General features: G+C 37.8%; 9 protein-coding genes across 12 annotated transcripts; 3 read left to right on the forward strand and 6 right to left on the reverse strand.

The window, feature by feature from the left end:
* Nucleotides 1-12,164: 12,164 nt before the first annotated feature.
* lmo4a (LIM domain only 4a) lies at nt 12,165-28,019 on the reverse strand (the record flags this gene model as incomplete). 2 transcript variants are annotated; one of them, XM_079814352.1, is made up of 5 exons in its annotated part: nt 27,628-28,019; nt 20,580-20,825; nt 14,903-14,999; nt 13,384-13,542; nt 12,165-13,155 (listed from the first exon to the last, which is right to left on the reverse strand). In XM_079814352.1, exons 2-5 carry the CDS (start codon nt 20,816-20,818, stop codon nt 13,147-13,149), a joined length of 504 nt encoding a protein of 167 aa, XP_079670478.1. In that variant the 5' UTR covers nt 20,819-20,825; nt 27,628-28,019. The 2 variants fall into 2 exon arrangements, with proteins under 2 accessions (XP_079670478.1, XP_079670479.1); XM_079814353.1 differs by lacking the exon at nt 12,165-13,155 and having other exon boundaries at nt 13,378-13,542; nt 27,628-27,768.
* Nucleotides 28,020-31,967: 3,948 nt separating this feature from the next.
* On the reverse strand, nt 31,968-35,575 carry ccn1l1 (cellular communication network factor 1, like 1; the record flags this gene model as incomplete). The annotated part of the gene is made up of 5 exons (XM_079814663.1): nt 31,968-32,279; nt 32,602-32,804; nt 33,012-33,359; nt 34,682-34,895; nt 35,501-35,575. 5 exons carry the CDS (start codon nt 35,573-35,575, stop codon nt 31,968-31,970), a joined length of 1,152 nt encoding a protein of 383 aa, XP_079670789.1.
* Nucleotides 35,576-47,367: 11,792 nt separating this feature from the next.
* pole3 (polymerase (DNA directed), epsilon 3 (p17 subunit)) lies at nt 47,368-49,792 on the forward strand. The gene is made up of 5 exons (XM_079813674.1): nt 47,368-47,797; nt 47,935-48,020; nt 48,112-48,230; nt 48,333-49,144; nt 49,600-49,792. Exons 1-4 carry the CDS (start codon nt 47,732-47,734, stop codon nt 48,494-48,496), a joined length of 435 nt encoding a protein of 144 aa, XP_079669800.1. The 5' UTR covers nt 47,368-47,731; the 3' UTR covers nt 48,497-49,144; nt 49,600-49,792.
* A 417-nt stretch (nt 49,793-50,209) lies between these two features.
* rpl12 (ribosomal protein L12) lies at nt 50,210-53,326 on the reverse strand. 2 transcript variants are annotated; one of them, XM_079813672.1, is made up of 7 exons: nt 53,172-53,326; nt 51,913-51,986; nt 51,560-51,658; nt 51,393-51,474; nt 50,732-50,818; nt 50,350-50,462; nt 50,210-50,257 (listed from the first exon to the last, which is right to left on the reverse strand). In XM_079813672.1, the coding sequence occupies exons 1-7, from the start codon at nt 53,206-53,208 to the stop codon at nt 50,252-50,254; spliced, it is 498 nt and encodes a 165-aa protein (XP_079669798.1). In that variant the 5' UTR covers nt 53,209-53,326; the 3' UTR covers nt 50,210-50,251. The 2 variants fall into 2 exon arrangements, with proteins under 2 accessions (XP_079669798.1, XP_079669799.1); XM_079813673.1 differs by having other exon boundaries at nt 53,067-53,326.
* Nucleotides 53,327-53,421: 95 nt separating this feature from the next.
* On the forward strand, nt 53,422-67,952 carry lrsam1 (leucine rich repeat and sterile alpha motif containing 1). Of its 2 annotated transcripts, XM_079813675.1 has the most exons (25): nt 53,422-53,609; nt 53,799-53,947; nt 54,089-54,145; nt 54,265-54,309; nt 54,400-54,477; nt 54,570-54,638; nt 55,178-55,262; nt 55,524-55,645; nt 55,788-55,878; nt 56,035-56,144; nt 56,258-56,287; nt 56,380-56,502; nt 56,910-57,049; nt 58,213-58,257; nt 60,264-60,334; nt 61,096-61,195; nt 61,464-61,551; nt 61,745-61,819; nt 63,386-63,466; nt 63,885-63,980; nt 64,677-64,775; nt 64,861-64,992; nt 65,105-65,174; nt 65,299-65,462; nt 66,058-67,952. In XM_079813675.1, the coding sequence occupies exons 2-25, from the start codon at nt 53,876-53,878 to the stop codon at nt 66,178-66,180; spliced, it is 2,166 nt and encodes a 721-aa protein (XP_079669801.1). In that variant the 5' UTR covers nt 53,422-53,609; nt 53,799-53,875; the 3' UTR covers nt 66,181-67,952. The 2 variants fall into 2 exon arrangements, with proteins under 2 accessions (XP_079669801.1, XP_079669802.1); XM_079813676.1 differs by lacking the exon at nt 63,386-63,466 and having other exon boundaries at nt 53,435-53,609.
* Nucleotides 67,953-69,009: 1,057 nt separating this feature from the next.
* On the reverse strand, nt 69,010-84,720 carry fkbp15a (FKBP prolyl isomerase family member 15a). The gene is made up of 23 exons (XM_079815789.1): nt 84,543-84,720; nt 83,706-83,812; nt 83,529-83,604; nt 83,369-83,438; nt 82,994-83,068; nt 82,782-82,880; nt 82,477-82,626; nt 81,556-81,624; nt 79,882-80,019; nt 78,505-78,635; nt 76,994-77,042; nt 76,781-76,900; nt 76,620-76,695; nt 76,440-76,519; nt 75,846-75,930; nt 75,627-75,733; nt 75,460-75,558; nt 75,264-75,358; nt 75,089-75,143; nt 74,750-74,921; nt 71,839-71,975; nt 71,175-71,282; nt 69,010-71,060 (listed from the first exon to the last, which is right to left on the reverse strand). The coding sequence occupies exons 1-23, from the start codon at nt 84,587-84,589 to the stop codon at nt 70,929-70,931; spliced, it is 2,277 nt and encodes a 758-aa protein (XP_079671915.1). The 5' UTR covers nt 84,590-84,720; the 3' UTR covers nt 69,010-70,928.
* A 1,400-nt stretch (nt 84,721-86,120) lies between these two features.
* crata (carnitine O-acetyltransferase a) lies at nt 86,121-96,675 on the reverse strand. The gene is made up of 14 exons (XM_079815790.1): nt 96,512-96,675; nt 95,570-95,848; nt 95,334-95,452; nt 94,027-94,080; nt 93,733-93,898; nt 93,302-93,476; nt 92,794-92,972; nt 90,718-90,818; nt 90,495-90,614; nt 90,246-90,368; nt 89,984-90,119; nt 88,064-88,126; nt 87,798-87,935; nt 86,121-86,881 (listed from the first exon to the last, which is right to left on the reverse strand). Exons 1-14 carry the CDS (start codon nt 96,536-96,538, stop codon nt 86,666-86,668), a joined length of 1,896 nt encoding a protein of 631 aa, XP_079671916.1. The 5' UTR covers nt 96,539-96,675; the 3' UTR covers nt 86,121-86,665.
* A 489-nt stretch (nt 96,676-97,164) lies between these two features.
* ptpa (protein phosphatase 2 phosphatase activator) lies at nt 97,165-113,785 on the forward strand. Its single transcript, XM_079815768.1, has 10 exons — nt 97,165-97,228; nt 98,484-98,593; nt 100,040-100,126; nt 100,237-100,362; nt 102,628-102,745; nt 104,690-104,789; nt 105,026-105,150; nt 105,683-105,783; nt 108,119-108,226; nt 111,604-113,785. Exons 1-10 carry the CDS (start codon nt 97,204-97,206, stop codon nt 111,676-111,678), a joined length of 975 nt encoding a protein of 324 aa, XP_079671894.1. The 5' UTR covers nt 97,165-97,203; the 3' UTR covers nt 111,679-113,785.
* Nucleotides 113,786-115,770: 1,985 nt separating this feature from the next.
* On the reverse strand, nt 115,771-118,065 carry ier5l (immediate early response 5-like). Its single transcript, XM_079814658.1, has one exon. It carries the CDS (start codon nt 117,910-117,912, stop codon nt 117,004-117,006), a length of 909 nt encoding a protein of 302 aa, XP_079670784.1. The 5' UTR covers nt 117,913-118,065; the 3' UTR covers nt 115,771-117,003.
* Between the last annotated feature and the right edge of the window lie 26,114 nt (nt 118,066-144,179).

Below are 144,179 nucleotides of genomic sequence, written 5' to 3' on the forward strand. Positions count from 1 at the left end.
CAAAATCTAAATTTAAAGTTCTACTAACTTACTTGCCCATCCAGTAGTAACTACAGATTGCGCAAGCTCCAGTTTGGATCCAGCCTTTGCAATGTTTTCAGGCGACGCCAACAATTGCAAAGATTTCAGATGATGACAATTTTGAATCAACAGGCAAAACTTTCAAATGTTATCCTAATATTGTAATATTGTCCTTACATTGTAATCATTACCAGCACAGTTTGTAATTGCTGCCTAACACGTTTGTTGTGTTATCTTAACTGAATAAATGGCATTAGCTAACAATGTATTATATTATAGCTGTAACTGCCATATGGACATTAATTTAATCTCTCATCTCTGGCTGATAACAGAATACTTCCTATGTAACGTCGCAACAAGCAGTTTATGTAAAGCTGCTTTGAAACATTTTGTATTGTGAAAAGTGCCATACAAATAAACTAAATTGAACAATCTTCGAGTTTGTTAACTTAAAAAAATTATGTAACATTAGGGTTTACAGGGAAGCTTACAAGAAGAAAAAAAAAAGGAACAAATTCAGGAAATGGTCTGGATGGGGTCAGAACTCCCTGACTGGAAACACCATTTGACCAGAGAATGGAATGCAACCAATGTGTAAAGCTATTGGTGTGGTCCACTCACAGTCCGCAGTGAAGGTATTCAGCTCGCACAAAAGGAACAGCTTGTACCCCTCCCCTCCCAATTACTGACCCTGACAGGGGTAAACAGAGCTCCCCTCCAATCTCTGCTACATCTCCCACCACCCAGGCCAAGCTGCGGCCCTTTGATCAGACTGGAGCTCATTAATGCTCTTATCTTCTTTAATTAGCTCCCAGGGTCACGGCGGCCCCTCTAAAGCTGACCCTAGACCAGCTGTTCAAGAATTCAGATCAGCACGCCACGGAGGGCAGATCTGGGTGGGAGTTCTGTCCAAAAACAGATACAAGTTCAATCGTGAAGCATTATGCGTGTGGAGGTGGCCCTAGATCAGTAGATTTTGCATTTCACTATCATCGCTTTGGATATGACAGGGTCAAATGTAATCCCATATACCTTTTTATATATGTCTGCATTTGTGACAAAATCCTCATTAAGGAGTTATTTGGAAGCTTAGGCCCAGATTAGGTCATCCCACCCAACGTTAGCCATCGGCCAAGAGCTGCACGCTATCAAGTTTCATGAGACATCTCATAATGAGCTCCACTGGCTATAAAAGCTTAAAGTTACCAAAGCGTTCAGCTGTGCTACTGGAACTGAGGACAAACATTGGTGTCATTTTAAACGTGTTGTGTTCATGCATACATGTATACAAGCAGGTGTCGGTCCATTGTTGTATAAAGTAGCACACAGCATCTCTCCACTGTACTCACAAGAGAGGGGAATAGTGCATCAAAACCAAAGCAATTAATCCACAGCATGCTCTCCTGCTGCTCTGTAGGACAAACCGCCTTTGAGGCAATTGAAGGTAACCCAGACAATTAACTAGAGGGATCAGGTCTGGACTGGGACCTCAAATTCAGAAACACAGGGAAGTGAGACGACACGTGGAGTGTTCTAGACGTTTTAAATGGGTCATCCTTGTTATGCAGAACATTTTGAATGCAAAAACTTTTTTTTTAACATCCCTGTAGTTGTTAAAAAAACTAAAATGTAGCAAGGCTGCATTTATTTGATAAAAAATATATAGTAAACACAGTAAAATAGTGAAATATTACAATTTACCATAATTGAATTACAATTTATTGTAATTTTAATATGTAATTTATTCCTGTGATGGCTGAATTCTCAGCACCATTACTCCAGTCTTCAGTGTCACATGATCCTTCAGAAATGATTCTAATATGCTGATTTGCTGAATGCATCCTTACTGAATAGTATTAATTTCTTTAAAAAAAAAAACATTCCATGTCATCCAACCTTTTTTGCGATAGATTTTTAAATTAATATCATAGCAATCATTTTATTAAAGAAGATGAAATGTTTTAGGGTGCAACTCATAATGTAAAAACTGCACATAATGTGGCGAATACTAATATTTTTAACGTTTTAAAAGCTATTACAATAATGAAAATATGACATGTTTTTTGGTGAGTTTATAATAATTTTCTCATAATGTAAAAATTGCTTTTACATTATGACCTCAAGGTTTTATTACATTCAGAAAAGTATTACATTATGAACATTTTATTACATTATTAATGTAATACTTATTGCATTATGTGTAGGTTTTACATTATGAGTTGCTACAGTGCAGCAAAATAACTGAATAAACCACAGAATCCATTTGATCCATTGTTGGAATTTATGTTTCTGGAAGTAACAGAACAACACACAAACATGTAATTTCCTGGAAGATGATGACATAAAGAAACCAGCTTTTATTATTTAAAGCAATTTATTTTACAAAATACTAGGGTGAGGGTACAGGAGAGCCAATAAAATGATTACCAAAGAAAAACATTTTGATTACGCAAAGGGAACAAAAATGAACATTATTTTGATTAATAAATTGTCTTTTCTATTTTAGAAGTGCAAAGACATACAAGCTAATTGTTTAAATCCTCTCTAATCCAAGTAGTGACATTATTTAAAATTCAAATATGTTCACTTAATTCTGATTTATAGAAAAAAAATACCTTCTATATTTTATCCAATATATTATGAGCAATTAGGACAAATATAGCATATAAAAAATGGCAATAAAGAATTGCCTTAATTATGGATTTACACCATGTACCCGCTGTTTGTTAGTCTGTCTGTTTACAGTAATTTGCATTAGTTTTTCAAAGCTCTGTACCTCTACTGTAGCGTAAAATATATAATATAAGAGCAAAATAGAGCGAGCAGCAGCCACGCAAGTGTACAATATGCACACACATGCATGATACCGCTGAGGTGAGTCTACACATTGGTATCTGCAAGCACCTGTAACTTTATGACAGAGTATCAATAATGATCCATTTCATTAACAGCAGACGTGTCAGGTACTCAGATGTGTGCATGCAGCATGTGCACAAAGTTATTTGTAGAAGTGAAGGTGGGTTGTTAAAAAAAAACCAAGCGAAGACCCTCGATGTTGCTAATTCATTTACAGATTTAATTAGATGGATGGAGCCCCTCGCAGTTATTAAAACAGAGGGGAGAAAATGTTGCCAGCACCACAGCACTTTTTAATTATGACTCCAGATCCCTGCTTGCTGACGTCTGGGGAACTGCTTAATTAAAATCCTCATTATTTTACTTTTAATTAGTTCCCCCCTCTTTTGTTTCCTCTCACCATATGGCCGTGTTCCATGGTCAAATCAACTTAATTGAGCTAATTAAGCTGATCAGTTTAATTATTCAAAGTCTTCTGATTGGATGGAATTGCTGTCCAGCATCCCTGCACCCCCCTTCATCACCCCTCTAATAAAGCGTTTTTGTCATTCCCTTCTCCTCTCATACAACTTCTTCTCGGTTATGCTCAGATCATGCTCATTTATTTATGTGGCGTATCTCTAGTCTCATGTATCCAGACCTTTGAATGATGGTCTAGGCTCTTGGGTGGCTGAAATTGTCCAAGGACCGCCCACTTAATCAGGAAGTAGCCATGTGACTGACCTTCCCAGTTTTGTTTTGTTCATGTTTAAGGGCATGTAAATGATGCTACAATAACAAACAGCATGCTATATGGCAGAGTATAAGTATCACATAAGTAGCATATTAATCTGCATATGGTATTCCCTTCACGGTGAGCTTTACCTGATCTTCCATTATAAATACAACACACAACTAATAAAATGAAATCCCTCAGGAATCTAAGAGCTCCCGGAAAACGTGTAGTCAGCGAATCAGATTTAGACTTTTGCCTTCACAAAAATGTATCCACTTTAGTGTGCCATTTGCATCAGATGTAACGGAGTGTTGAGGCTGAGAGACTAACCCTGCGTCCGAATATGCTTACTTCCTATATTATAGTAGGTGAAAAAAAGTATGTGAGCCAAGTATGTTCCGAATTCTTATTCATAAAACATTAAGCGAAAGATACCATGACAAGCTATTCGATTCTGAAGTGTACATCCAATGGACACTTTACTATCCCATGAAGCCATGGATTTGAGAATAGGCACAGTTTCAAAATCAAACATTTTACAAGAGAACAATACATCACAGATGTTTAAACCAATAAGCATTAAGCTGTTTTGAATAAGTAATTACTTCACGACCACTAAAAAAAAGTATGTTCTATAGGACCACATTTGCTATGTTGTCATTATCATGTGACCTAACAGCATCAGTTACGTCGCTTCACTGCCATTCACAAATCCTCTCCCGTAGTAACATGTCCATCTTATGCACACTTCAGAATCTCGGCAGAAATAAGTCAACCGGGAATTTTTTGCCTACTCTTTTATGAGTACTATAATTTCAGACATATTGCTCTTGTCACATACTGTTTTTCGCTACTGAAGTATGCGAAGCATTCTCTTTTATGATGCTATTTTTAATAATCTGAATGAATGACATGTAAAGGCTAGTCGTGCAAGGAATTCCGTATTACTAGTGGTCAAGTGCCGCATAAATGAGGCATGAGGGATTGATCCGTATGCGTTGGCCAAATCTAACCAAACCACTGTCAGGTCGCCTTTATTTGCTTTAGCCTCCCAGATCTTCTGACTGAGAACACGGTGAGTTCCAGACACCCTGAGAAGCCTGGAATCCCATCTTTCTGGATAGAGGTGTAGAGGTATATCCATTCTCTGTACAGTTCTGTGATTATGCCTCTTCTGATAGATGAGGAGCACCATTGCAGACCTGATGTCTGAGGATTTCCATAATCATCCACACACACGCACCTATCAAATCAGTTGTTTGGCAAATGGTTCCTAAATAAATGGATGTTGTACCAATATCTCCAAGTATTTATTTTTCATTGTAGAAATTTCAAATGTGATAATGATTTGCATATACCGGCCCAGCCGGTGCACAAGAGAGAACCAGTACTTTTTTCCCCCACTTCAAGCACTGAGCTTAAAGGGATAGTTCACCCAAAAATGAAAATTAGCCCATAATTTACTCACCCTCAAGTCATCCTAGGTGTGTATGACATTCTTCTTTCAGACGAATAAAATCTATATTTTATATTACAAAAGTCCAGGCTAATCCAAGCATTAGAATTTGATTTATAGTTGCTCTGTTTTTGAAGTCCATAAAAAGTGCATCTGTCCATCAAATAACGTGCTCCACGCGGCTCCGGGGTGTTAATAAAGGCCTTCTGAAGCAAATCGATGCGTTTGTGTAGAAAATATTCATATTTAAAACTTTATAAAATAGAGTTCCAGCCGATCGCCTTCCGTGGAAAAGTGTTGAATGTTGAAAGTGAAACTCAAGATGCGTACGTGATGTCATGACGTGCCTACCTGGTCAGAGTTAGTCTTTCGATCGGCAGGGGAACTTTCAACAATTTTTCCATAAATTGAACAGGGAAGGTGGTCGGTCGAAAGTTTACTTGATAAAGTTTTAAATATGGATATTTTTCTTACACAAACGCATCGATTCGCTTCAGAAGGCCTTTATTAACACCCTGGAGCCGCGTGGAGCACGTTATTTGATGGGCAGATGCACTTTTTATGGACTTCAAAAATAGAGCAACTATGAATCAAATTCTAATGCTTGGATTAGCCTGGACTTTTGTAATATAACTCAGATTGTATTCGTCTGAAAGAAGAATGTCATATACACCTAGGATGACTTGAGGGTGAGTAAATTATGGGCTAATTTTCATTTTTGGGTGAACTATCCCTTTAAGTGACCTCACACCCCCTGCTGCTGGGACAACAGTGTCTACTGAGCCTATTCTTGTGTCCCTTAGGTGTGATACCGCCACATAAATCCCTTGGTACTATATGAGCTGACAACCAAAATTGTACTCTGTCTGTAAATTATATCCTTACAATACTTATCTGTGAATAAAAACAGACAATTGCTCTCTGGTGTTGTTTGCTGACTCTGGCTGGCCTGTCTAAGTAAAGCAGTTATGGTCATTAGGAACAAGAACTGCTTTGCTAAGTATGCTAATTAATTGGCAATTAATGAGGGCTGACCTGTCTTTCAATTTTGCCAGTAACACCTCAACCTCAACCTTTACCATTTTTCTTTTTCCTGGGTTATTTCTTTGTTTAAAGAAAGAAAGGATACACAGTAAAAATGTAAACATGTTTACAGAGCAACCTGTTTTTACAGTATAAAACTGTAATTTACAAACAAGAAAATGTACATTTAAACCAGTAAATTCAACAATGCTCTCTGCTACTAAAATCTGTTGTGTAGGCTACTTTTAAAATATACTGACAACCACCATAATAATGCAGGTGGTGAAAGAGGAAACCACATAAAGAATCATAAATAAGTTCATCAGCTTTTCCACAAGCAGGAGTATAGTATAGAAGGTGCACAAAGTCATTCACGCAAACACAAAACATCATCGTGATAGCACACAACACTCAAATAATGCAATAAACATTCTTTAAAACAACAGAAGATGTAACATAAAACCAAAATGATAACACAAAAAAAGAAAGAAACTTGATTATTTAAACAAAATACCTTAAAATGTGAAGTGTCACGTTGGGGATTCTGGGAATGTCAGTTTACAGTTTGTGACTGTAAATTATACATTGATGTTTGTTTGTTTTTTTCATTCTAAAAACTGTACAATTAACAGCATTTTACAGTATAATTATATAAAAAGATTTTTTAAAAGTCCCTGTATAGTATGGGAACAGTTTTTTTTCCATAGCGTTTTTACAATATTTTAAAATGACACTTGTTTTTTTACAGTGTAGCGTTGTGTCTTAACCAGCCGCAACCACGATAAGCAACGTGGCATTATATTTTATTCATCAGTTTGTATTTCCAATAGTATATTCCTGCAATATAGGTCCCTCGTTTTTTTTTTCACAAAGGAGACCTGAATTAGCCTAAACCTAACAGAAACAAACGCAAAGACTAGACCCACAGAAATGATAACATTTGTATTTTCTTTCCACCTTATTTTTAATGTAAGAGATGGCGCGGCCATTTTAAATTTGAATGTTCAAAGCTTTTGGTGTCAAGCATTATTTTAGCTGTGCAAAAACAAAACATCACAGAAGTCATGAACATACAGCATTTATACTCAGGCAGAGAATTTGGGCCAGATTTACTAAACAGGGCAAATTAGCGCAAGAGCGCAATTCCAACAAAGCGCAGATAGGAGTGGAAAGTTCTGCGCATGATCTTCTGACAACGTGCAAATTAAAGAACACAGACGCAGCCGGATCATTTCCATTATGACCAACGCAAACTACTAGGTAGCGTCTGGTTTAAGACGTGCTTTTTTGGGGCGGTAAATAATGGCGCAAACACCAGTAAATTGATGAGCACAAACCTTAGTAAATCACATTGTGTGATTCATTTAAATACTCTCCTCCCATAAATGTCTGAAACTCCAACTAATGCATAATGCAATATGTTCAGCCGTAAAAATAACCCTGTCCGCGCCTTTTCAGCACTAATTTTTCATTGAGTCCTGACAGTAGTTTTTTAATGCCAAAAGAGGGTTTTGCACTGACGCAAGCTGTTAGTAAATCTGTCCCATTGTGTCTGAAACACACACATTCTTATTAATGTACTAAGAAAGTGATATTAAAAACACCAAATTAATTAAACACCTTATTAATAAAATAATATGTACAGGCAACAGATAAACCCAGAATGTTAAGGCAACACACAGTTTCACGTTAAGCATTATAAAGAAATGAACTGTGTTGCATTCATATTTTGGGCTCATCTGCTTGCCTTTATAAAGTAGGCTATGCATCATCATCAATGTATACACTGAATTTGATGTTTTACTAGCACAGTCTTAATACATTTCACAGTATATAGTTCATCTTGAGGTTTTGCTGTAAGATTTTCATCGAAGGAGACACTGTACAATCAGAATTCTAAACTGATTGTGAAGTTTCCTTACCCGTCTTCAGCCTCTCTCTTGTCTCTTTCTCTCCGGTATGCTGTTTGGCACTCTCCTCCACTGCTTCTCCACCACTGAAGCCAAACAGCTGTGGAGTTTATAATGCTGGCAGCTTAAAAACAGATCAGAGACAAGTAAGGAGGTCTGGCCATAGCCATATATATGCATCAGAGGCAGGCAACAGGACCTGACTCTATAGGCTGCTGAAACAAAAGATAGCGGTGCATAAAAGTTGCAGGTCACTGAAATGCACTGAAGTAGCACAGGCAGAGTATTAAACCAAAAGCCTTCTCCTATGACTTATTATATTAAATGACTGAGCATTGGATTAGATTTTCAGATTTGTGTGCCTTTGTGGGACATCTCTGAGTTATTAGAGTTACTGTGGCTGTGGTTAGCACACACTTAAAGGGATAGTTCACCACAAAATGAAAATTACCCCATGATTTACTCACCCTCAAGCCATCCTAGGTGTATATGACGATCTTCTTTCAGACGGGTACAAACGGAGTTATATCTTTTTAAAAAATATCCTGGTTCTTCCAAGCTTTATAATGGAAGTGAATGGCAGCCCAAAATTTGAAGCCCAAAAAAGTGCATCCGTCCATTATAAAAGTAATCCACACAGCTCCGGGGGTTAATAAAGGCCCTCTGAAGCGAATCGATGGGTTTGTGTAAGAAAAATATCCATATTTAACACGTTATAAAGTAAAATATCTAGCTTCCGGTGGACCGCCTTCCATATTCAACTTAGGAACAAAGTGTAATGCCTCTCACAGTTCAAAATGCTTACGCTACGTCCGACGTCATGTTCGCGAGCCAGTTGTGCTTTTTTCATACGCTGAATACAGAAGGTGGTCCGCCGGAAGCTAGATAAGCAAGATATTTTAGTTAAATATGTTAAATATGGATATTTTTCTTACAAAAACCCATCTATTCGCTTCAAAAGACCTTTATTAACCCCCCGGAGCCATGTGGATTACTTTTATAATGGATGGATGCACTTTTTTGGTCTTCAAATTTTGGGCTGCCATTCACAGCCATTATAAAGCTTTATATTTTTTAATATAACTCGGATTATACTCGTTTGAAAGAAGAATGTCATATTCACCAAGGATGGCTTGAGGGTGAGTAAATCATGGGCTAATTTTCATTTTTGGGTGAACTATCCCTTGAATGACACAGGGATATTATATTGGGCGTCTTACAACGTGACAGTGCTCTCTTCCACTTGTGGGAGATGTTACTGAATGGTTAAACAATGCACAAAGTATTATATAAACTGGTTCCCAAACTTGCACTGGGCAGATGCTTTTATTCAAAGCGACTTATATTATACATAAACTGCACACAGAAATACATAATTCCTTTTTATAGTCTTAATGTTGTTGGTCATCACAAGGTGGTTGACCCATTGACCTGTGGTAGCAGTACTAGCCTATTGCCATGATTTGATAGTTGGTGTTGTTAATGGGCCTACGGTCTGTGCCTCCATCACCGTGTGATAAAAAAATATCCCTTCTTCATCTGCTCTGCTTTTTCCCCCCATCTTCACACAACATGAGGCGAGGAAACAATGTAATTACACCAATTTGCATGTGTTAATTGGATTAATTAGAGAATTGAAGAAAGAAGGGGGGAGACTATGTGCATGTCCTCACAGACAAGGGCTTCTTTAAATCAGTGCACTTAAAAATAAAGTTTCTCCTTCCTTTACAAGTTGGCAAAACCTTGTGGTAGAGCTCTGATTTGAGAAACCGTTAATTGGCTTTTGAATATGTCAGACTAATTAGAAATGCAGAGTTGAAGCATGATCGGTTTGAATGCAAAGAGCTACTGGAATGGCCAAGGGAGTTCTTATTTTATTTTTTGAGAATCACTAACCCCTCCTCCCACTTAACAAGATTTGGAGATAATTGCAATTAGGATCATTTGCATAAGTTAATGAATTTCTCTGCTACTTTCCTTAACGATCTCGGGCCACAGAATATTCACGGAGCACTGAATCTTAAGTATAGTACATGGATTCATAATGTAAACTTTCACCATAATGCTTTTTTTTCTGATGTATGTTTGCTGACAATGATATCTGCTGTGATCAAAGTTTTTTTTTTTCTTAACTTTTTGATGCCAGTGACCAGTGATGGGAATAACTGCGTTACTGACTGAATATTTTTTTTCAGTAACGATCGAATTACTGTTTCTCCCATTACAACACCGTTAGCGTTACTGAGAATAAAATGCGGCGTTACTATAATTGAGCTCACTGAAGCGGTTTTTATCCGAACAGGCTCTATGTCAGTCGGACCTGCAACATTTTTCTTTCTCTGTTTGGTGTGTGTGTGTGTGCACGCATGCGTGCGTGCATGCCATGCGTGTTTGGTACACATAACTGATGATGATTGGTGGGTGGGAGACAAGGTTGAGGTTGATAGGTTGAGTTCACACACGCACACGCATATATGCACAGTCACACACACCAACGACCAGGAGGAGTCAGAGCGATGGCAAGTCCAACGACTTCAAAAGTAGCTTTCGCAAACTGTAAGTATAAGCACTACTTTTCCCTCATTGAAAGGTAAGAATGTTTATGTAACGTGCAACTTATGCACAGGAAGAAAGAGTCTCTCCACGTCGGTGGAAAGTAATTCTAATCTAATGAAGCCTCACATCACATGCCGCCACAAAATTAGTGGCTAAAAACCCAGGTGATAACGTGAGCTCCACTACCAAAGGAGTAGTATAGTACTGATAATATTTTCACAATATTTACACTATAGTAGGTCTACTGATAATATTTACAGTAATGTATTGAATTGATAGGTGTACAATAGTGTACATTAATGTACAATGTTTTATAATAATAATTTATTGTATGTAGTGTCCAATTCATTTATTTAACATTTAATATTGGGGGCATCCAAGTTATTTGACATATATATATATATATATATATATATATATATATATATATATATATATATATATATATATATATATAAAAAAAAAAGAAGTAATTACTTTCCCCGGTAATTAGTTACTTTTATAATGATGTAACTCAGTTACTATTTGTAAGAAGTAACTAGTAACTATAATTACTTTTTAAAGTAACGTGCCCAACACGGTCACTGACCCAGAAATATGATTGAGGGACTTACATTATAAAATATATGCAGCTGTATATTTTAATGTACAAAAGACCACTTATACCATAAAAAACACCACCATGCATCTGTCTGCATAGCACCTGAGTAGTGTATATACTCATTGTAAAAAAAAAAAAAAAAAAAAAAAAAAGTATATTCAACATTAAAAACCGTAATGAGATTAAAATCACAATTATTTTGCACTGTGACGACGTTCAAAAATAACTTGCTGTGCCTAATACATATCTATTTTAAAGTAATTAACAGTTCAGAATATAAAAGGAAAATACACTGAACATGGTTTTTTTCAGTGTGAGCTAACCTCCAGACTTTTAAGATCGCACAAAATGTATTCCACAGTGAAGTGTCACAGCTGGCTTTTACACCCCTACCCAACACATACACACCCACAAACAGCCATAACGAGGCATGCTTGGCTTCCATTTTTCTCATAAGAAACACAAGGGAAAGGAACATTTTTTTTATTAATCATAAAAGTAAATTGGAAAGGAACACCTTGTGAGTGCAGGCCTAAGGTAGTTGAAAAACGAGAGATGGGTTTAATTAGCTAATTAAATAAACAAGATATGGGGGAGTTTAATGCCAAAAAGCAATTACCAGAAATGCCATAATGAGAAAACTTCTCATACCTTGGCAAATCAGATCCGAAAAAGGCAGATTTAGAAGTAAATGAAATCTTGAGAGGAGGGCCAGATGAAAGAAAATGGCGGGAACGTAACGTTCATTTCTGTAGTGGCGTTCACAAAGATGCACGCCCTTTTAGCAAGACCCACGGATTGAAATCACGGCAGGAGAAAGAGAAAGTGCCAACTCAAATGCCTTTCATTACTCTCTTTAACGATGCAAACGCAAGAGTTTTTGTTGAAATCTGGAAGGTAATGAACCATGTTTTTGGCCAAGGACTAATGGAGAGCCGTCTCGACTTCCAATGAGTGTCCAACATACCAATCCAAAACCACCAAATGTTGATGCACACTGAGCAGAGATGTCAAGACTGCATTTTTGATGGTTATAGTTATTTAATTAAGTACTTTTTTCCATTTTACAGATATCTTATTTTGAATGGTTCCTCCATTTAAACAGAGGACACAAGGAAACAGGTCAACCATTGAACACAATACAACAGCACATGAAATATGTACAATTTTACTCTCAATCTCCCTCACTCTCACATAAGTCTTGGCAGACACTGAATACCAGTCTCTCTTAGAGAATATGCATACAGACATAATTTATTCAACCAAACCATTGGGGAAAAAACATGCCGTTTCCTCTGGAGACTATGACCCTTTCAAAAAGAGCGCTTCATACGTCATAAACTTGAGCAGACGAAACAATACATGTTCACGTATCTGTACTGTGCATGTGTATGATTACTTGCTAATAGGAAGTAAATGACAAAGGAGGGAAAACTGGACATAATGTTTTGGCCACCAAAGACGACAGAACATTTTCAAAAAAGAAAGAATAAACTTACACTTGAAGTGAAAAAGGCCCTGTAAACAAAAGGCAACCACCACTGCAACAAAATGGTCATTTTTAACAGTCTTTTTATATATGGACGTTGTTTTGTGGGCAAGAAGTGACATCCATCATCATCCATAGACCCCTACAGTCCAAAATGTCGGGTAACGTCCACAACATTTCTTGAGAACCAAATCATGTTGAGCATCACCCCAGCATTATAGAGCTGCTCTTTTATTGAGTCTAAGTCTTTCAGGGTCAAGCTATCCCAGCCATATCCAGAAAGACCACTTATGCTTCCGTCTTTCTCCGACTTGATTACGTTTCCTTCGTTAGGGGTGATTGTCTCGCAAGTGACTCACAGTACTTGCGTGGTTCTGAATTCTTCTAAGGTGGCTGAATGCACAAAAGTGGCGTGGTAGATCTTGAGTGCGAGTGGACATTCACAATGATAGCTTGGAGGGAAGAGGTGAGGAAAAATATGAAGAAAAGGCACACCGCAAATTCTACATCCACGTTTCCTCAGCAAACCTGTGTAAAAAGAACCAAGTAGCCGATCAGTTTTTGTTTTTCTAGGAAAAATGCAATATCAGTCAGCCATTGCTCTTATTCTTTTTTTTTATCATACTGCATGTTTTTCTATCATCAACTACAATCAATTTACAAATTTAACATTTACAAAATGTATGCAAATTGAAGGACCGCATTGACAATAATAGGTTTCCACAAGGATTTCAATTCGCAGTGTTTTCATCATACCTTTTGGTCTGGTAGGAGGGTGTTGCTCTGCAGGGGGGTCAGGTGACTACTGAGCAAAGCTCCACCTGGTCGGTCATGCTCACAAAAGATGGTGCCGTTGACGTAGTGAAATCGGTCACCAGGCACCAAACGATTTCGACATGTGGCACAAGTGAAACACTGTTGAGGAGAAAACAAGGCAAAAAAAATTATTTCACTGACACTCGAAAGTGCGGACAGCTTCCTTTTACAAGTGAAATTACCTCTCATCAACTACTGAAATCTTCTCATTTCAGTAATGTGTATGAATGAATGAATGAATGAAAGGTTGATCAATGCTGTTTCCCTAGTGTTTGTAAGAGGCTTTTTTTTAGTTATGAGTGTGAATCATTTTCACTTGGGTTCATCAATGTTTTTTGTTTCACCAGTGTTTGTAAGAGGCTTTTCAATAATTATGACCTACAGTGGCCCCTGACAGAAAAGTCCTATATACAGTATAAACAGTAGTTTTCCACTACTGAAAAAAAATATGGAAACGAGCGAGACCAGAGTACCAACACATATGGTACATTTGCATTGTTTGGAAAAATCTATTACCCTCCAAGCTCACATTTCTTCAGATACTCACAAATTAGAAATTGTCAGGATGTAGTTACCCAATTTTGAAAACTTATGCAAACATGGACCACTGGGAAACCAAACCGATCCACTCAGCTTAATCAGGGAATGGTTTCCTTTTCCAATCAAATATTATTAAGACAGGTTGACACCTACACCACTATAATTAAGGAGGAATGTGTGGCACACTTGGGAAAGCGGTTAGTTGATGAGTTTTGGTAGGCGTCTCATGAGACTATCCTGCTATCCGTGTTCAGTAAAAGCAAGACTTCAGCTGACAATTCAAAGAGAAACATATTTCCCCAAAAAGAGACCGCTTTAAGTCTTTACAGATGTTTCCATTCCAACCAAATAATGAGAAGGATAAACACACACGTTAATACAATAATGCCTCTAATTCTCACTCTGGAGATATGGGATGTTGGTCCAAGTCATTGTTTTGCAAGAATTATGCATTTCAGTCTTTTAAATTCTAGTCTGGAGGGAGTTGCAATACAATACTCAAAAAGAAATACAATTTCATAAATCGAACTATTAAACATTGTCTCAAGCTTACGTTGAGCAATTCCTGCTGACTTGCATGCCAATGTCACAGGGAATTAGGTAATTGCAATGTACAAAACAAATTCCCTTATGTTTGGGACTGGTTCAGAAATTGTAACCGTACAAGGAAGTTGCATTAGTAATTCTGCAAATGGTGACTTTTTTTTTTTCTTCCCCAAACTAAAATGTTTCTAGGAATCAGCTCAGTCAGATCACAAACGACCCAGTTTAGTCAAATATTTAGTAAGTCTATAAAAAGAGTTGAGTCTGATGACTACTGTAAATGATTTAAATTAGAGTCTGTGAGTTATATTTAGTTTAAAAATGAGGAAAAAAAATACAGACAAAGATGAGCATTTGCTGACCGACTATGGCTCACCTTTAGGTGGTAGACGTTACCCTGGGCCCTCATCACCATCTCACTGGCAGGGATAGACTGTCCACATGCACTGCAGGCTCCACTGTGACCAAACAACCTGCACAGAGTGACAACACATCAGCTGAAAAGTAAGTCAACACTGATACAGTTTAACATCCAAAAAACATGTTTCTTTAAGTGACATTTTCACTTGAGGGATAAAAACGGTATACCATATTGCAAAATGACACACAAACCCCCCTGAAAATAACACTTCCCATAATTCACTTCTATTCAGTCCATGCATGGGGAAATACATTTTTACGTCCATAGCTTGAAGTGTGAGTGCTTTGCAATGCGTGTTTGTGCATGCGTGGCTTGTATGGCAGGGCATCAAAGCCCATATAGTCCTTAGACTGCAGCCTATCAGCTAATCTGGAGTGGCAGTGTAATTGGTGGCAATGGGTGGGGGGTGGCTATAGGAGCCTCTGATCCACCCTTGGCTCCTAATTAGGGTGCACTTGATTACTCTGCTGCCTGAGCTTGAGGTTGTTATGGGCAATTTTAGGAGAACACTTAAATGAGTTCAAGTCGTGCTCTTGATGAGCTGAAAGAAAGAAAAAGGGGAAAAAAGCATCTAAACACACACACTGCCGTATAGAGATGAAACCCAGATGCACACAAACAACACGCAACATACAAGCATTCCACTCGCACACATGAGCGCAAACAACTTGTTTTCATTCAATACACCTGGAGCCACCGTGTCAGTCATGTTTCGGTAGGAAACATTTCTTCCGCTCCCTCTCAGGGGTCTTTATTGTGACGGTAACCAGACCAGTTTGGCAGCGAATTCTCACCGACTCACTTTCTCCTCTTCCCCCTTCCCTCTCGCTCAACCCCTCCTCCGCTATCACTGTCCCAGCTCTGACTGCTCGCAGTAATGAATTTTTGATCTTAATCCAAACAGTAATTTAATAAGAGACGGCAGAAAGGAGCCCTGTTCTCCCTAATTAATGCACCCTACTTTTATCAGACCTCAGGCTCCACGCTGTGTCATTTGGTAATGAAGCTCTGCCCTTTTGATTAGCTGTATTATACATATTTAATACACTGCAGATTGAGTACATGCACTCTTAAAGGAAATATCCGTAAGACCACCCTTGACACATGTTTGCTGAATTATAGCACCGCAAGAGATGTCCTTTTGCGAAAAAAGTATTTTCTTTCTTACTTGAGTTGTTATATAACCCAAAGTTGTCATGAAATAAGTGCTGATCATAGGTTGTACCTCTATTAAGAAGGCCTGATCTGGCAAAAAATAGGCGTAACATACAATATATTTAATTATATAATAATAACAACAATATATAAAAGATACAATTGAAATAAGTAGCGTTGTGTTTTTCAGGTAAATCTAAGTATTCAGATGCAGAAATTAAATAAACAAAAAATAACAGTCTTCACTGTATACATGAAATATAACTTATATAATTAATTAATAAAAAATATTTATTTGTTAAAGCTACAAGTCATTTTCTCTTTTAATCGCTATAGATTGCTGTCGCGCCTCAGTTAAAGCTGCTCGTGAACTGATCATCTCTTCTAGTTAATTAATATCATCCAATAAACACAACAAGAAATGTTGTTTCAACCAAAGGAAGACAGTATACAACGTTTTTCAAGTTCAAGTCCACTGATGTTAATCTTCTAACTCTCCTGACTGTTTAGTCGGAAAAAAAACGTCAGATTCGGCCTTGTGATTGGTCAGATCGCCTGTCAATCAAACTGCGAAGGGTGAATTGAATCAACGTTCATGTCCTGTGTGCGCAGCTCTGTGTGTGCGCACAGAAAACAGCACACAAGTTACAATTCTCTTGCACCTTATGCCTGACTCGACTCAAAAACACATGCAAATGATAAACTTACACTCTATGATGGTTAAACTTTGCAATTAATCTGGGAATCATATGTGTTCTGAATGTGTACGTGTTCATGGATCACCTACGATCCCTATACTTGACATCACACTCCTGCGATGTGACTATCGCGAATGCACACACTGCGATATTGATGATAAAATATATCCTACAGCCCTAACAAATGTATTTTACTTTTTTTTTAATGTGAAAGCAATTGAAAATAATGATTTGAATTTGTTTCAAATATGGCAGGACTGCAGTTTCTTTTGGATTTTGGGGTCAGAGAGATTGTTTGATTTTTGAACAGGCATCTCTGGCACTTCTACAGCAATCACAGGCACAAAAAAAAAAAAAACATCTGTTCGGCAATGCCAAATAGTCAGACATCCCTGGTTGAGGTCCAAACAGACCAGTGTGGGTCTAACAGGCAACAATGCCGTGCCGTCATGGACCAATGCATCATTGCACACATCCAAACACACAGAGGTCAATTTCAAAGCCTCAGCAATTATAAACAAATCTAATCTCCTCACCTCTGGAGCCTTCAGCTCAAAATATACAAGGGAATTGAGGCCAAATTCAATCAAAGAGTTATGCAATCATCATCATCATACGGCACATATGCAATCATAGACCTCAGCGAAAACTGCCATAAAAATAAACGATCAGTTGTTGGGTTTGCAAAATCAAGGTTACATTTTGTTTTGTAGACTGGTAAAAATTGAGTTGAGTTCTAATGTGATCACTGACTGTGCTTTAGGTTCAAGGCTGTACTGTTTAACCACAGTGTACAGCACATGAAAAACATGTGGGGAGTCTTTGATGAATATGGCTGCTCCAGATGCCATGTTACATGCACCCACACACTTCCTGTCATAATTGGTGAACTTTCTTGTTACAGTTCACGCAGTAACATATATTCCAATGTGTTGCCACAGAAAAGATATCTTGAGTATGACAGACGCTGCACTACAAATGGATGAATTAACATTTGGTTTAAATTTGTATAAAACTTAAACTAGTATAAAAAAAATTGACATTTTTATCTTGGACAAAAATATTAAATAATTAGAAATACCTTGTACAACCAGAAAATAACTAACGTCATAAACAGAAAAAATGGCTGTTTGTTAATGCAAGATATGATAGTGTGGAGGGTTTTGACGGTTTTCTACTGTTTAAAGGTCCCATGACATGAAAATTTCACTTTATGAGGTTTTTTAACATTAATATGAGTTCCCCTAGCCTATATATGGTCCAGTGGCTAGAAATGACGATCGGTGTAAACCAAGCCCTGTGTGTCCGGCTCTGCCTTTGAGAAAATGAAAGCTCAGATGGGCCGATCTGGAATCTTCCCTATATGTCGTCATCAGTTCACACAGATTTTCTTTCTAAATTGTTTAATACTGTTTATGCATCAGTGACTAAACGATATACTTCACATTGTTTCTCATAGTAGCATGAAAAAAAATCTGTTATTTAAATGTATTAAACTACAGAGCGCGATCAAAGAACACTCTCTTTATAATATTCGGAGATGTCAATCACACATCGCCAGTGTATCTGCACACTTGCCCAAACTGCCGTTATAATGACGCTGTTATGCTGCACAACGAAGCTCGTACTGTATTCAAATCGATATTGTGTTTGCTATTAGGTGTGGTCAAAGCATTTTGTGAGAGAGATGGTTGCAATGACGAGATCACTGCATTCACACGATCAACAGACAGTCTTTCGACTCAATGCTCATCACTGCAGCCTTTCATGTGATGGGAAAAGATCTAAAAAATTATGCTATAATCAACACTTTGTTTCACGATTCGTTAATCTCGACAGCTGTAATAGTAAAAAAAAAAAACGTAGTAAAAGTATTCGAGAGGGGTTCCACATGTAATACACATTTCAAATGTAAAAATGTCAGCCAATCACAACAGTGGGCCAACAGTGGGCGTTTACACTGAAGTCTCACAGCAGACACGCCCCTTCAAACATTCAAACCAGAGGGTTAAAATCAGGATAGAAAAATGCCTTTAATTTCTAAATTATGACATTTAATGATGAAAAAAAGATACTAACAATATAAGTACACCTCAGGAAACATTATAAAATAATTTTAAAAATCCACATCATGGGACCTTTAAATATGAAACAAGTTTACTGTAGAAGCCCATGTAAATATCCTGAGCACTTCAGACCATTCACCTGAACTTAAAGCACTACTGAATCTGGAAAGGAGATATAGATATGTTAAATTATATAGGGTTCATAGACATTTCTAACAATACATTTCCATGACTTTTAAGAAAATATTCAGGACCTAACCTTCCATGAAAGTCTGTGTATACAAGTAATATAAGAAAAATCTATGTTCAAATGTCAAATCACAGCCTATCTTAACTAATTAGCGTAAATCTATATGGTTTAATACAAAATAAACGCTGACACACCAGTAAAACGGTCAGATAAAATACTGTCTGACCCTAGCAATGGATTAACACGCATCAGTGGGAGGCAACAATGATAAATAAGTAAATAAAAGTGTCCAGTAACACTGACAGTAACTTTACAAGGTGGCAGTGCCAGAGACAAACTTTTGGAATACAAAATTGGGTAATTAAGGAGATTTTAAAACAGCTTTGCCTCCTAGTATTTACCATTCATCTCATTGGAAAACCATCACCATCAATCATTAACATGATTTCAAAGAGCATTGTATTTATTTATTTATTTATAAGTGCAATTTTTACTGATTACCTTTGTTGTTTTGTCAAATACTTAAATTTAACCAATTACTTAAATCAATCAGAATACTGGACTGTTACCAATAAAACTATCATTAACAAAAGCCATCTTTACACTGCAAAGGTGGAACAGAAGCTGTATCTGAAATATGTAATAGCTTAAATGTTTATTTACATGCTGTTTAATGTTACTCAAATTATAAAATGAACAGGAACTCTTTACAGAGTCATTGTCAGTTATTGATATGCTCTTGATATTGTAGGCTAATAATGATTCGTCGATTAAAAGATAGATTAAAAAAAATTGTGTTTGGGGAAACTGCACGTCATATTCTGACTACACAGATAAAACTACAAACATTTACAAATTATTTTAATGCTTTTTATGCATTCGAAAATGAAGACTTTGTGTGATCTTACCAGCATGATGAATAAATGACATTAACCGGAATAAACTATACAGAAAGGGAGCAGAGAATGTGACCGATCGTGAAGCTGTCCATAACTTGGACTTTTTTGTTTATGATGACAGGAGAACTCACGAGTTTCAGTAAGAATTCAGTCAGAGAGTGCAGTGCGCGCAGTGAACAAAACTCTGTTTCAGCGATGACTAATCTGAACGCCTCTGATTGGCCATCACGCTCGACAGAAACGCGTGTGATTGGTTATAATGCTCAATACTGCAAAAGGAAATCTGACGGAATGCAGCAGTCGGGTGGATAGAAGGAATGAAGTATGTTTACGAAGTTTCAAAGTTTGTTTAACCAATATTATCAATTAAACAGATATTCTATTACATAAATTTTTTTAAACAAATTTCCATGACTTTTCCAAAACTTTCTGGTTTATTTATTTTTCCAAAACTTTTCCAGGCCTGGAAATTGCCATTTTATTGTTATTTTCCAGTCAAATACAGAGATGTCCAGTCCTCATCGAACACATTATGACTGATACTGGAACCAGGAACATCAATGAATTGCTCTTATTCAACATTTCTGTCTCACCAAATCCCTGACTGTCCGTTTCGTTTAGTACCTGATGTAATCGTTCCTGCAGAGGATCATTCCTCCTTTGCTGAAACAGGTGCTGCCGATCTCTCCCAGTTGAGCCTGGCAGCAGGAGCACTTAAGGCAGCGCGTGTGCCAGTACCGATCCATGGAGAAGAGCAGGAAGCGGTCTGAGATCCGACCTCCGCAGCCTGCACAGGAGCGCACTACCCCGCCACTACCTCCTGTCACCGCTACGGCGGTGGTTTCCACACGGCTGTTCACCATCGCCTGCCTGCGGGATAAAACGGAGAAGCTCGTAAATCAGCATATCTGGCCTGTGTTATCCAGAGGCCAGATAGTTATACCACTATCAGAAGATCAGCCATTAGAGATGCTCCCCCAAACAAATCACCATAATACATTCTTATGGTCCTAAAACATCATGGGACAGATAGATTTCTTGCCCTATTGCTGACTTCATTTTCAATGTCCCCATCCAGAGACAAGAGGAAAAAGGATAAAACTGGCTGAACAATTGGGATTATAATAAAAAGGAAAAGTATTTTCCTGCAATTTATTACAGTAAATAACAATAAACAAAGCGAGGAAAGTTACTGATGTAGCAGTACAGTATGCTCTAGTATATTTACAGATTAAGTGTAATGGGATATGTTTACAGTACTATGCTGGTGCTTAGGCTCCCAAAATGTATTGTTGAATACATGATGTTCTTGCATAATGTGTTTTTTTACACTATTTGTCATTTTATTTCTCTGTGGCTGTGCTCACCTTTAGGTTCTTGCTTTGTAAAATTTAGTTTATTACATCTAAAATCATCTTTGTTGTTTATCACGGTTCTTTTGTATTCTGAGTGAGGAATTTTCATACTCTATTTGTAAGTTTGCCAAAGTAGCAACCAGTTAGCTCACAACAACAGTATTGCAAGCCCCCAACAGCAGAGATCTTTTAAAGCATTGAGATATTATTTATTTTCCATTTTCTTCAAGTTATGATTACATAAAAGGGGCCTGCTATAACTCTATATAAAAGAGCAAACAGTTGTATTATGTAACATTAATACTGACTAATAGAATTTTAATTTACTTAAGCAAAAACTTTTCAAATTCTAATCAAAGGAAACAATCATAAATGTGATTTCACTACTTACAATATTTTTATCCCACTATGCAGTGCAATGAGAGATAATGTGGTTGGCAATAGAAGAACTGTAAACAGTTAAAGGGGTGATGAACTGAGAAATCAACTTTCCCTTGAGCTTTTGATATATAAAAGGTCATGGTAATATAAGAATATCCTGTAAGTTTTAGAGCTGAGAACTTTATTTTTAATGAATATCCAGCTCATGTGGGGAAGACATTGCAAGCATTTTTCATTTAACCACGGAGTCGTTAGTAAATAAGAGACTGGATTTGCAGACAGGATGAGATTACATGAATGGATGAAGCAACACACTAATGTGAGTAAAAAAAAAAAAATATGTGATAGTATTGCATTGTTACAGATCGTTTGATATTTATGGATTATGTGTACATTACAGAACATACCTTAGCACGCTGTCACAGGCTGGAGAATACTTTATTTGTGGTGTTCTTGGTTCATTACTATCTTGATGTGCGTTGTTCACTCTCGCACGCCCGCACGTGTGTACGGTTATAGTCATCGATCGGGCGGACCAAATAACGTTGATTAAAAAAAATAACATTCCAATCAATCGCGGGGGGGATGAGAGATGAATAATTGTGTTTGTTTGATAAAGACATTTTGCGAGCTGGGCGATTCATTCCGGTTGCTGTTTGCCACAGGCTTTCACGGACAGGGGGAGCAGGAGCTCATTAAATATGCAAACCTTATCCAATCCTAGCCGTGGGCGTTTACTTCCAAGTCTTCAGTGCGGCACGCCCATCAAAATCGTGTCTTGAGAGAGGCTCAAAACCAGGTCAGAAAATAGCCTATTACTTATTCATTATGATGTTTTTGAATGTAAAACCCACACGAACGCAATAAGTTGACCTCAGACAACAGTATAAAAATTTTTTTAAAAGCCAGTTCATGACCCCTTTAATGAAACTTCCTTAAGTACTTAAAGGATTAGTTCACCCAAAAATGAAAACTCTGTCATTAATTACTCACCCTCATGTCGTTCCAAACCCGTAAGACCTTCGTTTATCTTCGGAACACAAATTAAGATATTTTTGATGAAATCTGTGAGCTCTCAGGTCCCTCCATAGATAGCCATTTAATTAACACTTTCAAGGTCCAGAGAGTTAGTAAAGACATTAAAATAGTCCATTTGACTCCAGTGGTTCAACCTTAATTTAATGAAGCGACGAGAATATTTTTTTGTTTTTGCACACAAAAGGTAATGACTTAATTCAACAATTTCGTTCTAGCCTGTGCCAGTCTCCTACGCAGTTTCCATTGTAAATAGTGCAGCGCCCTCGAGATCTACGGCAGCCGAGGGCACCGCCCAGAAGGAAATTGTTGAATAAAGTCATTATTTTGTTTGTTTTTGCACACAAAAGGTATTCTCGTCGCTTCATTAAATTAAGGTTGAACCACTGGAGTCAAATGGACTATTTTAATGAGGTTTTTACTACCTCTCTGGACCTTGAAAGTGTTAATTAAATAGCTGTCTATGGAGGGACCTGAGAGCTCTCGGATTTCATCCAAAAAAAAAACTTAATTTGTGTTCCGAAGATGAACGAAGGTCTTACGGGTTTGGAACGACATGAGGGTCAGTATTTAATGACAGAATTATAAACTAACATAAGGGAACTAACCCTTTAATATATGTCTTGGAAGAGTTTCACCAATGAAGAGGTACACAAGACCAGGTGCTTCTAAAATGACTGCATAATGGACACAGCCATATCTCTAAGGCACTGCTAAACAACCTATGGCCACCATAACATAAATATTATAAGTATTTATCAACACATCAAAATGTGTTTGTACAAGCATAATGATGTTATATGAAGTACTTCAAGAAAAGTTACAGTTTAAAAAAAAGAAGAAATTTATAGTGCAATGTTATTGCCACGGAACTATAATAAAACTCATGCTGCAGGCAATTCTATGGAAATGATGTAGTCCACAGATTTTTATATCTGCCTTAACATTATCAGTTTATATCTACAGCTCATTTCCAGAACTTTCATTGCAAACATGAGTGGAGATCAAACCCAGCTGGAGGCAGTGCAGCTTTCAAATGGCAGTAACTGAAACCGTAAGGACAAAAACTAAAGTCTGTTCCCTTTCAGAGTTCGTTATCTCAGAGTGTGAATGTTGATCCGAGAACAAGGGTCATATCAATATAGCATCTCCAAATAAGAGCACTAATCTAGAAATCTAGCTATCCGTATCTGTACGAGGCTTTACAAACACCACCTTGCTTTACCACAGTTCACAGTTCTCACAGGACCATGTAAACAAAAATAATTCAGAGGTGGAACTCCAACTACTTTTCCAAGAGTGATTTTAAATATGTCCTAGTTTGCAGTCGGAATGCCTTGCGGTAAACAGCCTTCAACCAACACGAGAACTCAATCACAACACCAACCACTGTTAATGATGTTTTCCAAATGAAAGTGCAGCTGATTTGTCATTCCCCTTCTGAAGATTTTAGCTCGAGTATGTTTTCACTTATGTCGAGTGTATTCCCTTGATGAGTTACTGTTCACCAGCCGTTTCCCTGCGAGCAAGCAAACTACTCCAGTTCTCAATAAACAGCCTTATGCAGTTCCAGAAGGTTGAATGCAGTCTAACCACCAACCATCCTTACCACACACTAGTACAGTTTTAGTATGTCTAGCTTCAGGCCAACATATTACCTTTTTCCGACATTATCTAAAATAAGCATGAAGATTGTGGTTTGAGAAGGTCTGACTGTCCAACTAAGCAAAAGACATTCAGACTCGAGGCACAATACATATGCTCAGGCACATTAGGAAATGCTTGCACATTTTACTTCTAAAAATAACTTTGTATCTCTGCAATGTTTTCTGAGCTAACACAAAGCGAGCTTCTATGCTGCATTCGGAAAACCTCAGCAAAACTTTGTGAGGACCAGTCGGAGCAGTTCTCTCCTTTTGGAGAGGCTACAGCAATGTGAGGAAGAGGCTTTGGACATCTGGCTGAAGCTATATCACTTGTTATTTCCTCCCTCTGTTGTTCTAAAGGACAGGTCAGTCGACAGCAGACTGGAGACATAGGCCAGGTTAGAGGTCACAACTGAGCCCTGTTGATTGGTAGGGTCGACCAGGGGTCAAAAGAGGAGAGGAAAGCAACAGGAAGGCTCTTTGTGCTTTGCTCCAAAAGGAGTGGGAATGCTTTCCTCAGGTCCTATCTGTCTTCCCAGCCTTGTGCCGGACATAAGATATCGACCGCCACACACTTTCCCACAAACAAGAGCATGAACAGTGCCAACAGGTACCATAGGCTCCTAAATGGACAGTTCCCCCAGAAATGAAAAAAGTCATACAGGTTTGGAATGACATGAAGGTGAGTAAATTGTGACAGCATTTTTATTTCGGGGGGGAACTATCCCTTTGAACTTTGGATGTTTTTGGTGAAGCATCTTATCCACAGTTTATGCTGTGGTGGAATCATGAAACAGAGCTTTCGACGTGAAAATGGAGAAATCCTAAAGCTAAGAAAAAGCAATCTGCAGAAAAATAGCCTTGAAAGATCTTGTGCACATGTGTGGTTTACATTCGCTCACCTTACCTGATAAAACTGGCCCAACAGGTCTACTACAACACTCAGAGAGCTGCATAAGCAAACAGAGTGACATCCCGAAACTTACATGATCATACATGCCTGAATTCTTATTGGAGAATTTGCCAGGCACCGGTTTAAACCAATTTCCGACACCCTTGGCTCTAATCTTTTCATTGTCATGTCAGAGTTGGGCATATTTGTAAGTCTAACACAAACTATGAGCCTGATATCTTATTAAATGCATCGGGACCAGCTGTATAAGATTATAAACCTGAACCAAAAGTAAATTTATTCAGCGCTCCTACACAAACAGATTTCGCCTCAGGACCTTTTCTCCATAACTGACACCAGTAACAAGCACCATACATTGTCATTCCCGCACACCTGCAGAAGTGCCGTTCCAAAGCAGGTTGCCAAATAACTTTGCAACAGTTAATTTCATGAAAATGCAAATCCCCCATTTTTTAATCATCCTATTCCTGCAGACCTGAGAGCTAGAGAGAGACAATGCTGCTGAATGGGACCCTGAGGGAATATCACACGCTTTGAGGCTTGGCTGTTTCAATACAGAACAATTACATTATCCCTCTAATAACTTAGGTAAGTTAATCCTTCACTGGAAACGCTTGGCGACAACCTTTTTAAGCTATGAGGCTTAATGTAGTGTCTTATCACAGGGTAGCAGGAGTTGTGACGCTATAGGCCTATATCTTTGGCAGTCTGCATTGTGTTGTGACAAATTCGACAAGCAAAATATGGCATACATACTGCTTGGGAGGAGTGCAAAGTGTGTTTAAAGGTCACTGCTAACTTAAAACAGGCAAATCTGTGCTGAAGGTGATTTATAGGCAAATGGTTGTAGATCAATGTGCAGATAATGACATAAATGAGTGGAGAATGTCGTAAAAGCTCTACAGACCCACTATTTCTACTTATTAAAGAGGGGCTTCTTGGTCAAATATAATCACATATGGTTAATGGAGCAACATTAGATTAATAAAATAAACATACAAACAAAAAGCTTGTACCTTAGACCTTCGAGCCGAGAATGTATCCTGCTTTCCCAAACGAATAAACTGAACTATTCAACCAAGTGACTGTTAGTTTCGAAGTGAGGAGCTACTCTGGAAACAGACCAAACTCTTCTCTTTCTCTCTTGTTATTTAAACGCTGTCATCAGAAAGGTCAGCGAGGCGGAGGCTCGTTCAGTTCCACTCGACTAACGGGCTGATTGATGAAATAAGAGGCAAAAACAGAAGCTAATGAAGAGAAACACAATACCGTCGCTGTCCGAGCGCAGACTGATGGATTGGTGTCGGCTTGACAGGGCATATGATGGGTCTACACTATTAGACAAATCACATATCATCAATTACTAGCCTAATGGTGTAAGAGACTTAAGAACACTATTATGTTTTATGGTTGTGCCTCAACTTTTCCTTTTCTCAACTTCTGTTGAGAACTAACTTAACCGCACGGTCTCCATAGAAACTCGCTGACGCGAGAACGCGAATACCTTGACTTTTAATATTATTTGACTTATTCTGTAAATGTCAATTTTTTGTGTCATAACACGTCGGTTAGGAGAACAAATAACTGCGCACAAACTCAGTGTGAGTCGGTGATAATTAAAATAAATGAGCGTAACACCATGGTTCGCAGCCTCTAAAAATAGTAGCGAGTCCAGTGAGCAAATGACCAAACCCTGGTTGGCACCACCGCAGATTAGCAGTATATCCTTCTCTTTTAATAATGCGCTCTGGGGCCATATAACTACACGCTTCGCCGTTTCATTAAAACGGGTCTCTTTTTAATTAACACTCCGCGCACAACTCCCCATTGTGCACAATTCTCCGGTCCAGTGACAGCACAAAGGCTGCGTCTCAAAAGATAACATGCTGCCTACCTAGACAGCGTTTTACCTAGAACACCACCTCAGCCCAGCTGCCTGGGTTGGCAGCTCACTGTGATTTGAGCTACAGCCATTGAGTGAGCGTGTACGGGGAAGTTCCAATGTAAAGTTTGGTTAATGCATTTTTTAATGCTGTGCAATAAATCATAAAAATAACACATATAGCCTAACCTCTAAATAATAAAATAACTCTGACACTCGCAACGCTATTGACATCAAAATGCCTTGGCGTCTGCTAAATTACGCATAATAACTACAAACGTGTGATAAGATACAACAAAATGACATCTTATAAAAGCAGACGTTGTGATGTGCGTTTGAACACGCACAGAACTGACCAAACTGTTACAGACAAACAGACAGACAACGAAACTATCTAACCTTACTGAAAACAAGTTCACAATCTGTTTAATGATCAAATGTTTACTAGCTTTCTACTCACCGTTATTTGTAACGTTACGTAGTCTGGAAAGAAGTCAAAGGTGGTGGAATCACTCTCAAAGTTATTGCGCGGTAATAAGCAGTGAGAGACTGGCTGTCCTTGTGTTTGTATTTTGCTTTCGCCCACCCAAAAAACGTTGAAGAAAATGAGCTTTTGATAATCCGAGCGTCGCGTGTTCCAACAAACTTCAAAACCGTCCCTCTTGTTAGAAGCGCTCCGCCACAACCGTCAGATTCATGTTAATGTTGAGCAATTGCACATGATCTTGCACGTCGCGGGTTCTTAAAACTAGCAACTTATTATAACAACTCGCTTTCTTATGACTCAGTCCCCAAAACCTCCTATGAGCTGCAAAGTCACAGTTATTTCTGGCGTCAGTTTACGCTGAAATTACTCACGAACGAACAGGGAGAAAATTTTAAAGTCACTCCTCTGGTGACGTGCCATAGGTGCAACCTCCGCAGCCAATAAACGACGAGGGGGCGTGGTATTTGACAGAATGATGGATGGCTGTTTGGGCAACTTCAAATAATTTGAAACTAATTTAAATTGCCCATAATCAGCACGGCTGAGTTACGCCGAGAGGATTTAAAGGCCGTTTTTATCCACAGCATTTAAACCTACCGCAATTTAAATTTGTTGTGTTAATTATTCACCTATGCGCTTACGCAAATGGACATTCTTCTAAGCATCATTCTATAAATAAACCGAAAAAAGATACAAAAACACAGTCCAAATAACAGATGTGCTCACGCGAGAGGAAAACAGGCATCTGTTAAATTGAACGCTACCACGTGCTCTCACCTTATATTTGCTGCGTCTCTCTGCACGATCGAAGCTGCGAACATCTGGCCAAGATGGAAAGCCAATTACCTCTGGCGCCGTAAATCTTTATTTAACCAATGCAATACTGTCCAATTTGCCTTGATTTACCATTACAGGCTTACATGAACTGGCCTTGGCCTCTCTCTTACAGCCAGTGCTAACGGTAAGAAATGTTGTGGCTTATGATGTCAACTAAACACGGGCAGTAGCAATGTCTAAACTGTTAATGGCAATAATTTGACAGTAGCCTAATAAACCTTATAAACAACTTTGTTGTTGTTCCAACTAGGTACTCTGTTCATTATTTAAGAGATGCCCAGAGCAGTCCTTATACAATGACGCAAGGATGCCCATTTGTAGCTACATTTAATGTAGTAAGGGCAATGCAACATTTACCTAACCGAATTTAACTTCACTTGTGCTCTGGTTGAATTTAATAGTGTAGGCCTACTTTTTTCACAAAAATAATTTGAGGTCAAACAATCGATTGACCCCCTGTCTGGCACTAAAATAAATCTTATAATTTAGAGTAAGCTACATTTATTCAGAAAGAAAGGGTTAAAAGTATGTATAAGGCCCAATCAAAAGCTACGCAAAGGTCACAAACAACACATTCATTTTCACACATGCAGCAGAGCCAAAATCAATTTTTCAAGAAAATGTTCACATTGGAGTTGTACACATCCTTGTGTCTTCCTTACTAGTCAAAGCAGTGGGGCCTATTATTTAATAGAAGAGTTAGCAATGGTGTTATTATTCCTGCTCCGGAAATAAGGGTCTGGCGGCATCTAGTGGAGGATTGTATGAACAATTTTTTTTGCACGTGAGGCTAGAACTAGAAGCAGAAGCGAAAAGAAAATAACATTAGTAAGTTTGGATAATGATTCTTTTCCCTCTCTAAAATGAGAATACACTATTAAATTATTCTCTGTAGGCTACTTTTTAATTCGCTTGTGTGAATTTCTCCACATATTTCTCAGCAAAATGTGAAACTCTGATGTCATGGTCCTGTTAGTATCATAAGAACATTGAGTGAATTGTAGGGGTCAAAGATGGGTCATAGAAGGATCTACAACTTCTATTCTGATGTAAGGCAATGTCATTTGTTTAAAAAAGGGCAGTAGTGTGATTCTATTCAAATCCAGGCTCTGCATACAAAGACTTCAAAGCAAGCAGCTCTTAGACACACACACTCTGCCTTGGGGATCACCTGAGCAGACTGGTCTTTGATGAGACACTGTGGAGTCCCTTGCTACTCTTACAAAGGTAAATGTATCCACCCCTCCTTCCCCCAACCCCCTGGTACCCGTCTCCCTGGTGTCCCCATTGTTTCATAGAAACTCAACACTTTGCATGAGATAGAGTAAGGAAATAGACCAACAGAAGCCCAAGAAAGATGAACAGAGCACAGCAGTGTGGGTGAGAAAATATCTAAGCCAGGGAGGGAAAGAGATAAAGAGGATGAAAAGGGGGGAAAATACTTGAAAAAAATCAGAGGACACTGGGGCACCAGTTGTCATTGTGGAAATTGTTTTGATGCTCCGAATAAATTTGAATGGATATGTAATTTTTTTAAAAGAAAACTAAATATACCCACATGAATATGCTGCAATTAAAAATGGTTAATTTTTCAGCTCAGAAGTGTTTTCGACATATATGTAAAGGGATTTTGGTGTCTTTTATACTATGTTGGCAATAAAAAGGCTAATTATGAAATTAGACAAGAAGGTTAAATGATGGTCAGTACCTTGACATTTTCTTATTTAATCAAAGAAACATGATGCAAATCATCTACATCTGTTATTGTTATCTTAAGTTAATTTGAAAAAAAAAAATGCATGTCCATATCATTTGCCCATACACAAGTACCATCAGATCAAATATCCATATTCCATTGGAATGGTGAAGAATAATTTGTTATACACAACAGTATAACATTGTCCCATTCAAACTCGAGAATTTTGAGAATTGAGAATTTTAATTCTCACAATGAAATAGAACTTAACTTGTCCAGGGTTTAAATGCAAGGATATAAGAGATTCCACTGTAATAAAAAAGTATTTTGTTGTTTCTAATTCAGAGGTGCCATTTAACCAATAGAGGGCGCTAATGTTCACATTTAACCTGGAACTATTGAATTGATATACAATTATACAACATCTGTTTTTATCCATCTCCCCCTCCAACATTTAAAAAAAAAGAGCACTTAAGGCTGGATTTAACCACAAAACAGACCTATGGAAGACACTCTATCACATTTAATAGATTCTGTCATAAGATGTGGTTGTGTCACACAACACGCAGACAAAACATATGCTGACTAATCAAAGAGTCTCAAAAGCTCACCGTGTGACTGTGGCTCAAACGTGAGCTTGTACAGTCATCACATATTTCATCCTGCACATTCTCAACACATTTAGACATTTCCTGTTCACTCGTCATGGCAGTGCTGAAAGTCTCAGCTGTCTGTGACAGAGTAAAGCAACAGACAGAATCTGAGTGAGAGCAACCCCAACGTAGAAATATTGATCTGGCAAAATGTTGTGCATTCTAATCAACCAAAACAGATCTTTCCTATGATGAGTAAATAACACTAATGCAGCATTATTATTATTGCATTATGATTGCCCAGTGTGTGCTCTATTCTATTCTATTCACTGTTTTTCATACACAAAGCCAATACGTAAATTGTAATACATTTTATTTTACAACACGAAACTGCTAAAATATGCATAAAATGTCTTTGCTCCATATTTGTTATTTGCCATTCACCTCAAAAAATTGAAGTTTGAATATGACACTTCAGAACTGAAGTCTGTTAAATATTATAAAATAAAAACAAACATATCAGATATGTACAGTGGGACCGAAACTTATTTACACTATATACAGTAAAAAAAATTGTGAATATAGAATTATAGTAGACAAAAAAATTTATGATAATAATAATGTCCAGGTACATCCCCACAAAGATGGCAATATCAAAAATAATTTGTTGGTCCCATGAGGAAAACAGATTATAAATCACACTAAGCAATGTTTTTTGAAACTGTAAAAAAGTTTTCTGTGATGGGTAGGGTTAGGGTTAGATGATAGAATATACAGTTTGTAGAGTATAAAAATCATTATGTCTATGGAAAGTCCCCTTAAAACTTGGAAAGCCAACCACCGAGTGTGTGTGTGTGTGTGTGTGTGTGTGTGTGTGTGTGTGTGTGTGTGTGTGTGTGTGTGTGTGTGTGTGTGTGTGTGTGTGTGTGTGTGTGTAATAAGCTTTAAAGTAATAATTTACCTCTTACTTACATATAATGACCATATATCCCCTGTATCACTTCAACATACCTAATAAAACAGCAATCTTATTTATAATTTATATACATATTATTGATATAATAGGAATATTATTGATATAATGGGAATATTGTTGTATGTTAAGCTAAATGTTTCCACAGAAAATTGCATACAGTAGATCCATAGAAATGTGAGAAAATGCTTTTGAATGTGTTCTTGGGTTAATATCAGTGTGTGTATGTGTGAATATCGTTTGGCAGAATGAGGAACTCTGCTTGTGATGACAGGCCTTGTCTGGCGTTTCTTTGACTGCAGCTGCAGCGCTGTATCCACATGAGGTTGCGGGTAAAGTCGTCTCGTTCTGGCTCAGGACAGTGAAAGTGTAGACGGACCGTACGCGTCACAGAGGGAACACAGAAGCGACCGTCAGAGCAGGATCCACATGAACGTGGCCGGTAACGGCGAGCAGTGAAGCATCCTGCAAATACGATCTGCGTAGGTTTCTGTGGTCGTGTGGTCCTCTGACACTTCTTTCCTTTCTGAGTAAAGAAAGAGAGAGAGGACATTTAGATATGGCTGTAATGTAAATCTACTTCAATAACAGAGCAGAAGTCATTGACCAGAAATCTAAATATTAAGATGATTATTATTAGTATAGGCCTACTAGTCAAATTAAAATAATATAACATTATTAAAACAAATATATAAGCAGAAGATTATATGTGGACATTTACATTTATATATGAAATTGAATATCTTAATTTTAATTTGTTTAAATTGTATTTTTTTTTTTTTTTTGGTAGTTCTAGATCCGTCTGCTATTTATGTTATTTTTCAGATTTGACTACAGCCGCCACTTACCTTCTGTGACGGTGCAAGATTGACACTACAATCTCGTATCTGACAGAGCCTAGTTTCTCTGATGAGCCGACATTCAGGATTACTATTGGTTACACGGCTGGACACGCCCATTCCACAGCTGGCTGAGCACGGGGACCAATCAGTGACCTGCAGTAAGCAGGTGGATGGAAGGATGGCGAGGGACTTGGAGGATGAAATCCACTCTAAAAGAAAAAGCAACAGAGGTAAAATAATAGACTGAGCGTGTAATTCCTAAACGAAAACATAAAAACCAGAGTTTAGAATTATGAAAAAAAAAAAAATCTTCTGAGTGAACGTTGAGAACCACTGCAGTTTGGCATACTTTTAAAAAGAAATGTACTGTTTATTACATTTGTTTCTTTATCACTTTATAAGTGTTATTTATCTACCTTGGTAAGGGGCTCCTGCACTGCTGTCCCAAGAAGTAGATGGAGCTACAAGTAACTCATTGCCTGTGAGGTAAGTGTACTTTTGTGGATGTGCGTCAGGCAACGGATCTACTTCAGCAATGCGGTTGTCATCATCACACACCCACTCCTGGCAGCAGTGTCCAGGCAGTTTGGTGAGGCGACGACGGGAACAGGGCCAGTCGGGTAGAGAAATGCGTTGTGGGCACAGTGGGATGCAGCCGACTACTCCGTCAACGCACGTGCACTGATGCTCGCAAGTTGGCTGAAAGTCCTCACCATGCTGATAGACCCGTCCATCCAGCTCACATGGACGACCTTGAGCCTCAGCTAGACGTCCGAATTAACAATAATATTGCTTGATTAGCAAACAGTGATAAGTGCCATATTCATAATTAATAAATATTAAAATATTTTTCTGTTTATTATTATTATACAATTATGGGTTAAAGCCTGTTGAAAAATAATCTCAAACCAGGCTAAATGGTTAGAGGGGTTTATGGGTACTTTTCAGCTTTGCCAGGCTAGAAACCAGATTAAACCAGCAAAGACAGATAAATCAGTTAAAGGTTGTTAAACTGTTGATGCAGCGCTTCCAGAACCCCGGGTTACCATTGGCCGACGCTGTTCACGTGAGCACCGCAACACAGGCGCACGAGTCGTTCTGCCGTAGAACTAGGAAGTGCTAGCCTAGAAATCTAGACGCACCCTAGCGGCAGAAAATGTATTTTGCCGTGAGTGTAGTCTAGCAACTCTTGGCTGTCAGACTCGCGAGTCGCAAAGATGGAGAATGACTGGAGTGACGCCAGCTTTGCAACAGAGCGGTCATTTCTCCTACCTTCACCTGAAGTGGAGGAGGGTGGATTGTCTGTAACAGACACAAACCCGGAGCCTTATCAATGCGAGCCGCTGCTCAAACTGCGTTAACTCCCGATGCCGACGATGGTAGTGAAGCAGCCGCGCAAGAGAACTGACCTAATCTATCTGCGTCCGCGGCAACCACTTGCGTGTCAGGGTTTGAAAAGCGCGTCTCATGTATGAAAATTATCTGTACACATGACGGGCGGCAATAATACAATGTTAAAGCAAGTGTCAAGTGAGTTTCATTCATAATGTTTACTTCGTGTAACATGAGAGTTCACACTGGAGTGAAGCCGTTCTCCTCATGTGATTGGGGGAAACATTTCTGAGGGCGTGGTGAGCTCGTACTAGGGGCGCGATTCTACGTCACGTCCTACGTCACGATGTACCACAACGTCCAATAGGAAAATTCAACTGCAGTAGCCACCCTTCAACCTTAAGAGGGCAGCACTTTGGCGGTTTTACACCATATTTTATAGAATTAAAACACTATACTCAAATGTCAAAACATTTACTCGAATCAATGAACAGCATTAATAAAGCCCCAGTATTACAGATCATTAACTAAAAAAAGTTGGTTTAGGGTTTAGTTACCCTTTAAGTTTTGGTAATTTAGTTCAAATTAAATTAATTTTATTTCTGTTTTATTTTTAGTAAGCTTGAACATATACAATTCCGATTTTTTTAACGTCAATGCTAAATATTCACTTTATTTAAGTCTTTTACAAATAGTTCAAGTTACTTTTAATAGTTTTAGCTACCACCGTCTAAGATTTCCTTATTCCTCTTACCTCTACACAAGCCTTTGTCAGGGTCTCCTTCGGCCCCTAGGTGGCAGCGCAGTCCTTTGATGTGGTCGCAGGGCTCAGTGGGGCTGCAGTCTTGGTTAAACTGCCTTGCACAGACCCGACAGCACCCACATGAGTCAAGAACCGAACTGATACCAGCAGGACACGAGGGGGGCGATGAAGGACAGGAGCATTTCAGTGGACAGCCACCATGCACCTGAGAATGCACAGAAAGAAACAAGAAAGGACTGATGTTAGAATACACTAGCTTATATGAGATGTATTCCTCTCTTCCATTCCATAAATCAAGAGATAATAAGTTGCTTTCACTTAAGAATTTAAGAAAGAGTTCAAAATGCCATAGTTATGCAATGACTCAGATGATTTATTGCAGTACCCTCTTTAGCCACTACAAAGTCATTATAAATTCATACAGCCTCTATATTAGACCACATTCAAGAAGAGTGAGCCAAAATCTGACAGAAATCAGGCGAAAAGTGGATTCAGTGCCTTGTAACTCCCTATACGAAAACAACAATTTTATCTGAAAACTGACATCGTGATTAAGCAATATTTATACAAGTACATATTACAACATGAAGTGCAAATTAATAAAGGATTAAATTATTGATCAGATCTAACATTTATAAAGTTTTCTAGTTTATGGAAGAGCAGTAACACTTTTTTAATGTACTCTTAATGGTGAAAGTCATTTGCAATGTATTGCCAATTATATTATTAAAGGCAACCTGGATGTAAGCTAATGAGCATATAATGGTACACTATCAGGTTCAAACCATCAAATAGAGCACAAAAACTCACCTCCACAGCAGCCCATGACAGCAGCACCAGTGTGAAAAAATGTCCTTGCCTTAGTATGCTCCTTAGATGTGACATAGTTTTATCCAAAATGTTTGCGTTCCTCTGTATCTGTCAGTTCAAAAAGAATTTGGTTGGTTGGCAATCTGCACTTGTCCCTTAAAGTCTGTTGCTAAATGTATAAAACTGTAAAGCTTTGCTCCACTCGAGTGACTGCCACTTTTATAGACAGCTGTGCACAGCCCCCTCTGACATCACACACACATAGATCTGACAGGCCAATTCACACACACACACACACACACACACACACACACACACACACACACACACACACACAAAGATATACATTTGAAATGTTTTGGTGCACATTTTGGCGAATATATATATATATATATATATATATATATATATATATATATATATATATATATTCTTTTACCATATCTTACTTTAGCAAACAAAAACTGCATTCTTAGAAGAAAAGGTTCTACATAGAACCTTTTAGGGATTCCCATCATGGGATTATTTTATGAATGTAGTTTTAGTTAATTAATTTAATTTTAATTCATTTGAAATGTTATGAAATAAACAGTTTGTAAACATACTTTATCATTAGGGAAATACCCTTTTAAACATGAAATATCATTTAAGACATTTTGCCTTATATAGAATAAAGGTTTTTTTTATTATTGAGTCTCTATATAGAACCTATTGAACTTTTTCTCTAAAAGCGTAGAGGTGGAAAAACTGCTAAAAAAAATATTGAACGGTGTTTTTGTCTGATTTCAGGAACTAGTCTGGGCTGTTATGAAATACAAGAAAGTTAGACTAGCACATTACCCTGGTCAGAGGAGAGTTCAGCGACACACACACACACACACACTGCAATCCCTCTCACCTCCCCTGCAAACAGCACAGACAGTATGTCAGACGGCACTCGCTCTCACCGCAGTGGCGGCGAGACATCACACACACATGGCACATAGCTGCGGGCCCGCTCAGTGACGTACTGCATCCACTCACAAAATCTGAGCAAGACAGGAAAATCATCTGTATGAAAGAGTAGGCAGTGTGGAAATATCACTGTGTGGAGCTTTTCATTCATTTCTTTGAGGAGAAGAGAGCAGCTGGAATGACATTCCCCTGATGATGCACTGATGTGACATCTACAGGGTCAGAGGTGAAGTCTGGTGGAGATTAGTCACTGTATATTCGGCAAATGGATGTAATGACTATAGTAGAGTCATACCACATGAATTTAAACAAGTGCAATGAGACACTGAACAGGTGAATCTTAGTTAGGGCACATAATGTAAGGACATATTTGAGGTAGCATGCTTCAACACTCAAACTTTAGAAGCAATTAATTATGAGACCAACAAATGGTTAGAAAACCATTTAAGGACGTTGAAAATTAATATTGGTCACACCCAAGCTTGTGATTACTGTGGGCTTTTGAGATTTCCTATTATAATATAAATAGTTATGTGGTTATAAATGAATCCATGGATATTATCTGTAAAGAATGCTATATTTTAAAGCGACATGCAGGAGATTAGGAGGAGAAACGGTTGGAAAACTGTGGCTTTACTGAGCTCAACGGCTCTGGCCGAGCTGTTATATACTAAAAGCTATTGTCTAATGCAGTTGTTCAATATCCCATCCTGTCTTCCTGTTTCAGTGGAAATTACGTCAACACACTGAATAGAAAAAAATGGTTCTGATCACTGAAAGATTCTTTGGGGAACCAAAAACAGTTATTTTATGCCATCACTCAAAAACAAACAAAAATGCCCTTCTGCAATTAATTGGAACATACTTCAGACAAACAAATGAGTCCTCAATTACAGGATAATCCAACTGGGAAGTGGGAACTAGAAATATAACCCATGCACACATATATCTTGGGTTTTTGATATTAGGAGATTACCTTAATTCACTCTACACACTTGACTACTTGTCCCACAAAACAGATGGCCATCCTGAATGCTAAAAGAAAAATAAAGAAATATGCTGATTGCTGACCTTCTGCCAAGCAATGCCTGGAACATCTGCATTGCTTTGCCATGGAAGCAGTCAAGTGAGGGATTGGCAAGAGAAGCATGTCAAAACTTCACAGTGGGAAATCAATGTGTATTTATCATAAAAGTCATATTTATAAATGTCTTGCATAAAAATAGAAGCAAAAAGCAATAGAGATTGAACAAACTAATAAATATCATGGTAACACTTTGAGTTGCCACACAAATTCTGCAAAGCAATGGAAACTTCATCTGCTGAAACCAAAACAGTATGAATCACAAATCGTTGAAAAAAAAAAATCCATCTAAAGACAAGCTTTTGTACCCAAAAAACACTGAACTAATCCCTTAAATGGTTTGTAGTGTGGAAAAATAACTGAGATCTCCATAAATGTCCAGATCACATTTCACCCCAAATGAAAACATAAAGTACTGACATTTTGCACGAAGAAAACATAATCTTCTCTTAGGAACCATAACTTTTTTTGCATTGTGGCATTGGTAAATGACATTTTACTAAATTATATTCTTATTACTATAATGAATCCGGCATTGTATTTCTTATTATTTTTTATTGATGATTTAATGTTGTATGTTGTCATATAAATTACTGCAAAAATTCTGTAAATAATGATAAAATCAATTCATCAGTTCAGTACAATCTTTTTTTATGTTACGGCAAGACTACTTGCCATTACACATGAGAATTGGGGAGTAAAATGAACTGAGGTAAAAATATGATGTTTTTTACAGTCTATGGTTACAATGCAAACAATCTTAAGGGTCCATAGTAAACTTTTTTTGTTTTAAATAATGAAGTGCCTTAAAAACGCACAGCATTATTCAATGTGTTGACGTAATTTCCACTGAAACAGGAAGACAGGGCGGGAAATATCGAACAGCTCCTCCCCTTTTTAAAATAGCCAATTGTGTTTAGTTTATGTCACAGCTCAGCCAAAGCTGTTGAGCTTGGTAAAGCCGCAGTTTCCTCCCAATCTAATTCCTCCTGATCCTCTCTGTGCTATCATGGGTGCATTCCATTTTTCTTTTAGACATACACTCGCAAACTTCCCTAAGCGCCTTCAGGGGAATCCCCCCCACCATTTTGAAGTGCGTTCCACATTGTTACCTGTGCGAGGGAAGTTTATGCGGATAGGCCCTCATCATCTCAGTTTTGATCGAGGGTGCGAGTCTCAAGCAGCTCTATTTCCCACAATTCAACTTGATTGTGATGTCACAACCGATCGCACTTAACTGTAGTATATGATAATTATTTAGAGAATTGATCGCATAATAGTTATTAATTATATTGAGATTTAAATGCATAATACCTGTAGCTACCTTATGTTCACAGTCAAAGTTTATACTATTGATATTATGATATTTATTTGTGTTATTTTATTTTTCTCCAACAGCTAATATACCTATAGGATTTGCATAAAACAAATTCTTAAGTAAAAAAGGGGTTTAAATAATAAATCAACTCCATAGTGAATTCCAAGTAGTGGGCACTCGTGCAGCGTAAGCAATGACGCTCATCTGAGTCAACAAGACGGGGGGAAATTAGCGAGTGTGAAGGGCATACAAATTTGGAGTGGAACGCGCATGCTGCGGCGGTTCGTGCATGTGACACTAAAGAGAAACCAGACTTAATTTGCCCCAATGGAAAGCATATTACACTGTCTGTATGGATCCCTATTCCCTTTATAGTGCACTATGTGCCATTCACCATGTAGAAAACAGTAAATGTGTGAACAAGTGACCGATTTTCGCCACAGCATCAGCGTCTATTTATAATGTAGGAGGCGGGGCGATTTAGATTCTAGAGAGTATTTTGATTGGACAGCGAATCTGATAAGAAGTGCAGAGTAATGTCATCAAAATAATTGGTGTGATCATCGATATTGGTGAAAGTGAGAGACTGTAAGTTTTGAATGCTTATATCTTCTAAATGCGAATTTTGTAATTGTTTTGGAGCACACTAGCTTATAGAACAGCAAGGCTAACATATTCATTCTAAAACCCCCAAAAATTCAAATAAATATAAAAATGTGACCTTGATACCTAGTGAGATTGTTATTGAACATCCTTAAGCCTAAATTGAACATGAAATGTATATTTAGTAAGTGGCTAAGAGTTGCAGCTGGTAAGTGTGTGAGAGAGAAACTGCTGGGAACCGGAGTGTATTTGTGCCCTTAATGCTGTTTAGCTTTGCTGTGTAATGCAGCATCATTTTTAAAAGCTACGTTCCTGGAAATAATTCCCCATACACACACAAGATGGAAAAAACTAAACCACAGATGCCAATATTAACTCCCCAAATATGTATCTTTCTCCTCTATACATCCGTTTTTCAACACAAACTTGCCTTGTATCAATAACACCTCTTTTATGATATTGTTCAGAGGGCAGCTGAAATATGCCAGTTTCAGGCCAACATAATCAAACAGACGTTTCACCCCTTGATGAGTCGAAAAAAAAGAAAGGGTTCAAAATACTGGCATGAAATACCAGGCATAGTGAGAAACACTGCTAGCAGATACCAAGGATACCTCAGGGTTATTCATGGGACGGTTTGCAGGATTTGACGATTCGTTTAAGAATGCACAGCGCTCATAAATCACACGAGGGAAATCATAGAGCGGTGGATATAAATAATTTTTGCAGTTGAGATTTTGCAAGGGTTACAGTAGCTATGTTAGGTCTAGAACGAGTAGACTCAACAGGAACTCAAACAACCCTTTGTGTTTGCGTACGTGTATATGTTTGTGTGTGCACATTCTTGTCTGAATATTTGGAGATTCCTTCAATTTCCACTTGAAGCCCTCAGAGTGAAGGTCAGTTTATCAAGTGTTTGTATGTCTGAGCATATGCACATACACGAGATTCATTGTGTACTGTATGTGTGGTAACCTGCTTGTGATGGATAGAGAAGTTCAGGTTCCATCTGACCCTACACTGGCTGGTCTGTATTCAGTGCCGGGCTCTCTCTGACAGGCTCATGCATCATCACAGAGCCGCCTCTGTTTGTTTGCCTCTGATGAGCCCTGTGCCCAATGTGTACAGAGCATCCCCACTTTTTCCACTGCCAGTGCTGTGCAAAAAGACATCTCTCAAATGACGTCTGTTCAAAATGCTTCATTTCATTTCAAAACTGCCACATTGATCACAACATTTTTGAGCCAAGGTACATTTCTGGAGTCAAGCTGCCTTGAGTCTATGAAAGCATAAAGGATTAGTTAAATACGGTAGGCACCGATGACTAAATAAGTTGGATAATATGCAGTTAGTTGTTCATTATCGCAAAATATGACAGCAATATCTGTACTGAAGTCCTCTGAGGTCATTTTCACTGAGATGCAAGAGGACGGAAGCTGCATTTGTATGAAACTTAAGATCACAAGGCTGCAATGTGATACAAGAGACTCCTTCATCGCTGCTGGTCCCACCCAACTCCAAGTCTCCTTTGTCACCGCTGGTCTTGCCCAGCTCCCCCATCTCCACCTTGGACCTCCGACCCCGGACTCCACCTCTGCCTTCAACCCTTTGGCTTTGCCTTGGCTCTATTCGCTCCCTCGGCTCCACCGTGGTCTGTCATCCCTCAGGCTTCACTGGACTCCCTTGTCCCTTCGGTTACGCCTTGGTCAGGCGTCACCCTGATTGCACCACGGACTTCCGGCTATGCCTCGTCCCTCATCCCTTTGGCTTCACCGGGCTCCTCCTACCCTCCGACTCACTCCCAGTCTCAGTCTGCCAAGCCCACATCTCCACCTCGGTGCCTGCAGTCCTGCCTTGGCCCTCCAGTCCAACAGTGTCACCTGGGTCCAGCTCTGTTGGTTGGATTCCTGGCTGCACCCTGGCTCCTCCCTCCATTGGTAACACCATTGGCCTTCATCCTAATGATTCAGCTCGGGGTCACTCTCTGGCTCCTCCCTCCATCATCTCCTCCATGGCTCCATCCTTTCCTCTGTGGTGTTTCCTTCTGTAAGCCTCCTCAAATGTCCCATCGCCTAAACCTCCCCCCTCCTTCCACTGTTGGACTCTCTGTTTTGGTTCCTCCCTCCGTCATCTCCTCCATGGCTCCATCCTTTCCTTCGTGGTGTTTCTCTCAGTCGGCCTCCTCTAAGGTCCCACCGCCTAAACCTCCTCAACCTCCTCCCTCCCTCCACTATTAGACTTTCTGTTAGGGTGCGAAGACGCGCCTTCCGGGAGGGGGGAGTTATGTAAGAGTCATGTTCAGTTTAGTTGTCATTTTGTTCTTGTGCTTCTGTTTCTTCTATTCCCTTTCAGTTTAGTCCCTGATTACTCACTAGCTATTTGCATGGTTACTTATTAGTTTTACCTGTGTCTTGTTTCCTTTGTTTGCCCTTTGATTATAAAGCCCTGTGTTTCAGTTATTCCTTGTCAGTTCTCTTTTTTCATTTGTGGTGTGATCTCCTAAGTTCCTGTTATTTACTCTCCAGCGATCTCCTGCATGTTTTGTTTATTTAAATGAATACTGTTTTTGTTTTTCTACTGCTGAGCCTTCTTTGTGCACACGCCGCCTTGACTGACCAATCATAATCAAGTATTTCAGAAAGCTTCGTAATACCAGGAAAAATAGTGCATATGTTTGAACTCTTTCATTTAAAGAGATATTTGTTTCATAAGATTGTCCTTGCATAACTTCTATGGGTGTCAGCTGGATTGAATATAGCATGGAGCTTTTTGTCCCTTGCACTGCAGCATGTGGCCCCTTAACCTCCTAAATAGGTCATAAGTTCAAACAGGTGAAGGTGGTGTTCTCCACAGGTGTGTTTCAATGAGGTTCATTCAGACATTCACTTCTCATCACTCACGTGAGACTGTTATTCATTCAGTTTGAGTTCCTTCACTCTTTCAAAATCGAGGTGTTGACAGCAGTAGGGCGAGCAGAACCACCCTCCTCCACTCCTACACTGCCCAAACCTTCAACAACACAACTGTCCTCTGTGAAAGACAAGATCTCCAGGTGTGCAGTAGATATGAGGTGTAACAGATGCATGGGTGAAGATGAGGTCCCTGCTTAAGGGAGGATTAGAGGCGAGGTTTAGGTAACTGTTGATGGCAACTAGCAGGCAATGTTGTGGTTTTGGTCTTGAAAGCTAAAATATGTTGTTATGACAGCACAAAACACAGACTGCATAAAAGTTTTACCTGTGCAAAAAAACTGGGTCAATCAATGGAAAAATGTATTAATAGAAGAATTTAAGATCATTTGGAACCAAAAGGAATTTCGTATAAAGATTCCATTATATACTTGTGCTTTTAGCAGTCAGCCGTTTTCTTTTTATTATAGGCCACTGATAAGTGTTGTTCATTTAACAGTGTACCCATCTAGCATACCCACAAAAATATCACAAAGCAATACAAATGGAAGTTATCACAGTTATGGATTACAACTTGTCTACAGACTTTCAGGCATGCGATTGTCTCTTTTAATGCTATTTACAGTAAAGGTACAAAAAGTCCAATTGTAATCATCAAATGTTGTTTCCATTCATGAAAACACTGTGTCCCACATGGAAAATGCAGGGCACATAAAAGAATGCAGATTTTTTCAAAATGATCAAAAACACGAATGTTTATGATTTTTTAAAGGCTCCATGGATAGAGTTTTCGTGTATTTTGATTGATTACAGACTCAATGAAAGCAATTGCGGTGGTCAAGAAAAATGTTTTGTACTGTGTTCTTTGTCAAATAAAGAACAGATAAAACAAAACTAAAACAGCTGGCTGAGGAAGAAAGCATAATACAACGCAGGTCCAAACAAACAGTGAGTAAGACGAGAGTCCAGTTACACAAGCACAAAATGCACATTTCACTTTTAAGGAGTTCACATGTCCGTCTAATCCCTGAAAGTATTGTGAAATTAAACAGATTTGGCTGGCTGCCCGTAATAGGGACATGTTTGTAATGCTGACTTGATTAACTTGACTTGCACACGGGTATGTAAGCCAATCAAAATGGTGCTATTCAAGGTCAAATTAATTTAAGATGAAAGTATGAGGTGACGTATATATGCCATACATTTCAATCTGAAGATTCAAAGTACAGCGCATTGATGCGTGAAAGTAAATACTAAAAATGTACAGTGTTGAAGACAAATTCACTGCAAACCATGAGCCTTTGGGTGACCTTTTGAGAGATGTCTGTCCATCTTCAAGCAGAAACAGACAAATGTCCAGACGATGACGGCAGTATTTATGTGTTCTGGTTGTGGCCTTTCCTGAGAACATCTATTAGAGTGGGCTGGTGGATTGAACCTTCCTGTTTCTATTCAAAAAGTCTTGGTTGAACCTTGAGAGGAAACGAATGAGACTGGGCAACTCAGACTTCCTATCCTTCCTTAGGAACTCTGACCTGTTGAAGCACGTGACTAGGCGTTGTTGTCATAATAAGTGATGGCCTTTGGACATAGTGGAAGGTGCTTCTTTTTTTTTGGACAAAAATGGGTTGTAAAGGAGTTTGACACGTGTTCTCATGGTAACACACTTTTCAAGAAAACATTTGAGGAGATCTCAGTATGGGTGTGTATAGAAGTAATGTATTTAAATGATTTTAATGGCCTATATTTTAGTACAGCTCAACTATAGTTGTCATCAACTTTTATTTTCTTGTTGGAAATTTCCTTTAATTAAGACAACCATTTTGTGGTCTCAAATCCTGACCTTCACTATTTTTGTCACTGTAATATCACTGTTTTAGTCATCTGAATTATGGGACAATGTGTTCCATTGTGGAACCCTAAAATGGGTTTAATTTAGTAATTTATATTTACCATTTTTTGAAACTCCTAAAGACACTAAAAAAGCATCAAATGAAGTCATGATCAGCTTTTTAAAAGCAACAGCAACAGTTACACATCACCCTTAAAAAAACGTTCATTTTTATTCCTAGTACATTCCCACTACACAAAAAATTCTACATGGAGTTAGAAATTACAGTTGAATAGTTGAGAAATATCTTTTACTTTTGAATTTTATGAAGCTCATACAGAAACAAAATGGATTCAACCCTGCATTATTTCAAGCAGAAAATTGATAATCCTAGTCAAATGCTATGAAAATAACAGGTAAAAGAACTAAAAGAAGAACTGCATCAATATTTATAAATCTATGACAATTTATCTATATATTTAATATAAATAACATGGTATATCTATAGTCTCCATGTCACATCAAATAGTTCAGTTCATTAGAAAGAATTTTCAAAAGTTGCAATTTGTACTACTGTTTTGTTTACAAACTCGAAATTGAAGGACAATTGCTATGGAATTGACACATTGACTTAAAAATCACCATGAAATAAAAATTGTATTTCTTATTTTTATGGAATCTTTATTATAAATGACCTATCTGTGCAAATTATTATTTTTTATATTTTTATAAATCTTGCAACGATTTCTCTGATGTTTACTTGTGCAAGGGCGGTACAACCTGTCACTCACAGATCACAGCAATAGCAAACCACAATGATCCAACAATCCAATCAATTCCTGATGGTCAAAATGAAGTCCCGACCTACATTGTTTTCTTGTTCGAAAATGCATTTAACATGGTTATCACAATAGGGAAGAAAAGACTATACTTATTGTGAAACGAGAACAAAAGTCATTTAATAACCAGTATTTTCCTGTCGAGTGCATGGGAGTCCTGCACTGAAGGCCTAATCAAAAATATATTGCCTATATTATTTAACAATTATTAATGGATATGGTCTAAATTATGAGAGAGAGAGAGAGAGAGAGAGAGAGAGAGAGAGAGAGAGAGAGAGAGAGAGAGAGAGAGAGAGAGAGAGAGAGAGAGAGAGAGAGAGAGAGAGAGAGAGAGAGAGAGAGAGAGAGAGAGAGAGAGAGAGAGAGAGAGAGAGAGAGAGAGAGAGAGAGAGAGAGAGAGAGAGAGAGAGAGAGAGATGTAACACTGCTGCTATTAAACCTCCAGAATTAGTCAGTATTAGTAGTGACACCTGGTGTTGCTACCGCCATGATACCAAAGTTGCATCCACAAATTGTATTTTTTTAAAATCAGTTTTAAAATAAATGCCTTTCAGGTGTATCACAGATATTTAGTAATGTTAGGGTCTATCTAATGATTTTCTATTGACAAAGAGAGATGGCCAAGAAAAAAAGACTTCAGAGTCAGACTCTTTCCATACTGTGGCAAATTCAAATATCTGAGTTGTATTATTTGAGTTATTGAAAAATAAGACTTTTACCTCATTTGAGGTTGACTGTAGCATTGTATCAAATACGATTCCACGCATTATATTGCATTAGTTCCCCATTAAGCCTGGTTTATCCTAATCAATCAAAATATGTTCTTATAGTTCAGTATGACAAACTTCAGTCATATTCAGGCCTAAAGATGCCTTTAAAAACTGAGCATCTGAATGACATCATTTGCCAGAGGGTGAAGAAAAAAGATTGAAATTTACCAATCTCTATAAAAAGACAACATGGTGTTAAATGTTAATTGCTTTATGGGCTAATATATGAAGCTATAACCTCAAGACATTTGATGAGCATCAAAGAACGAGGGGAAAAACAGTCATGGAAAGTCTTGGCCATTTACCACAATTGAGGTTGACAAAACTGTATGGCAAACAATAAAGTGTGATGAAGATATATATATAAAAAGTCACACCCACCAGCAGTTCATTTATATGGGTCTGTGTAGATTGAATTCATTGTGGAAAAATCCACAATGCAATTTGTTATAAATCCTAAATTACTAGCTATTTGGGGGGACCGCACACAGAGAAAAGACATTTCTGCTTTATACACTCATTTCTACAAAATAAACTCTTATACCCTTCGTTTCATATTCCAATATAAAGCCTCACCATTATGCCTAATAATGTGTAACAGTTTTCCACTTTTAAGAAAATAAATATAGCCTATCTAGCTTTGCTCAGTTTAGGCAAATCAGGAAAATGTGATGCTATGGAAAAGAGAGAGGAAAAAAACGTCTGAAGAAACATTATTTGCTTCTGGTCCAGCGAGGCAGTGCATCATGTTTCACATTCATTCTCACGCAAGCCTGCTTTCAAACACTTTAAACACGTGCTATAAATGGAGATGATTTGAGAAACATTGACACTGTTCCAAACGCGTTTGCAAGACCATGAAATTACTACAATATACATTCCGTGAAAATTGAGTAGTTGCACTGTAGGCCTATTGCTAGCTACGTGACCACTGCACATGCTTCTGAAGTCCTGAAAATAAACACATTTAATTCATTATACATTAGGCTATTCATGTAGATTTGTTTTGCGATAAGATGAGGCAGAATTTGGGGAGAAAACTTTTCCCGTGTAGGCCTATACTTCACACGATCTGAGAGGCAGATGAACAGCTGTTGATTAAATTGCCATGTATGACCAGACAAGCCAAAATAAATTCAAACACTAAAACAACAAAATTGTGCGTGTGTTTCGTTTTACTTTAATGAAAATCTAATGAAACCATGGAAGACAATTCCTCAGGAATTGCTTGTTTAATTTATTTATTTTTAGAAAGGCCATTTTAGTGGGTGTGTGACTATAATAAGGTCTGTGTAAGCCTTTGTGCTTTTTTTCGGAACGAAAGTAAAGACACTCTGACAAGACTACAACTACCAGGATGCCCTGTTAACAACTTACATTAAAAAAATAATAATAAAGCTACTTTGAAATTCACCTTTAAGGTAATCTGTCTAATTTATGTTATAGAAAAAACGACAAGGCGTCGTCACAATGTGCAACCGCACGTAATCTTAATTATTTGGGGTTAGCCTACAAATTGACGTCATGACTGAACGTCTGTATTGGTTGGCGGAGCAGGCAGAGCGGTGAGAGGTAAAAGGTTAACGCATGGGTTTGGATGATCAAGCGGGCTGAAAAAACAGTGAAGAAGCACACTAGCTTTTGTCCAGATTCACCTGCTCCACAGAGAATTGATTCGCAGATAAATAATATAATTACACGTCAACGCATAAGTAAGGTAACGAAATTTGTTATTCGGCGCACTTAAATCGAGTGAATCTGGTGACAGTTCACCTCAGATAAGTTAGACGGCTAAGCTAACACAAAGTTTTGGCGGTTGTGCAGTTGTTCAGTTTGACATCTGATCACGCGTTTTAATCGACGCAAATCGAAAACAAACATTACATTGTCGTGTTGCATCTAATTTAAGTGTATATTTGTGTAATGGCCGAGAGACCAGAGGACCTCAATCTTCCCAATGCTGTCATCACGCGGATTATAAAGGAGGCAGTAAGTCATCTTGTAAACGTATTTAATAGCTCTCTTTTATATAACCGAAAAGCATGTATATAAAATGTATATGTCTGTGTAAATTGTCTTTCCGTACGAAACGCCATTGCAGTCAACTTGTCTTCCGTCCTGTTTAGTTGCCAGACGGAGTAAATGTGTCCAAGGAGGCCAGAAGAGCGATATCTCAAGCAGCTAGTGTTTTCGTTCTCTACGCAACATCTTGGTTAGTCAGAAGTTTTGCTTTGTTTGAGAAATTCCACTCTCGACAACCTAACGTTGCTGTAATGTAATCTCCACTGCTTTGTTGACACCAGTGCAAACAATTTTGCTATGAAAGCAAAAAGGAAGACACTCAATGCTGGAGATGTGATGTCAGCTATGGAGGAGATGGAGTTTGAGCGTTTCTTGCAACCCTTGCGGGAAGCACTTGAAGGTAAATTCTGAATGGAACAGAAGTGTTCAGGTCTATGGAGATGCATGACTTCATAAAAGCATCAGATTTATTAACGTACAGTGTTTGTGTTTTTCTTTACAGCATACAAGAAAGGTCAGAAAGGCAAGAAGGAGGCATCTGAGCAAAAACGAAAGGACAAGGAGAAGAAGAACGGCACAGATGAGAATGACAAGAGTAGAGATGAAGAGGAAGACGAGCACATGGATGATGACAATGAAGGAGAGGAAGAGGATGTGGAGAACTGAGAAGCAGGATTGTTTTTGTTTGGTCAGTCCGTCCTGGTTTCTATCAACCATGGCAAATGATAGTAGTTTCCACTTTAATAGTGGGACAGGTGATTTGTGGTCTGGACAAACCTATGGTAGGGAATATGCTTCTCTTTGTGATATTGAACAACTGTGGCAACATTCCTGCAGAGAGCACCTTTGAATCCAGTAAGGTTTCTTTCAAGATAAATTGCACATTCAGTTGAATTAGTTACAACACAGTAGTGTTCATATTACTGAAGTAAATAAACACTGTTATTGGAGTCAAGAAATGGAAAAATGTGTTGGATGTTGAGTTTGGATAAGAAATAAAAGGGAGCAGCTTGGAGTACTTTTCAAACAGTGTCAGGTGATGCAACCCTTCTACCATGGCAGTTTCCCTTCATTTTAAAAGTAGCTTATTCTAGGGCAACTACACTTACCTAAGCTTAGATACTTTTGAGTCTACAACTTGAGGATATTTTAGGACATGTACCTATTTTTCAAATAAATAGATATTTGCAACTTTTTGTCCTCCATTTAAATGCCTAATGACATTCTGACAAATATGCTTAACTTGTATGCTTTAAAGGGTTACTTCACCCAAAAATGTGTCATTTATTATTCACCCCATGCCATTCCTCACCTGTTCATCTTTCAACAAAAATCTTTGAAATCTGGAGGCTCAGTGAGGCCTCCATAGGGAGCAAAGCAATTTCCTCTCAAGATCCATTAATGTACTAAACATATTTAACATTTGACAATTTGAGGCGTGAAAAAAAATCGAAAACTGATTTCAAAACACTACTTCATGAAGCTTTAGAGCGCATTAAATCAGCGAGTCGGTTCAGAGTGCCAAAGTTACGTGATTTCAGCAGTTTGACACGCGATCGGAATCATGATACACTCCGAAGCTTCATGAAGTAGTGTTTTGAAATCGGTTGTCACTATACAAGTCGTAATTTAGTTTGTTTTTTTTGTGCACCAAAAGTAGTCGCTTTATAATATTAAACCACTACTCACAGACTGATTTAAATGTGCTTTTAGTACATTAATAGATCTTGAGTGCAAGTTGCTTTGCTCCCACTGGAGGCCTCACTGAGCCTTCAGATTTCAACAAAATCTTATTGTGTTCTGAAGATGAACAGAAATTTTACGCGTGTGGAACGGCATGAATTAAATTCCATTTTCTGGTGAACCTTTAAGTGTTTAAATCTTCAAAATAGGTCACTGACTAAATATAGTCTATAACAACAGATGTATTTTAACTGAAATGGTTTAATTTGTCTGTTTGTCAATAAAAATAGAAAAATAATTGATAAATCAACAGAATTTTAATATATTATTCATCCTATGGCTCCTTTGGAAGTTTGCAAAGGTCCCAGATGAGACCCACTGCTGAACAGTAAAATACATGAATTTGTTCCAGGCCTTTCGGCACAGAGTTGCCCATTGCATTGGGCAGCCCTGCTTCCTAGAGCTGGGTCACTATGAGCCTCCTCTGGACAGAACACAGTCACTTTAACAGACTTGCACAGTGGCGGGAGGCTTGCAATAATCACGAAAGGTCAGAACACAAAGTCACGATTCCTACAACAGTGTATTGAGGTGTAGTAAAAGCTGCTTGCTGTTCTTGACCTTTATATTAAAATGCCTGTATAGACAAATTCTAGAAATAATCAAATACCAGAGATGAGACAACAATCACAACACTTTGACTTTTCAAACTGTTTTATTTGTCTTCAATCCTCATTTTTACTCCTGCAAAAAAGAAAAAGTCCAGTTAAAACAGGTAACGGGCAAAAAATGTAAATGCTTAAAAATCCAAAGCAGAAATGGCATTCAATACTTACAGTTGGGCACTCAACTTTGCCACTGTTGATGTCATCAATGACATCATGGGGAGGGCGACCATCAATGGTGCAGCCCACAGACTGAGCTGTGCCAAGAATCTCCTTAATGGTACCTGAGAAGCAGAGGACAAGAACACTTTGTACCATCGTCTAAATCAACAGCACTCATTAACGCCTGCTTTTAACATGTTCCAGGCCTTTTGGCACAGGGTTAGCCACAGAGTTGAGCAGCCCTGCTTCCTAGAGCTGGGTTATTATCAGCCTCCTCTGGACAGTACGCAGTCACTTTAACAGACAAGCACAGTGGCGGGAGGCTGATTGATAAACATTGCTCCGAGAGGAATCCATTAAGCATTCATTTACAATTTGCATAAATACAAACCAGAAAGTTCCCTGGCAATAGATCGGTGCCTCATGACACGGGCAACGCCGACGATCTCGTCGAAAGTGACACTTCCAGAGTGCTTAACTATAAAAGGAAAGATACAAACGTCAGGAAATATAGAATATGCTAAATCACAAACTAAATCCAATCTACCCATTCAAAAGTTTGGGGTCGTATGACAATGCTTCGTGTCTCTTACACTACACAAATGCTGCATTTGATCAAAAACAGTAATAGTGAAATCCTAAAATTTAAAATAACTTCCATTTTAAAAATGTAAATTCGGTTACTAAATGGCAAAGCTCAATTTTCAGCATCATTACTCCAGTGTTCCATCATAATTAAATTTTCAGGATTCTTGGAATATAAAGTCCATAAGTGCGGTTCTTTTTCAAAATGCAAAACGAACAGATTTTTACTGTGACTTTTGAACAAGAAATGCAAGAACTTGTTCCAGGCCTTTCGGCACAGAGTTGCCCATTACATTGGGCAGCCCTGCTTCCTAGAGCTGGGTCACTATGAGCCTCCTCTGGACAGAACACAGTCACTTTAACAGACTTGCACAGTGGCGGGAGGCTTGCAATAACCAAGAAAAAGGTCAGAAAACACAAGACACGATTCCTACAAAACAGTGTATTGTGTAGTAAAAGCTACTTACTGTTCTTGACCTTCTTCCTGTCACGGGGAGGTTCCTTCAGGGCCTTGATGATGAGGGCGGAGGCTGATGGCACCACCTCAATCTGGAACAACAACAAAACTGTAAGTGTCTAAAGGCTGGATGACCTCAAGAGCCAGAAAACGGGCTGAAAGACTTCAAGGGCTTACCGCTGCTTGCCTGTTCTGGATGGTCAGCTTCACAGTGATTCGCAGGCCCTTCCAGTCACCGGTGGCCTTTGCAATGTCATCACCCACCTTTTTAGGGGACTGAAGGAAAGCGAGATTGAAAGATGAGCATACAGCATGGAACAGGGTCAAAGTTTGGTGACACAAAAAGTTTGTTCCAGGCCTTTCGGCACAGAGTTGCCCATTAAGTTGGGGCCACCCTGCTTCCTAGAGCTGGGTCACTATGAGCCTCCACTGGATTGTACAAAGACACTTTAATAGACTAGCACAGTGGCGGGAGGCTGCTTTATGATATAAAAGGACACACAACAGTTTAAACTGGCTGCAATACTTACAAGACCCAAAGGTCCGATTTTGGGGGCCAGCGAGGAAGTTGCACCAACCTCTCCACCTGTGCATCTCATGTACACTGGAGGAAGAGAAAAAAGCCTTAGTGCGCTTTTGATAAATGCATCCCAATTCAGACAACTGGAATCAATACTCCACCACGAAACAGACACGGTTCATGGCAGTTCTAGAAGCGGTGCAAATATAAAAATTGAAATACCCTCCTTAGAATTGTGCATCATTCACAGTAACGGTTTGTTTTTAACACCATGGCTATTTGTCAAAACTAATATATGGTAGAACTACATCAGGTTTTTAAAATAAACATTTTTGCTAAACTAAAACACTTGATTTAACTTGGTTAATCACTTCAAAAGGACTAACAAAGAACACGTTTCATTGAGGCTGAGGTGATAATGCCAGTGTCTGCTAAAAGGAAATTCAGCAATAACTCCCTATAAAAACGACCAGTAAGTGGGCATCAGAGCATACAGGGCTCAAGTGAAAGACGAGATTGTGTGGCATTTCTTCAAACTAATCTTTATAGCTTTTTTTTCATCATTTTTTTCAACATTAAATCCCCACTATGGTACACGTGCAGTGACCTGAGGAACCACTAGATGCTTACATAGGACAGATGACAAAAAGGGTCAATACTCCAGCCTAGTCCCGAGGTATGCACTGTCAATTTGCTTTACCAGAAGCAGAGGCTATGTAGTTGCAAACTTTCAAATGTTTTATCCTTCCATAATTAGGGGAAATTTACATTGTCTTGACGTGTTAAACGAAATAACGTTAGGACTATAATGCTACTGCTTCGTGATGCTCTAAAGTTATCACGAGGCCGTTTCAGCAGCACGTGAACACCAACTCATGAATCGTAATATCCCGAGAGCTGTCAAAGCACCGCACGCAGATAGATTTTTTACCACTGAGCTATATAAAATGACTTTTATAGATTAGAGATTTATACACATTCCAAAACGCCACCTCGAATCGTTCGAAACCCCGCGAGCACGGAATAGCTAGAGCTAGCAGACGCTACGGTTAGCATTTAAAAACCACGCCTCAGTTTAGTTAACGTTACACGTTGTACACCCAAATATTTAGCCTACATGTTTTAACTAAATTATATGGATAGGTAAAGGCTTTGTATTGGTACCTGACTAATGTATTGGTACCAGCACGCGAGAGGCCAGCGCGCAGGCATGGCCGCTCACACACAATCAGAAATCCGTCAAAGGGTTACCGTATTCCACACACATACCGACTTTAATCTCGGTGGGGTCGAATTTAGGAGGCATGGTGTACCAGATGAAGTTGAGCTCAGTTCAATTTGAATTGGTGAGGGTGTCGGATGAACCCGAATTCGGGACGACCGATAACTGTTGCACCTTCACCACCAAAGTGAAAAAGGAAAAGGCCGATGGAGTGTCGCGCCACGAATATAAAGGCTACGAGGTATCGCGAGAGCTGAACAACCTTTCACACTGCGGCGACGTTACGCGAATTACGTCATTCACAACATCCGACTCCGAGAAGTTGTTCCTGGTGTGTGTGTGTGTGTGTACTGTCAGAGAAGGGAGTGGACAAGGCAACAAGGGATATTAAATTGATATTGGAACATTTCAAGGAGCCCATGTTTTGTTAAAATAATTTAGCTTTCGCACTGACGGTTATTCACATATTCTTCGTTTCGCGTAAGGTATGTCGGTTTTTTTTATTCAAACGAAACCAAAACATGGTTTCAAGATCCATCAAATTCTAATGAAAATGGGGCATTTGTGTATAGTCGAGTGATTATAATGTGTAATTTTCTGTGTTTCTTGTCCTACATGAACGTGTCATGCTGATTGCTGTCCCACTCTGTTTCTTTGTTATTGTCAACACACAGTCTGTCAAGTGTCACGCTAACATCCAGTGGATGTTGTGGGGTTTTAACTAGACAAACAAAATCTCACTGGCCTCAGGATGTTTCTGTTCTCCAAAAAGAAGAAACCCAGTGTGGATTCCAAGAAACGCCTCGAGTACCAGCTTTGTTTGGTGAGTTTCTAGTGTAACTATTGCAATGCCAAAACATTTGTTTATGTTAGAGATTATATTTATTAGCAGTGCCTCTTTTTATAGCAACATCTTACAGTGCTCTGTTCCAGATCCTAACACACATACCTATGTTTTGTGCAGGCCAAAGAAGCAGGTGCTGATGATGTTCTGGACATTTCTGCCTGTGAGCTTACAGAGGTGAATTACTGAAACCCTAATGAATGACAATCATTACATTTTGAAGAAATGTTCATTCAAGAAACAGAAATCCATCCGTATCACAACAGTTTTGACTTGTTTTAAATGCATGTCTGCAGGTTCCCTCCAGTGCCTTCTCAATGTGTAAAGTGCTGCAGAAGAAAGTGAGTCAGTTCACTGCAGTGTTGTTTTCTTTGAGCTGTTGTTGGTCTGCATGAACAGACTTTTGACAGCAGTTTCCACTTTCATTGCAGGTGTTAATTCTTCATGGAAATGACCTGAAGTCACTTGTTCCTAAAGGTTGCTGCACTGGTGCCTTAGCAACTTTAAAGGTGAGACAAATTGAGCAATGACATCAGTGCCATGCACAAAACCATCTTGCACTTCTCTCCAGTGCCAAACTCTCTGTGTGTCCATTCTTAAGGTGTTGGATCTGCATGAAAATAAGCTCACATCACTTCCTGATGACATCGGGCAGCTTTTGTCCTTGCAGGTATATTTATTGTATATGAACAAATCTGATGTGAATTGTTTCTTATATGACACTTGAAAACAGGATGCTGATTGATCAATACACATATCAAATGCAAAATGTAATTATATCTTGAGGGGAACATTTTTATTGCGGTCTCTACAAAAAGCAGCACAACTATGTCAACATTGATAATAATCAGAAATGTTTCTTGAGCAGCGAATCAGCATAGTAGAATGATTTCTGAAAGATCATGTGACTTAAGACTGGAGTAATGATGCTGAAAACTCAGCTGTGATCACAGGGATAAATCTAAAAATGTAATAAAATAGAAAACAGTTATTTTAAATTGTAATAATAATATTTCACAATATTACTGTTTTTACTGTATTTTTGAACAATTAAATGCAGCCTTGGTGAACACTTTTGAGTTTTCATTCTTCTTGTTTTAATAAAGATTAAAACAGTTGTACCAACCCCAAACTTTTGAACTTTTGATTTTTCTTTAAATCTTTTTTTAATTGATAATTAATGTCCTTTATATTTATTGCTTCTCTAAGGTTCTGAATGTAGAGAAGAACCACATAAAACAGCTGCCAGACTCTATAGGGGATCTTCGACATCTACAGACACTTAATGTGAAGGGTTTGTTTTGTGCTTTTTAAAAAATATTTGTGCATGTTTAAAAAAAAAAAAAGTATTCATTTATGTCCATTTTTAAAATATCTTTATTAGAGCACTGCGGTAGATTCCAGATAGTTATTAACCTGTTTCCGAAAGCTAGTAAGAATTTGACAGTCCTTTGAAGTTTTTGTTAAAGAGTTTAGGCTTTTTTTAGGCACATCAAACTAAATGGTAATAAAAGCCTAAACCACTCCAATTAACAAAAGGTTTTGATGATGACAGGGAACTCCCTTTCTGTGATTCCTGTGTCTGTGGGTCGCATGAGCAGCCTGCGCACACTGGACATAAGTGAGAACAGCATCACAGAATTACCCAAAGAACTGGCTGGTGTTCGCACTCTGGAAGTGAGTATCTTAAATGTTTAGCCCTCTTAAGATAAAGATTTTGGAGCATATTTGTGTAGAATCATATCCAGCTCATAGGCAATGTGACCACTGCAAAGACATTCTTATGTCTGTATTTGATTTTGTATATGTGGTGTGGCAGAGCCTGATCCTGGACGCACATGTTATGAGCTATCCACCTGCGTCAGTGTGCACGGGCGGCACAGAGGAAGTGCAGCGCTACCTCTGCTCAGGTACAGATCTTTAAATAAAAGATCTCAATAAATACATTGATTGTATACAGTACAGATTATGCACAAGATCTAATTGAATATTAACTTGCAGTCCCTGAAAGAAAAGGGTCTTTCTGTGCGTTTGGTTTGTTCATAATTAATTTTGATGTGGTTTAGAGATGGGTCTGGATTATTGCCCTCCATCCCAGTATCTTCTGCCTGTGCTGGAGCATGATGGAGGGAAGCAGGAGGTGGATTGTGTTGATGGTGAGGAGATAGCCTGGCAGGTCAGTCTTCACTATTTATTGGTCGTACAGTATCTAAATGGTGTTGGTGTGGCATTTTCTCTGTTAATGTAATAATGACTTGCTGTTCTCTTACATTCACTCTGACACTGCAGAGCAAATTCATGGACTATGAGAAAAGAAAGGTATGTTTGATTTAGTTTCTTTTTGTTATTGTTGGATCGATCATCCTGTGAAGTAGTATTTACTTACATCTCACTCTCTGTTTCTCCACTAGGAGCAGAAACAGCTGGAAAAGATGATCTTTGAGAAAGATCTTGAAGAGAAACAGAGGGAACACACTCAGCTCCTCTTCCTCAACAACTCCCGCAAAGAGGACGTCCTGCTGTCTGTAAAATTGGTAACCATTTTGATTTTAGAGTACTGGTATATAAATGTAACACATTTGAGTGTGCTACACTTCCGTACTGACCAACAGTAATATTGTAAAATATTATTTCAATTTAAAATAACAATTTTCATTAACATGAGCCTTCAGAAATCATTCTAATATGCCGATTTGGTACTCAAGTAGCATTTCTTATTATTATCAATGTTGAAAACAGTTGTGCTGCTTAATATCTTTGTGAAAACCATGAGACATTTTTTCAGAATTCTTTGATGAATAAGAAAAAAAATTATTTGGATTTTTTTTTTTGTAACATTATAAATGTCTTTACTGTCACATTTGATCAATTTAGGCATCCTTCCTGAATAAAAGTGTTAATTTCTTTCATAATTTCCTCTCTGTGCTTTTCTGTCTCTCAGGAGCAGGAACGGTTGGAGTTAGGTGTGTCTCAGCAGCAGAAGGCCCAGGACGCAGTAAGGCTGAAAATGCTGGATAAAGTACGTCAGGCAGAGAGTGTTATCATGGGCCGCATCTCTGACCTCCTGCTTGATAACAAACGGTGAGGGCACAATGTGAACCATTTTTGAAATGTCTTGCTTTTCTGTAACTATTACTTTAATCATTCTAAGTCCATTAGTATTGTGCAGTTTATAGGGATAAACGGTGAGGGCACAATGTGAACCATTTTTGAAATGTCTTGCTTTTCTGTAGCTATTACTTTAATCATTCTAAGTCCATTAGTATTGTGCAGTTTATAGGGATAGTTCACCCAAAAATAAAAAAAATTATCTCATGATTTGCTCACCCTCTCAAGCTATCCTAGGTGTATATGACTATCTTCTTTCAGACAAACACAGTCGGAGTTATATAAAAAAATATATAATTGCTCTTCCAAGCTTTATAATGGTAATGAATGGCGGGCCTGATTTTGAAGTCCAAAAAAGTGCATCCATCCATCATAAAAGACATCCATACTGCTCCAGGGGGTTAATAAAGGCCTTCTGAAGCGAAGCAGTGTGTTTTTATAATAAAAATATTCATATTTAAAATAGACTAAAATAACTAGCTCCCGGCAGACGGCAAGTCGACTTACGGCAACAAAAAAAATAATAACCCTTTACACGATGTAGGAGTATTGTAAGCTTTGACGCCTCTTGCAGTTCAAACAAATAGGGCTGGGCAACAAACTCAAGCCCCTCTTCTCTTATATCGAAATCCTCAGGCATTTCTCTTTTTAAAAATTCTCGTTTTAGACTTCTAATTCATGACTGGTGTTTTGTTTTGCTCTATCCTTTGCACTTCCGTGTTTGTCAATACGTCATTCGTCATGTCAGGGGTTACTCTTTCACCATAAATCGTACGGGTATCTGTCGGAAGCTAGTTATTTTAGTTTATAAAGTTTTAAATATGGATATTTTTCTTACACAAACGCATCACTTCCCTTCAGAAGGCCTTTATTAACCCCCTGGAGTTGTATGGATTACTTTTATGATGGAAGGATGGATGGATGGATGGATGGATGCACCTATTTGTGCTTCAAAATCTCGTCCTCCTTTCACTGCCATTATAATGCTTGGAAGAGCCAGGATATTATTTTATATAATTCCGATTGTATTTGTATGAAAGAGTAAATGAGTAAATCATGGGGTCATTTTCATTTTTGGGTGAACTAAGCCTTTAAGGGTGGTTATTTATAGTGTGCTTGTGATCGTTTGATTACAGCCAGGCAAAGAGTGCTGAATTTCTGCAAGCTCTGGAGGAGGACCGGTGAGTAGATATTATACATGGGTCGAACTCTCTAATGGAGTTTTCGCTCCTGACATCAATGCAGCTCTTGCTAAGTGAATTTCTCTCTATCTAATGGCACCACTTAAGAAATCCACAGTCCACTCAGTACTTACTGAAAGTACTGAGCTGTTTGAACAATGTCACAGCTGTGGTGCAGCTACAGCACACAGAGCGCTTTTGACCAAACCCATATTAATTCAACGTTTACGGGTACATTCAGGTATTTTTGGAGATCAGGGGTGCATTTCCCGAAAGCATCGTTAGCCAACTACGGTCGCAAGTTCATTCGTCATTTGCATATTTTATCGAGTTGGTGTTTCCCCAAACCAAACAGCATCGCAAAGTTGTGTTGTTGGAACGATATCTCTCGACCTGTGTCGACCATAGTTTCTTATTTACATGACGTGGACTTAATAAATCCTTATCTTGTGCAAAATAAGCAAGCTGACATTCAGTACAATCTATATCTTTTATTTCAAATATATACAAATGTAATTGACTTCTTCTAGTTTGTCGAGAAATTTAAAGTGCCATTTTTGAAGAGTGCGCATATACATACTTGCTCTAGTACAGTGGTTCTCAAATGGGGGTACGCGTACCCCTGGGGGTACGTGAAGGCACTCCAGGGGGTACGTGAGTTTTTAAAATATAGCCTACATATATTTAAAAAGTAGCATCCATGCAAATTTTGAAGTAAAAAAAGTAATTTATATAGTAGGCTATAAACTTAAATACAATTATAAAATGTTACAATAATTTTTGTTGAATAGTTTTATTTATCATATTTATATTTTATTTTTGTAATGTGTTTTTGTTAAGTCATGTTACAATATTGTTTTGAACTGCTTATTTACAATGGTTAGCTTACCAATAACTGTTTTCATTGTTTGTTTGTTTTTTGTGTTTTTTTATTGTATTAAATCCAGACCAAAAATCCTAATAATCAAACAAAATCATAATACTTATTAATGTTAATAATAATATACTAATATAATAGGACTCCACAACAACAAAAACATTCAAAAATGTATTGTCCCTGTTTTTTAATTAAAATATAATAACAAATGAGATTTGATTGATATTTTGACCACTCAAATAGAAAATGTCCCCAGTTTCCATTTCAGAAATATGGTCACTGTTTTCACTACATTCGTTTGAATTACTACATTTTAGTGATGAGAAATATTTGCAATAAATTTAGTCATGGATTATTATCATTTAAAATGTTCGAAATAGTTTATTTTTTCAAATGTTTGAATTTTGTACGTGTTTATCTGTTCCAAAGTTTAATAAATCAGACACTGATGGCACAGTGCTCTGTTTTAAGTCTTTTTTTTCCCAACCAAAAATGCTTTGCGCTGGTTAGGGGGTACTTGGCTGAATAAATATTTCACGGGGGGTACATCACTGAAAAAAGGTTGAGAACCACTGCTCTAGTACATAAGAATGATGATTGAATCTGGAAATTCTAACTGAGAAAAATAACAAATAGTCCTCAGATGCCATGTAAAAATGTATAGCAAAAAATCTGCGCACACTTGTGCTCGCCAAAGCTGCAATTATTTGATAAAAATACTGTAAAAACAGTAGTGTTGTGAAATATTATTACAATTTTAAATAACTGTTTTCTATTTAATATATGAATGTATAATCAATGTAATTTGTTCATGTGATGGTAAAGCTGAATTTCCAGCAGCCATTACTCCAGTCTTCAGTGTTTTTTTCAGAAACCCTTCTAATATGCTGATTTGCTGCTTAAGTTTTAAATAACGTATTTATTTTTTGGTAACGTGATAAATGTATTTGCTGTCACTTTTAATCTATTTAATGCATTCTTTCCCAAATAAAGGTAATAATTTCTGTAAAAAAAATCTTACCGAGTATATAGAAGTTATACACACAGCAAATGGTGACATCTTAAACGTACCCTTATGTTGTTTTTATTTTAATAAAGGATAGAATTATGAATATTTTGTTGTTTTTAGCGTACGAATGGAACACCTTACTGCCATCACGCAGGAAGAAGCCAACTCTCTTAGGAAAAAGGAAGTGGCAGGTGAGTTTTAAAAATTACATTTATCTTTAAAATTACCATATTGTTCCATAAATGTTTCAAAAGAAACGTGGCTTTATATTTATTTGGCCAGTCATTAGAAATGTGACATGCTTCTGTTGTGAACTTCAGTTGTTTCTTGAAGTATGGAGACCAGGAGACGTCGGGATCAAACAGAAGTAATTCTTTTAATGAGAACTCTCTGTGCTGCAGGTCATCCGAAAACAGTCTGATTTAACAGCACAAGATAATGCAATTTATCTATATGTTAGGGGGAGTGGTTATACAGCAGAGGAGGAGACATTCAAACAACGGAATGCATATGTTGTGTAGGTAAAGGGCACACCCTACTTAACTGTGTCCCTCGTCCAGATTCAATCAGCATAACAGTGCCATTCAACTGCATAGATGCTAATCCAATCACTCAGGCAGTATTGCTCTAAACTTGTCATGGTAAATAGTCAGGAAATTGCATAGAGACAAAAGACTTAATGTCTCAACCACTTACACAGCCTGATGTAATCTCCCTCAAGTTTACTTCAAAATGTAAAACACAAATATAGATAATGTTTTCAGTTATATTCTATTACATTGGAACCTATATATAACAATGTATAAATGTGTAATCTTACACTTCAGACATGTTTGGTACTTGAATCTAGTTTGAATCATACCTGCATCATATCCCAGTGCCACTCCCCCTCTCTTTCCCCAGTATTTTTAAACTCTACTGTCCAGGTAAATCTATATATACATGTTCTCAGGTGCCATGCAGAGGATGCTGTCTGAGAGCTGCTCTTTAAGGTTACTGCAGGAGGCCAGGGAAGCCAAGACACAGATTTTGGTGTCTGAGACCTGCAGGAGGTGCTTCACTTCCTACCAATACATATGGTTTTAACTCTGTCCAGCACCTTTTGACTCTGTTTACTCCTGGTATCAACATCTGTCTTGTTGATCTGATCACACGTGGTCAAGCAAGGCGGTTTACTCTCAATATTAACTTTAGTCTCGAAAGTATCGCTTGTGACCACTTGTGAACAGATTTCAAAAGGAATACTATGTCAACTGCAATGCTTGATTTTTAGGTGAGTAGACGGTCCTATTTTCTTAATCTCTCTTTGTCTTTATTTAGTTTGGACAATTTGGATAAGAAGTTTGACCAAGTGTTGTCCCTGCAGCAGCTAGACAAAAGCAAAGCCATTAGTCAGATCCTTCAAGAGGTAACTATTCAATTCACTCATTTACAATATAAATAATCTGTATTCTGTATTAAAAGCTAGTCTGCACTCCATCCACCCATTCACCCCAGAGGCAAAATACATTAATGAACTACTATAAATATTACAGGTGTTGCATTGCTGGTTTAGAAGGTCTAAAATGATGAACTAACCCTTATCGGCTCTTTGTCTGCAGGAGGAAATGCAGAAGGCCGCTTTTGAAACCCTCCAGCTACAGAAGGACAGTGTGCATGCTTATATCCGTAATCAGGTATGATGATTGAGGTCCAAAAACCAATAAGACTTAAGACCGGGATTTATTTCATACTACTGGTTGGCTGGGCTCCAGTTTACTTCAGAAGATAAACCATAGCAAATACATGTATGAAGAAGGAGTTTTAACTTTATCAACAGTATCACTTATTAACATATACACTACCTTTCAAAAATATTAATGGTTAATGTTTTTTATATAAGTCTCTTATCCTCACCAATTCTGCATTTATTTGATCAAAACTACAGTAAGAACAGCAATATTGTATAATATTACTACAATTTTAAATAACTGTTTTTTTTTATATATTTTAAAACGTTGTCACCGTGTAGCGGTTATTAAACAATCCAAAGGAAAAGATGAGTGATGCAGATTGATCAATAATAATGCACATACACTTTAATAAACATTGGGAAATAAAATTACGACTAACCTTTAACGCAAGATCTAGAATTGAGGAAATACACAGAGGAAGATTATTAATGAAGCAAGGTCCAGATGAGGACTAATCAGAAATCAGGACAACTAATAATGATAACAAGAACACAGGCAAAACAGTGACAAGGAAAACCAAGACTGTGGGTTTTTTTTAGTGCTCAAGAAATATATTATTAGTAACACTTTACAGTACGCTAACATTAGTTACTGCATTAACTGACGTTAACTAACAATGAGCAATATATTCTTACAGCATTTTTTAACCTTTTGTTAATATTAGTTAATAACAATGTTCATATTCATGTCACAGTGCATTAACTAAAGTTAACAGATACAACGTTTAATCTTAAATGTATTAATAAATGTTGAGATTAACATTTACTACTGTAAGAATAATAAATGCTGTAGAAGTATTGTACATTGCTATTTCATGTTAACTAAAGTTAACAAATGAAACCTTATTGTAAAGTGTTATCAATGTTGAAAACAGTTGTGCTGCTAAATAATTTTAGAGGAAACTGTGATACCCCCCCCCCCAGATTATTTAATAAATAGTAAGTTCAAAAGTACAGCATTTATTTGAAATAGAAAGGTTTTTTAACATTGCAAATGTCTTTACTGTTCATTTTGACACATTTCATGGATATATAGACCTTGTGCGCCAGAGAAACAAGCGCAGAGCCATGTTTAGAAATTTGAGTTTGAACTTCCGTTTTTGCAGAGGCTCTGTATATTTCTATGACATCGCTGTTGAGGAGTGATTCGCTGGTGAACTTAATTTACTTATTGTAGAGCTAGTGAAAGTTATCATGAGCATTGTAATGTTTGAAGCGGATGTCATAATAAATGTCATTCATAAAACCTTCATGCTGTGGGAATACAAACCGGAAGACAGAACACAACAAGTGTAGCGCTGAAAAGGGGCGGGGCTACATGAGGTCTATACAGTACTAATGTTTAAGATGGTATTTTGTAGTCATTCTAGTCATTAAAAGCTTTTTTTGGTTTCAGCCAGCCCATGCTTCTTACATCCCACCTCTCATTGGATACAGAACCCCAAAAATGGCTGTTTTATCATGTCTCCATGGGGCCATTCACACCCCCACTGTATGCTTGTATCCATAGATTAAACTCATAGAGGCAGAGTTATTGCAGTTGACAAAGCTGGAGGTTAAGAGGAGGAATTTGGACACTGAGAACCTGCAGGTATGTAGCAGCAGTAGATGATGTGGTGCTTTCCTTTCAGTGCTTCTTCATGCTGTGGAGTGTAGAGAGGAGTAGTCATCAGTCTGTTTGTTGTCGCACATCACTTTTCTTTTTTGTTTTGGCGTCTCTCTTTCTCTTTGTGATTACTTAGCCATTTCATCCCATTCCTGTTTAAATATCATGCTCACACCACCTCTATGAGTTATCACAGCTATCTGGGAGTGTGATTCTTTTGTATTGTTTGAGTGTGTGTATTTACTGTATTCACTGTGTGTGTGTGTGTGTGTGTGTGTGTGTGTGTGTGTGTGTGTGTGTGTGTGTGTGTGTGTGTGTGTGTGTGTGTGTGTGTGTGTGTGTGTGTGTGTGTGTGTGTGTGTGTGTGTGTGTGTGTGTGTGTGTGTGTGTGTGTGTGTGGAAGGAGGTGCTGGCTGACCAGAGGACTGCTTTGAGTGACCTACTGCAGCAGTTACTCAAACAGAAGGACCAGAGGGAGGAGGAGCTCAGGCTGGTGTTGGTGAGTAATTCTGGACCAGCTTACTTTAGTTCTCAATAGAGACACTATCTATCTATCTATCTATCTATCTATCTATCTATCTATCTATCTATCTATCTATCTATCTATCTATCTATCTATCTATCTATCTATCTATCTATCTATCTATCTATCTATCTATCTATCTATCTATCTGTCTGTCTGTCTGTCTGTCTGTCTGTCTGTCTGTCTGTCTGTCTGTCTGTCTGTCTGTCTGTCTGTCTGTCTGTCTGTCTGTCTGTCTGTCTGTCTGTCTGTCTGTCTGTCTGTCTGTCTGTCTGTCTGTCTGTCTGTCTGTCTGTCTGTCTGTCTGTCTCCCCACCAACAAGGGTCTTTGGGAAATTCAACCCCCACAAGGGTCTTTAAGAATTCCAAATGGCCCTTGTGTGTTGAAACATTAAAGCAAATGTCTTTGTTCATTTTCAAATATCTTTGATTATTTTTAATCTTTCAATCCTACACTATCTACTCTATCTATCAATATATATTCACTTCAGGCAAATGTTTCTGTTATCTGTATATTTGGTATTCTGTGTAGGAAAAAAAATTACAGAATTTGAAAACCCCATGGAAAAATGTATTTCAAATAATTGCACGATCATTTTCTTCATATTTGCTTAGGACTTTTATATAATGTATAAGATATGATACTAAGGATGTTTTTTCTTTGCTCTTTAGATGGAGCTGGAGCAGAAGAGCGAATCCAATCAGCAGAACTACTGGATGATTCAATATCAGAGGCTCCTGGATGCTAAACCTCTGTCTTTGCGTATGCAGGTCAGAGCAGCTCTTCTACAGGCCCTGAGATCCTGTTTAAACCACAAAATTACGGACACTTTGCTTTCCTTTTCTTTCTCCTCAGGAAGCGGCTGTGGATAGGGATATGGGGAATATTCTGTGTAAACTCTCTGCTCAACACTACCTGCCAATCATAGCTCACCACCGAATCACTGTTGAGGCCTTGCGACACATGACCGCCAAAGACCTTAAAAAGGTCTGCCATCTTTCCCTTTGTGTTTCACCACATGTTTGTCTAGCAATTTGTCATGAGATTTATGTCCATTAAAATGTTCTTTTCATGAACTTCTTTTCTTTTTTTTTTACAGTTGGGGATCAATGAGGTTGGCGTGCAGAAAGCTCTTCTCCACTGGGCCAGAGAACGCACTCTGTCTGACCGTAAGAGTGCACATTTTCTCTTGAGGACATACTATTTTTTTATTTAGTGACATTTATCAGTTCTGCTCAGTGTTTTTGTTTTTCAGTTGTGTTTGCGGGTATCATAACATGTTTGTCCCTTCAGCATTTCCTAAAACAGTGAAAGAGATACAGGAAGCTGGTCCATCTACTCCAAGTGCCCCACAGCAGCTCACACCTCCGCTGACCCCCAACCCCGCTCTCACCCCCACAGCCCCAGGTTCTGATAGATTCAACAGTTCCGAGTGTGTAGTGTGCATGGAACATGAGGTAAAGCCTTCAATAATATGCTAAGTAACACACCCCTTCATTTAAAAGCTTAAGAAGTTGAATTAGAACAGTTGCAAAAGTATTCAAATAAATATTTAGAAATGAAAACATTTAATAATTAAACATTTCACTACTGTTTAAACATTTGGGGTCATTAAAACATTTTTGGTCTGTTTTTGCAATAAGTCTCTTATAATCACAAAGTCTGCCTTTATTTGATCAAAAAAAAACAGTAAAAACAGTATTTTGAAATATTATTAGTAGTATTTTCTATTTTAATATATTAATTTATATATAGATTTTTATACATGTAGATTTTTTTGTAACAATGTAGTCTTTACTGTCACTTTTGATCAATTTAATGCATCCTTATTGAATAAAACAGATCATTTTTTCCAATTACTGACCAAAACGATTGAAAGGTAGTGTAGACATTTTAGAAAATAAAACATTAATCTACTAATAAACCATTAGTTTATTATAATAAATGTACATTTTATTAGTATGGTTTGTAATGTATACAGCTCTTACAGTTTAGCTTTTCAGCAGCTTTAAAAATAAAACACAATTTCCTCCCCTGTTCTGCTCTGTGTAGTCACATGTGATCTTCCTGCCGTGTGGGCACGTATGCTGTTGCCAGACCTGCAGCGATGCCCTGCAGTCCTGCCCTCTGTGTCGTTCTTCTATATCTCAGCGTGTCCGTCTTTACCATGGCTGAAGCCGGCGAGCGTCCACCCTTCCATGGTCAGGATCATACCTCACATGTCGTTGTTGGTCCTTCCTCCCATTTGCTGCATGAAATCGTAGTCTGTGAACCTTCAAGCACTTTAGAAGTTACTGGATTTTCTCTTTCACTCCTGCTTCAACTAGCCAATCAAAGAGGAACATACGCTGCAAGACATTTGTCCAATGGCAAAAAGTTTTATTGTTCATCATAACCTAGTCACATTCCAATAAATTAACAGCAAGAAAGTATTTGGTAACGGTTCATCTTACTAAAAAATGATAGGAATAGATGTACTATAATATAACGACTTGTTGAGTCTTAGTATTGCCCTTGATGTACCTGCTGTAAGCACTTGTGCCTTTTCTGTATTTAATATCTGCATGTTCTCTATAGCTAAATCTTCATCCACATGCTACAGTCCCCCCATGGCCACAATGTTATTCTATGGTCGTACAATAGGATCAAATTGCATCACCATTAAGGGCTGTTCACAGCAAAGACAATATAAAGTTTGATTTATTGTAAATCTATGAGAATAGTAAAGTCCACACCATAGCTATAACAATAATGACAAAGGAACGATAAGCAGGTGCCATGCTTATAATGAACAAAACGCTATCTTCAGTTGATGTGGATGCTAATATAGTTATGGTTATAGTTATCTTTATACTTCTCGTTCTTGGTGTGAACGGACCTTTACTCTGCAGTGGCGTCAGCGAGAACCAATTCAGGGTGTTAAAGTCAATTTTAATATTTACATTTTTAGCATAAATTTGAATCTAAATGACTTTTTTTAAGATTCACGGAATAGAGCCATGTACATTTAAATGGTTTAAATTGACTTGGCAACACAGCAGAATAGAAAATAATAGTTTGAAGGTGAAATCTTTCTGAAGGCACTGTACTTGCTATATAACACTCAAAACTTTCAACCTCACAAAAGCTCTGCCAGTCCTTTTAAACTGTCAGCTATCCAGTTTCAGCGACTTCAGGTATTGCACGCATGCAATCGTGTTTCCTAAATCACCTCTGTATACTTCTGTCTTCATCCAAGTGCTCTTATATGCAAGTCTTCTTCTCTCGTCATATGTACAGAATGAAAAAACAACTTAATGTGTCTGTAGGTGAAACAATATTCATTTAATTGTGTATTCATTTATATTTCAAGAAATGATCTTGAAGCATGATAATTCACATCAGAAGCTTTTCATCTGTGTGCTTTGTGTGATTCAGTTATGCTGTATGGACTGGACTGGACAAATATGTATTTTATTAGCTGTGCAGTTCAAATTGCATCCGTCATTAAAGAAAAAAAAATGATGAAAGCTTTCGAATTTTTAGCAGATTGTGCAATCAGTACATGACAATGTACCAAAAACAACTATTCTAAACCATAGTAATAGTCGGAGTTACTGTACAAACTACCCTCTGATGGCAGGTTTTTATTAACCTATAGACCTCCTGCCTTTATTTTTATTTTATAAGAACTGAATAAGTTTGGGGTCATTTCATACTAAACAAATGGCACCTTACCTGTGATGATCAAGTGAGATTGAATCTCAATGTTACATTAATTTACTACATACATGCTGCCATTACATGTTTCCCTTTGTTGTCTGCATATTCATAATTTACTGTATTATTTTTTTGATTTTATAATTGTACCCAACCAACCACATCCATTGAAATGGTGCCTGTTCATTTTTAAGAGTGGGAGTTATCACGCCTGTCACACATCTGCAAAATAAAACTGCTAGATAATGTGTTCTAGTGTCCTTTTATCATCAAGAGGTCTATTTTTGCATACTTGAACTGCATAGGAATTTTATAATACATACACACACACTCACACACTTGAGCAGTCAGTTTATTGTTGCAAGACAGGTCAGTGACTGATCAAAAAAAGAACAATGCAAAGTTTCAACAGATATAAATGTTTTAATAAAACGCAATAAAGAAGTACATAGAGGTGAATACAAACATTCAGACATTATTTATTTGGAGGATAACCAAAACTCAATATGACACCAGTGACGATGAGGATAATTAGAGCAAAGGCACAAATTATGACAGCAGCAATATTTAGGCATCGAGCTCTACTGCCATAAGACCGTGCCAATGAGAGATCTCCAAGCAGTCTGCTGTCCCTGGCCTGACACACATACAATATATGATAAGCTTAAGGTATTTGTAAAGCAGCAGGACAATTATATAATGAAATAGGCCTAAATGTATTGCTTACCTTCACTGAGTTGTAAAATGCCACAAACCCAAGGCAGCATGGGTTGCAGAAGTGAAGATTGAATGTGGAAAAAACAATATCATCATTGATTTTTTGCTCAGGCATGGACATTATCGTTGGCTGGGCACTGTAGAATCTATTGTCCTGCATGGGGATCCTCGCAGGCGCTGGGTAGTGCATCGCCATGTCAGTTCAAGAACAAGAAGTTGCCCTCAGTGATGTCTGTAAGTGTCCAGCTCCCTTTTATAGAGAGCTCCAACTGGTATGTGTGTGTGAGAGAGAGCGAGAGAGTAGAAACCTGCTTTCAGTTCTCACTTATGTGGGGGAAAATAATCTAGCTGTGTGTATTGTCCTTGCTCCTTATCTATGTCTGGAGAAATCCTTGCCTGGTACTATTTAAGTTGGAGACATCACTCCCTGGCCCGCTTGAAACTTTCTTTGAGCATTCTTTACATCCTAGGTCATGACTTATCTATTACAGTTGAAGGGTCTAAGGATTCTTAATAGCAATCTGTGTGTGTGTGCTACTTTGAGTAACCATACATGTGTTTTTATTTTATTTTAGTTTTTTTTTTTTTCAATGATTGAATTTTATAGTCATTTATGTAGTTGTCATTTGATTTATCATTTATTCATCATTTTATTATTATTATGTGTCATTTTATGTTTTTATATTACACTCAAAAAATTATTTAGGCCTTCCATAGATAGTGTTGGGGAAAGTTACTTTGAAAAGTAATGCATTACAATATTGCGTTACTCCCTTAAAAAGTAAAAAAGACCCTTTCACAACAAAATTGAAATAAGCCTCAGGTAAAAATGCAAATTCATACATGTACAGTAGAGGGCGCAGCTCAAACAACCCTTTCAGCTGTGCTTCCATTCTGGATAATGGAAGAATAGGAAGCAGGAGAAAAAAAGTTTAAAACCTACTTCTCCAATAAAAACAAAAAAATGTAAGTCATTTTTTCTTACGGTGTAATTGAATCGTCGAATGTCAGCAGCAAGACATTGACATTGTCAATAATGTCAGATTAAATTCATAAAACATATATTTGTTTTATTTAAATTTTAATTATTGGAGGTTTGCATAGTATTCTGATTTTGCATTTGACTGATTTTATTCATTTTGAGGAGTACTGAATCGTTATTTTGCAAGTGAGATGAATAAATGTGAGCATTTAGTCTAGAACTACAATAACATGTTTACACACAACGTCTCTTACTCACGATTTCTCTCAACATGTGGACAGGAGAGCTGCCAGTCAAATCAATTTCAAAAAGTAACAGATATTTTGTTGTAAATTTGAAAAGTAATGCGTTACTTTACCAGTTACTTGACAAAGTAAACTGATTACGTAATTCAAGTTACTGGTTAAGTTAATCAGCAGTTTGGCGGTTTAACACGCGATCCGAATCATGATTCGACTCACTGATTCATAACGCTTGGAAGCTTCATGACGCCGTGTTTTGAAATCGTCATCACTATATAAGTCATTATTTAGGGGTTTTTTTTGCGCACAAAAACTATTCTCGCCGATTCATAAAGTTATTGTAGAACCACTGTAGTGAGATGGACTTTGTAACAACGTCTTTAGTACCTTTTAAGGGTCTTGAGAGTGAACCGTGCCATTGTGCCAATGGAGGCCTTTCAGAGCCATCAGATTTCAACTAAAATATCTTCATTTGTGTTCCGAAGATCAACGGAGTTCTTACGGGTGTCGAACGACATGAGGGTAAGTAATTAATGACAGAATTTTAATTTTTGGGTGAATTAACCCTTTAAATAGTGAAATAAAATTCCTTTCTTGATGTGCATTGTTCACTCTCTTGACTTGAGAAAAAATACAATCGCGGAAGTTTTGAACATGCTAATTTGTCTGCAGTGAAGTTTTGCTGATGCACGTACTTGGCTTGTGTGTGTGTGTTAGTGATGCGCGGTAATGTTAATCAAACAAAAGATAGATAAAAAAAAAAAACACTGCTCTTGACTGAATAACTTGTAACTTTAATAAGGATTAATCTAGTTTGATTTATACAGTGAAGACTATCCAGTGTTATAACTACTGTTACTTGTCTTTAATAATGTTTTAAATTCATATTTGTTAGGCTAGTAGTTTTAGCTGTGGTATAGAAATTGGAATAGAGAATTGCGAATGTTCACTGGTATTTAAAATGTTGGTGTCATAACTGCCTGTTTTTGCAAAAAGTTACATTTAAGACCTGCTTACAACCTTGTCCATCATATCACTGTTGTGCTGTTGAAGAATGCTGTTGTTATAGAGCAGAATGGTGAACCATTTATGACTGGAGAACCATTTATTGGACATTATTTAGCCTCTTAAACTATGATTGGTCCGTATCAGTTCTCCTTTCAGGGTCTCAGTGAAGCAATACTTGTGGTTCACTGTTGCAGCATCCGCATGTACAGAATCTACAGGTGTCCTGATCTACAGATTGTTCTGTTAACAAAAATACCCTCCTTTTTTCCTTAATTTCATGGTTTTCCTTCTGCATGTTTTCCATCTGAAAACACTTCTTCAATAGATCTCAGTGGGTACTCCTCTTCCACTTTATCTAGGTCCGATTCAATCTCCCAAACTTCTGAGAGGAGTTTCATGGTGATACTCTGCAAAGGAAAAATAGATGTCCACAAGATGGAAACCATTATCAAACTGGTCATCACACCAATGTTATGTGTATTTTGTAGTCCATAGGCTTCTCCTAATTGGTTGGACAGTACCTTGATGGTGTTTTGGAGAATGTCGCACACCGTGTGTCCACTGTAAGACTCCTCCGGATCAAACTCTGTCCTGAGAGACTGAAACACTCCATTCATCACTCGCTTCACCTGCACATGATACACCAGCTCAAATTTAGTCTTACATTTTAAAAGTCTTTATGTCTTCTTTAAATCCTCATACTAAAGTACTGTATATAAAATGTAAGTAGGTAAATATTAAAGATTAAAGGGATACTCTACCCAAAAATAACATTATCTAATTATTTACTCACCTTCATGCTGTCCCAGTTTCTTCAGATGAATACAAACAAAGATTTTTAGAAAAATAATCCATCTGTACGAGTTCATATATAATGCAAGTGTACAGAACCTCTAAAGTGTATTTATTCTTCTAAAAATCTTTGTGTTCCTCTGAATAAAGTCGTATACATCTGGGATAACATGAGCACGGGTAAATATTGAGAAAATGTTCATGTTTGGGAGGAGTATCTGTTTAAAAACAGATATTTTTGGCAAAAAATTAAAAGGTTTTCTTATTAAGTGTGACATTTTTATACAAGCCTGATCTTGCAGCACAGTAAATGTTCCTACTAGCATCCTCTTATGTTCTTTCAATGCATCGACACATCTTTTTTCCAGCTCAACTAAAACAAACTATACACACCGGATCCAGATTCTTCTTTTCAGCCCTCAGATCTTGCATCTTCTCATCCATGTTTTGTATAATTGTTTCCATATCTTTGCACTTCTTCTTCTCTGCCGTCCACCGCCGCTCAGACTGTTCTTCTTGCTTCACAAGCTCTAAAAACACACATTATCTAGACACTCTTTCAAACTGCACCAAACACTACAGATCAGTGCTCCTCAACCAGGGAGCTTCAAGTTATACCATGGTCTTTCTGAATACTTGTTTCTGAGTGTCTGGAAGATGTGCAATAAAACCATTTAATGCACAGGTAGTTCCAAGTAAGTTGAATCACCGCTCTATATAGACCCTGTTCACAGACTGTGCTACACTTCGTTTTAATGCGCAAATCCTGCAACGTTTTTTGTATTTTCATTTATTTATTTTTTATTATGTACATTTAGAACACTAAGGGCCCTATTTTAACAATCTGAAACGCAAGTGTCAAAGCGTGAAGCGCAAGTAACTTTGTGGGCGGGTCTCGGCGCTGTTGCTATTTTCCCGGCGGGATAAATGGCTCTTGCGCCCGGCGCAAATCTAAAATGGGTTGGTCTGAAGTAGCTTCATTATTCATTGGTGTGGTTTGGGCGTAACGTGAATAAACCAATCAGAGCGTCATCCAACATTCCCTGTAAAAGCAGGTGCGCAAGTTCCATTATGGATTGCTATTATTATGGCGTATTTACCAGGCGCACGCCAGGAGCGGTTCACAGCCGAGGAGACTGATGTGCTTGTAAGAGCAGTGAAAGACAGAGAAGTTGTGTTGTATGGGGATGGGAGAAACCCACCCAAAATAGCGTCGGTTAAACAGGCGTGGGAGGAAATAGCCACAATTGTTTCATCAGCTGGCATCCCCAGGACGTCGCACCAGTGCCGCAAGCGCTACAATGACATCAGAAGACAGGGAAAGTCCAAGCTTGCCAGCATCAATCGGGCACGCCGTGTAACGGGAGGTGGATCTGCCTCTACTCAGGACCTGACGCCAGCAGAGGACATCGCTGCGTCCACCCTCACCGATTTTTTTTCCTGGTTCTTGACGGACAAACCAATTTGTTAGATGTCCTTAAATACATATATGTCTTGCCAGAAATTGCCACTATTGGGCAAACAGGTCTCCTTAATTATTAGACTACAATTAGCCTGAATAATTTGTAAGCTAGATTTATGCCTATTTTTTCACATCTTCGTGGCACACCACAATGATTTCCGTCATCTCATGTGTTAATATTTTTTAGTGTAACAATTTATGATTTGCAAAAATAACTGTTACATCTGTGTAGATTACATGAGCAAAGTGTATGCGTGTTGTGCACGCTATACATTATGGTCAAGCATGCGCCCTTAAAATAGCATAATGAACAACGCGCAACGCGCCACTGACTTTAGACTAGGTTTTTTCTGGTCAGTGGCGCAATTGTTTAATGGAACAGCAAAATAGCACCAGGGATTGTTTGCGCCGGAACACGCCTCATTTTTTGCGCTGAACCGCCCAGGTAGCGCAAGTTCATTCACTAGTTTAGCGACGTGCTTCTGTGGAGGGAAAAGCGCGTTTTGCGCGGGTGCAAAATAGGAATGACACATGCGTCGGTGTACAAAGTCAATTGCGCTGGGTGCAAGATAGGGCCCTTATACTTTGTATTATATTACTTTGGCATCAAATTTTTTAAAAAGTAACCGCCGCTGTGAGGGTGTTTCTAATACAACGTCTATGGGAGAGACGTTAAAATTAACATCTTTCTCTCGTTTCACTGCTGTTATCAATCTCACTCTATTTTCCCCCTCTTTTTGAAAGTTGTGAAATCCCTATTGTGGAGTTTTTCTTTTACTATTTGAGCAAATGGGGACAAAAAAAAATATTTAAATGTATTCTCTCATTCACCACTATAAAAGTTAACCCAACAATAACGACTTCAACTTCTGAGAAACCCGGAAATGTGAAAAGGGTCTTTTAATGCGCTGTTTTCATTGAACCGCGCACACATACGTCACTCATACATGCACAGAGAGAGTGGAAATCGCGCTGTGCACACACAAAAACATTCAGAAGCACAGAAACTTATCAACGTTGCCCAGCGACTTTTAGAAATAAAATAACTTCGCTGCTGAATTGTTACATTATATTTCTCGGTTACATTGCTATTTTGAAGTAATTAAACTCACAGCTTCGTTGTTAATAGAGAGATACACTGAACACATGCAGGTACGAATCTCTCTCTCTCTCTCTCTCTCTCTCTCTCTCAATAATTAATTCAAATAAATGTAATCTTACACACTACATTATCTGTGTTTCTGATTCAAAGCGGGCAGAATTCTGGATTTAATGAACCGTAACTGACATAAATTTTACCCTTTTGGTCAAATATTGAGCTGCAAACATCAATAAGAGCTTTACGTTACCAATGTTGGCAAATTACCATGGTACAGTTTAATGCACAGCTAGCCGATTATCCCGCTTATACCATGTTTATTTACCAACATTGGTAACATAAAGCTGTTATTGATGTTTGCAGCTCAATATTTGACCAGAAGTGTAAAATTGACGATTATTTTCGTCAGTTACAGTTCGTTAGATCTAGAAATCTGCTTTACTTAAACAATAAATAAGATATTTCTTATTTTAATTCACTCCCTCAACAACCTTTTTCGTTGTTGTTTTTGTTTGAAAGTTTTGTTTTAAATTATTATTATTTTTTTAAATAGTGTAATTTTAAGTGTGCTTTTTAGATCTGGATAAGGGATGTAAATTAATTAAATTTTATAATGATTATACATTTTTCTATTTTCTCAAGTAGAACTTCTATCAGATGAGATATAATTAACACCACTTTCCTTGTTAAAAGTACCCCACATTTGAATACAAGGTAAAACTTGAATGAAACTTTGGGATCACCTTTCAATTGTTCCTCCAGAAGGCTGATCTGAGCACAGTGCTTGTGTTTGTCCTCCAGGGCTGCACTGAGATCAGCCTGAATCTCTGTCACCCTCTGCTGGAGATTCACCATCTCCTGCAGCAGCTGATATGTTTGTGTGGTGGAGGAACTCAATTCCCTGGATAAATGAACCTGAAGGGAAAGGAAAGAAACAAATCAAGACCTTTGCCTCACCACAAAGTTCCCCAGTACACATCTGCAAGAAGGCCAAAATAATCTATATAAATAAGTTTAAAATAACATTATAATATAGTGAGCCAATAAACCATCATATCATAATTTAGTAAATCTGCTTGTACCGTTTCCTGCTCAGCCTGAAGGCGGCGAGTCTGGGTGTGTTGCTGCCCCATAAAACTGCACACACACACAGAGTAAACCAGTTGGTTGATTGTCAATGTTTGGGTTTTGGGAGCTTTTTTGCCCTTAATCTAATTGGAACGCAGGAAATTGAGTGTGAAGAGGGGTGTAGGAAACCTCTTATTCTGTCCACTCAGCTCCCCTATTTTGCAGTTCTGTTCCTCCACCTGAGAATTCTTCTCCAGAACCTCCTTCTTCAGACACATGCTCTCCTTACATAATAAAACACAGATATCATTTAAATGGCCATTTATTTTTATCTAAATGCAATTAAAATGATATAATCCTCATGGTAGCATTCTTCAATCCAAACCTGAATGAGTCTCTGAATGTTGTGTAGGATCATGTTTGTTTCTAAGGAGACAGAGGAGAATCCAGAAGAGAAGTGACCATCTTTTTGCAACTCATCCACCTAAAAAAAAAAAATTAGTTTGTGACTGTAATAACCAATATGAAAAATATATATATTGCACAATATACCTTGCAGGTGAGTTGGTCCATCCTGCGTGCCAACTTTTCTAAAGCCAGCAGGATTCCTGTGTTATGTTGGCAAACCTCAGACATCAAGAATGATGTAATATCAGGAGCTATTGTTTAATACAGAACTCTTGCATTTAGTGAGAAACAGGCAAGTATAGCATGTACAAAAGTCATAATTTCTTTATGGAAGTATGAGAGAGTTCATGGCTCAGGTCTTACTTTGGTAGGGAATGTGGGATGGGTAGATTGAGGGAAATGAATTTAGTTGTGATGGAAAACATAGATTTTGTCCAAAGGAATACGGCTGTTGATCCCAAAAAAATGAATAAATAAATAAATCCTAACAAATATACAGTACCATTCAAAAGTTTGGGGTCAGTAGAATTTTTTTTTTTTTTTAAACAAGTCTCTTATGCTCACCAAAGCGGCATTTTTTTATCAAACATATGATTAAAACATTAATATTTTAAAATATAATTACAATTTAAAATAAAGGCTGTTTTTTTATTGTAATATATTTTAAAATGTAATTGATTGCAAAGCTGAATTTTCAGCAGCCATTACGCAAGTGTCACATGATCCTTCAAAAATCCTTCTAATATGATTATTTATCTGCTTAACATTTATTAGTATCAATGTTTTTATTAATTTAATGCATACTTACTGAATAAGTATTAAGTATTCATTTCTTTCAAAACTAAAATCTTACTGAACCCAAACTTATGAATTGTGGTGTATAACATAAGACAATATATATATATATATATATATATATATATATATATATATATATATATAAAGATTGGATCTCACCTGAAAGCCTTGAGTAGTGTTTGAGTCTGCGTTGGGTGGCACTGCTTCAAGTTTCTGAGCATCATCAGGCTGACACAACACTAAAACAAAGACCAGTCATGACAGCAAAGAACCAGTCAGCTCTATAAGGAGTTCACTAATACTGATTAGGTGATTATTTGTGATTTTTTTCACACATACAAGATGGAGGCATTTGTGCAGGCTTTGGGGAGGGTGTATGTGAAGGAGAGCAAATACGTCCAGACACACTGGCATCCTGCAGAGAGACATATCTGGAAGTTATAGTTCTACTTCATAATACATTCAGGAAACACATCTGAGAACTCTCCAATTCTCCTGACCTCTGTTTCTGATTCACTGGGGTCGGGCTGAGCTCGAATGGCCCCAGTGAGAAACGGAAGCATAGGTTGTCCCATCTTGGCTATACGTGAGATCAGCTTGGCTTTGGCTGCACCTGAACTCTAAAAGAAAGAAAAAATATAGCTGGAGCTTCAGCATTTTGGCCACTTCAGGCATGTGGCATCCAGCTAGTTGCTAACGGAAATACTACTCACTATCAGGTATTCAGCAACAGATCCCACCTTCCCCTTAGGAGCTTGGTCTCTAAAAACAAATGATCAATAAATTGTATAAATTCAAAGGAATCTGCTCATGGATGCATGTTTAGACTAGAGACACTTCATTAAAACACACTTATCACATAATCTTCATTCTTGACCTCTCAGTATGTACACAGCAAAACAACAACAACATAGTATTAATGAGTATTTTGTCTTTTTTTTTTAATATCTAAACATCCTAAAAACAAGATGAATGCACTTTTTTTCTTCTCAGCATAAACCTTGCTAAACTTTGTTAGATTTATCGCTTTGGATAAAAGCGTCTGCTAAATGCATAAATGTTAATGTAAATGTAAAACAAGAAAAATACTAAATATTTTTCAATATTATTAGTAAGAAAATAAACATTTCAAGATATATTCTGTGAAATAAATGTCTTATTAACTTATCAATTTTCCTTCTTAAGCAAGGGAAAAAGGCAGTTTTACTGATGCTTCAATTTGTTTTAAATAAAAATAGTTAAGAGAATTTTTTTTGCAAATGGAATTACTCAATTAACTTAAAGGGGGGTGTCTAATGCTATTTCATGCATTCTGACTTATTTACACTGGTAAAGAGTTGGATTCTCATGCTAAACATGGCCAACATTTCAAAAACCGAGTTGGACGTATGACAGAGTATTTCTGTGCCAAATACACTCCTTCAGGTTTCTAATACATTTCGGAATTTTTTTTCAGAGTATGGCCTGTATGATGCCATAAAGGGGCGGAATTGCTTGTAATGGCACTTCTCCAAGATGACAACCAGAGCGAGAGCAAGAGCGCGCCTGTCAACAAGCTTCGTTCGGGTTACAGAAGAAGCCGCCGGCAGCGCTGTCATTTTGCTTTTAGACCACGAAATCAACATTGTCACTAAAGAAGTGTGTTTTTGGTTGTGAGGGAAAGATAACCTTATTCAGCTTCCCAAATAACCCAGCATTAAACAGTGGATGCAGTTTGTTTTTCCAGAGCAGCAACGGAGTTCTGCAAGTGTGTTTGTTTGTTCCCGGAAATTAGTCGAACCCTCAGGTGGTGAGTAAAACTGCATAAAATGTAAACAACACAAACGTATAGGGTGAATTAAGGTTGATTGGGACACTTTTTCCAAGTCATCTCAAGGGAAAAAAAGTGTCCCAATCTTCCTGAATTCACCCTAGTGAGTCTAAAGTTATCCAGGCATAATGCCATGATGTATTTTGTGTGTGTGTGTGTGTGCATGTGTGTACTCGTGACTCTTTAGCTCCGCCCACTGCACACCTGCACAAGCTTGGCTGTTTTCAGAAAGAATCAGTACAGCGAATCTGTCTTTTAAAAATATGATAAAACTAAAGACTCTTCTGAGATATGAAGGATGCAATACTATTCTATAGGTACTTAATATTAACACGAGATTGGCAGAAACTGTGTGTGTTATGTACTCTTTAAAATATCAACAATTAGTGCATAGGTTATGCTATCTGTACACACTTTGACTCATCTGTATCGGTTGTGACCAATTGGCTGGTGTTTTCTTTACTCTGAGTATCTGGACAGGCTCCCGGAGATGTACTGAAGGTGTCAACTGATCCCCCACTATGTCGCTCTTTGGATAATTTAACCTACAGGCAGAGAAATTGACAGATAAAAAAAAATAAAAAAACAACAGTGAGAGAGAATAGAGATGTTTGCTCTAGTATCTTAAAGGGTTAGTTCACCCAAAAATGAAAATAATGTCATTTATTACTCACCCTCATGCCGTTCCAAACCCGTAAGACCTCATCTTCGGAACACAAATTAAGATATTTGGGCCCCACTTTATATTAGGTGGCCTTAAGTACTATGTACTTACATCAAAAAATACAATGTACAATGTACTTACTGTGTTCAAATTGTATTGCAAAACACCTTTGCTGATATTGAGGTGGGATATGGGTAGGGTTAGGGACAGGTGTGGTGGGATGGGTAAGTTTAGGGGTAGGATTAGGTGTAAGGGAAGTGCCAACTGTGTAATTACAAATGTAACTACAGATATTAATTACAGACGTAATTGCATGCAGGTATTTTTTAAAATGTAAGTACAATGTAAAAACATTTATGTACACATTAAGTGCATTGTATCAAATGATTAACTAAAATGTTAGTACATAGTAGTTAAGGCCACCTAATATAAAGTGGGTCAAATATTTGTGTTGAAATCCGATGGCTAAGTGAGGCCTGCATAGCCAGCAATGACATTTCCTTTCTCAAGATCCATTAATGTACTAAAAACATTTAAATTAGTTCATGTGAGTACAGTGGTTCAATATTAATATTATGAAGCGACGAGAATATTTTTGGTGCGCCAAAAAACCCCAAAATAACGACTTATATAGTGATGGCCGACTTCGGAGCGTTATGAATCAGCGTATCGAATTATGATTTGGATCGCTTGTCAAACTGCCAAACTGCTGAAATCACGTGACTTTAGCGCTCCGAACCGCTGATTCGATGCGCTGATTCATAACGTTTCGAATCTTCATGAAGCAGTGTTTTGAAATCGGCCATCACGTTATTTTGGGGGGTTTTGGCGCACCAAAAATATTCTTGTCGCTTTATAATATTAATATTGAACCACTGTACTCACATGGACTGATTTAAATATGTTTATAGTACATTAATGGATCTTAAGAGAGGAAATGTCATTGCTGGCTATACGCAGGCCTCACTCAGCCATCGGATTTCAACAAAAATATCTTAATTTGTGTTCCGAAGATGAACAGAGGTCTTACAGGTGTGGAACGGCATGAGGGTGAGTAATAAATGACCTTATTTTCATTTTTGGGTGAACTAGCCCTTGAAATCGCATTCACACCATCAGTGCCTTACTCTATTAATCTGTACATCAAAGACCAGAGTGCTGTTTTCTGGCACATGGTTAGGGACGCCCTTTGAAACCATACTAGGAGGGACGATAAGGAGCCGTCGACCTCCTTTCTGCATACCAAGCATCCCATCCTCCCATCCCTGTGAGAAAAGGCAACGTTAGAGCTTGATGGCACAACAGCTGACAGAATCACCAGTTTGTGTCTGTTAAACATTTTCTTTTATCATCATTTTTAAAGTCCCTCTGCAGTCAATAATTTTATGCCTTAAAGCTCGTCTTTCATAATGACATCTGAAAAAAAATTCTTCATGCCTTAAAATAGCTTGAATGTAACTCTACACTCTTCGTTTAGTTTACATGAATACATGAACAAGCAAATTAGTCCCCACCTCCACTCAATCACACCAGCTCAGACTTCCTGATCCACTCGCTCAACTGTAGTAAACGCTACATAGTGGAAAGTGGAAATGTTGGTTTTTATTTAGCCATATGTGACCAGTCATAAGGGTAATTTTTTTATTGCTATTTATAAATCATCTGAAAGCTGAAAAAATAAGCTTTCCATGTATGGTGTATGGTGTGTTAGGATAGGAAAATATTTGGCCGAGATACAACTATTGAAAATCTAAAATCTGAGGGTGCAAAAAATCTAAATATTGAGAAAATCGCCTTTAAAGATGTCTAAGTGAAGTTTTTAGCAACGCATATTACTACTAATAATGTTTTTTTTATATATTTTTGGTAGGAAATTTTCAAAATATCGTCATGGAACATGATCTTTACTTAATATAGTAATGATTTTTGGCATAAAAGAAAAATCGATACTTTTGACCCATACAATGTATTGTTGGCTATTGCCACAAATATACCTATGCGACTTATGACTGGTTTTGTGGTGCAGGGTCACATATATAATTGAACCAGAAATTGATTCAGAAGATGTATCTCAATGGTAATGCGTTTTATGTATCTCTCTATGACGTCAGACACATAATGGTAACTGATGTGATTAGCCTGTGATTAGGCTTGACAACGTAATCAAACAGCATGTGTTGCTAATGTTACACAAACCATGTTCCCGTCCACCATCTCAGAGTCAGACAGCTTATCAGCATCCTTAGAAATGCTTTGAACATTGTAAGCTAGAGGAGAAAAGCCCTGCCCCTCAAGTTGATGGGATTGGTTACATGTTTGTGACTGTAGGAAACAAGGGCAGTTTCAAACCACGTTTTTGAGACTGTCTTTGGTACACTGCAGTTTTAAGAAGAAAATACTCAGCAACAGTGAGCTGTGCCCTCTACATGTGTGAATTTGCATTTTTACCTCAGTCTGAGGCTAATTATTTAAATTTTGGTATGAAGAGGTCTTTACATTTGCACAAAAATAGAACTTTTGTGCTATAAAAAAACCAAAACCAAAATATAAGCCCAGCCCAGGTGAGAAAAAGTAACGCAAAAGTAATGTAACACATTATTTTTCTTAAAAAGTAACTAAGTAACTTAATTAGTTTCATTTTAAGGGAGTAACTCAATATTGTAATGTATTACTTTTCAAAGTAACTTTCCCCAACAGTGCTCAGGGATGGTGTTGACTGATGAATTTGTACATGGTTTGTCTTAAAGCACCTCATAGTCATATCGTATTAAACATCATTAAAAACGTCACACCCTTCTCACCCTCAGAGCTTTGCCTGCTCCAAGCTTTACTCGCTGCAGCTTTTCTTTTCCCAGATTGGAATCAAATATCTGAAAAAACAGACAGAGACACTGAACTTTCACATTTATAGATCTCCAGCTGCACAGCAATCATGCCATTTAAATTACCAGTGAGTTGATTAGTTCAATGGGGGCATGACTTTTATTGAGCCGAGACTAATCAACAAGAATGTGCACAGTGACCTGCTCTGTGCTAAATGTGCTCAACTATGAGTAAAGGAGTTTAACTGGAAATCCAAGGCAATGTGCAAATTAAGGAAAAGCAGGGATTCCACTTAATTTATTAAGAGTAGAAACTTCTCCAAAATGACAAGACACGACTACACCCTTAAAAATAAAGGTGCCAGGAAGAACCGAATAGGGGTTTTCATGGTGATGCCATAGAAGAACCATTTTTGGTTCCCTGAATAACCGTTTTGTGAAACCATTTCTCTCGAACCTTTTTATAGTCTACAGAAACTTTCTGCGCTACAAAGAACCTTTTGTGTAATGGAAAGGTTCTTTGGATATTAAAGGTTCTTCATTGAAAAATACACCCCGCCAAAGAACCATTTAAGAACCTTTATTTTTAAGAGTGTATGCCCCGGTTTCACAGGTTCAATTAGGACATTTAAGTAGCTTTAATAAACGTGCCTTAGAAAAAAATATTACTGGTGTGCATCTTGAGACAAAACAATGGCACTGATATATTTTACGATTTGTCAGGGTAAGTTGCTTTCAGTTAAGACAACTCAAACATGCATTTTAGTGTGGGACTTGCTTAAACCTTGTCTGTGAAACCAGAGGTATAAATATTTACTTACTTTTCTGTACAAAATACCATAATGCATGTAAAGTGTGATATGAATATGATGCCAATTAAAAGGTTGTAAATGGTCACACCTGTCCTAGAGAATGGTTCTGTAAAAGCCACCCAGAATAGGCCACCTCCACTGTGTCCCCAACATTAACAGCTTGACCTTCGCCTTGGACCAGGTCCTGAGTGACCAGAGAGTCTGGTAAAGCCTCACTATTCCACCTGGCCACACACACCTGAGAGAAACAGGCTCACAGGTCATTTAATTCAATAATATTATCAATCTGTACGTTTTAAAAAAGCTTGGATTTTAACAGAATGCTGGAGCTATATTGAGAATTTTCTTTGAATGCATCAATCTTAAATGTTCAGCAAAGAATTCAAGTATTACCTCCTTACAGAACTCAGGCCTGGACTTTTCTGAGTCAAACATTAAAGACCAGCTCTGTTGCTGGTCATCATAGAAAGTGACATAATTACAGGGCTGAATCTGTGGACAAGTATATATACATCATAGACCTGATGAATGCAGCATATAACAGAACAAAACGCAAGACAGAATAGAATAGAATAGAAAACAGAATTAAAACAATGAACACTTACTGTGAGGACAAATCCACAATAGATTCTAGCCGTAGTGATCTGTTTTTGCTTACTGCCGTACAACAGAATCTTGTACTATAATTGCAGATAGAAAAAAACATGACCAAATGAAACACACACACTCTCCATAGACGTAATGGTTTTTATACAGTATATTCTATCCCCTTACACTAACCCTACCCCTAAACCTACCCATCATACAAAACTTTCTGTATTTTTACATTTAAAAAAAACATGATTTATAAGCTTGTTTCCTCATGAGGACCTCAATAGGTCCTCGCAGTGACCATGAGTCCCCATGAGTCAGTGTGCATTCAGGTTGAAGTCCCCACTGGGATAGACAAACATGAACACAACACACACACACACGCTTACCTCTTTGGTGATATGGTTCCCTAAAACAGCAGCTCCTATCTTTCCTTGCTTCACATACTGTCCGTTCACACTGGAGGAAAAATCAAAGCTCATTTAAGCAATGTGTACTTGCTAATTCAAAGTCTCGTAAACATCCTTTAATTGCTATATTTATACTAACAAGCAGAATGCGTGAACAGCTGTAGCATACAGCACAGCTGGAGCACATGGAGTTGGAGCGGGCTTCTGAGGAGGACCTAAAAACATTGATTAAAACATGACAAATTAAGGTTCAAAATAATCAGAACACATGGAATTGTGCCAAAAGGGCTACATGACTATCTGCTGTACCACATACCTAATATGGTGCAGGTCTTCTTTGGCTGTTTAGGGGCAGTGAATTGAAAGGACTCGTTTCCCTGACTCTCTGCTCGGTCCAGACCAAAGAGAGAGGCCAGCTTTGCTCTAGAGGAAGGCAAACACACGTTATACCTTCACTAATAGATATCGTATTAAATCAACATGTCAATTATTTTTAATTTAATGCATACAGATTGATTCTCATACTATCTGGTGTGTAAAGATTCTTGTTTTCACCTTAAAGGAAAAAGAAAAGTGATTGTGATTTTATGCCTACAAATGTGAATTTATATCTCACGCGACTATTACTTTATTTGAACTTTTTTCACAATTGTTTTCACAAATTTCTTTTTTACTTTATTACAGAATCAGATTTCCAATATGTAGCCATTTTAAATCCAGATGTTCTTGGAAACTACAATGTTTCAAATGTATCAACACAAGTTGTCCCGTTGCAAACGATCTATGTAGACTTTCAATCAACATAAACAGCAGAAGAATTATTTAGGTGGTGTGGAAATTACACAGCTCAGGCTTTGACAGAACATTGGACCCATCCACAGATGCCATTGCTAAAATGCAACCCATTGAAAATATGCTGCCAACAATATTGCAAGTGAATAGTTCAATGCAAGGTAAGATTTTAAAATGTTGTTTATCTTATTGAAACAATGTCAACAAGCTGCAACATTAACGACATGGACACAAGAATCACTGGACCAGCACCGATCAGACACCTTTAGACTGTTCAAACAAGAACTACAGTTACAGGACAGCAAGGTCCAGTCTAGCATCTATAGTTAAATCGACATAAAAGAAGACTGTTTGCACTGACCCTTGGACCTCCCTCCACAGATAGTCAGTGTCCCATACAGCTGACATGGCCGCCAGCTTTCTGTCACTGAGGAGCAGGCTAAGAAGCCTCAAAAAAGAGATAAATAAAATAAAAAATCTTCCTCCTTTTCCTCTTTATTCTTCCTCCTATCTTGGCGTTTAAGCTACAATGGGTCACCAGTCCAGATTTTGAGCAGCCCAAACTTAAATGCACTGTAATCACTAACATGTGAATGAAATTACTAAAGGAGGAGTCTCACCTCATCCACATTGCATAGGCTTTCAAAAGTGGTTTCAACAAGCAGAAAATGAAAAGGGCAAAATATGTCTATGTCTGTTTAATGAAAACAGAACATTTAACATGGCTATTCCAATTACCATAATATTATTTAGTGTAGCTAGTATATGTTGAATAATATTAATTTGTTGCTTTGCCTGTTTTCGGTGTGCAGATGCCTCCTGGCATTTAAAGGCCATTTAGTAAAGCAAAGCTATTCTGATGTTTTTGATGCAAATGTAATCGTTACTTTAATAAAGTAATTGAATACTTACACTACTTATTACATTTTAAATAGGGTAACTTCTAATCTGTAACCTATTATATTTCCAAAGTAACCTTCCCAACACTTTTTCCTAACCCCCATTTTATGTAATTGACATAAAGTCAAGTTTACCCAAAACTGTATTTTTTATTTTTGTCAGACAAACCTTGTCTTGACATTATGTTTGAAGTAAGAGGTCTTATTTAGTTGCATTACCTATTGCTTTCATCATTGAAATTTGAAGGTATTGATATTGTAAATATGAATACGTAATCAGGAAAAAGAATAGTAACATTAGTTTGACAGGATATGGAGTAATTTTTAAAAAGCTTTGAAGGACACCTTAGTATTCACCACTAACTTGACAATTAAACACTCGACTGTTTTCCCATTCAATAAAACTCGTACGAGATCACAACTGGAGCTTAATGAGACAAAATCAAAGAAAATCAAAGTAAAAAAAAGAAATTACGAGACAAACTCCATAACTCGTTACAAATGCATTATTTAAAAACAAAACCAAAAAAACAATTATAATTGTTTGAAATGACTCAAAACATAATTTCCCAACGACTAGGCCTAACCTAAAATGAGAGGGACAAAAAGATTCTGTCATAACACTTACCCTGTTTTAGGGCACAGAAATTCCGCATTGTGATAATCAGGCATAATTTCTTTAAATTTATCCATAATCTAATTTCTGATGATCGCAGAGCCCTGGCGCCTGTATTTAGGACGAAGTGCACAAATATTTTGCACTTCTGCGTGACGTGATGATCACGGTGGCTCACTGATCAGTGACACACATACCTGACATGATCATGTGATGTGACGAGAGATAATCGGGTATCAATTGGGGACTCGTAAGGGTCAATGATGGAACTGCAGCTTTGACAGATAATTACAAAAATAAAAATAAATCCTGTACATTATTATAACATTAGATAGGCCCAAAGAATAAAGCAGGACATTCACATAAACTTTTTTTTTTATGCACGAAAACAAATCACCTCAGCCAATTATAAACAGGATATAAATCATGTTATTAAAGACATATTTATTAAAAGCATGTTAATGCGATTGTGCAAATTTACAACACTGTACAAAGAACTAAGAAACCAATGCTCTGCAAATGTCACTTCACATCATAGCATTTAAAACTTTTTTTTTCTTCTTCTGTATTTGATTACATTTAATGTCTAATTTACAATGTACAAATCACATGAGCAGTTTCAACCACAGGTTTACCATAATGCACATATCGGTACATTTTCTGTACTAAGAAAACTCGATACAAAAAACCAAAAACAAATCAGCAAAACTTGATTGAAAAACCTATTGATTTTTTGTCTGTTTAAACAAACAGAAGCCATAGCCCATAAACATATATAAAAAGTTAAGGATTATTATTTAGTGTCAAGGTGTGTCAAAAACCATAGTCCAATGAAGTCCAGGCAACTCTGGTCTGAACTGGTCAAATATAAAACAGAAATTATTAAAATTCCTATCCTTGAGTACAGTGGTGAACTCAAACGTCTTGACCGAACTGGTCAAAGATCAACTCTAACTGACATAACCGTCCTTAAAGCTTGGCTTTGGGCGTCTGCTCCAGGAGGGTCTTCATGTCCACCAGAGAGTCCTCCAGACCTTGGGCCAGACGTGCTGCGTTAGTGTCCTGGCAGCTGTTGAAAGCAGAGACTGCGAAGTTAATGTGAGTATCCATGGGATTGTAGCACACGCCATAACCGTCAGGTACCACCGGACCGAAGCACATCACACAGTTTGTTTTAGCTGGCACCTGGGAGAGTAGAGTGGAAAAATAAACAATCAATTGTATCTTATGTAAGACTATCCCCTGGTTTCATATGCAAGGTTTAAAGGGATAGTTCACCCAAAAATGAAAATTAGCCCATGATTTACTCACCCTCAAGCCATCCTAGGTGTATATGACCTTCTTCTTTCAGACGAATACAATCGGAGTTATATTAAAACATATCCTGGCTCTTCCAAGCTTTATAATGGCAGTGAATGGCTGTTTCTGTTTTGAAAGCTGGAACGCCAGTCTCTCGTAAACACGCGTACGACAGGTAGCAGAAGAGAGATTACAGTTTGTAAAGTTTAAAATATGGTTTATTTCATTCACAAACGCATCGCTTCCCTTCAGAAGGCCTTTATTAACCCCCCGGAGCCGTGTGGAGCAGTTATGATGGATATAGATGCACTTTTATGGACTTCAAAAACAGAGCAACATTCACTGCCATTATAACGCTTGGAAGAGCCAGGACATTTTTTTATATAACTCTGATTGTATTCGCCTGAAAGAAGAATGTCATATACACCTAGGATGGCTTGAGGGTGAGTAAATCATGGGCTAATTTTCATTTTTGGGTGAACTATCCCTTTAAGCTTAGTCCCAGACTAAAATGCATGTTTGAACTGATAGCAACTTGCACTGACATCTCTTAAAATTGGATGTCCTAATTGAACTAAGGCCTAATTCAGGTTTAATCTAAACCCTCTCTGTGAAACCAGAGTTTTAGATGATCTGATGATTTTAGTTTCACAGCAATATCATTTTGGCAGATTTAAAGAGCCATCTATTTCTCATCTGCACAACACACTGAATCCAATGCAAAGAGTTGTGTCTTTATACATGCACTTCAGTTTAACTTGTCACCTCCAACCCTGGACCTTAGTGCTCTGTTTGCCATTACCTGGCTGGTGGAGAGGTTGTAGTGCAGTGCCACAGCATATGAGGTATCCATGAATATCTCTGGCAGGGCGGCCAGGTCCTCAATAGCTTGCAATTTCAGTCCGAGCAAATGTCTGTCGATGGCTTGACCTCGGATGGCCTGCACATCCACACACAGGATGAAGAATGAGGAATATATTTAGTGCAGATCAATAATGATTGATGCATATATTTACTGCAGAAACACAATGAGGGTGAACTGAATATCATCAGCATGCATTTACTCACCATGTCTGTATAAGCTCTGTGTCCTTTAATAGCTTTGTCTAGCAGAGCCACTTTCTCTGTGTTCTGTCAATCAAAATGAGATTGTTACATTTTCTGGCATGCCAGGTCAAATTTACAAATGCTCTTAAACAATAAAACAGACCAACTAACTACATAGCAACATATTGGACACTTTATTTTACAGTGTCCTTGTTACATATGTTACATTACCATAGTAATAACAGTAACTTATGCATAATTACATGCAACTAACCTCAATAAAACCCTAATGTAGTACATGTAGTTAATTAATATTACTCAGTACTTAAATATATAATAACACTGTACAAGGAAACCTTAAGATAAAGTGTAACCAAATATTTATATAATATTTACACGGATGATATACACTCACCTAAAGGATTATTAGGAACACCTGTTTAATTTCTCATTAATGCAATTATCTAATCAACCAATCACATGGCAGTTGCTTCAATGCATTTAGGGGTGTGGTCCTGGTGAAGACAATCTCCTGAACTCCAAACTGAATGTCAGAATGGGAAAGAAAGGTTATTTAAGCAATTTTGAGCGTGGCATGGTTGTTGGTGCCAGACGGGCCGGTCTGAGTATTTCACAATCTGCTCAGTTACTGGGATTTTCACGCACAACCATTTCTAAGATTTACAAAGAATGGTGTGAAAAGGGAAAAACATCCAGTATGCGGCAGTCCTGTGGGCGAAAATGCCTTGTTGATGCTAGAGGTCAGAGGAGAATGGGCCGACTGATTCAAGCTGATAGAAGAGCAACTTTGACTGAAATAACCACTCGTTACAACCGAGGTATACAGCAAAGCATTTGTGAAGCCACAACACGCACAACCTTGAGGCCGATGGGCTACAACAGCAGAAGACCCCCCCGGGTACCACTCATCTCCACTACAAATAGGAAAAAGAGGCTACAATTTGCACGAGCTCACCAAAATTGGACAGTTAGAAAAATGTTGCCTGGTCTGATGAGTCTCGGTTTCTGTTGAGACATTCAGATGGTAGAGTCAGAATTTGGCGTAAACAGAACGAGAACATGGATCCATCATGCCTTGTTACCACTGTGCAGGCTGGTGGTGATGGTGTAATGGTGTGGGGGATGTTTTCTTGGCATACTTTAGGCCCCTTAGCGCCAATTGGGCATCGTTTAAATGCCACGGCCTACCTGAGCATTGTTTCTGACCATGTCCCTCCCTTTATGACCACCATGTACCCATCCTCTGATGGCTACTTCCAGCAGGATAATGCACCATGTCACAAAGCTCGAATCATTTCAAATTGGTTTCTTGAACATGACAATGAGTTCACTGTACTAAAATGGCCCCCACAGTCACCAGATCTCAACCCAATTGAGCATCTTTGGGATGTGGTGGAACGGGAGCTTCGTGCCCTGGATGTGCATCCCACAAATCTCCATCAACTGCAAGATGCTATCCTATCAATATGGGCCAACATTTGTAAAGAATGCTTTCAGCACCTTGTTGAATCAATGCTACGTAGAATTAAGGCAGTTCTGAAGGCGAAAGGGGGTCAAACACAGTATTAGTATGGTGTTCCTAATAATCCTTTAGGTGAGTGTAAATTACTGTTCAAAAGTTTTGGGTCAGTAAGATTTTTTTATGCTTTTGAAAGAAGACTCACCACTGCTGCATTTATTTGATCAAAAATACAGTAAAAACTGTAATACTTTTAAATATTATTACAATTTAAAACAACTGTTTACTATTTTAATATGGTTCAAAATGCAATTTGTTCCTGTGATGGCAAAGCTAAATTTTCAGCAGAATCATTCTTAGAAAAAAAAAAAAAAAAAAAAAACGTACTGACCCACAAACTTTTTAATGCTAGTGTATGAGAATGTGAATTCAACTCAAATGTGTACTAGAGGTGACCGCACATGTTTGGCCGGGTCATCCATGGCCTTGACGAATCTGGCAGAGTCAATTGAGGTTGAGCGTATAGTGTCGGTTCGGCCCAGTCTGAACATGCGGAGAGAAGCGCTCTCATAGGTAGGACAACAGCGCTTGTAAATCCTGAAACAGTGAGTCGGCACATCAACTGAATAAATTAAACTGATCATTCATTTCATAATAGCAATTATGTTACAGTTAAGATAAACATTTGGGAAATAATATTAATGGCTGTGCTGGGAGGTTTACCTGTAGTACGCCAACTGGAGAGCTATCTGAATAAAGGCATCAGGGCTCATCTTCTGCGACTTTGGGAAATCTTTGCCAAAATGTGAGAACACATTGACTTTGACGTCCAAGTCATGAACCATACTGTAGGGAAGGAGAAGAAAAACTTTCAAACATTCAATATTTAACATACTGCCATGTTGTTTGTTCAAAAAAACAAACTAAATGTTAAGTAATGCAAAGAGTGAGTGGAATATCTCAGCTTCTCACATGTTCATGTTTTGTTTGGCCTCCTCAATGTCTTTTTTGATCTCTGGTGTGATGTTGAAACGAAGCTTCTGAGGCATACACAGCGGGACCATTGGGGTACGGACCATCTCTGACTTCTTCCTGTACAAATATAACAAAAAGTAGTAGATCTTAGCTGTGTTAGCCATGGTTAGAATCTAAGCATGAGAAAACAGTTTTTCCACATTTAAACAGTTAGTCTTACGTATATTCAACCACATGGTCGATCAGCGAGACGATAGGAGGGCCCTCAGCGGGGGCATGTTCATAGATCAGTCCACATGTACCATCCTCTCCAATGATAAACTAGAAACACAACAACACTATTCGGTATCAGAATCTTGTACTTGATACATTTCTAACATTTGATTTGTCATAGTTTTAAATGATTAAATGTTCAAGTAACAACAAAACAGTGGGTCTCATTCACTATTATTCACTAATAATTTTCGTTATAAAATGTATTCTAAATTTGTAAATAAATAAAAAATGTAGAAACAACTGAAACAACTCGCACACAAAAATCACATACTCTTGGTGGCCTTATAAACATATTAAGAAGAAATTTTAAACATACACTATATTGTTAAAAGTATTGGGACACCCCTCCAAATCATCGAATTCAGGTGTTCCAATCACTTCCATGGCCACGGGTGTATAAAATCAAGCACCTAGGCATGCAGACTGCTTCTACAAACATTTGTGAAAGAATGGGTTGCTCTCAGGAGCTCAGTGAATTCAAGCTTGGTACCGTGATAGGTTACCACCTGTGCAATAAGTCCATTCATGAAATTTCCTCACTACTACTAAATATTCCACAGTCAACTGTTAGTGGTGTTATAGCAGAGTGGAAGCAATTGGTAACAACAGCAACTCAGCCACGAAGTGATAGACCTTGTAAAATCACAGAGCGGGGTCAGCGCATGCTGAGGCACACAGTGCGCAAAAGTCGGCAACTTTCTGCAGAGTCAATAGCTACTGATCTCCAAACTTCGTGTGGCCTTCAGATTAGCTCAAGAACAGTGCGTAGAGAGCTTTGTGGAATGGGTTTCCATGGCCGAGCAGCAGCATCCAAGCCTTACATCACCAAGTGCAATGCAAAGCATCGGATGCAGTGGTGTAAAGCACACTGCACTGGACTCTAGAGCAGTGGAGACGTGTTCTCTTGAGTGAGGAATCACGTTTCTCTGTCTGACAATCCAATGGACAAGTCTGGGTTTGGCGGTTGCCAGGAGAATGGTACTTGCCTGACTGCATTGTGGCAACTTGTAAAGTTTAGTGGAGGGGTGTTTATGGTGTGGGGTTGTTTTTCAGGGATTGGGCTTGACCCCTTGCTTTTTGGACCTTCTCGTGGACCTTGCTTTGTGCACATGGATGAGCGAGTTTGGTGTGGAGGAACTTGACTGGCCTGCACAGAGTCCTGACCTCAACCCGATAGAACACCTTTGGGATGAATTAGAGCGGAGACTGCGAGCTAGGCCTTCTCGTCCAACATCAGTGCCTAACCTCACAAATGTGCTTCTAGAAGAATGGTCAAAAATTCCCATCAACACACTCCTAAACCTTCTGGAAAGCCTTCCCAGAGTTGAAGCTGTTATAGCTGCAAATGGTGGGCAAACTCCATATTAAACCCTACGAATTAAGAATGGGATGTCATTAAAGTTCATGTGCATGTAAAGGCAGGCGTCCCAAAACTTTTTGCAATATAGTGTAGATATAGATCTTAAATATAAATAGATGGAAAGAAATTATAAGATGACAGACAAACAGACAGATATATGGAGCCCTTGGAGACATGGATGTGTATTATGTAAACGATTTAGCTCGGGCATGCAGTTGCTCATTTAGAATGCATCAACATTAGAACGAGGTTAAGAACAAATACATGTGCTTACGGACATGTTGTGAATTAGGCGGAAAGTTTTCATGAGAAGTTTAAATGTGTGTATAAATACGAATAGTGTACGCAATTATTAGTGAATGAGACCCAGTTTCCTCGCCATAGTGATGAACTCTTCCAGGCCATTTAACTACCTTTGTTTGAGAGCAAGCAAGAGTAGCCAGTAGACAGGAATTATCCAAATGTATAACATGGTAACCTAGCGATGTCACAGATATAATGGCAGGACTACAAACGAGGCGTTTCAGACATGAGTTGTTTACATGCACAAACAGCTATATTACACACTACAGGAAAGGTAAAATTAAAAAAGCATTAAAAGGTGCCCTTTATAAAAGGTAAAGATCAGTAAAGGCCCACAGACTTCCTCATGGGTCTAACCTGCAATGTTTTGTCGAACCAGCGATTTCCACTGTTCCACCTGCTGCCCCCTCCATGCAGCATCTGAACTCCAGCTCGGGAGCGGTACATGTCATCAGACGCGCGCGGCAGGGGAGCATCCAGACAGACTGTGAAGATACTCTTCTGAATGGCTCTCACTGACTCTTTATTTGTTTTATCTGAAAGTGAAATTAAGGACCAGCATTAAAAAAACATATGCAAAACAGATCTATAGAGTAGAGTTATCATGACATATGTAAAACCATAAATGTAATTCCTTTTAATGAACTGAAGGTCTGAAGAACAGCATTTATTTTAAATAAAAATCTTTTGTTATACTATAAATATCTTTACTATAATTGTTTTAACAATTTAATATAACCTTGGTGAATAAAAGTATTACTTAACAAACTTTTGAACTGTAGTGTATTTTAAATAGTGTATCAAAGTATATTTACCAGGACACTGATATGCCTAACTAAAAATAAAAGGTGTTAGCAGTGCCCACCCTTAATGAGGTTGTTGTAGGCTTTGCCCCAGCTGTTGCGGTGGTTGGAGGTGAGGATGCCAATAGGCTCTTTGTTGGATTGTAAGGAGGAGCTCCAGATCTTCTCCAGCTGAATGTAGATCTGGTCTACGGTCAGTGGTGTGCCGTCGCTGTTGTATACATCCAGCACAAAGAACTACAAGTTTAAAGAATGAGTTAAAAAGACACTTATTGCTGCAAACCACCAAGTAGCAAGTCGAACGGTACTAGCAGATCACAAATTCACTGCAGTCCTGGATGCAGAGAAATATGAAGAATATTTTGAAATATATTTTTAATTAAAAAAAAGCATTTTTTCATGTCCAGTAAATTCATTGATAAAATTATTTTAATTCACAGACTACTGGAAGTTACATTTGGACCCCGCCTGGAACTTTGTAACAGGGACTGACCTGAAAGTTGTGCACTACAGTGATATGTGTGGGGGGTCTCTTGTCCAAGGCGTAGTTGACCACAGTGTCCCTCTTTGTTCCAGGGATTCGACAGGACGAGAGCACCTGATAGTACTGGTTCATACAGAGTGGCTTTCCACCTAGATACTCCACTGGCAATGTTTCACTAATCAAAGAGCAAAGACATGATGTCTGACTGGACTATTTTACTGAACTTTATACACTCATGAGTTGAATCAATAGTAATAGTCATGGTTATCTAAAGCATATAAGAGGAAGGAAAGAATCACTCACTTGTCAATCATACTCTTGAAATCTAAAACCCCAGCGATCAATTTAGCAGCATATCTGTGAAGAACAAAACATACACATTTTTCCAACAGTCATTTTAAGCAAGTTTCACATCAACATACTGCCAATAAATTATTTTTGTATGTGTTATTTTCTATGTGCCTTTGACTTATATGACTTATGATATGGACAGAACACACTTTGCTGCCGATCTGTGACCATTAGCTGTCATATGTGAAAGCTGTCATTATAGTTGGTGAGGAGACTGGTGTCAGGCCAGCACTTTACTGAGAGCAACAGTTTGCACTCTCTGAATTTGGAAAGCTCAACTTGGCAAGAGAGGGTTAGTCTGTACAAAGGTCACTAAAAACTACTGCCTCGCCGTGCAGTAATGTCACTCTGGGTTAAAGGTGCAGTGTGTAGTATTTATGAGGATGTATTGACAGAAATGCAATATAATATACATAACTATGTATTCAGTGTTGTATAAAGATACCTTAGAAGGAGCCATTTCTATCTACATACACCGCAAGTCCCTAACAGTGAAGTCACCATTTTGCGCCGCCATGTTTCTACAAATAATGCGACATAAAATAATATAATGCGACTGCATTATATCATACAACATAAAGACAAACTGCTCTACAGAGTGCTAGCTACTCCCTACTGTCTCAGATGACGACATCTTTGTCCTGTGTCGGCTACCGTAGCTTCTCTATGTGCTTCGAAAGAGAAGGGTGAACGGTGGGCGGTTGCAATTCGCAACCTCACCGCTAGCTGCCGCCAAAATGTACACAGTGCACCTTTAAACCCTTAAATAATATTCATAATGTCTGAAAGTTCCCATATCTGAAATTGTGCTAGAAATGTGGGTTTGAATCCCAGTGCAGGGAGCACAAAAAATTATCTTCATCAGTATTTCCGTTATGTACCCCATTGGTAAACAGTTTTTTTAAAGCATAAATAAATAAATAAATTATGAGGTTTATACTTAAAGCAGGGGAAAAAAAAATTGTGAGGGTCTAACTTTTATAATTTTTTATAAATATCTATATATATTTATTTATATGTTAAAATATAAAAATATATAAAAGTAATTTAAGTAAAACATATTAATAAAAAAATTAAAAAAATCACTGTATGACTTTAATTATTATTATATATAAAAAATAAAAAAAACAACAACAACAACAACAACTATGTGCTGCCATATAATAGCACATTTAGAGGACAAAGTTTTAAACAGCTAAAGGTCCCGTGTTAAAATTAGTTGCCACTTCCTATGATATCTGAATCCACACTGGTCTGACCTCATTTGGCCTTGACGATCACTGAACACCATACGGGGAAGGACGACCCCAGGACTCGAATGGACAACAACAGGCATCCGGTAGTCTAGGTAGGCTGTTTGTAACCACCAGTCAGAGAGCTAGAAGTGGAAAAGATAGAGAGACAACGAGAGCTAATAAGAAGAAAGCCCTTAAAAACAGCTAGTCTGTCCCATCACACTGGGCTCCTGAAAAAGCATCACCTAACAAGTTTTTACCCAGTTCTCCATCTTCTTTGCTCGTTGTTCCAGGCCGTTCTGAAGTCTCTCTCCTACACCGCCCGGCTTCTGGAACTCCTCCAGCATTTGCCGGGTGTGATTCAGCTCCTCCGGGTCCACGATGGGATCCAGAGCAGCCAGATAGCGATCACATGTTTGTTTCAGGGGTGGCACAGGAAGCTTAGGCAGACCCTCCTGATGGGCCAAGTAGCGACCGGTGATCCGTGTCACTGACACTGGTTTTACCAGGCCGGAGGGTTTCACCATGCCGGCCTTGACCTACAAATATTCCAGATGATAACAGCGACTGCATTATGTCATACAACATAAAGATACATAGATAAAACAGATCTCTTTAGTTCTTGATGACTGACATGTTAATAGCCAAATTACATTAAAAATCTATTTCGCCTTATAATATTTTATAATAATATGATACTTTGGCATTGGTCTCTGACAGTATTTTTTAAAGATATTATCATAATAGTACCTAAATGTGTCCCATTAATTCACACAAATGCACATTTACAAGCTAATCTAGTCCTACATTTATAAATAACTGGACATGTTAACTGTAATAATCAAATGTAAGACACATGAGTCAGCATTGCACATGACTGCCAGTAATGTAACAAGCAACAAGACTGTTGCGAATGTCATTTACAAACTAAAGAGCTTTATTAGAGATAATTTACGCATTCACACGATGTGTTCGGTACCTGCAATACGATTTTAATAACTGTCAGTGAACATTGTTTTCTCATCTCTGCCATAAGCAATGTACTTCCTACTACTGCATTAGCACTACCGCTATCTAACCATAAACAACCTGACTGTCAGTCAAACACACCTCATTACACGGCGCTCAGACTGTCAGCTACCCTTGTCACATAAAAGATCAGACTATGTTTAGAAAGTCGGGACATATGAATTGTTACTCACCATCCTTCTGGCCAGAATGCCTAACATAACTGAAGTTCACTAAAACGCCCCCAAATCAAGGCCTGAGAGGAGGGACAGAAGCGGTCAGAGTCCACTGTACGAGAGCTGCAGAAAAACCCTGAGCGCCATCTCTGCTGCGCTGCTCCAGTCCACCGCTAGAAGGCGCGCGAGAGAGGAAAACACACTCCATGCCCAGCCCCTTTTGCGTAATCTTTCTACTGAATGATCATTGCTTTTCATTGATAATCTAAAAGACATTTTATTAATGCAAATAAAGGAGATGAAGTCTTTAATTTATTGTTAAAATCTTTTAGAACTAAATTTCACATTCATAAGCCAAATTTGCACACTCCAAGGTCCAGAATTTGTTTTATTTCTAAGAGTTTTTTCCCTATTTGTACTTTGTTTTAAGGTATAACTCTGCTTTTACTTTACTATTAATGTATGCGACAACGCAACATTCAATTATTTTGTACTGGTATGCTATGTTTCTTGTATCATACATGTACTATATGTAAATAATAAATAATAATGCATCGATAATTAAAACCATATAAATAAAAAAATTCACTGACGATAATCACATAGGTAAAAAATACGTAGTTTTAAAGTCGCTGATTAAGTTTAAAAATATTTTACGCGAAACTGCGGGTGAGAGTTGAAGGGTCGTGTTTTCATGTTCAACTGTAAACATGGCGGAGACTGAGCAGTCGTCAGGTAATTCACGTCAATCAAATTTTTATTTAATCAAGGATAATTCAGAAGCAAAGATACCAGCAATATCAAGGTTATTATGTGTGTTTTTGTGCAGCATCTGAAGCGGCGAAAATGACGTGCGTGTGTGCAAAAAACGCTTAGTTTTGGTCTCGCCGCGCCTCATGTTATGAATCGATGGTAGTCTGACAGATCTGCGACATGCACATATATATGTTATTACGCAGCATATACGACCGTATGACCAGACATTTTTATTTATTTGCTATATTAATTTACTTAGAATGCTGTTTTAGACATATTTAGTAAAAAAATATGGGCCTAGAGGTTGAACACATTTAGTTTCAAAGTTGGCTAACACATCTGTAAAAAGAGGAGCATCAGGACTGGTCGGTTTTAAAAAACGAGTGCTGCATGTTGTTTTTTTCGGATATGCTTGTGTGTAATGGAGTGATGTAAAGTTTTGCTCCAAAAGGCTGTTTATCTCTGACAGTATATTATGGGAAATTGTTGGAATGCATTTTATATTCAAAACGGATTTATTATATTTGGTTTTGTGTAAAGGAATTATTATAAGGGCCGGGGGTTTGTTGTAAGTGGCTGCTGGCCATTTATTCTTTCAAATATTCTTTCAAATTAAACAGAAATATATGTATGTAAGTTAATACTAAATTAAATAATTGGAAATTAATATTAAATAAGTCATTATGCTAAAAAAGGGTCAAACCACAGAATCTTGTGTTTTGACATTGTTATTAGACATTTATTTTGATATCTTTAGTTTATTTGTACCCCATCATTTACACACATTGAAGTGTGCTGTTCATTGCCACACAAAGTCATGAAGTACACTTATCAATCCAGAAGACATACAAATTTTCAACTGCCAATGTCTAATTAACATTTATAATTAATGCACTACATTAGTGTTTTCCTCCAGAGTGACTGTAGCTGCATGTGTGAGACTACCATTAACATTTATGCAGAAAGTGCTCTATTCTAGATGACAAAAACCGAATAAAAACATGGATCAGAACCTGTGGAATGCATGCATGTTTAGCAGCAATGCATGTGTGATTTTGTCTATCTTAGCTATCAAGGGAAGATATTAGATATCATTTATATATTAAATACATTTGAAATATAATAGATAATTCTAAAATAGTTCTTATCTTATTAGTTTTGTTATTAGTAGCAATATAGTATAATTTGACTCTTTAATTGGACATGTTCATCATATTTTTTGTCTCTTGCACAGGCTCCTCCCATGAGGATGACAAGCCTCCCAGTCCTGTCAGTTTCAACTTCATAGTGCCTAAGAAGGAGATCAGCATGGTGCCTGATATGGGAAAATGGAAAAGATCACAGGTATGTTGTACAACCCACTATGAGAGTAGTTTATCTTCTACATTGAGAGATTGAAGTCTAGCTCACTTTCAGTCTCTTTCCCCCATATCCCTAGAGTTTTAAGATGATAATAATAGGAAGCTCTATTGTTGACACACTTTTTCTTGTGCAGCTTGTTGCAGCAGCACTATTACATTTTAGCTCCAAAACATAATAATCATGAGAACCCCTGCGTATACTACTCCCTTTAAAGGTACACCCAGTATTTTTCCACATTAGAAATGTTTAAACTGCCCCTATTATGCTATTTTAAAGGTTCCTAATTGAGTTTTGGAGGTCTCCTACAATAGGTTTACATACATCAAAGGTTTAAAAACACTTTAATTTATTCATAATATACATTGCACATCAACCACTTGTCGAATTAATCAGTCTCTCTAAATCCCTCCTTTCCGAGGGCCTACTCTGCTCTGATATGTCAGATGGCTCAGTCTGTTGTGATTGGTCTACCGCGTACAGCGCGTGTTTCGTTAGCTAGACTCCCATTACCATAACTGCGACTCCATCGCAAGGATGACTTGAGCAGGATGTTTCTCAGTGTCCAAATAAAGTGTCCAAATCTTTCAAGGACAAGCGTTTAGCAAATCCCACGTTGAACTCCGAGTCGATTCTTTCTTTTTTGGAGACAATAATATTATTTATTGTGCACTTTCGACTTTACAACTTTGCAGAATGTTTACATTCACAAATAGCTATATTACACACTTCATGAAAGGGAAATTCGAAGAAAAAAAAAAATAATAGGGGCACTAAGTCACTGGTCTAGAAAGAGCTGTTTTATTCTATAGTCAGTAGGTCACTGACTCATAGACCGCATTTACACTGCACGTCTTGATGCACAATTCCGATTTGGTGACTATATCGCAAATTTTTTTTTACATTATCTTTTAAAAGCGACCCGTATCCGATATTTGCATTTACACTAAACACTGGCGAAACAGCCCAAGACGTTCTGACCCGGAAAAGGAAGTATGCAATGGACGCAATGGATGCAGACGAAATGATTATTCAATGTTTTGCTTTCCACACTATCTTTAAAGGTCAGGAAAACATTGCTCTCGTAGGGCGGAGAAAAAAGAGGAGAGCCCTTGTTGCAGCCTGTCCACCTGAGTTGACGTCATTCGCCTCCGTCCCTTTTTTTAAATGACGTATGACTCGCATTTACTGGGGAATATCCGTTTTGACCCGGAATTGGGTCACTTGAACTATGTAGTGTAAATGGGGACATAGTGGCAGTCTTGTTGAAATCACAACCAAAGGAATGACTTTAAGTTCGAGTTACTAATCTTTGAAGTTTACAAATATATAGTAGGGTTCTTTTCATACACAGGGTGCTTTTCAAAACATGAAAGCACATCTAAACAAATATTTACATTATTTGAGCAAGTTTCTGTTTTGTGTAAGTAGGCATACGCAGACTACATGGGATTTATCCTGACCTTGAACGAGGGTGTGAAGGGAAAGAAATTTACGTGTGAATACCAGGTGTCTGAGGTGGGTCTCTAACCTGCTTCTCTCTATACTGCTGTATGTGTATCTGTGTGTAACAGATGAAGTAACTGGTATATGCTCATAGAAATGTGCTTGCTTTTCTTTGATATTAGACAGTGGAGAAGTTGCTTGCGATGTTGGGAACATTAGATCGATGGATTGATGAGACGCCCCCAGTAGACCAGCCTTCTCGTTTCGGCAATAAAGCTTACCGCTCATGGTATGCCAAACTGGAGCAGGTAAGACTAAGCACTCGTATGAAATAAAAAACGTTTACCTTCAAACTGTTTTAACTTGCTTTGAAATCACAGTGCTTTCATAAAGTATCAACGGCCATTTGATTATTTCTTGTTCTCTTGTGTTTCTGTAAATTCAATTTGAAATTTTCAGGGCAGTATTTGAATAAAATAATTGGTTAAAGGGTTAGTCCACCAAAAAATGAAAATTCTGTCATTAATTACTCACCCTCATGTCGTTCCAAACCCGTAAGACCTTCGTTCATCTTCGGCACACAAACTAAGATATTTCTGATGAAATCCGAGAGCTTTCTGACCCCTCAATAGACAGCTATTTAATTAACACTTTCAAGGCCCAGAAAGGTAGTAAAAACATTGTTAAAATAGTCCATGTGACTCAGGGTTGGGTATCGTTTGGGTTGTTTTCGATTCCGGTGCCAAACCGATACTTTTAAAACGGTACCGGTGCCTAAACGGTGCCTGAACCGATACTTAAAAAAAAAAAAACGAGGTGGATGACATTAAATGGCTTTTTATTTTGTATTTTTTTTTATTTAAATTGAACCATTTATTAAAAGTTTGATGTATACTTAAATGTATGAATATAAATAAATACAAAACACAATTTACTTATTTACAAATTATTATTGACTTATTTACAAATTCACAGTAAAACCTAAGCCACCTAACCCAACTACAACAAGCCTAATATAGCTCTAAATAACAGTTACAGTAATAACAGCAGTAGTCTGTATTCTTGGTATGCTACTAACCAGCTTCGAGCTTCAGCTTTATTTTGAAATATGTTCATATTCTCTGGCTAAATATTTTAGAACGCATCGCCTTAATGTTTCCATGGTGACGCGTCATGTTTCTCACATGACACAGCAGCCGCAATAGCGCTGACAGCTCAGCTGTATCCGGTTTATTTAGTTTTTTCTTTTTATTCAAAATATTCACAAACTTCTTAACTGTGTCACGAACTATCTGATGTTCAAATGTGTGAGTGAATGTGTGTTAGTTGATCTATAAAACGCAATTTGCGGCGCCATGTTAGTTTGCGCCTCAGAATCGGATCTGTCGGATTTACAACACTTGAGTTCATTCTCGCTTCACGAAATACATGAAAGTAAGTGACCAGTGAACTGGAAGAAGAATAGAGTAAACGATAAAGTTACTATATAATGTGCATGTATCTGATGTGAATAAAACATGTAACGTTAGTCAAATTATAACCGTCTGAAAGGATGGTCATTGCCGCTTTCATAGACATCAGTGTGTGTTTTTTGCTAGTAGCCTACTTATGATCATTTAAATGTCTGAAACCTGGAATAAACATGATGTGGTTGAAAACACTGAATAGTTGTCATGAGTTGTGATGTGACCAGCGCTGAGCGTCTGTCTCTGGCTCGGTGCCAGCCAAAGCGCGAAAGCACGTTTGAATTTTGGCACCGGAATGAGGAATCGAAATCTGCGTTCTGATTCGGTCCGGTACATACCGGTTATATAAGTACCGGTGCCGGTACCCAACCCTAATGTGACTCCAGTGGTTCAACCAAATGGAATACTTTTTGTGTGCAAAACAAACAAACAAAAATAACGACTTTATTCAACAATGCCTTCTTGTTTGTGTCAGACTCTTATGCTGTTGTTGCAATGTAAGCAGTGCAGCGCTTCCGAGTTCTACGTCAGAACGCTGGCTCGCCATTGTCCGACGATGTTCACATAAGCACAATGACGCATGGAGTTCACGTGATGCTTACGCAGGAGCTGGCCAATGGTGAGCCACTGCTCTGACATGGAACTCGGACGCGCTGCACTGCTTACATTGTGTCAACAGCATAAGAGTCTGACACAAACAAGAAGACATTGTTGAATAAAGCCGTTATTTTTGTTGTTGTTTTTTTGCGCACAAAAAGTATTCCATTTGGTTGAACCACTGCAGTCACATAGACCATTTTAGCTATGTTTTTACTACCTCTGTGGACCTTGAAAGTGTTAATTTAAATAGCTGTCTATGGAGGGACCTGAGAGCTCTCCGATTTCATCAAAAATATCTTAATTTGTGTTCCGAAGATGAACGAAGGTCTTACCGGTTTGGAACGACATGAGGGTGAGTAATTAACAACAGAATTTTCATTTTTGGGTGAACTAAACCTTTAAGGGAAATGCTTTTTCATAGCATTGTATAATTTGTTGTGTGTCATTTTGCATTTCAGGGCAGTTGTTTTGAGGTGAAAAGAGTGTAATAGTGTTTTGTGTGTGCAGGATGCAGAGACACTGGTCATGTCCATTCTGCCATCAGACCGTCATGATGCTGCTCCAGAGATAGCAGTGTACCTGAAGGAATCTGTGGGCAACTCCACCAGGATTGACTATGGCACAGGTCTGTGTTTGAATATATATAAGTGTTTATAGTAATCGCATCTCTTATATGTTTGTGTATGTTTCTCCATAATTGTCTTTGAAGAGAAATTATGTCTGTGCTTTTCACACTTTTATGTTTTACTCCTTGGTAAATTCACATAGCCACATCAGAGAGAATATTAGAGACAAAGTGTGAACTATACTTTTGGATGTTTTCATTGTAAATATATGGTGCTTCTCAAACGGAAGGCTGTATTCTAGAGAGGCTGTTTTCTTCCTCACCCAGTCCTTCAAAGGCTAGTAGACTTAGAGTCCAGCTCAGCATTAAACGCTAGAATGAGACGTCTAATTGGGCATGGCTACGTCACATGTTCCCGCCCCCACAATCATGAGAAAATACTATAAAAAATTAATTTAGGAAAATACTTTGTATTAAAAATCTTTATATTTACTTTTTTTCTATTAATACAATATTGGCAGTTTAGTAGTAAGCGATTAATTTACACCAAAACAAAAGATAACAATATTTTGATAACAATGTGTTTTCTGTAAACAATTTTTGTCTTACATTTCATAATGAACAAGATAAGTGCCAACTCATATTCCGTTTTATGTGAATTGAAATGTGTGCAGAGGATTGTAGGTTACTGAAGGACATCAAGGAAACACTTGATGCATCTTTCAAAATGAGGTCCCTCCCAAGGATCCATCAAATTGAGACGGCGTTCGGCAGCGCTTGATGCCGTGACAGCCGAAATATGCAGCCTTCCGTATGAGAAGCAGCCATGTATATGTTTTAAAAATTGTTATTTAATGTACATATTACACTATTGCCCCGGTTTCACAGACAAGGCTTAAGCCTAGCCCCAGACTAAACTTTGTGTTGTCTTCCCTGAAAGCAACTTGCACTGACATATCTTAAAATATGTCAGTTCCATTGTTTTGTCTCAAGATGCACACCAGTAATGTTTTTTTTCTAAGGTACATTTTAAAAAAAGATACTTAAACGGTCCTAATTTAACTAAGGCCTAATCCTGTCCTATCTTTGAAAAAAGGCCTATACTTCGTGTTATATCACATTAGCATTAAGTTACAGAAAACATGTTAATGCTGCTACGTAAATGTCTCTAATACAATGGCTGATGAGGAGAGGAAATTTGACATCTTTCTGTATTCTGACCTATGTAATACTAATTAATCTCTCGTTTCAATATATTTTTCCTTTTTTTTTTAAAGTCGAAATGCTAGTCGAGCTTTCCTGCAGCTCAAACAGTAGAGCGTGGCGCTAGCAAAACCAAGGTCATGGGTTCGATTCCCAGGGAAAGCAAGAACTGACAAAATGTTTAAAAAAAATGTGTACCTTGAGTGCAATGCAAGTCGTTTTGGATAAAAGCGTCTACCAAATTCATAAATGTAAATGTAAATCATGGGTTTTGCTATTGGAGGAAATGTTAATTTAAAAATTAAATTTCTTATTGTTTCCTTTGTAGAAGTTTACCCAACTGTGGCTACTTCCGCTTCTGAGAACCTTGGAAATGTGAAAAAGGTTCATTATGGATCCATAAAAGGATCCAAGTATAGATTTAATGTAGTTTTTCCCAATACCCACTAGAGGGTGCTGTTGAAACACAAAACAATTGGATGATGTTGAGAGCTTAACATGATTCAGATACTGATTTCTGTAAAGTCAGATACTTTTTGTGTGAATAATTAAAAGATCCGGCTTGGAAGAGTCATTCATTTGTTCATTTAAGTGTAGCCGGCAAGGACGCTGCTGTGGAAATAGAATTGCCTTGCCATTATTGTGTGGTACAATGCCATTTCATCTCATCACATTCAATTCAGACTGTAAGCTCACAAATTAGGCAAAATACAATGTCTATTGCTATGGTGCTGTAAAATAAGCAGCAGGAAACACAGATTGCATTATTTAGCATAAGAAATAACATGTTTCTGTGTGCAGGTCACGAGGCCGCATTTGCTGCGTTCCTCTGCTGTCTGTGCAAGGTGGGAGCTCTGCGCATGGAGGACCAGCAGGCCATCGTATTTAAAGTTTTTGACAAGTTAGTAGTGGATCTTCTTATTACTTTACTTCTTATTTTGAATATAGCTTTCATTGTTTCCAGGTTAGGTCTGCAACCACCAGCAACTTCACTAAACAAGTTTGCACTTTACTGCACACTAAATGCCAACAAAACAATTTGGCAGTGCATTTTACTGTTGCATTTTGTGGTTGATGGTGTAAAGGTGAGCTGTGGAGAACTCGTTTGCATCAAGCATTTTGATCTGATTGGTGTAGGTATCTGCGAGTGATGCGCAAACTGCAGAAGACGTATAGGATGGAGCCGGCTGGGAGTCAGGGTGTGTGGGGCCTCGACGACTTTCAGTTTCTTCCCTTCATATGGGGGAGCTCACAGCTTATAGGTAACGGCTCCGCCTTCGTTGCCAGGTTTGGCTCTTATTCTGTAATGTTTAGCATTAATTGTGTCCTGGCCGGGAGATACTGCCTTGTTTAGTCTTTAACAAGACCACGCTCCACTATTTGTTAGACCTATACTGTTATATTTAGTATTATTTATATACTGTTATAGTATCTATTGTTTTAAAGTTTTTGAGTTAGCTTTTATTTTTTCAGTTTTCATTTGAATTTTAGTTTATGTGCTTGTATTAGTTTTTTTTTCTTTTAAATATTTCTATTTAGATTCATTTTTCAGTTTTTGTTTTAGTAATTCCAGTACTTCAACTTATTTAATTATAGTTAGTCGAAAGGCAAATTTTTCATCTAATATTTGTCTTTTATTTTATTTCAGCTTTATTTAAATTAACGATAACTATTTTAACTTATTTTTTTAATTGATTCAATCCGGATTATTGTTGCATGCAATGACAACCATGGAGACACCTAGTGGTCACACTTAGTAACTGTTCTGTGGGTATGTTCATCTATTGTGTGTAGACCACCCAACCCTGGAGCCCCGACACTTTTTGGAGGAGAAGGCTGTAAACGAGTACCACCAAGACTACATGTTTCTGGAGTGCATTAAATTCATCAATGAGGTGCGTGTCATCTGTCATCTGGCCATGTTTTGAGCGTGAGATGGCAAGACCATTTTTCATTTAATTTTCATTTTGTTGGGAGGATGATATTTTGTTCACACACACAAACAAAAACTCATACGTTCCATTCATGTAAATACTTACAATATATACTTTAAAACTCTCAGGGAGGTTGTGTTTGGACTCCGCTCACATGAGTCATTTCCTTCCTTCCCTGCACGTTGTTGTGAATCACCCCTAAGGCCCCTAGGGCCCACCCCCTCCTTTCTCTTTCTTTTCCTCTCTCTCTCTCTCTTTCTCTTTCCTTCTCTCTATTCCTCTGTTAGGGGCTAGTTGGTCTCTGGAAAGTCCGTCTTGACGAGAGCAGTGTGTGTGTGGAGTAAAGCCACACAGCACTGCCATTCATAAAGTGCTCTTTCCCAAAGGCAGCCCACCAGCCCCTCTCTCTCTCTAATAAACTCTCATGAATAGGCCTCATAGTACAGTGACTTTACTTAATGATTATAGGTTAATTGCCGCTACTAAAGAAGAGTTCATAATCTTTTGATAATATTCTCATAATTCTATTACTGTGTTTGCTTAATTGACACACTTATTTGAAATCTTTTGTAAATTAAATGCTGTTCTTTTGAACGTTCTATTCAGCTGAAGGATCATGTGACAACTGATCATGTGATCAACTTTGCCATTACAGAAATAAATTACATTTGAATATATTGAAGTAGAAAATGAAGTAGAAAGTAATAATATTTCACAATGTAAGAGCTCCACAATAAATTGTTCAAAGATTGCGATCTCGATTCAAAAACCCACGCAACCTCATTTCTAAATGACAACGATTTGTCTATGTCAATAAAACCTTTAACAAAATCACACCAGAATCACACCATTAAAATCTGTGTTGAGGCTGACCCAGAGAGAGCAGTTATCATGCGTTCAAACTTTTCAACCACACAATGTCGTTATTTCTGTGTTACAAATGTCCAATAATCACTGATATAATCACTGATGTCTACAGTAGCAATCAAAGTAGAGCAATTCCTTTTGAAAGTTACTTGGCGCTTCAAACAAAGATTGTATCAATTACATCTTTACACCAGTAGGTGGCGACAAGTGACTTAAAAAAGAATGTCATTGAATAATCAATTCACGAGATTGTTCAAAAACACTGATTCATTCAGTAATGAGTGAAGTATTTATGATTGAGTCATTGAATCATTCATTTAAACCATTTTTTATTTATTTTAATAATTCATTAAAATTGATTAAACATTTTATATAGACTGCATCAATTAACATTTTGTCAGATCCTCTAGTATATTACATGTTGTTTTGTTTAGATGTCTCTTGTCTGTTCAGAATTGTGATCTCCTATATGGAGAAAAAAATAAATAAAAACACAATTGATTCACAATTAATCCAGAATCATGCAGCTCTAATGTAACTGTTTTACTGTATTTTTAATCAAGTAAATGCAGCATTGGTGAGCATAAAAGACTTCTTTTACAAACATTCAAAAAAATCTTGCTGACCCCTAACGTTTGAACAGTAGTGTATGTTATTATATAAACTCTATTAACTTTTTTTTAAATTTAGTAGTGTTGCCATAGACTGGGTAAACCCAGCACGATCTGCTGGCGATTTGATTTCGCTCTGCAGCTCAGGCTGGAAACCTGTACATTTTTCTATCCTGCTTCTGTTACAAATCTGCAGGGACCAATCACAAACTGGCTTATTCACCTGGCGCGCTATTGGCGGGTTTAACGCGCTGACGATAGAGAAGCGATGGCAACCAGCTTTAGTTTTAGTTTATCAAACAAATCGCTCGAGTGGGTGTAAATACCACTCACTTTCACATTTGATCACGTCTCTTGTGCAGTAGGAATACAGAGCAGACTCCCCAGACTAATGTTCAATCTTAAAAGATTGAGCTTGTTCTGGTTATAGTCAGACAAGTGTTACCACTGTTTTGCTAATATTAGTGCTAAATTCTGTTTGACCATTTTTCTAGTAACCCTTATTATTTGATTGTCGTTTTGCATATAAAAGATGCAATATTATAACCTTTCTATTTTTTACTATCTTTGATACTTTTTACTGGTCTGTGATCAACAGACACAAGAACTTGTGTCTTAAAAGTGAAATATCGTAATCCAATTAGTCTCGTCGGGTTTCCATACACCTCATATCAATCATGTTTAAACATCTCAGAGATGTTTGTGCATTTCAAAATGCTCCATTACATCCAGCTTTAATATTGCTGATTGTACATTGTATCTTTTTACTTTAGTTTCCTATCATCTCCTTAATCACTATGTATATTTCCTGTCTTTAGATGAAAACGGGCCCCTTTGCCGAGCACTCAAATCAGCTTTGGAACATCAGCGCTGTTCCTTTATGGTCCAAAGTCAACCAAGGTCTCATACGAATGTATAAAGCGGAAGTAAGTATCATGCTATTGTGAACACTAATACATGTCAGGAGTTTTTGATGTTGTAATATATTACACTTGGTGTGATACTGACTCCTTATATGGAGTTTGATACATTTGGTAGTTAGTGAACTTGATCCTTTTTTTAATCAAAACAGACAAAATATGAAAAAAACATTCTATTCAGAACGCAGAATTGCAAGCTACCCACTCATACGGTCTGCCTGGGACATTTAGAAATGCGTCATTATAAATGTCAAGCCATATATTCTCATCGTTCTATGAAGTTTTAAGACTGGAGCTGAAAGAGTTAATAGGGCAAGCATTTGTGTTCGAGGGGAAGAACCGCGTGCCCCACCCCCTCCTCCAAAGCCCACATCCTGTGTTGTTGAGAAGACGCTGGTGCTCCCTCCTCCTCCTCTCCCCACAGCACAGAGCGAAGCTGAGGGGCCAGTCTGTCTGCAAATTCCCCTCCTCCTTCCCTCTCTCTCTCTCTCTCTCTCACCCTGTCTGTCTTTCCCCACCCCCGTATATATCACACGCTCGTTCTCTCTTTGACTCCGTCAGCCTGTTCAGCTCAACTCATGACTCTTACTGATGTCTTTCAAGTTAAATACTAAGAGAGTATGAAAGTTATTCATATGGAAGTTTTATATATGAAAGGTTTTAATTTTGTATCTGAGCAAAATTTCAATGTGCTTTTGTCTCCATTTTTTACTTTGAAATGCATAAGAGGCTTTTCCTTCTCGTCTCTTGGCCTTATGCGTAGTTTGAAGATCCTATACACTTCATTGTCAATCCTAGACTTTTATGATCAAAAGTGACAGTAAAGACTTGTAGGGCTGCCCCTTAACTGAAGATTTTCCTTGTTCACTGTTAGTTGTTCACTTAAGCCATCAGTCACTTGGTCGAGGGAGAAAGAATACTAAACCATAATAATGAGCATTTGAAATATAAATAATTGCTGCATTGACACTGGCAAACATCGCATGAACTTTTCTGAGACGGGAACGCAAACAAAATAAATAATCTATAATATAAGTAACAGCCTTGTCTTTAAACATTTTTTTTTTTTTACAAAAATAAATAATAATAATAATAATACGTTATTTAAAGGCGCCGTTCAAAACACTCAAGGACACCGTACAGTTGAGTGATAGTCATAAAAAACAAGGCAGCAATACAACAAAACAACAGCTGTTGAATGTTAGATCATTTAAAATTGATCAGAGAATGCTAATTTAAATTTAAGTTTTAAGACGTGATTTAAAGGTAATCAGACAATCACTTTCTCATATAAATTGTGGAAGAGAATTCCAGAGATGAGGAGCAGCACAGCTGAACTAAACAAAAAGAGGGTGCAACAAGGGATACATAAGCCACGCGTTTTCACTGCGGGAACTTTCCCCAGGAACTAGAGACTTTGGAGTGGTACTTGGTGTGTTTCGACCACAGGAACTGGGGTCTAAATAAAGTTCTGGGTACAAATTTCCCCCTCAAAACGGCCCTGCTTGCGAGGTAGTACTTTTTCAACGTTCAGCAACATTCGGGGTGGGACTTGGACGCTGAACATGCTGATTGGTTGAGTTCACGGCACGCAGCATTTAGTTTCAACCTAAAAGTTGTTTTCTATTCGAATCAACAAAATATGACTGATTATCCAACGACTAGGTTCAGGCTTTATTAAGCTTATATGCGGAGGACGAAATCCAGTGGGAACTGGAAAGTCACGTGCAGTCTTTCGTCACCGGACTAATCTTCACGGTACTTTAGACCGCAAAGGAAATGCATACAGCAGCAGGTCTGAGGGGAAAAAAAGAGTTCCTGGGACAAATTTTTTCGGGGTAATTTCGGTGGAAACGGGGCTTATATATATATCACTTATAATTATAAACAAGCAAATAAATATAATTTATGCAAACATAATCAGGCTGACGGACAAGTAGTCTTAACATCGAATGAAAACTCAGTTTTTCTGATGTCAGAACACAAACTAAATAAATATACATTAAGCCTATATAAAAATGAGTAAATAAATAGCAAACGGAAACACTATAACAAAATGGACAATTAAGTAGGGCTGTACGATTAATCGAAAAATAACCGAATCCGACATTCAGAACCTCTAACCGACATATTTTTCCCATGTCGGTTATTTCGGTTTTCACTTGACTCCACCCTGTCAGTCACATCATGTGCAGTTTGCAGGTATACACAGATGCAGGAGCGGTTATCTGTGTTTATAGATGCCCAGAATCACTATAGTAACTGCATGTTTTACACAGTTTATACAGGTCAGTTAATTGCTGTTCTTATAGCCTACGCGCTGACACACACACACACACTCAGACGGCGCGCGCAAGCCCCGAAGCCGCTTTCACTTTCGTCCTCATAAAGTTTGTCAAGTACGCGTTTAAAGGCTTGCCAGTTTCAACATTTAAAGCGATTGTGCGCTATTCAAAAACAACAATTAAGTCAGCTCCATGTCTTACTCACAATGAAGCCGGCCTTTGAGAAGATGCGCTCCGGTGGCGTGGATGCGGAAGTTCAGTTAAACATGCAATTTCGTGCAGTAACCGCAACATTTAGCTTACACACTCCACACGAACATTTATCTAGGTTAATGTTAAAGATAGAGCGAGTGGCCATGTGAAGAAGCTATAGGCTACTACTAGCATGTTTTAAATGATAAGTCATGTTTGTGGTTGCACGTCACCTTTTTGCAGTCATTCTTCACCCTGTTGAAACGTTCCCACAGTACTTTGAATTTGTCTGAAATTACCGCATGGACCCGCCGTGTTAACGATCTGTCACTGCGTGAATTCACCAATTCCTGTGGAGTTTATATTCTGATTAAAATGAAGTCGTTCAAGCCTCTTCTCGTCAACTAACCTTTAGTCGACTGTTAGGGGGTCGCCCTAAAGACTTGAAATGTTGCAAAAGATTTTAAATAAATGCTGTTCTTTTGAACGTTCTATTCATCAAAGAATCCTGATAAAAAGTATCACAATTTTCACAAAAATATTAAGCAGCACAACTGTTTTATCATTGATAATAAGATTCTTAAGCACAAAATCAGCATATTAGAATGATTTCTGAAGGATCATGTGATAGAAGATACAAAACTGTTCTTTTAAATTCTAATAATATTTCACAATGTACACAATAATACTGTATTTTTTAATTTTTTATTAAATAAATGCAGCCTTGGTGAGCATAAGAGACTTACTGACCCGGCTAGTGAACAGTGGAGTGTGTGGAAATTTACCTCTGGATATTGTTATTCTGTTTGGACACTATGGCATTAGACACTGAAAGCTAGTAAATCTGATCTCTTGCTGCATAGTTGATTGATACTAGTTAACTCTTTCTCTGTCGCCCTCTCACAGTGTCTAGAAAAATTCCCCGTCATCCAGCATTTCAAGTTTGGCAGCCTGCTCTCCATCCAGCCAGTTAAACCATGAGAGACAACAAAAAGAATTCGCACCTTATCAGAGAGTACAACCAAAACTCTGACTTCAGCGCTTCAGTTCCATGTTAACAAACCTCAGTATGCATTCTCTTCACCAGAGGTGCTTGGTCTTACTCCTGTAGATCTACTTTCCTGGAGAGTTCAGTCCCAAACCTGCTCTAATGCATCCTATCCTAAAATATTTAGCTGAATCTGAAGGCCTTGATCATCGGGTTTAGGAGTTTTTTAGTTGAGTTGAACTAAACTCTGCAGGACGGTACATCTGCACAGCCCTGCTCTTTACAATCTACTAGTTGTGCATATAAAATCCCACTTCTGATATTTCTTCTAGTGATGCAGTTTGTCTTCATGGTTTTGTTTATCTATTCCCTGCAAGCAGGACGTTGAACTGCTACTAAGACACCTGCAGTGAGCACTCTCAACTCAGTTATGCACATATACATCTGGATTGGCATTGATATTTATTTATGTGTATATAAAGAACAGAGCTTGTCACAATGAATGGTTGAAGGCTTGGTTTTGGTTTAATTGATTCCATTTCCTGTGTGCAAAAAACTTAAGCCAATGAACAATGTGAGTTTGTTTGTGTGTGTGTGTGTGTGTGGGGGGGGGGGGGGGAGTTGGGGGGGGGGGGGGTTGTGAGTTTATGGAGCATCACTGTCTCAAAAGGCACTTCTTGAGTAACTTGTTCAGCTATCAAAGATCTCTGAGATATGTGTTTGCTGTGAATAGTTTTGATAAGTGTCATTTTTACCTATGTAAGACATTAATAAGATGTCAACCACTTTAGTTAATTTTTTTTGGCTGTGCTTATTTCTTTCTTATTCATTTAACTAAAAATACGACAAGCAAGTTTGTAAACAGCCACATGTAGCTAATACCATAGTCTTCCGTTAAATAGTCAAATTAAAGCAATGAATGTGGCTCCACCAGTTCGGCATTATGCTAAATCAATGAAGCATTTTTGATTTCTAAACTTTATTCTGTGTAAATAAATGTTTTCAGTTTGCTTCAGAACCAACAAAGTGGCGGTATCATTTAAAGAACAGGGTACAGTCTGTGTTAAAATTACTTAAATATTAGTGCTAAGCTTTTGTTACTCAAATGCAGTAACTCTTTATGCTTGTGAAACATCCATGAACACTTTTTACATGGGCACAAATATCATTTATTGGAGTTTCCGTTGCTTTGCACATTATCACAAGCACACTTTAGATTGATGAATGTCCTGGATTGAGAATGAAATCATTTTTAAATTAGGCACATTAAAAAAAAGAGTATTTAGTCCTGGGCTACTTTTTTGTTTGTTTTAAACAAACCCGGCTTTTTGTTTATCATGGGTTAATATGGAACTAACAGACCTGGGCTGCCTTTCCTAAAAGCTTTGTAGGCCTAAGTAGATCATGCAAACCATTGGCACAAATGGTCTCAAGATCTACTTAGGATTACAATACTTTTAGGAAATGCAGCCCTAACTGTTACATGTTACAAAATCATTCCTTTAGTTTGGATGCCAGCAGCTGGTTGCAACAAACCCTTAAAGTTGAGAAACTTTGTGACAATTCATTTATAATCATAACTAAGGTTTCGTATAGTTTAAAGGGGTTGTCGCAGCCGGCCTCAATTTTTAAGTGCAGTCTCGATTTTACAAGACTAACCATTGTCAAAATCTTTTATGTCTTAAACTGGCCTTTTGAGTTACTGGTATTTAATAAACATTTATTCTAATTTTTGAGATGCAATGGAACTACTGGGTTAATAATGGGACATAACACTTGATGTTTATCTGCTTGCTAGCCACCACAATTAAGTTTTAAGCGAATCACTTACATTGTGTCTTCTAATAGGAAAGGGTTAACAATTTGTGAATTAAGTTTTTTTTTCCCTCATCAATATATAGGCCTATTATTTACTGAAATTCAAAGTAGTTTCAGCAGTGTCCTTTTATGTGAAATGTACAATTCAATTAAAACTGAAATATTCAAATAAAAGGTTTCATTGCCTCGTGTATAAAGGAAAATATGTGTTGAGTTTATGAGTTTGGGGTAAATGGTTATTATATAATATGTGCATTTTAAATTAAATCTTGACGTTGAATGAAAAAAACATGGACATGGTTTTATTTCAACTACCCTAGCCTAGTGCATTTATATTAGCTTTCAATAAGGTGTTAGTTATATAAAGTAGTCCCAAGGTGCAAATTAGATTCTTTAGGTTTAGGTTAACTACAAGTACTGCACAAGACCTACGCGCAGGACAGACCAATTCACATTCTGTATTTTCAGTTGAGTCATTTTCAGTGGTTGGCAAATTCAGCATCTGCCCAGTCACTGTAGTCCAGCCGCCCCACTGTGAAACTCTGCACAGCTTGCTGAGTAATTGACATGAACGCATGTCGAATTTACCCCCAGCACCCATCCGCCTCCCCCGTTTCTATTCAGTTGTATTCAGAGCAGACGCAGGCTCCACTGCTGAGTTCAACAGGCGCAGTTGAGATAAGATAAGATTAAAGTCGTGCCTTTTGTCTTCATTAACATTTGATGTTACCACTAAGCCCGTTTCACAAGGCTGCTCGTTTTGGAAAGTATAAACAGAGGCGTATTTTGTATATATATCACGTCCACCGGCTAATGAAACACGTGCTATCTGTGTTGAATATTCTGTGTGCGTGTATAATTGACAGCGCATGGATCCTTCCGTCACGTAAAATGAGAGAATCTGCGTTTGTTTCGCGCGCGCTCTCTCCGTGGTAGCGTTTCCCGCGTTTGCCACGCGGAGGAGCTCGCCACACACCACAGACTCGGTACATCGCCTGTCAAAAATTAAACGAATTTACAAACGGTCTTTTTTTATATATAAAAAATGGATTTGGTAACGTTAGCACAGACACGTTTTCCTTAACATGAGATTTTCAGAACAAAACAAACAAACGGGTTCCAAATAGAACTTTTACGCTCATTAAGCCGACGTCAACTTAACCTTGTTAAATCATTCAGTTATTTTAAAGACGAGTCCGTCGCACTACAAACCAAGCTACAACGCATTTTAGCCGTTTTAAACGCCTCGTCGTGGTGTAACGTTAGTACAAACATACCGCGCGACCGAATTACCTAGCGACATTTATATGCGCGAAACAGCTATATTCGTCGAAAACAGCCAAGACAACGACCTGATAATAGCCTATGTATGTTGGACGTTGATGTGTCGACTCGGGCGTACTGCGGTGCGGTATCTCAGATTGAGAGGAGTCGAGAGGTTTCGGCTAGAGATGAGAGAGATAGAGGACCGGGAAGGGAGGGGTGGAGGGGGTTGCAGGGAGCAGCGGATTCGAGGTCAGCCCGAGGTGCCGCTACATAGGCGCTCTAATACCTTCATTCATTGATTTTGAAGAACACCACCATGTGGCATACAGCAGAGATAACACAGAGTCTGCAAGTTTAGCGAGAGTTTCTGGCTAAAAAGTGCGCGCGCCTTGAACACAGTGCCCGCCAATAAGACGTGACGCGCGCGTCAGGCAAAAGTATGCTTAGGTTAATGGTCTTTGCTGCGAAACCCGAATTTTGAATGTAGGATTTACTATATTGTATGCTTTGTTTTATTCTATTGATGATGTGAAGGCTATACCTATACTTTCCCTTCTCATTAGTTGTTTTATTCTTGGCCTTCGGGTGAGGAGTTTAATATCCAACAGGTAATGGCAAATAGGCTAATATGATCTAAAATCAAATTTCAGGTGATACCAAACAGTAAACAATGCTGAGAATATTCATTTGGTATCTAAAACCATACAGGCATGGCTGTGGCCAGTCTGGAAAGCCATTGAGAGAAATATTTGCCTTTCAGTTATTGATTATCTAACTAACATTAGTAAGGTATGGAAAATGTGGCAAATTTATAGGCTAATGACTATGAGGTAGCTGTGGGTATGGCAGATGAGATGTGCTTAGGATGTTGGACTTTGTATGTAAGATTTCTGTTGTGCTTTGACTCGAGCTCACCATCACCAGATGAGGCCTATTTTAGTGTAGCTGTAATTGACACTCTTGGTTCGTCAAAAGATGCAAAAAAGAGGCAATGCAAAGTAAGATTCATTTTTTATTAAGGTTATAAATTTTAAACAAATACTTTCTAAAACAGTTTTACCCGGTGATATACAATTTAATATGCACAAAAATACAAGAATACCAACAAAATATGGAGAATACGTCTGAAAACGTCTTTAATTCAGTACACATAGTGCTTATATAATGTGAGGACGTATGGCTAATTTATGAGATTGCCTTTTTAGAACAAAAGGTCTAAGTTTGTAGAAAATAAAATCAAACCCACAAAACCAAGCAAATGCTGGCATCATGAATTACTGTGAAGGCTTTAACTTTTTCTGAGAGCAAGGGGGCGGGAAATGGTTAATGCTGGAGACTGGATAGTCAACAAAAATACCTGGCAGGATTAAATCACGGCGTGCATTATGGGAGTTGTAGTGTTAATTGATGGCCCCAACTTTCAGTGTTGATGAGGTGACTGGCATAGGCGAACTACAAACACACTCAGAGGAACTGGAGCTGTAGGTCAGTGCAGTCAACAAAACGCACCAGTCCTCGCCACTTTCAACAGCACACTTCATAATAGAGAAAACAACAAACTCAGACAGGGAGGGGGTTCAAATATTGCACCTTCATTAGCCTACTTGATTGCCTTTTGATATTACAGAATGTAGTCTGTGTAAGCCAGTCCTCTTCCTGTAGCTCTACCTTAACAACAACACGAGCTCAGATATAGTCTTGTTGTAGTAAGTAGCCTGTTCTACTGGTAAACTGGTAGCCGTTAAGACATTAAAATGTTAGAAAATAGCCTATGACACGACTGCTTAAAGTGTTTTGTGTGAGAAATAAGCGTGCAGTGGGTAGGCTTCTCCGTTTGCAGCCTGCTATTCCCAACATTACATGACTAGTAATGTTATTTTACAATACATCTTTGTGAAAGTTCATGGGAAAGGGAGAGAGAGAGGAGAGAAACAATCCACGAGTGAAACATTCAGAGACTTTCCATGTTTGTGGCCATAGCTAGCAGTCTGCGTTGGGTTTAAGGCAACGAAATTCAACTTCGTATTAAAACGTTTGTTGTAATATCGACATTTGTTTTAAAGGATACATCACAAGTGGTAGGCTTCAACCACTGTCCGCCTCTCCCACTGAAACGAAACTAAAAACCAACCAAATAAAAAACGCTTAAATAACTTTTCTGCAAAAATAAAAGTCAATTTGTCTTAGACTTTGTACAATTTCATAAAGTATCTGTATTCGCATTAACCACGGAGTCAAAAGGCTACAATAGCTCTCGTCCAAGCCCCTAAACTCGCCAGGGCTTGTTTGCTACAGAACTGTCCGTTTAAGGCTTGCTCCAAGTCCGCTTGTCTGCTCACCAGCCCCGTAAACCCCGAGCCGAAGATCGAGATGAGGTTGGAAATGTTCGACGTGTCCAAATGCTCCGTGCTCACGTATGAAGAGTCCTCGAATTTCGCTCTTTTGCACGGCGTAAAATCCGGTACCTCCTCGATCTCGGACACGTAGTAACCAAAGTCAAGCTTGCGTTTCTTGGCTGGGCTCTGTGCGCCCTGGCAGCACTGTTGGAGCGAAGCGCAGCAGTCCTGGTGCAAATACCCGTTCTCTACTGTGGTAACGACATGCGTGTCCAAATCGAGTACTGTAGTTTTGTTGCAGTGCATGTTGTTTACCGGCGAAAACTCACAGTTGGACACGGGGTAGGCTTCCGCGCAGCAGCTGCGGTAGAACGAGGGATCCGGAGCTTTGCAGACCTCTTCGTTTTGGAGAGCCAGTGGCACCGAGCAGGCGCTGCTGGGCTGGATGTGCTGCACCGATGGAGCCTGGTGACTGACGGGCAAGAGCGCGCCGCAGAGGCTCGCCGACTCGCTCGCGCTGCCGCAGCAGTCCCCCGTCTGCTCCTCGCAGTCCTCCATCAAATCGAGCGGGTTCAGCTCCTGGATCTCGTTGCAGACGGTCATCACCTCCTCGTACTGCTGCATCCTGTAGATCTCGGCGTACTTCTCGTTCATGTAGACTTGCCTGGCGTTCCTCAGTACATAGGAGACCAGCAGGTTTTTGTGCAGCTTGATTCCTCCTCTCTGTGTACGGGAGTTGTGGATTTTCCGTAAAGATATCGAAATGAGACTTTGTGCATCCACTGCACACTCCATGGTGTTGATCATGGTCGGGGTCGTTATGTTTTCCCACCGCTCCGACGAAGGAAACAAACTTTATTTTAGTCAGAATCACGATGTTTCGTTCGGGGACGAAGGCTTAAGTCAGCTCTGTGGAGAAACATTGAACGTGGTCGTTTCTGCCTCAACGTGTGAGCGTAGGCAATCATTAGCCTGCGCTTGCTGCCATAGTATATATATGGCGAAGAACTTTACGCCCACTTTAGCTTCGGCCAATCAGAGGCCGAGAATATCGTTGAGTGACAAGCAAATCCCACCCAGAGGTTTTGATCTAGTCCAATCACAGAGAGGCGGTTCTTCTGTGCTATTCAAATTCCAAACTGACTTTACCAAACTGGAATGTTCTCATGAGGCGCATTGTACATCGGAGTACGTGCTCTTGTCATGTGTGCTGCTGGAGAGACTGGGCGACTTGAAGGATGTGACACAAATTCACTAAAATGTGTCTTTTTAAATAAGATAACAAGTAGTAGGCATCGTACATTTAACATAACTGAAAAACACTCTGGTTTAGTTAACACACCCTCGCCGTTTTAACAGTCATTAAAACTGATTTTACTTCATTTTTGCCGATCGATATTTTAAGAACATTATCCATTTGCAACTTACATACAACCCATATACAACTATTGATAATACATATTTTCTTTATATTAATATTATCTATACGCTACTATATTACAGCCTATTTTTCTTTCATGGAATATAATAGGTAAATGGAAAAACATTTTATAATGGATGATTCAGACTCAAATATAGGAAATGTAATACAAACTATATTATATATACATTACATATACATAACTAGGCTATTATGTTTCTCTAATATGTAGTACCTGTTAAAATATACAAGACAATTTTATCTAAAAATGTCAATGATGAATAATCCAGATACGGTAGGGTATTAGTACAAACATATTGTGTTTTTAGAAAACAGTTATTGTGTAGGATATTAATGGTGAGACACAAAGTAGGGTGAATTCTGGGTGATTGGGACACTTTTCCCCACTCATCTCAATGGCAAAAAGTGTCCTAATCACCCTGAAATCACCCATTTAATTGAGAAACATTTACTTTAGAATAGGTTACGGTTTATACAGTTCAGACTAAGAACACTGTGGTGGACAACAACACGGATATCCTTTGGAGAGTCAAAACTGACGATGAATAAAGTTTGCTCTGGAGTATTTATTTCAGCACAGGTATATTAACAGATATTCATTTACCCTTTGGTCTGTAAGACAGATGTTCATTCATCCCAAGGTTCTATCAACAGATTACACACACACACACACACACACACACACACACACACACATTGTTAAACATGCTTTACTGGGATTTAGGACATAACGTAAACTTTGACTCAATAATATTCAGAATCTGAATGACCCCTCTATAATAATGCAATAAATATCAGATTTGGTTCTCAAACATTTGCTGCGTTCCCATACATTTTTCCTTCTGGTGGGATAGATTCTCTCTCTCTCTCTCTCTCTCTCTCTCTCTCTCTCTCTCTCTCTCTCTCTCTCTCTCTCTCTCTCTCTCTCTCTCTCTCTCTCTCTCTCTCTCTCTCTCTCTCTCTCTCTCTCTCTCACACACACTCACTCACTCACTCACTCACACACACACACACACACACACACACACACACACACACACACACACACACAACCTGTGAAAAAGATTTTTACAGATCTGCATCATTCCCAAAATCAGAATCTTCACACTGCACTGAGTGAACAAAAAAAAATCAATAAACAAGTAGAGTAACCAACACATCACCAAACATAAATGATTATTACAATGAGTAATACAATCATGTGTGGCAGACAGACTGGAATGTGAAAAACGTGTAAAGACATTAATTAAATTAAACTGTTTTTCAATTTAAGGTAAATCATCTTATAATAAGAGAAAGATACAAATTCTTAGTAATAAATTGTGATAAATAAATTCTTAAATAAATAGTCTTGTCTCTGAAGGAATCTTTGATATTGATAAATCTGCATGTTTCGAGCACAGTTTAGTTGTGTTTGGCAGTGGGTTTATTTTCAGAAAAGTTACATTAACAGTATGTAATAGTTTACAGAAGATATTTAGAAAATTAGCTCTAACTAATTTAATATAAACTGCTGTAATGCAGCCCTAAAGGATCAGCTATATCTTGCACTAAAACAAACATGCAGATATATAGTTGCTTTAGAACAAGAATGCAGATACATTTTTAGTAGTGAAAACTTTATACTGACTACCTAATAAATCTGACAGTGCTGCGTCAACTTTGTCCTTTCATGCAACACATTAGCAGTGCATCCATCCACTCCATATTACTATTTGGACACAAAATCTAAAATCTATGAATGCCATTGCATTAGAAAACAAAATATCAAACCAACCAAGTGGCATCTGAAAAGAGATGATGCAAACTAATGTTTTATTTTTGTTACTTTTAATCAACTAATCTCAGGATCATTTTAGGTGGATATATGAAGCCAGTTCTCTTCAATTTCATACAGGTGTCCCAGCAGAGTCTGTCTGTCTGTCTGTCTGTCTCTCTATCCGTCTCTCTATCTCTCTATCTATCTATCTATCTATCCATCCATCCATCCATCCATCCATCCATCTATCCATCTATCTATCTATCTCATTTTGGTATAGAATGATATAATGACATTACTCACATGTTGGATGCAGTTTCAATAAGTTTGATCTGACACCCCACAAACAATTGTGCTTCATCATCATTTTTTTCTCAACTAGTTTCTAGTCACTCACACTTTACTTTCAAAGCAAACTCACATTTTGTTTTAAGCTGGTTGGGGAAGGGTGTTACATTACGTGATTGCGGTGTAAATGGCCCTATAAAACTCTTGTTGAATAATGTATGGAGATTTCAAGATCAATCAATTTAGGTTTCATTATCATTTAAAATGTAAATGTTTTTTTTTAATATATGTTATTAATACATATTTTATATTTCATAATCAGTAAATATGAAATGAGCTTAAATAAATATTATTAATAATAGTTCATAAGTACTGGCTACTTGGAAAAATTGAGAGATAATATAGATATATTACAAATAATAACAAATGAAAGGGAAAACAATTCTTTGATTTGTATAAAAATGCTTAAAATTCTTAAAAATTACCAAAGCTAAACAACAATTGGAAGCACCTTCTAATTTCTTACCCTAATCTAATTTAACTATTGTTTGTTCATCTTGGCCACACATAAACATTTGCTCGAAAGGAAAGATTTCAGATCAAGATTTACATTCTTGTATCTTCAGAACACCAGAAATTTTAGGTGAATTTGAGTTGAAGAGCTCTGCTGGGTCTTGTAACAGTCTTTTACAGTGACATAAAAACATTTACAACACATGTTGTTATGTGTCTCATATGGTAAACAGAAAAAAGCACACACACTAAAGACAGTGAATCATCAGCCAATGCTATCTCCACAGATGTGATAGAGGTCACCATCAGTGGCTATAAACTTCCATCACCAGAAAGAAAATTAATTCTCTTTTATCTCTTCAAAATATAGGATTTACTATTTTCTTGTTAGCTGAGGTGAGCACCTCTTTCTTATTGTCTAACATAGGAGATGATTGCTCTTTACCTCAAAAACATCCTTCAAAACAAAGATAAAAAAATACGCTCATTATTATTGAAAATAATACTTAATGATTTTTAATAACTTACTACAATGTCATGCATGGGTAATAGCTTAAATTTTAATAAAAGCACAAATCCCAGTGATTTTTGTTTGTTGTTGTTGTTGTAGGCTATTTTATACCTTTAAGGTTTGTGTTTGTATGACAAATGTATGTTAAAACAGCTGTAATATAGTTTAGCTATTTAAATGGCCTATTACTTTATGAGACTTTCCTAAATTGAATCTTCATTATTTTTATGTGGACCGTGGAAAGATGCTTTAATGGGCTATTGACATACTTACTTTAATTCTTCAAATCATTGTAGGCTACATGCTCACCTACGGCATTTTTTCTGTTCTTTCATGCTTACTCAAATAAGGAAATCTCAGACCTAAACACAATATAAAAAATAATATATTAATTAACGTCATTCTATATTAAAGTGAGAAAAACTACATTCCCCGGTCTTGAGGAGTCACTGAAGTACTTCTATCAAAGGAGGAGCATTGTGGGATTTGAAGTGTGATTTGCTTTGCTCAGGACACTCGCGGGCATTCCGGTGGCAGGAGGACCAGTGGGTGAAATATCAGGGCGGAGCTTTCCCCGCTTGGCAGATGGATGCCTTGTGAACTTAAAGGCAAAGTAATCAACTTAACATAAATCGCAAGATGCAATTTCCCAGGGTCGGACGCCACCATACGTTCTAGATTGAAGTTGACATCTTTTTGACAATAGTAGCTATAAGCTGATGAGGTAAAAGTATATTCTGATATAGCATATCTCAAAAGGCACACACGAATAACCCACGCGGCAAGTGCATTGATCTGTAGGCTAACATTTTTTTCTTAATCGATGTCTGGTAGATTAAATTTACCGGTATGAGTCTGACGCGATGGTGTTTTGCACGGTAAGATGTTTCTGTCTGTGGACACTTTTGTTTTATCATACGAAAATGAGTTTCGTGTGTTGGTGCTTTGTTACATTTGGCCACATTTTCAAACGCACTTTTAAGAGAATAGTGACGGTTCACGTCCTTGACAAATAAATAAAACGTTAATATAGGTTACTTTGTTTTGCAAGTTAGATTATTAGCCCACTGAGCTTTGTTTTTAACAAGAAAGTACTGTCAATTATTGTGGGGTAGAGTTTTCAAGTCAAACATTTAGTCTTTTACTTTTTATTGTGCTAGCTACAGAATTAGGCTAAATCACCCTGCTACTAAACACAAGCTGTCCCGTTCTGCGTTTGGCTGTTGCGCAATTAACTTTCCATGTTTTATAACGTCTAGAGCAGGAACAACCGTCAGCGACATCTTCCCAAATGAGACTGCATAGGCTACCCTATATTCGTGTATGTTACATTTTGACTGATACTTTGCTGAAGTATTTTTAGCCCGGGTTCACAAATTGCATTTTATTTCCCCTTTAAGAGCACGAACTGTGTTGGGAGGGAGGTGTCAAGCCCAGAGGCTGAATTTCGGCCAATTAAAGTCGTCGACCCCCTTTGCAATACGTCAGCCCGCTAAGGGAGGGCTCTGAGCGTGAGCGATGTGTGCGGTTTCCAAGGCAACCACTTGTCCTGACCTCCCCATCCCCATCCTCCTCAGGCAAGATTGGTTTCCATGGTAATGATTGTATCTCCCCGCATGTTTCTATTCCCGTAAAGCAAGCTGAGTGAACGGTCGGAAAGTAGCCTGCTTTCCTCCAAAGTCTGTCGGACAATTTCCATTTGCATTAGTTCTGCAAGAAAATGTAATAATATGAACATATGCGATATATAAGGCAGGGTAAACCCATTTGTGATTTATATATATATATATATATATATATATATATATATATATATATATATATATATATATATATATATATATATATATATATATATATACACTCTAAAAAAAAAAAGGTTCTATATTGCACCAAAAATGGTTCTTGGCTCGTAATCATAGGGGAACCTTTTTTAGTGCTATATAGCACCAATTTTGGTGCTTCAGTGGTTCTTCAGCGGTTCTTCAGAGGTTCTTCACCGGTTCTTTGACTAAGGTGCTATATAGCACCTCTGAAGAACCGCTGAAGAACCACTGAAGCACCAAAATTGGTGCTATATAGCACTAAAAAAGGTTCCCCTATGATTACGAGCCTTTTTTCTAGAGTGTATATAGGCCTATATAGCTAGCCTACATACATAGCCTAAATACAGAGTTGGAAGCATTCAATAATTGTGAAACACGCTGGTTTGAAATGATCCTCTATTCAGGCTGGCTAATACTATTCTCATATGTATGGCAATAAATACACCTTTAATGATCTAATTAATTAAAAATAAAGAGCCCTGCTTGAGATGCAGCAGGTAGCAGGTTTTTTTTTTTTTTTTGTAGAATCAACGACTTTCTCAAGAAATGTTTGAGAGTTGATGTCATACGTGACAAATGAACTCACCGAACAGTCTCTCCTGTCTGAGCCTTTCTAGCTCTTCTGGAATTTCAGCTTCCTGTAACCTGTTGAGACTCATCTGCATGCCACGGACTGAGGGTGTGTTCACTGTTCACCAAGGGGATGGGGGTGAGGGGGGTGAGGGGGACTGGAGAGATACAGAGAATGAAAGAAAGAGGGAGCTGTATCTCTCCCTCACACAGGTACAGACACACACACACACAAAACTCTTTTCTTGCTCGTTTTATCTCCAACACAGCACAAACACACACACATACACAGGGTATTTAGGTATTTCTCATATTTTTTTGTAAAGAACGCACAACATTATTGCTTTCCTGTCTAGCTTTTATTTAATTATAAATATTTAATTTGAAGTCAAATGAGTTAAGTAGTATTTAAGTAGGCCTATAACCTATTGTAAAGTGGTTTCTTCGAACAACATAAGGTGTTTACTTTGTTCTTTAGTTCTATCTTTGAAGTTATTCTTGATATTTTGTTGCTAACCAACTATGATTATGTATCAGATGTAAAACATATGTCAAATTAGCCTAATCAAAATTGAATTGAATAAAATAGAAAAAATGAGCAGAAATCATCAATACGATTTTTTTTCAGAGCTGTCAGTACATTCTAGAGAGCAGGAATATATACAAAATGAATTTATATTTTTAAAAGTTTGTGTGTGTACATCTCATTAAGTTCAAGGTCTGTATCCTTTATTTCAGAATTTAGAAACTCAAGGCTGTGTGCACAGAGAAAAAACAACAACCGTACCAATCTTAAAGGCTAGAAATAGGGGTTTTCTTTGGCTCTGTCCTTGATCTGGTAATCAATTTCATTGATTTCAACATGAATGACAGACATTGGTTCAGACCAAAGTAGCCTACACATAATGACCCCAAAGACTTTAAAACAGACTTAGTATTTTTTTACTTTAGGTAGAATATCATCTGGTTTCATTTAAAATGAGATTATCTTAAACACGGCTGTAGTTTTGTGCCGCGGCTCACAGTGCCAGAAATTATTCTCCTCACTGCCCTCTTCAGTCGAAGGGGGGTGCATTTTTGATGGCTTTAGGTGGATATGGACATTGACGTGCGCGCGCACGGACGCACGGACGCACTATAGGTAAACCTTGCGCACTCACGTGGAATTCAACCCAAAATAATACTATAAAATAAGCAAGCGAACAAAACAAAAGCATTTATACTTTAAGTAGGCTTTTTTCAAATGTTTTATACTAACGTTAAATGTTTAATGTTTACATTAAATGTAACAGATAACAGACTATTTTAGGCGCAAGGACGCAAATAAAACGAGCGCGGAGCAAGCATACAGTGACATTTTCTCTTAAAAGATTTTGTGAAATATATCGTTCTTAATCAATTACGTTCTATAGTGCGGTAGCGACACACAAGTTAAATGTTCCCCATGTTAGGATGCATGTTTTTACTTTCGTGCCTACTCCTCCCTCCAGCTCAACAGAGCTTGCGCGGGCTCGCCCACGTGTGCGCGCTGCAGGGTGACAGCGGAAGACAGAGGTTGTGCCTGCAGCGCGCACTACTTTAGAAGCATAGGAATGAGCGAATTCGCAGCAAATGTTTTTCTTTCTCCAAACTGAAATTCGCATCAGTCCGTTTCCACAGAATGTGTGCGCCTGTGGAAGTGTCAGGTACATGGGCATTCTCAAGAGTGGAGCTTGTGCCCTATTTTTATCCTTCAGCTTGTGTGCGTCATGAATCCACTGGCTGGTGGTGACACTTTGCGTTGATTTCGAGGTTCGCCTACTAATGCTCTCCTGCAGAGGGCCTATTTCTCCTTGAAGTGCTTAGACCGCTGTGTGTGTGTGTGTGTGTGTGTGTGTGTGTGTGTGTGTGTGTGTGTGTGTGTGTGTGTGTGTGTGTGTGTGTGTGTGTGTGTGTGTGTGTGTGTGTGTGTGTGTGTGTGTGTGTGTGTGTGTGAGAGAGAGAGTGTGAGTGAAATATTAGAACTAACAATTTCCCCTGAAAATGCGAGCATCAAATCAGCTCTGCCAATAATGACATGCTCAAACGACCTGCAGAAAAAAAGGACAGAAAAGATAAAAACTGAATTTTTCCATTTTTTCTTTTATAGCAGTAAATCTATCCACTAGTATTAAACATAAAAAGTGTTTTGAAATCGATTATATAGAAATAAATGGCTATTTAATTAAAATAATCCTAGACCAAATAATGTGTATTAGAAATTGCATCTTGCAATTTATGCTGTTTTTAAATACTTGAATTTGTATCATATGTTTTTGAGAATACATTATTTCACAGTCTGATAATGTAATGTAAAGACATTACATGCGTTTTCTATATTGGTCAACATTTTAGCTGTATTTGGCACCACTTTCCTTTGTTTCTCATATGTTCTTTGTGTCTTCCTATACATATAGGCTACGCACTCAAGCTCAGACGTACAGCAGGATGTTTGGAACGCAAAACAAACGTGGCCTGCTCTCCTTCAGAAACTTGCAGTGTTGGTTTCTGGATGCATTATGAGCCGCTGTAGGGAGTGTCTCTGTACTGAGGAAACTCTTCTCAGGAAGTGGTGTATGGGTTAGTTACATGTGCAGTCCACTCTTCATACACTCCCTCTACTGGTGTCCACTCTGTCACTCTCCTGGTCAGCATTATATGCCTTACAGAACACAAGGGAGGGGGGATTGAGAGCGTTTGTATAGGCAACAATTGGTTGAATGTGAACCAATGAAACCTTGACTTGTTTATTTGACCTTCCTTACGTTGAAATTATTTTTTTAAGGGTAAACTTTAACCCTCATTTTTTAAAATATATTTTTTAAATGTAATTAGTATTTAAGAAAAAAAAAAAGATTTAGCTCCAATTATTGTCCCTCATCAGTTTCAGGCCAATATTTGAGAGGACTGAAATGGTAATGACAAGCTTATAGGGGTTATGAACTGCATTAAAACATTTCCTGGGGTACACTTATTAGTCTAATTTTTACATTAAAAAAATGCAATAATTTAGAAATAAAAGGCCATTTCTGATTTTAGCCCTCTGATTTGAACGCTCTGTTTGAAGGGTGTCTGCGGTGAGACTTCAGTGTAAACGCCCACTGCTGTGATTGGCTAACATATTTGCATATGAACTAAGTATTGCATGTGTAACTCTCTCGAAAACATTTACTATGTTTTTACTACTATAGCTGTCGAGATTAACTAATCATGAAAAATGTTGATTTTAGCATTATATTTAGATCTACTCCCATCACATGAAAGGTGAGACAGGGATGGCTGCAGGTCGGAGTAATGAGAATGCCGAAAGGAGGCGTGCGGATAGGTGAATTGCAACAGAAACCCCTAAACCTACCCCACACCCTGACAGACAGCTTTCGCGACCAATGATAAAGACCTTTCTCTACACCCCAAACCTTTCATTACGGCCATTACTCCAACCTGCAGGTGCCCACACTTGGGAAAGTTTGCAGTGATGAGCATTGATAAATCTAACAATTTTCAGACCAGGAACGTCTGATTGTACATGAATCATTACATTTCAGAAATCACTGGTCACAGATCAGGCATTAGAATTAACACGGTTACTTATATGTTGCGGCATTACTGTCGAGTCCATATCGTAATAGTCTGTTTGCAAAGCCTGCACTGAAATTGCGACAGATTTACCAAAGAATCCACTGTGAAATGTACCGAATACAAATAAGTAATGGTCAACTGAGACATTCACATTGTTGAAAATAACCACATTCCTAGAATTAGGATCCTTTGGAAGGTAATGTTATTTTTAGTCCAATGATCCTGTATCTCTCTTCTTCTCATCTCACTAATGTAAGCGTTGATCTGATTCTGCAGAGGCGGTTTTTCGTCGCACTATTATGTCATAATGTGGCAAAATCCGAAACAAGTCATTTTCAAGGCTTGATTTCAATAAAAGCTGTATTTGGACTAACAAGGAGGTTTTGAGTTCTGAAACATACAGGATATTTTTATAGTACAATGACCTCTTACATGTCAAAAGAACAAGGAAAATGTGAATTCATGACCCCTTCAAACGGCAGGCAGAAAAATGGACATCTAAATAGCCCTTTCCCATTTTTTTTTGCTTTTAAGCAGTAACTTCACCCACATGTCAGCAGGTTCTTTTTTAAAACATAAAGTGTGGTTTAAAAATCGTTTGTATAGAAATAAATGAATGGTTTTAGGCCAATATTTGAGAGAGGACTGAAATGTTAAAAGCCGGCAATGTGTCCAGTGCAAAAGAAGCATTTCCTGTTCATAGTTATGAAAGCCAAGAGGATTAACAAGACATGTTTGTCTGCTGAGAGAAGTAGAGAGAGGCAGACGGAAAGAAAGAAAGGGGGGGGGGGGGTCAAAAGCAGACAGCATAGTTGTCTTTCAGACATTTCCCCCCCTACTAATAGTTTTGTAAATTTATTTTTTTCCCTTTGCTAATTGCTAAATGTTATATATTTGTGTATATTTATTTAAATGTATGCACTTTAAAACAGAGAAAAAAGAGAGAGGTGGTCTTGGAGTTGGTGGAATCAGGTCAAAGAATTCCTGAACCATGTTCGGGAAATATGGAACACCCGGAATTCCAGGGGTGGGGCCATAGCGAGAGAGAGAGCACTCCATAAACAAATACTCCGGCAAATGTTAATCGAACACACATGCTCTCTCTCACGAAGAAGAGGGGGAGAAAAGGGAGGGAGCGGGTACTTTCCAAGTCTCCTAGAGAAAATCTCCCTGAGTTTGCAAAGTTCTTGTTAATAATGTTCGTCTCGATCTGTTCTGCGAAGAGTGCAAAACTATGCGATACTTGAAACATTTCATTTGTGCTTTATACTTTTTAACAACCACCCCTTTAGGCCTTCTGACTGATCCACATCTAAATAAAGCATCATTTGAGAGAAAAAAAATTGCTGTTGTAAACATATTTAACAAACTGTGAACTGAAGACCCCAGACCTCATCGGAAATAGACAGAGCTGCGAGTGCGGATATAAAGTCACTAATGCTCATTCAGGTGAAGCACTGTTTTTATCCTAAATGACTGCCGAAATTAAATGTCATTCACCTTTTTCTACAGTGTCAATATCTAAAGCAATTTGCTCAGAGCTTGCAACTGTATATAGAGCTCTAGTGTGGGCTGCCTGAATCTAGGGCAGAGAGTAAGTACTCCACTGAAGTCAGCACTTAATGTAGCACTAGTAAGCGCTCTTATTCTCATATGAGGGCCGACAATCAAAATTGTGCTATATTAGAGTTGCTGTCTATCTCTCTCTCTCTTTTTTATAAAAGCCTGTAAAGCCTGTTTGAATATTTGAAGCATAAAATGTACTCTGTATGTTATTTGTATAAAATAAAATGAAATAAAATTTTTGTTAAATATGATTTCATTAAGCGAATTATTAAAAGCATAATTCACCCAAAATTTTAACATATACTCATCCCCACTTTTGTTCTTCCATGCAGTGAAAGCCTATGCGGTCCAGTGTGTGTGTGTGTGTGTGTGACAAAACATCAGAAGAAAGAAAGTCTTCAGGGTGAGTAAATAAAATGTTTCAAAACTATTCCTTTAAATAACATCCTTCCGCTCGAAGATATAGTCCCTGACATAACGTTGCTATGCAACAAAAATAATGACACACACACACACACATGCGCGCAGTTATCAGAATAGACTTGTCCTGTTTGTTGTTGGTATGTTATGTTTCTTTGCCTTGGTTATTTTAGTGTCACATTCCTTGTTTGCATAATAATAATAACTGTAACTGGTTACTACACTCTAAAAAAAAAAAAGGTTCTATATTGCACCAAAAATGGTTCTTGGCTCGTAATCATAGGGGAACCTTTTTTAGTGCTATATAGCACCAATTTTGGTGCTTCAGTGGTTCTTCAGCGGTTCTTCAGAGGTTCTTCAGCGGTTCTTCAGAGGTTCTTCACCGGTTCTTTGACTAAGGTGCTATATAGCACCTCTGAAGAACCGCTGAAGTACCACTGAAGCACCAAAATTGGTGCTATATAGCACTAAAAAAGGTTCCCCTATGATTACGAGCCTTTTTTTTTAGAGTGTATAATGTTGATTTTAGCATGGCTAAAACGTTGGATTGATTAATCAGAAGTTAGGACCGGAACTATTTGTTTTACATTTTTTCAGTATTTTACTACCATTACTAGCCCCTTTTCCACAAAAATATTAAGCAGCACAACATTGCTAATAATGAGAAAAGTTTCTTGAGCAGCAAATCAGCATATTGGAATGATTTCTGAAGGATCATGTGACACTAAAGACTGGAGGAATGAATTCAGCTTTGCCATCACAGGAATAAATTACATTTTGAAATATATTAAAAAAGAAAGCAGTTTATTTTATACTGCAGTAGTCTTTTCGGAAATTAGGTCAACTAGCAGAGTCCGTCTTGGATATGGTGAAGAATGAAAATTACTACCATGAAGTTTTCCTAAGCAATTTCAGGAGAAAGTTTTGAAAGACTGCATTCCGAAACGTCGCAGAACATTATTATGAAGCTCTGTGCAAGTTTGTGCATGTAAGTTTGTGTGTTTGTGCCGTTTGTGTACATGTATCTGCTTGTGTTTGCGCTAGTGTCTGTCTCTGTGCTGTGTGCAGCTCCTCCAGTCCTCAGCTCACAGGGTGTGGGTGAGCTGTTTGAACTCGGTGGTTAAGCTGGTAGACTGAGATGAATGCAAGAGGAGCTCAGTCTCCTCTTTGAAGTTTGACACGGGGGGGTTACCCCTCCCACCAGGAGGGGCTTCAGTGGAGACGGAGAGAGAAGGAGAAAGGGGGAGAGAGAAAAACTTGACTCTTGTTTTTTGTGAGAAACACTAGAGGTCCAGCTTGACTCTCAAATTGTCAGAAGGCTCCTGCTTGTTTTAATTACTTTCTCAGAGAATAGCTATGCTACTAAGCTACACTTTCTCTTAGTATCTCAGTATCGGAAAACCTTTCAAAGCCAACTGTTGAAAAGCTCAGTTTTTAATATTGTATTACAAACTTTTTAAGCATTTTAAAGTCTTTGTAGTTTCAGGCTTTACATGGTGCTTTCGGTATATTAATAAGACACTTGACTAATGTAGTGGGAAAGTCCCTTTTAAAGAAATTAGCACATTACTTGAAGATCTCCCACTCTCTCTGTCTAACTCTCTCTCTCTCACACACACACACACACACACACACACACACACACACACACACACACACAAATAAGCATGCTGTGTCGTGTCTAGGAGACACCTAAAAGGGAGGCCTGGCCAGGTGTGCAGCAGGGACTGAAGATGATACAGGTATGAGCAAGCCTTTGACGGATCCAGCAACAGACCCAAGGACTGTGCTCTGGCTTGTTCTCCCTCATCTCTCTCTCCTTCTTCTCTACATGTGGCTATATCTTTTAAATTGTTCAATTTCAAAAATATCTCTAAAAGTATAATGTGTAGTTCCACACAAGTGGAATGATTGATTTGACAAATTATTAGCAGAATTTGAAATTGTTCATATTTTTTTCCACCACATCATTTATAGATAATTTTGTCAAAGTCTCTTTTGTCATGTTTTTCAGAGAACAGTGGGGAGAGGACAGGAAATATTTCAAGCTAGATTCAAACTTGTGTCATCCATTTGACCACGCCAGCTCAATGTGTAAAAGCATTGCCACGGGAATAATGTAAGATTTGATAATAAATAAAAGATGTAGATATGGGAGTTCAAGTATTGCATGAAAATGTAAAAGGAATTACGTATACACTACTTTTCAAAAGTATTTTCAATATTTTGGAAAGGCTGCATTTATTTGATCAAAAATACAGTAAAAACAATACATTTGTAAAATATAATTACACTTTTAAATAAGTGTATTCTATTGTAATACATTTCAGTATTAGTCCTGTGATGGCAAAGCTGAATTTTCAGCAGCCATTCCTCCAGTCTTCATTGTCACATGATCCCTCACAAATCATTCTGATATGCTGATTTGCTGCTCAAGAAACATTGCTTACTATTATCAATGTTGAAAACTGCTTAATATTTTTGTGAATATATATTTTTTTCCAGGATTCTTTGATGAATAGAATGTTTAGAAGAAAATAATTTCTTTGAAATACTGTAAGAATCTTTTGTAACAATTTTTTTTTTACTTTCATTTTTTATTTTAATGCGTCTTTGCTGAATAAAAGTATTAATTTCTTTAAAAAAAAAAAAAATCTCTTTCTGACCACATAATTTTGAACAGTAGTATAAATCAATCAATTTTAAAGCAAATATAATTATCCTTCAGCTCCTTTGGTAGAAGTTGTTTGTAATAATGCCAGAGTAATTTGGATATATTCATTTGAACTGATAAAATGTATATCTTGTCAGTTGCTTTGGATAAAAAACATTTACCTTAGCACATTTGACTTTTACGTCAGATCCAAGTGGTTTGTTTTTGGTTGCAGTACCTGACCAACAACTATACCAGCATTGTTTACCGAGCTCGGCCACACCCTTGCGTTGCCCGGGGCCCTATGGGTCACACAATCCCACTGTCCTCATGAAGACAAAGACATCCCCAGGATACCTCATTGTATGACACATGGTATAGGTCTCAGTTTTCTTGATAGAATCGGGAGGTGTGGCCTTAGAGGATGTTTTTGCCAACGGACAGCATCAGGGCATCTAAAAACAATAGCAGACAGCCGTTATTATATATGTGTGTTTGAATGTCTGTGTTTTATCTATTCAAAAGTACGCTTATTAACGCAAATATCTAATCAGACAATTTGATGGCAGCAACATGCATTTAGGCAATGTAAAATATCCAGTGAGCGGTAGTTTTGTGGGCGAAAATGCCTTGTTGATGCCAGAGGTCCGAGGAGAATGGCCAGACTGGTACGAGCTGATAGAAAGGCAACAGTAACTCAAATAAATGTTACAACCGAGGTCTGCAGAACAGCATCTCAGTCTGAACACACATCACATCGAACCTTAGCAGATACAGCAGCAGAAGAACCCACCAGGTGCCACTCCTGTCAGATAAAAACAGAAAACCGAGGCTACAATTTACACAGGCACACCAAAATTAGACCATAGAAATTGGAAATCGTTGCCTGGTCTTGATTTCTGCTGCGACATTTGGATGGTAGGGTCAGAATTTGGCATAAAGATTCTTCCTTCCTGTTCAGGCTGCTCCTGGTGGTGTAATGGTGTGGGGAATATTTGTATTATTATATATTTCTTGACTCACTTTGGGCCCATTAGTACCAACTGAACATCATTCAAATGCCAAAGCCTACCTGAGTATTGTTGCTGACCACGTCCATCTTTCATAACCACAGCGTATCCATCTTCTGATGGCTACTTCCTGCAGGATAACGCGTCGTGTCACAAAGCTCAAATCAGCTCAAACTGATTTCTCGATCATGACAATGAGTTCACTACTCACCAGATCTCAATCCAACAGAGCACCTTTGGGGTGGGGTGGAATGGGAGATTTGCATCATGGATGGGCAGCCGACAAACTGCTATCATGTCAAAATGGACCAAAATCTCGGAGGAATGTTTCCAGCACCTTGTTGAATCTGTGCCACAAAGAATTAAGGCAGTTCTGAAGGCAAAGGGGGGTCCAACCCAGTACTACCTAGGTGCACCTAATAAAGTGGCCGGTGAGTGTATTCACTTACTAAGAGTTTCCTTTCTGATATCCATGACTGTCTAAAGCCAAGACTGTAAAACAAGGCATTTGCAAACATCTATTCTATATGAACCTTAGTAAATAAAGTAAATCAATCAGCTGTCCGTGTTCTTTTTCAAGTGGACATCCTCTACTGCTCTTTAGTTCTTCTGAGTAAATTCATCTGTGTTGATGTGCATACATAGTTTGCTGTATGTTCATGTTTCTGTGTGTCTGTGTGTATTTGTTCAGGACGTTTCAGGTGTTTACACACAAAATAGATGCAGTGACTTTGGTGCCTCCAGTGGCAGATAAATGAGGGTGTCTTTTAAACAGTGATTGCACAAGCAAACGCACACTGACACACTGCTTTGTAGGTTTGATTAGTTTTTGCCTCCCGCTGTAAAAATGACATTTAAACAATCTTGAATTTTTCTTTTAAAATGAGCAAATAGCAAACAAACATCATCTTTTTTTAATGCTTGCTTTAAAATTTAACTCATCTGTGTATTAGAAAGTGTGTTACAAACAATGTTTGTAAGGTCTTTTGAAATGTGTATCTTGTCTGATTGAATGTCGTATAATAATAATGATTGGGCTTCTGCTCCTTTATGATATGACTGACATGAGTATAGAAGAGTAACACATGAGTCTCTGTGTTGCTTTGAGAATTCAACCTTTCGTCATGATTTTGTGTACAAATATGTGTTTATATTTAAAATATAGGTGTATAAGATGTAGTGTAGCATGAGAAATAGCTTTCAGACCACTATAGCTACTTGGTCAATATTACATTAAAAAGCAAGTCAAATAATAATTTTAAGAATTAGCCATTTTAGTTCTATTACAATGTTATATAAACTTCAAGTTTTACTGTGTGCATGTGAGAGTATCTTCAAATCACACGTTTAAAATATATATTATAAAACACATAGTTCCAGTCCTGGCTTCTGATTGGTCAATACAGGGTTCTTCTAGCAGTGTAATATTCCATCCATCCATATTTATCTTAGCAGCTGTGAGTAACCATGGGCTACAAAATATTGTCCTTATTTGAATTTTAGTTCAGACGATATATTTCTATTGCACAGTTGTCTGTCTGTTGAGGTTACATGGATAGAGAAATGTTACCAGGACATCTTGACGTTTAAACGTGTTCCTGAAACAACATTCCAATCAACTAATCAGATTTGAAGGATATACTTTTACAGTTCATGTCAAGTTTAGGCATAAAACCAGGTTCTTCTTTAGTATTATTCACCTATCATTTCCTTCTGATTTTAAGGAAAAGTTATATAGGTTTAGGGGTAGAGATATAGGGTTAGGACTACATTTTTGGACAGGAATGTTGTTCCAAGATCAACAAAAATATGTTTAACTATAGGAACATGTCTTACTTGGCAAAATCACGACCACCTGCTAACCACAATTGACAAAGCCAGAAGCGATTATAAAATGATGATTTACTGAGAGGTACAATTTACAGAGGAAACGGCTTGTCTGTTTCACACAAGGTACATGTGAGAGTGTGTGTGGCACTCATAAGAAGGGGCAGGTCTCATTAATCCATTTTACAAGCCAGAGATGAGAAGCGATACAGCACAGATCCTGATTTACAGCCTGTGAGCGTCAGTGAGTGATAAAATATGTTTACTATCCTCCTACATGTAAACCCCAGCACCCACCCCTCCAACTGTGCCCAGACAAAACATCACTTACACTGACAAATGCTGGCATATACCGAAAGACTCAAATAGTTGAAATATAAAATGTCCAATATCCGAATTAATCCAATTTCACCTGACCCTTAACCCTAGTGTACATAGTCCTCTACCCTAATTTACATTTAATTCATTTGGTCCATGCTCGTTCTCTGTCTTTAACCTTAGGCCTAATCACTATTCGTTGGAGAATTATAACACCGTATAATTTCCACTACGAAACATCCATCCTGATCTGGATGATACCTTTTTCTCATTTTGAATGGATAATTATAAGAGAAATTGAACAGTCATGCAGCAGAACCTGTTGAGAACTTGATTAAAAACTTCTTAGTTGCTTGTGAAATGTGTTATGGATGAGCTTCTGATCTAAATACACTTCTGGTGTTTCTCCTGTTATATATTAGTATGGGATTTAGTAGATTACCGGTACCAGACCAGCCCATGTGTGGGCACTTTTTACAGTCTTTGTCTTTTGATGAAAATATACTTTACATTCAATATTTGTACTACTTTTCAAAAGTTTGGGGAAAGTAAGATTGTTAAATGTTTTTAAGAGCTGCATTTATTTGTTTTCTATTGTAGTATATTTTAAAATGTATTTATTCCTGTAATCAAAGCTGAATTTTCAGCATCCATTACTACGGTGTCACATGATCCTTCAGAAATCATTCTAATATAATGATTTGGTGCTCAAACATTTCTTATTATTATCAATGTCAAAAATGGTTGTGCTGCTTAATAAGTTTGTGGAAAATGCGATACATTATTTCAAGATTTTTTTTTTTTTGAGGAATAGGAAGTTAAAAAGATAAACATTTATTTAAAATATAAATATTTTGTAACACTTTTTTTTTACTGTCACTTTTGACCAATTGAATGCATCCTTGGTGAATAAAAATACTTTCTTAATTCATTTAAAAAAAAATCTTACTGACCCCAAACTTTTTTTGAACATGTGAACTAAGTTGTGAAATCCCATTATGAGTACACCATGTAGTGAATTCTTGAGGCTTTATTTTTTCAATGTCCAACAATAACATTTATTTTTCGTTTAATAGAGATTAACTCTGTGGGGCTAATGTTACACGGACCTAAACATATCTTGTTTACTAGTTCTAACATATAATGACTTCTTTCTCTTATTTGTTCTTTTTCCTCTGCCTTTGGCTGAAGGGACAGCTCGTCCAGCTGGGCACGAATCACCCGTGAATCTCCAGCGGTAGCGACTAGCGAGGGAGCAGGAAATAGAACGGGAGGCATTAACCTGATAAGACTGCTGTTGCAGAGCGGGGACACTCTGTGTGTCTCTCCCTCCCTCCCTCCCTCCCTCGTTCTCTCTCTGTCACCCTCTATCTCTCCATTCTTCTCCCTCCTTACAGTTGCTACAGGCTCTTACATAAGCCAGTTGGATATTTTCAGCCTCTCAGCACAGATGCAGTCAAGTTGAAAAGAACACATTAAATATTTCATTTTGCCTCCTCCCAGACCTGTCTAGTTGGGATGAATCAACATTATAATACTACGTTGTTTTTATCTGCGTCTCAGTGCCTTGAATGGCACATAAAATGGCAATCAATCGGATGCTTTTTCTATTAAAATGTGTGCCAGTCTATGCAGAAAAAAGATAATGAACAGTGAATGGGCAGCAATTGGTGGGAAACGCCCTTAGAGATTTCCTCTATCTATTTAGTACACTGACCTACATTTGAATATCAAAAAGCCACTTTAAATGTTGTGTTAAAAGCTTAACCTCTCAGGGATATTATAAAGACTGATCTTTGTATATAAGGACTGAAAATTGGCTGGGTCAAAAGGAACATGCCATGTATACATTACTGTAGTAGCCATACTAAACTGCTTCCATTGGGAATCCAACAGTGCAGAGTGTGTGTATAGTGCTGAAAGTCACAGATGGCACATAGAGTTATGCAATGCAAGAAGAGGCCATTTTTTTATGGCAGAGTGAGTGAGGTCCAGAGTTGCTGATGAGGAAAATATGTGTGTGTGTCAAGGTTTTCAAGTGTTTTGAGGATGTTTTCTAAATTTCTTCATTGTACCGTATACCTCAAGTAAATATGACTCATTGCTGGACCAGCATACACCATGAATGACTAAATCATGCAAATTACTACTATTTTTACTGTTTGTTTACTGCATTGTTTGCAGTGTTGTCATTGTTCCCTTTCCGTTATGTGTCGTGGTGGTGTTTTCTCTTAATAATGTGACTGAGTTTCACCATCATTGTGTTTTATGTGAGGAATGCTATGATGTATGCCAAGTTGAACATCTTGATTCATAATTACATAACTACATGAATTCAGAACTACATCAAGAAATAAGTACAATGTACTTACTGTGTTCAAATTGTATTGCAAAACACCTTTGCTGATACTGAGGTGGGATACGGGTAGTTAGGGACAGGTGTGGTGGTATGGGTAAGTTTAAGGGTAGGGTTAGGTGTAAGGGAAGTGTCAACTGTGTAATTACAAATGTAACTACAGAAATGAATTACAAATGTAATTACATGCAGGTATTTTAAAATTTAAGTAAAATGTAAAAAACATAATAAGTGCATTGTATCAAATGATTAATTTAAATGTTAGTACATAGTAGTTAAGGCCACCTAATATAAAGTGGGTCCAAATATTTTTTGTTCTAATTGCTTAGTCTAAATTGATCAAAAGGGACAGTAACAACATTTATAAATCAAGTAAATTCTGTTCTTTTGAACCTCTCTTCATTAACAAATTTGGGGAATGATTTCCACAAAAATATTCAGCAGCATTACGTTTTTAACATTGATAATAAGAAATTATCCACGCTTTGCCATCACTGTAATCAATTACATTTTAAAATAGAAAACAGTTGTTTTAAAATCTAATAATATTTCACAATATTAATATTTTTACTGTATTTTTGATCAATGCAGCCTTGGTGAGCATAAGAGGCTTCTTTCAAAAACATTAAAAAAATTGACCCCAAACTTTGAATCGGTACATTCGGAAGACAAATGGTTCTAAACAGTACCAAATTAGGGTTCTTTGGCTTGTAACAATAGCAGAACCCTTTTTGGTGCTAAATAAAAGCCTTTTCATAAGGTTCCAAAAAGAGCCATGCTTGAAAGTGTTATAAATTAATAACCGTTTCTTTTGGTCTCTTCCCCCTTTTTAAAGTGCCAGCAGTGTTTAAATATTTCATTCATTCATTCATTCATTCATTCATTCATTCATTCATTCATTCATTCATTCATTCATTCATTCATTCATTCATTCATTCATTCATTCATTCATTCACACTGCAAAAAAAGTACTTTTGTCTAGTAGGCCTAGTAAAAATGTTAGAAATTCTTTTTGTTGGGTGCTGTTGCCATTGTGAACCATAATTTCGGAGCTCCATTGATCGTTACTTTTCATAGTCGTGGTGCAGAGTCAGTCGACTCAGAGTTGATTGAACTACCTAAATTCAGCTGTTCTGAAACCTAAAACTTAGAGTTTCCCATCTCAGGGTAAGTCAACTCAGAGTTCAAGTCTAAACTCAGAGTTGGTTGAACCTCCTTATTGAAATGGGCCCCTGGTCTTACAATATCTTGTTGCCTCTATTTGGATTTTTCATTAAAAAATAAATAAAAATAAACCCCAGCATGTTGTGTCAGTTATGTACTTTTATTTTATATTGACATGGCAAATTGTTGCAAAAAATTGACAATGCTCTAACAACAGTTGTTAGCTGAATACATAAATTGACATTGCCATCGAACAAATAGACACCATCTGAAATAAACAACTGCGTTTAGAGTTACAGTTTCTCTGCACATTAGATTATGTAAAAACAGTGATGTTTATGATGTCCAAAAATAGCGAAAAAAATCAACGGTATGCAAGCCCTTTAATGTGTTAAAAGGAAAAAGTGACAAAGTAATGGGCTAGCTTTAATGTTTTTTTGTGACTGGGTATGCTTAGGAAAAGTAATAATAAAAAAAAATAAACAATATGGATCATCAATTCAATTTATCTGTTACTTACTTTGTGGAAAAGAGAAGGTGATCCTCAACTGAACAGCGCTGCTCACACTTACATGTTCTTCTAAAAGAGAGAAAATATATGATTTGGTAGGAAACCAGTTACAATATTTAAAGTTAAAATATATAGACATTTTAAGAAAGAAATAATTTACCTGTCGAGAGTGTGTTGACAGTCTGCGTTGTTGTATAGCTGAGCTCCAGAAAATCAGTAATGAGGTGGCTTTGAGAGTGACAGATTTGAAAAACAAAAAGGCGGGAATAAAGAACCCTAAACTGTAACACAAAGAACAATTTCAGCAAATAAAGGGTTCTTCAGGACGATGCGGTTCTAAATAGAACTGATACTACGTGTAAAGAACCTTTAAAAAAAAAAAATCTTTGTTTTGTATGCAATAGCTATCTCTCGCTGGTATGTGTCCATGGACCCCTTAAATCCAATTCATGTACTTTTCCTTTCTGCGTTGCTTTATTTTTGTTAAGGTTGCATTCAATTTGAATCCTGATTCCCAAACAAATAGCAAAAACCAGAACACGGTTTCAAACGACATTCTTTTTCCGAGGACGTGATGGCTTGGAATAAATTCACATCCCTTACTCAAAGGTGTAGCTAATTAGTTTTATGAATCATCGGAAAGTGATAATTAACGTTAACAGGTTGTAAGGGATTTGCTGCTAATTAGGTCAAAGGGATAGAAAACAGTTAGATGAGATGAATTTCTTAAATACAAATTTAGCTATTTTTTCATTCACATTCTCTCACCTCAAATTCTCTATTCTTGCCTGCTTTAGAAAATATGTCTAAATAATATATCAAAGCATGTACTTTATGGCAGTGTTTAACAACCTTTTTTGTTTTTTGCCACGGCACAGTTTTGATAAGTAAATAATCTCACGGCACACCACAATATAAAAATATAACAAAATTGCACAAACATGCATTGCTTCAAGTGGCATATTAAAACTAGATATTTTATTAAAAGTATATAGGCTAGTACACATTGAATGAGAAACTTAATATGTCATAAGTCATAAGGTAGGAACACAATAACGTCATAGTATGAAGTTGTTGGTGATGATAAAACAACAAATTTACATGTTGTCACTTTCGGGCAGAAACCTCATATTTAACACTGTCGTCGAAGTTGGTATTGTGGCTTTACAGTGCATCCAGAAAGTATTCACAGCACTTCACTTTTTCCCCATTTTGTTATATTACAGCCTTATTCCAAAATGGATTAAATGTATTATTTTACTTAAAATTCTAAAAACAGTACCCCATAATGACAACGTGAAAAAAGTGTGTTTGAAATCGTTGCAAATTTATAAAAAAACAACAACAAAAAAACAAACACATGTTAATAAGCATTCACAGCCTTCCTCATGACACTCAAAGGTGCATCCTCTTTCCACCGATCATCTTTGAGATGTTTCTACAACTTGATTGGACTCCACTTGTGGTAAATTCAGTTGATTGGACATGATTTGAAAAAGCACACACCTGTCTATATAAGGTCCCACAGTTAACAGTGCATGTCAGAGCACAAACCAAGCCATTAAGTCCAAGGAATTGTCTGTAGAACTTCGAGACAGGATTGTATTGAGCAGGGGTGTAGCACAAAATCCTGGGCCCTATGCATAGGCAGTCCTGATGGGCCCCCATGTTCCATGTTAAAATATATTCCAGACTTTTCAAAGGGCCCTCTCCCTAGACGGGGCCCTGGATAGTCAGGTCCACTTTTACCCCCACTACCACGCCCATGGTATTGAGGTACAGATCTGGGGAAGGGCACAGAAAAATTTCTGCAGCAGTGAAGATCCCAATGTAGCCTGGTTCCACCCTCCTATGTACTTCCGCTCATTTTTCATTTTCCTTCAGTACTCCATCTGGATTTGCGGTATATTCTCTGGTTTTCTCCGGTCAAATTTTAACTGGTCCAATCAGCGAACAGAGGGAGTGGCTGAGAACGATGACATTGATGTTGTGCGCTAGTTTGAGATGACATACGTCACGTTAGCGATTGGTTATGGCAGATCCAGAGTGGCTCTGGGCAGATCCAACAGTTTTAAACTTCAACCGAGTACCCGCCCAGAGTACCTCAATGGAGAGTGGCCAGACCCTCTGTACAAATTAAATGTACGAGAGTCTGGTAAGACCAGGCTAGTCCCAATGAGCACAAATGGAATAAGTTTGGAACCACCAGGACTCTTCCTAGAGCTGGCCGCCTGGCCAAACTGAGCAATTGGGCTCAATCCTCTGGTCTGATGAAACAAAGATTAAACTCTTTGGCCTGAATGGCAAGCGTCATGTCTGGAGGAATCCAGGCACCGCTCATCACCTGACCAATACCATCCCTACAGGGAAGCATGGGGGTGGCAGCATTATGCTGTGGAGATGTTTTTCAGCGGCAGGAACTGGGAGACTAGTCAGGATCGAGGGGAAGATGAATGCAGCAATGTACAGAGACATCCTTGATGAAAACCTGATCCAGAGCGCTCTGGACCTCAGACTGGGGAGAAGGTTCATCTTCCAACAGGACAACGGCCCTAAGCACACAGCCAAGATAACAAAGGAGTGGTTACGGGACAACTCTGTGAATGTCCTTGAGTGGCCCAGTCAGAGCACAGACTTGAACCGATTATAATTTTTTGGAGAGATCTGAAAATGGCTGTGCACTGACGCCCATCCAACCTGATGGAGCTTGAGATGTCCTGCAAAGAAGAATGGGAGAAACTGCCCAAAAATAGGTGTGCCAAGCTTGTAGCAGTATACTCAAAAAGACTTGAGGTTATAATTGGTGACAAAGGTGCTTCAACAAAGTATTGAGCAAAGGCTGTGAATACTTATGTACATGTGATTTAAAAAAAAAAAAAAAAAAAAAAAATATATATATATATATATTTTTTTTTTTTAAATAAATTTGCGTTGAAAGATTTCAAACAAACTTCTTTCACGTTGTCATTATGGGGTATTGTTTGTAGAATTTTGAGGAAAATAATGAATTTAATCAATTTTGGAAAGGCTATAACTATATTTTTTAGGAAAAAGTGAAGCGCTTTTGTGGAGACGTTTTGACCAGGTAATGACATATATAATTTGTCAGTCCCTGGAACAGCCACGTCTAAAGCATCCCATTACTTTTTCATCAACTTACAGGATATAGAGGGGTGCAGGTATGACACCACTTTGTAGGCCAATCGGCAGTTAGCATCGCACTGGTTACCTCAATAAAAACCCAATAGGATTTTCCCATATAGGTATTTAGATTAAGTTTACATGTTTTGTCCATCAAGATAATTATCACAGCTGAACACAAGTTTTATTAATTTTGAAGCCTAAATGCAGTCGCCAGAAGTAAAAGGCTAAAGGTAGGCCTTAAACGGACTACACCACGGTCCCACGAATTCAACGTCACCATAAGCTTCCCACAACTCTTTCAGTTTTTATCTCAAAACTAGTATATAAGGGCACAATTATGAGCATAATGAGGCTGTAAAAGCAGACTGAGTTTACCTTTTCAGTGTGATGATGTTTAATGTCCCCGACAGCCTCTATAGTCCATTTAGCCACTTGTTAGCAACCATTAAAATGCTAACTCGCTTCCGGGTTTTGGCCTACAAAGTGATGTCATACCCGCACCAGTCTATAAAGTTTATTGTAGCTATATGGGCGCTCAGTTCTTGTTGTTGAAATCTCTGATCAAAATCTAAAAGATGAAGCGCAATGCAACTAGACGGCAAGATTATTCTTCGCTCTTCAAATCCAAAAAACGTTAGCCTTTATGGACATAGTGTTTCTTGAGTAAAGAAAACGCTGTACTTACTCAAACATCATGTTCTTTATTTACCCTTGCATTCCAAGCAAGCAGAGATCTCCAACTGTGAACAGCCCTTTCTAAATGCAGGAGGGAGTTATGAGGTTTGACTGACAGTTCGAGGAGCCAATGGAGTTCCGAGATTTAGTCACAACCTCTTTTAAATGCTTTTTATTGGTTAAATATTTGATCGATAGCAATTAGGAAAAGCATTAATTTTAGGAAATATAGTGATACAAGGTTTCAGTGCGATGATATTCTTTTAGCATTTATTTTTTATATTATAATTTTTTGGAATTTGATCATTTTCTACGGCACACTATTTGGGAAACACTGCTTTATGGGCTTGTATCTTGAGAAAGCATTTCTGTCGAGATCCTGGGAGATATTGTCTACATGTTTGGTCTGGTGGCGGCAAATATCACAGCATCTGATCATTTACAGTCATTACATCGACCTCCATCAGGCCACCGAGGATTATTTGTTTGAGAGTTGAGTGTGAGCATGATTTTGTAATGTATACTATCAGTAATCAGCACTCACAAAATCAATCCAATATTTCAGTCAAACAATATAATATACCACATTTTGGTATGAATTGTTAAAATGAGGTAATGAACTGTGATTTGTGCCTTTATAAACTGGAAGTACACATTATAAAATCATGGGCACAGATTCTCAGTTCTCAAAACAACAACAACTACTTGGTGACCTGAGGGGAGCTGTGTAGTACAACAAGCGCATTAATCACCGTTCATTTTCAAACCTCTCATCCAAACAAAACATGCATTTTGACAAGGTTACATTTGATCTGTCTATGCAACAAGGTAGTAATTTCTTCAAAACAATATAGAGCATTTACATCTGAGTTATCCAGACTTTTCACACTTTTAGGAGACAGCTATACCTTTTGAATGAAACATC

This window comes from Gobio gobio (assembly GCF_949357685.1).
Source record: "Gobio gobio genome assembly, chromosome: 4".
Classification (NCBI taxonomy): domain Eukaryota; kingdom Metazoa; phylum Chordata; class Actinopteri; order Cypriniformes; family Gobionidae; genus Gobio; species Gobio gobio.

What these genes read in the sequence shown, in the direction of transcription:
- ptpa (XM_079815768.1), top strand. Translation starts at nt 97,204, where the DNA reads ATGGCGGAGACTGAGCAGTCGTCAG. An exon ending in GTGAATACCAGGTGTCTGAG is followed by an intron (nt 100,127 to 100,236) that starts GTGGGTCTCTAA and finishes CTTTGATATTAG; the next exon opens with ACAGTGGAGAAGTTGCTTGC. An exon ending in GTATTTAAAGTTTTTGACAA is followed by an intron (nt 104,790 to 105,025) that starts GTTAGTAGTGGA and finishes TGATTGGTGTAG; the next exon opens with GTATCTGCGAGTGATGCGCA.
- fkbp15a (XM_079815789.1), bottom strand. Translation starts at nt 84,589, where the DNA reads ATGTCAGCTGTATGGGACACTGACTATCTGTGGAGGGAGGTCCAAGG. An exon ending in ATCCCACATTCCCTACCAAA is followed by an intron (nt 75,734 to 75,845) that starts GTAAGACCTGAG and finishes ATTAAACAATAG; the next exon opens with CTCCTGATATTACATCATTC. An exon ending in AAAAGAAGAATCTGGATCCG is followed by an intron (nt 71,283 to 71,838) that starts GTGTGTATAGTT and finishes TATCATGTGCAG; the next exon opens with GTGAAGCGAGTGATGAATGG.
- pole3 (XM_079813674.1), top strand. Translation starts at nt 47,732, where the DNA reads ATGGCCGAGAGACCAGAGGACCTCAATCTTCCCAATGCTGTCATCACG. An exon ending in GTTCTCTACGCAACATCTTG is followed by an intron (nt 48,021 to 48,111) that starts GTTAGTCAGAAG and finishes TGTTGACACCAG; the next exon opens with TGCAAACAATTTTGCTATGA. An exon ending in CTTGCGGGAAGCACTTGAAG is followed by an intron (nt 48,231 to 48,332) that starts GTAAATTCTGAA and finishes TTTTCTTTACAG; the next exon opens with CATACAAGAAAGGTCAGAAA.
- lrsam1 (XM_079813675.1), top strand. Translation starts at nt 53,876, where the DNA reads ATGTTTCTGTTCTCCAAAAAGAAGAAACCCAGTGTGGATTCCAAGAAA. An exon ending in GTGCCTTAGCAACTTTAAAG is followed by an intron (nt 54,478 to 54,569) that starts GTGAGACAAATT and finishes TCCATTCTTAAG; the next exon opens with GTGTTGGATCTGCATGAAAA. An exon ending in CTCTGTCTTTGCGTATGCAG is followed by an intron (nt 64,776 to 64,860) that starts GTCAGAGCAGCT and finishes CTTTCTCCTCAG; the next exon opens with GAAGCGGCTGTGGATAGGGA.
- ier5l (XM_079814658.1), bottom strand. Translation starts at nt 117,912, where the DNA reads ATGATCAACACCATGGAGTGTGCAGTGGATGCACAAAGTCTCATTTCG.
- rpl12 (XM_079813672.1), bottom strand. Translation starts at nt 53,208, where the DNA reads ATGCCTCCTAAATTCGACCCCACCGAGATTAAAGTCG. An exon ending in TCCAGAACAGGCAAGCAGCG is followed by an intron (nt 51,475 to 51,559) that starts GTAAGCCCTTGA and finishes TTGTTGTTCCAG; the next exon opens with ATTGAGGTGGTGCCATCAGC. An exon ending in CAGGAAGAAGGTCAAGAACA is followed by an intron (nt 50,819 to 51,392) that starts GTAAGTAGCTTT and finishes TTCCTTTTATAG; the next exon opens with TTAAGCACTCTGGAAGTGTC.
- crata (XM_079815790.1), bottom strand. Translation starts at nt 96,538, where the DNA reads ATGTTAGGCATTCTGGCCAGAAGGATG. An exon ending in GATCGTCAAGGCCAAATGAG is followed by an intron (nt 94,081 to 95,333) that starts GTCAGACCAGTG and finishes TGTTCTTCACAG; the next exon opens with ATATGCTGCTAAATTGATCG. An exon ending in CTCCAGTTGGCGTACTACAG is followed by an intron (nt 90,120 to 90,245) that starts GTAAACCTCCCA and finishes TCACTGTTTCAG; the next exon opens with GATTTACAAGCGCTGTTGTC.